This window comes from Alnus glutinosa, chromosome 11 (genome assembly GCF_958979055.1).
Source record: "Alnus glutinosa chromosome 11, dhAlnGlut1.1, whole genome shotgun sequence".
Classification (NCBI taxonomy): Eukaryota; Viridiplantae; Streptophyta; class Magnoliopsida; order Fagales; family Betulaceae; genus Alnus; species Alnus glutinosa.
In genome coordinates, this window is record NC_084896.1 from 19,952,575 (window position 1) to 20,096,753 (window position 144,179).

General features: G+C 36.4%; 7 protein-coding genes, 2 long non-coding RNA genes and 3 pseudogenes across 10 annotated transcripts; 1 reads left to right on the forward strand and 11 right to left on the reverse strand.

Annotated features, from left to right (window-relative positions):
* Nucleotides 1–3,663: 3,663 nt before the first annotated feature.
* LOC133882252 (L-type lectin-domain containing receptor kinase IX.1-like) lies at nt 3,664–6,125 on the reverse strand. 2 transcript variants are annotated; one of them, XM_062321378.1, is made up of 2 exons: nt 5,303–5,385; nt 3,669–5,067 (listed from the first exon to the last, which is right to left on the reverse strand). In XM_062321378.1, the coding sequence occupies exons 1-2, from the start codon at nt 5,322–5,324 to the stop codon at nt 3,800–3,802; spliced, it is 1,290 nt and encodes a 429-aa protein (XP_062177362.1). In that variant the 5' UTR covers nt 5,325–5,385; the 3' UTR covers nt 3,669–3,799. The 2 variants fall into 2 exon arrangements, with proteins under 2 accessions (XP_062177361.1, XP_062177362.1); XM_062321377.1 differs by having other exon boundaries at nt 3,664–6,125.
* Nucleotides 6,126–12,275: 6,150 nt separating this feature from the next.
* Nucleotides 12,276–22,960, reverse strand: LOC133881193 (L-type lectin-domain containing receptor kinase IX.1-like; annotated as a pseudogene).
* A 10,160-nt stretch (nt 22,961–33,120) lies between these two features.
* LOC133881435 (uncharacterized) lies at nt 33,121–36,888 on the reverse strand. Its single transcript, XR_009902512.1, has 3 exons — nt 36,697–36,888; nt 36,417–36,524; nt 33,121–33,406 (listed from the first exon to the last, which is right to left on the reverse strand). It is a non-coding gene; the product is annotated as an uncharacterized LOC133881435 (long non-coding RNA).
* Nucleotides 36,889–39,481: 2,593 nt separating this feature from the next.
* On the reverse strand, nt 39,482–56,856 carry LOC133882631 (L-type lectin-domain containing receptor kinase IX.1-like; annotated as a pseudogene).
* On the forward strand, nt 41,567–41,998 carry LOC133880889 (uncharacterized). The gene is made up of 2 exons (XR_009902456.1): nt 41,567–41,684; nt 41,877–41,998. It is a non-coding gene; the product is annotated as an uncharacterized LOC133880889 (long non-coding RNA).
* A 30,513-nt stretch (nt 56,857–87,369) lies between the features above and the next one.
* Nucleotides 87,370–88,650, reverse strand: LOC133881194 (uncharacterized). The gene has a single exon (XM_062320139.1). It carries the CDS (start codon nt 88,648–88,650, stop codon nt 87,370–87,372), a length of 1,281 nt encoding a protein of 426 aa, XP_062176123.1.
* A 1,113-nt stretch (nt 88,651–89,763) lies between these two features.
* On the reverse strand, nt 89,764–91,590 carry LOC133881196 (uncharacterized). The gene has a single exon (XM_062320140.1). The coding sequence runs from the start codon at nt 91,588–91,590 to the stop codon at nt 89,764–89,766; it is 1,827 nt and encodes a 608-aa protein (XP_062176124.1).
* A 6,544-nt stretch (nt 91,591–98,134) lies between these two features.
* On the reverse strand, nt 98,135–99,425 carry LOC133882278 (L-type lectin-domain containing receptor kinase IX.1-like). The gene has a single exon (XM_062321407.1). The coding sequence runs from the start codon at nt 99,388–99,390 to the stop codon at nt 98,197–98,199; it is 1,194 nt and encodes a 397-aa protein (XP_062177391.1). The 5' UTR covers nt 99,391–99,425; the 3' UTR covers nt 98,135–98,196.
* Nucleotides 99,426–105,221: 5,796 nt separating this feature from the next.
* LOC133881197 (uncharacterized mitochondrial protein AtMg00810-like) lies at nt 105,222–106,280 on the reverse strand. Its single transcript, XM_062320141.1, has one exon. It carries the CDS (start codon nt 106,278–106,280, stop codon nt 105,222–105,224), a length of 1,059 nt encoding a protein of 352 aa, XP_062176125.1.
* Nucleotides 106,281–115,908: 9,628 nt separating this feature from the next.
* Nucleotides 115,909–117,794, reverse strand: LOC133881198 (L-type lectin-domain containing receptor kinase IX.1-like; annotated as a pseudogene).
* A 19,763-nt stretch (nt 117,795–137,557) lies between these two features.
* Nucleotides 137,558–142,486, reverse strand: LOC133882280 (L-type lectin-domain containing receptor kinase IX.1-like). Its single transcript, XM_062321409.1, has 2 exons — nt 141,441–142,486; nt 137,558–138,831 (listed from the first exon to the last, which is right to left on the reverse strand). The coding sequence occupies exons 1-2, from the start codon at nt 142,366–142,368 to the stop codon at nt 137,567–137,569; spliced, it is 2,193 nt and encodes a 730-aa protein (XP_062177393.1). The 5' UTR covers nt 142,369–142,486; the 3' UTR covers nt 137,558–137,566.
* Nucleotides 138,800–139,717, reverse strand: LOC133882279 (agglutinin-2-like). The gene has a single exon (XM_062321408.1). It carries the CDS (start codon nt 139,661–139,663, stop codon nt 138,905–138,907), a length of 759 nt encoding a protein of 252 aa, XP_062177392.1. The 5' UTR covers nt 139,664–139,717; the 3' UTR covers nt 138,800–138,904.
* Nucleotides 142,487–144,179: the final 1,693 nt, after the last annotated feature.

Sequence of the window (144,179 nt, forward strand, 5' to 3'; positions counted from 1 at the left end):
CAGTATTTAAGCTCTAATTATTTTTAGAGTTCTGATTTAATTTGACTTCTTTTTTTTTTTCATGAAACTCTTAAAAATTTAGGAATAACTTTTGAGGCAAAAATTTAGAAAGTAGAGCATTTTCTATAATTGAGAGTGTTACAAAAACACTCTCGACACACTCATTACACACCCACCTTCTTATATAGGTGGAAACTATTATTACATCTCATATGAGAGGGTAGATGTGTAATAAGTGTGTCGTGTGTGGGAAGTATTTCTTTAAGTTTTCCCCATATAATTATATTGAAATGTCCAGGTACAGAAATAGTCTAGTCACCCTCGCAGGGTCTTCAGTAGAAGGGATCCACCAGTTTTAGTGTTTTTATTTTACGTTGTTTTGTTAGTTCTTACTTTACGTACTTATATATATAAATAAAAAAAAAAAAGGAAAGGAAAACATATGAAAAAAAATACCTTGAATTATTGGTCATTTTTAAAATAATCTTATAAAGTGATTATTAGTGTACTAAAATGATATATCAAATTGTTAAGATGTGCTAAAATTACCAATTTTTTTTTATTATATTTCTGTAACACCCTTTCTCTTAAAAAGAATTATTCATGCTGCAGTCAAATTTGATGTACCATTCAAAAATTATTTTCAACAATTTGATCAATTGGATGTGATAGATATAAATTTCCACGATCAAATTCAAGTTGGGATGTGATTGTCAGTTTTGACAACTAACAATCAACTCTCCGTTTTTTCCAAACCAACGAGCACGCCAACCTTTGCTTGCGCAAAAGTAGCTCATATAATTAATTATATTGAAATGTCCAGGTACAGAAATAGTCAAGTCACCCTTGCAGGGTCTTCGGTGGAAAGGATCCACGTGTTTTTATTTTATGTTGTTTTGTTAGCTCTTACTTCATGTACTTAAAAAAGTTTACCAAACACACCTTAAATTTTCTTGCTCGAATTCAATGAAAGGTGAAGCAATCAGTTCCTCTTTAATTTAACGACTCACAAGCAAGTCTCTGTTTTTTCCAAACCAACAAACACGCCAAGCTTTTTTCAAAAGCAGTTCATATTGAAATGTCCATGTAAATTGCCAAGTCTCTTTTTTTTTTTTTTTTTTTTTAATTTTTTTTTTATTTTAACATAAGGACAAGAAAAACATGAAAATATATGATTCTCTACCACTTAAATATACAATTTTTTATCACCTTATCTATATGGCAAGGTGGCCATATATACAATTTTTTATCACCTTATTATTATTATTCACAAGTACTAATTCAATAATTAACAGTCTACTACGTTATTTCAATTGTGTAAGAGTCATATAACAGTCTACTAAATAACATTACTCTTTCTAATTAATAAAATTTTGTATGGCTACTACACGAGTTTAAGTAGAAAACACCTTCAAATTAACATCCATAACCAAGGAATGAGTAGTAAAAGTAAAACCTTTACTTTAGCCATATAATTATTTTCCCATAATTCAATTCACACAAAACACATTTTTATTGAAGTTTTTAATCGACAACTAAAGGCATAAGAGATAGAATAATGGGTACTCAAACCAAATCCCAAATCTAAGAAAACACTTAAGAAATAAAGTATTTGTTTGAGTCGGGTTGCGGTTTTCGAATCACTAAACCCTACCTCTCAAATTTGATGCATTTATCATAAACAAAGTTCATACAATGAAATCACAAATTATGTCTACTATGTTACCTCCATTGACTTAAATTAAGAATTTGTGTGACTACTGCATGTCTATTCACTATTGGAGCAAGATATGTAGTACCGATATATTTGATTAAGGGAATAGGAAATGGAGCTTTAAAATTGGGAACATTAATTTTTTGCCTAACAGTCATAAAGCTCTCTATTTGTTGCTCATCAAATGGAATTTGGACTAGAGAAAACTTAAGGGCTTATTTGGGTGTGCTATTTTATTGAAAAATTGCGAATATTTGAGATGAAATTAGAAAAAGAAGAATAAAATCTAAGTAGAATTTGAATTCTAAAAAACAGTATTTGAAAAATAATTTTCACCTAAACATGCCCTAAGTCTTTAATTATCAAAATTACAGATTTGGACCTTATATACCATAATTTTATTCCACAATTGTAATGCCCTGTCTTTTAAAAAAAGATGTCAGTGAAATTTTTTCAATTTTCACGTGACATTACAACATCATCAGAGATGAGATCTGGCAGCGGAATATGTATATATATAACTTAAAAACCAATAGCACATAAGAGCTGACTGAAATACCTCTAGACATTTATTAAAAATCATCTAATTACTCTTTGTTAATTACATTAAGACATGTGTCCCAAATGACACCAAAATCATACATGGAAAACCTATTGAATGCAAACCTTTCTCTAAACATGTTACATACAAAAGCACGTGAACACCAATAATGAAAACCCAATATACAAATATTGACTTCAAATCCTTAAAGCTAGTATAATCCATTTCTTCATCTTCAGAACCTGCACAAAAAAATATGTGATTGCGAATACTTCCATAATCTCATACTGTAATAAAGTGAGTAAACTGTTTTCAATATTATGATGCTTACTGATTTTTTTAAAATAACATAATGCTATGATATGATGACAGTTTTATATGCAAGTCTTATTTATTTTCTGCTTTCACTCCTCTCGTTACAGTTTTATTTGCAACATAATCTCATAAGGTGAGGAAGCCTTGGCTTCCTCACCTATTACGTTTGATGATTCTTTGAGGCCTTCGCCTCGCCTATGAGTCTAGACTCGTCAGGTTTGTATTTATTATATTCTTTATGGGGCCTTCTTGATTCACTGTGAACCTTGGAACGCCAGTGAAGCCTCGTGCACCCACTGTGAGTCTAGACTTTGCCAGTTTTGTTAATAATCAATTTAATCACGATAATAACATATGTTGTTCCATTCACACGCAAACAATTAATTAAATATGAAACCACAATATTATGGAAATCAGCATCACTCTCAGTAAGTAATAAATACTTACAGCATTTTGGTGCAATTCTCAGCTTATCCTCTGTAATAAAGACATATACAAACATATGATATCATCATTATGATCTTAATTTTAACATGCTTTTAATCAAATGTCAATAGAAATTTGAGGGGATTCTAATCCCTAGGATTACTTTATAGACGACTACATTTAAGAAGATTAAAAAGTCTTTGGGGTTGTTGAACATTAAATACGTACCTTTATTTTATCAAAAAAAAAAAAAATCATATTTAGTATCTAAATTTTTATCTTATTTCAATTTAATCCTTAGGTTTTTAATTTCAAGAAGATAGTCCTTAAATTTTACACAGATTTTAAATAGATCCCTTTATCATTTTTCTGTCAAAATGAATGGTTTGTCATATATCACGTGTATCTCAATTGACACGCTAACGTTCATATCAATACCTAATATCAATATCATATTATTGAGCGCCAAATAATGATTTTCAATCCATTACAAAGTTCACAAGACTATTATGTTGTCTATATATATGTATTGTACGAAATTTATATTTAAGGTAGAAAACACATTAACATGTATATCATTTACACTCTAAAACATTTTGAGCATTGCTTAAACAAAAATGCAAAATGAAAAACAAAAAAGTGATAACGTAGGAGAAAAATTGAACACTTAATCAAACAATAAGAATCTCAAGTTAAGTGTACTTCTTACCAATTTAGCACGTATGCAAAAGTGACAAGGATGGAGGAGCTACATCGTATGAGGTAGACAATGAATAATTGGTGTGACTATTGCTTAAATATGGCTACCGTCCTTCCACATAGTTAGTAGAAACATTAGGAATAGAGAGTGACATTGCATGTCTATTCACTGGTAGAGCAGGATGTGTTGGCCCCGGCATAGTTAATGGGAGAATAGGCAATGTAGTCTCAAAATTGAGAACATGAATTGTTTCCCTTATTGAAGGCCTAAGGTTTCGATCAGGGTGAGCGCACCAAAGCCCAACAATCATCAAACGCTCCATTTGCTGCTCATCAAAATCTCCATCCAGCCTTGGGTCAGCTGCTTCAATTACCTTTCCTATTCCATAGAGCTGCCAAACCCACTCCACCAAGACTACTTGATCTTGAGGGGCAATGGTCTTGATTGGTTTTCTTCCGCAAGCAATCTCTAAAGCGACAATTCCAAAACTATAGACATCTGACTCCTTGCTAGCATTACCGGTTGTGACACATTCAGGAGCCATGTAGCCCATGGTGCCTGCCAAAACAGTGGTTTGTGACCCCTTCACATGGTCCACAAGCCTAGCTAGCCCAAAATCTCCAAGCTTAGCATTAAAGTTTGAATCAAGCATAATGTTGCTCGATTTTATATCCCTGTGCACCACGCATTGTTCCCATTCCTCGTGCAAGTAAAGCAACGCTGACGCCAATCCTTGAGCAACTTTGTACCTTGTTTCCCATATCAATAAGCTTTCTTCTGTAAAAAGATGTGAATCTAAGCTTCCATTGGGCATGAACTCATAGATGAGTAAGAGTTCTCCTCTTTCATGGCACCAGCCAATCAGTTGCACCAAATTCCTATGTCTCAATAGACTTATGATTTTTACTTCTGATGCATACTCCTTTATCCCCTGTTTTGACCCTTTTGACACCCTCTTAACAGCAACGAAGGAGTTTGAGCCCCTTAAAAATCCTCTATAAACCCCACCAAATCCACCCTGACCCAGCTTCTCTTCATCATTGAAATTATTGGTGGCATGAGCCAATTCTTTAAATGAGAACCTCTTTGGTCCTGTTTCCCTTTGAAATTCATCATCCATGCACCTGTCAAAGGCAAGATCCTCTTCTGTATAACTTTTATTCCTCTTACACAAGCCCAATAGAATTAAAGCAAACCCACCAAACAAAAGAGATCCACCAACACCCAAACCCACCGCTAATCCTAACATGTTGTTTTTCCTTTGATTGGGGGCCGGATTCGGACTTGGATTGGGACTCGGACTGCCTACCAAATTTGAAGTAAAATTCCATGTGTGAATGCTATGCTTTGCAGTAGAACCTCCTGTTAAGGCTGAGAATCCAAAAGTTACCAATTCAGATAGGTGATTTCTCAAATCAATATTATAAGAAAGGGACTGCCATACAATAGCATTGTTTCTGAGACCAGTGAAGAGAACGCTCAAATTATGAGAACTAGAATTATAAGTAATCCGAGCTTCGTTAACTCTCCCTTCCATAATAGAAATATTACCCCCCGACCATGAGACATTAGCAACAGATTTCATGGAGTTTATATCAATACCTACATGTACGCCAGGCGGATCCCATAGCTTTGTAATTCTGTCAACGTTTGAAAAGATGTCAAACTCCACCGCGACAAAAGGGTTGTTTGTTGAGTTTAATGTCTCGTTATATCTGGTGAGACCCATATAGCGACCATATGGGGCTAGGAAGAACGCAAGCCCATCTCCATAACTAGCACTATTTTGAGAATCAATTACAAACGAAAAATTGGTAGTGAAATCTGTGAGGTTTCCGGATGCCTTGTCCCACATGTGCATAGGACGGAAATACGTGGCTTGAGCTATTGCATCCATGACTGAACTGGTAAGTTGGATGGCTTGGTTGGAAATAAAAGCTGTGTCACATATTAGAGGGGAGCCACGCTTACAAAAATCAGAATCGAATCTTGGGAAGTTGAAGGATAAAGCACTTGTAAATGGGCGTAGTGGTGAGAACAAACTGGCGAACATTAATAAGAGATAAAAGAGGATTAGGAGCTTTGGAAATTGGAGGTGTTTGATTTTGAAGTTGTAGAAAGCCATGATTCGAACTTGGAAGGAAGGTTGGGTTTGATGAGAAGAAATTGGAGATTGTAATAAGAAGAGCTAAACAAGTGATTATATAAGCTGTGGTTTGAGTAGGGAGACCGATAGGCTGAAACGGGACTCAATTAAGTCGTAGATTATGTATTCAGTCGGGAGGGAGTGCGCGTGTGAAAATTCTCCAGGACTCGGTCATGATTTGAACTTGGGAGAGAAGTTGGGTCAGAATAATTGCAGATTGTAACATGAAAAGCTAAAATAAAGTGGAAGTACTTAATAAGAGAGAAGCCAACCATTATACGTCTTCAAACTAACACGGTAAACATTAGCGGATTTAATTGGCTTACAGTGCTCTAAAAAAAAAAAAAAACAACAGTATTTAAGCTCTAATTATTTTTAGAGTTCTGATTTAATTTGACTTCTTTTTTTTTTTTCATGAAACTCTTGAAAATTTAGGAATAACTTTTGAGGCAAAAATTTAGAAAGTAGAGCATTTTCTATAATTGAGAGTGTTACAAAAACACCCCCGACACACTCATTACACACCCACCTTCTTATATAGGTGGAAACCATCATTACATGAGCCCAACCTCATATAAAAGGGTAGATGTGTAATAGGTGTGTCGTGTGTGGGAAGTATTTCTTTAAGTTTTCCTCATATAATTATATTGAAATGTCGAGGTACAGAAATAGTCTAGTCACTCTCGCAGGGTCTTCAATTGAAGGGATCCACCAGTTTTAGTGTTTTTATTTTACGTTGTTTTGTTAGTTCTTACTTTATGTACTTATATAGAAATAAAAAAAGGAAAGGAAAACATATGAAAAAAAAAAAAAACCTTGAATTATTGGTCGTTCTTAAAATAGTTTTATAAAGTGATAAGTGTACTAAAATGACACATCAAATTATTAAGATGTGCTAAAATTATCAATTTTTTTTTTATTATATTTCTGTAACACCCTTACTCTTAAAAAGAATTATTCATACTGCAGTCAAATTTGATGTACCATTCAAAAATTATTTTCAACAATTTGATCAATTGGATGTGATAGATATAAATTTCCACGATCAAATTCATTTATGTTACATACCATATAAAAGGGAGTATTGTACGCTAAAACAACAATACATTTTTGTCTGCTGAAAAGAAATAAATATTTGCGTTGGTAGGTAGACATGCATACCCATACCCTTAATTTGATCAATTGGATGTGATAGATATGAATTTCCACGATCAAATTCAATGGAGGATGAAGGAATAGGTGTAGCCAACTCATCTGGGTCAGTTGTTCCTCTTTATTTCCACGATCAAATGTTGAAACAAGTTGAGATGTGATAGATATAAATGTAGAAACAAGTTGGAATGTTATAGATATAAATTTCCACGATCAAAATTCAATGGAAAAAACGTAGAGTTGATTGTCAATTAATGTCGGGTCCTCTTTATTTTGACAACTGACAAGCAACTATCCGTTTTATCCAAACCAACGAGCACGCCAAGCTTTGCTTGCGCAAAAGTAGCTCAAATAATTAATTATATTGAAATGTCCAGGTACAGAAATAGTCAAGTCACCCTTGGAGGGTCTCAGTGGAAAGGATCCACCAGTTTTAGTGTTTTCATTTTATGTTGTTTTGTTAGTTCTTACTTTATGTACTTATATGAAAGAAAAAGGAAAACATAAAAAAATAAAAATAAAAAATAAAAAATAAAAAAAAAAAGTTTACCAAACAGTTCCTCTTTAATTTAACGACCGACAAGCAAGTCTCTGTTTTTTCCAAACCAACAAATACGCCAAGCTTTTTTCAAAAGTAGTACATATTGAAATGTCCACGTAAATTGCCAAAGTCTTTTTTTTTTTTTTTTTTTAATTTTTTGTTTAACATTGGGAGAAGAAAAACATGAAGAGATATAATTCTCTACCTCTTAAATATATAATTTTTCACAGCCTTGTCTATGTAGTAAGATGGTCCCCCACTGTATTTTATTTAAAAAAAAAAAAAAAAAACTCTAAAGCTAATGGGAGACCGTCTTGCCACATACATAAGGTGGTAAAAAGTTGTATATTTAGGTGGTGGAGAATCATATCTCAAATAAGAAAAATTAAATTAAGCGAATGAGCTCCATAACCATAAAACCCAAATGAAAAAAATTAAAAAAGTAATACAAATAGAAACACGTTCGGTAGGTAAATTGCCAATTCTATTCCCTTGCCGTGGGCCTTTTTTGGTCTTGAAAAAAAATTTAAACTCCTAAGTAACCTCAACTAAATATGTAAAGCAGTAAAAAGAATTAACATAGATATTTAGTTACGAAGTGAAAACTCTTTGCAGTAAAGAGAAAAACCACTTCGAGGCAGCCAAACTCAGGAAATTAATCACCAAAAGAAATGTCTAATTACAAGAAGTACGTACTCACAACTATTTAGAGTAGTCATTCTCTTAAATTTTAACAAGCGCCTATTTGTCTGTTTCTCTCCCAAACCCGTCTGGAGAGTTCTTCTATTGATCTCTTAACTGGAGCTCCTTTTCAAATAGACTTCAACGGTTAAACAGTTACAATAATAACAAACAAAAACTCTAAGAGATATACATGTAAACGCTTATGTTTAATAAACCTTCTTTTAGCATAATGGAATTCTCTATAGGAATTATTGATCAAACATTGCCTAGAAGCCCCTCTAAACAGGCTTTGGAAACCCTCAAATAAGTCATGAACAATTTCTTAGGCGGCGGTGTCCGGATAGGTCAACACATGTCCAGACATCTATCGGTAAGTGAATATTTTGGTAAAGCGTGTCCGGACAGGTAACCCTAATATTCAAACCTTTGCATGAAAAATCTTCTCTATCCGCCGTTCTTCACTTATGTCCAAACATCTTGCAAACGTTTTGACAGTTGGTATGTTTACTAAGTTTTTTTTTAATGGTCTGATGCCCAGTACTCTTGATTTACATTGTGTTTTACTGTTTGAGGCTTTGAGCCTTGAAAGGAAAAGGAAAACGTTTTTACCGTTTGAGCCTTAAAAAATTCTTATACGTTTTGACCGTTGCTTGTTAATGTTTTGTCATGGTCTTTAAGAAAAAATCTGATGCTCACTCTTACTTACTCTTATACGTATAAATGACTTCTTCTTGGCTCAAAATTCAGTACGTACAGTGTCAATATATTCCACCGTGAATAATTTTTCAGCCATTACAATATTTTAATTATTTAAGTGTGGCTTGTAGTCCTTTATCATCTTTTATCAAATAGTTGTTTTATTTGATTTTCATTTTTGAAAGTGTGTTCTTAACAAAGATAAACGCTATAATCTAATCTTAAGAAGTTGCGTATCAGGAGATCTAATCACATCGAATTATAGACTCCGAGAAACACAAATCAATCTTTAAAGACAACACTCTTGCGTGATTCTATAATATTGTGAAAATTTTTTTTGCTTTAATTTTAATCTCTTGTACTGTGTTTATTTTATTATTATTATTTCGAATTAATATGGTCTAGCAATAATAATAATATTTGTAATTAATTATTTATTTAACAATTATTTATTTAATTGTTATTTTTATATTGATATTATTTTATTTCAACAAAAAATTTGTGTACCATCTAAAAATTATTTCCAACAATTTAATCAATTGGATGTGATAGCTATAAATGTAGAAACAATTTGGAATGTGATAGATATAAATCTCCACGATCAAATTCAATAGAAGATGAAGGAATAGGTGTAGCCAACTCATCTGGGTCAGTCGTTCCTCTTTATTTCCACGACCAAATGTAGAAACAAGTTGAGATGTGATAGATATAAATTTCCACGATCAAATTCAATGGAAAAAACGTAGAATTGATTGTCAGTTAATGTCAGTTCCTCTTTATTTTGACAACTGACAATGAACTCTTTGTTTTTTTTCAAACCAGCCAGCACGGCAAGCTTTAATTTGCTTGCGCAAAAGTAGTTCATATAATTAATCATATTGAAATGTCCAGCCTGTCCAGGTACAGAAATTGCCAAGTCTAATCCCATGCAGGTACAGAAATTATTAACTTGTCCTTGTTTTGGTTTACCCACATGGGTCTGTACTGTTTTCTTTTATGTTTGTCAGGCATCCAATGTCCTTTAGATTCTTTTGTCTTTGGGGTCGTTGAAAACCAATGCATTGAAGGTCAATTTTCACGCGCTTTTGGGACAGCCGGATTCAAACAGGCACTCAACATATTCCTTACTCCTTAGTAAATATAGAAAAATGTTTAAAAAACACCCATTAAACACTTTTTCTCTCACATGAAGTGAAGCCCACCCCAAGAGAGTAGGGAGTGTGTAACCAGTGTTTTTGTAACACCCCTGTAAATATATATATGTCAATTAGTCACAGGATAATAATTTATAATTAAATAGGGATTATGTTTTATTTAATCTCAAGAACTCGCATTTGTATTATTTTAATACATCAAACTACTATTTTGTCACATTTAAGCTCTTTCTGATAGGGTCAGCCGTCTCTTTGGATGAAAATGTGGTCATGTGTCATGCACATAATCACTTTTCTGACTGCCTTTCTAGCTATAATACCTCTCATTTCTTTAAAACCAAAATAATGAACTTAATTTTTTTGTTTTTTTGTCAAATTCACCGTTCCTTTTCCGATGAAGATACAACCGATTGATATTGATTCTCAAGCATCGAGGAATCCAATAGTTCGGGCTGATGCTACCAAACCGATTTTGAAATTGCGGCTCAAGAGGCTCATCGACCAGCAATTAACCTAGCGTCCTCAAAATCTTGTCGGCGAAGAAGCTGAGGGTTGGCGAGGTGGCACAATTATGTAGAAACAAGTTGGGATGCAATAGATACTAGGCCTCTTTGATAAACTCCTCTCCTTCAGTCTTTTTTTTCTCATTTCTAAAAATAGAAAGTCAACATTAAAATATTGTGACTTTTTTTATTTTTTATATCACATCAATTACCCTTTTATTATTATTTAAAAAAACAACAAAACGAGATTTTTATCACTTTTTTCATAAAAAATTTAACTTTTTTTACTTTATGTCACATCAATAACATTTTATTCATATTAAAAAAAAAAAAAAATTCTCACCACAAAGTTACCAAATAGGGCCTTAAATTTTCACGCTCAAATTCAATACAATGTGAAGCAATCAGTTCCTATTTAATTTGACGTTTGACAAGCAAGTCTCCATTTTTTCGTCTCCATTTTTTCCAAACCAACAAGCACGCCAAGCTTTTCTCAAAAGCAGTTCTTAACTTCATATTGAAATTTCCAGGAAAATTGCCAAGTCTTTTGTATTTTATTTTAATAAAGAGACAAGGAAAACATTAAAAAATCAAATTAAGCGGGTGAGCTCTGTAACCATAAAATCCAAACGAAAAAATAAAAAAAAAATAAAAAGCAATACAGATAGAAACACAATCAATAAGTAAATTGCCAAGTCTATTATTTTGCAGTTGGCCTTTTTTGGTCCCATTTTCAAGTCTTGTGCTTCATGATAAGACAGTTACTGACTTACTGTGTCATTCTTGTGTCTTCTAAAAAATAAGGTGACTTTTAAAATAATTATTTGACCTAAATTACATAGTGATCAATCACAAATTTAATAATAATTTTAAAAGTCACTTAATTTTTTAGAAGACAAAAAAAGACATCTAGCCTTACTCATTTCTACCATATGAGTTTCACGTTAGAAACTTAAAAGTGGTTGGTTACTTATTATTATTATTTTTTTTTTAAGAAAATCAAAAAATTTACGAGTGGCCAAACTTCTTATAAAAAAATAATTTTTAGCTTTTAAATTTTTTGTTCTATTTTTTTTTTAAAATTAATAAATATATTTTTGTCTTATTAAAAAAAATTTAAAATTATTTTTATCTTTTTTGTTAACTTTTGAGAACAAATTAACAATTTCTTCCTTCAAAAAATAAAAAATAAAAAATAACAATTTCTAATGATTTAAAGGGGACATTAACATATATGGACGTCGTCGAGGCACTGTACGTGTGTGAGAGAGCCCACATGATAGTGAGATAGTGACGAGGCAATGCGTTGTCCGCTATGTCCACACCACATGCCATAAATCACGCAAGGCAGCATCATATATTTGAATTTACGGTGGCGATGGAGACAGGTGCATGTAGTGATGCCACCACTTGCATGCCATGCGTTGGACGTCTTTTGGACCCTACTTGCTTTTTGGCTCTTTCCCTTTGATCAGTGATTGCTCTCTCTTTCTGTCTCTCTCTCCCATGTGCAAATTCTTATTGGTTAGAAAGCAAAAATACATTAACATTAACATGTATATCATTTACACTCTAAAACATTTTGAGCATTGCTTAAACAAAAATGAAAAATTGAAAACAAAAAAGTGATAATGTAGGAAAAAAAAAAATTGAACACCTAATCAAACAATAAGAATCCCAAGTTAAGCGTACATCTTACCAATTTAGCACATATGCAAAAGTGAAGCGGATGGAGGAACTACATCGTATGAGGTAGACAATAAAGAATTGGTGTAACTATTGCTTGAATATGGATTCCGTTCTCTCTCATAGTTAGTAGAAACACTGGCAATAGAGAGTGACATTGCATGTCTATTCACTAGTGGAGCAGGATGTGTTGGCCCCGGCATATTTGATGGGAGAAAAGGCAAGGGAGTCTCAAAATTGAGAAAATGAATTGTTTCCCTTATTGAAGGCCTAAGGTTTCGATCAGGGTGAGCGCACCAAAGCCCAACAATCATCAAGCACTCCATTTGCTGCTCATCAAATTCTCCATTCAGCCTTGGGTCAGCTGCTTCAAGTACCTTTCCTATTCCAAATAATTGGACGGAACGTAAACAAAAGTACTAACTGGGTTTATATAATCATTTGCAATAGTTTTTAAAATCATGATATATATTTGATTTCAAGTCATTAAAACAAAAGAAAGGCAATTGTGGTTTAATGACCTTAAACCTTGATATGGAAAAGGCATTCGAATTTATAGAATGACATTTTCTCTTCAAAATTTTGAAATTGCTTGATTTTAACTCAATTTGGATACTTTGGATTCGACAATGCTTATCCACGATTTCTTTCTCTATTTTGATGGATGGTTCCCCATTTGGAAAATTCTCTCCATCTTATGGTTGAAGGCAAGATGATCCTTTATCATCTTTCCTTTTTATCAGGGATTGGAAATACTTTCTAGGCTCATCCTTAGAGAAGAAAAAGGGGAAAAGAAATCATGGCATCAAAATTTCAAAGCTTGATAGAGAAAGCTTAACCTCTATCAAGAGTTGTCCTAATACCTATTGTATTTGGTGAGGGAAAAGGTCAATTTTGCAAAATTTGGTATCTTGTTTAGCAAAAATTGCAACCCCTCAATTCAAGCATCCATTATTTCTACCCTCTTTTTATCCATAGAAAAAAATAAATAAATAAATTGCCTTTGTGGATCTAAAAACCAAGATATCTAATCGCATTTCTGGTTGGAAATCTAATTTGCTCTCTCAAGCTGGGTATAACAACATTGATCAAAACTGTGGCTAATACAATTCCTACATGCACAAATTACAATGGCCTTGTTATTTTTCCTAAATCCTTTTGTCTTGAGCTTGATTGGAAACTTTGGTGGGAATTCCCACCAAAAAAAGAATAAGAATCTCACTCTATTGTCTTAGAAAAGCATTTACTCTTAAATCTGTTCAGGGTCTTGGTATTAGAACTATAAAATTTCAAATCAAAGCACTCTTGTCCAAGTTAAGTTGCAAAATTCATTTTGTAATAACTCCGACTCCTTTCGAGGGTAAAATGGTCTTTTACTACTTATGAGAATGAATGACTAAATAAAAAAAATTGTTAAACACCGGATTTTATATATATATATATATATATATATATATATATATATATATATATATATATATATATATATATTATTTTATGTTTTATTAAATATCCATTGTTATATTTTTAAATACCTGATTTTAAATTTAGTAATTTTTATATCAATTTAAATTAAATGCCACTTTTATGTTATATATAAAAAAAAAGAAGCGCAATCGCTGAATGACTTTGAGAATGCGGTAATTCATCCCTAGGTCATGCTAAGTGTACTTTGATTAATTAGCTGACGGGGAAGGACTGTGGCCACATTTTACCTGCCTAGGTCGCATTGACCGTGCAACCTTAGTACACAAGGCGTAATAGTGTACATGGGTCCTAAATATGAGAAGTTTTATTTATCAACCAGTAATTTTATGCTTTAAGCAAAATGCCGAACTTATATTTTGTATCTTGGAAATTTAGATTTAAAGTGTGTTTTAATAATCGTTTTCAAGAAAATGAATTTAATTCAACCGTTTTATGGTTGAGGGTTACCTTAATGAACATTTCTCGCTCACCCTTATTTTGTTTTTATTTTTAGGTTATGAGTAGAGAAACCTAGGCGGCTGGAATGAGATCTAGGCTAGCATTAGGACATTGCATTTCATTTACCTTAATAAGTGCACTAGCACAATAAATTTAGTTCTACTTTGGATTTTTATTTATTTTATCGAACATAATGATTTTTTTCGAAATACTCGTTTCCATATTTTATTGAAGTTCTGAGTTTAAAAAATTATTTGTCCGGCAATTTATTTAATTCAGCATATTAGTTAGGTTATCTGGCAGACCTTATGAATCTTTGTGACTTTGTGTAAGAAAATAGACGAACCTAACCCTAGCGGTTTGGGGGCGTTACACATTCAAATCATGATCTTTTTGGGGTTTCAGGCTCTTAGAGCTAAATATTTGAGAAATGTAAAGTTTTTTGGATTCCCCATCAAAATTGGTTCCTCTTGGCTTTGGAAGGGCATTCTCAAAAATAGGCCTGTGATTGAGATAGGCTTGTTGGGCTGTTTCTAGGGGTTTAGGTCTCAACATTTGGTATTCCTGTTGTGTTAGAACTTTAAATGGTTTTAAGCCCTCCCCAGTCCCTAAACACTTCCTTTTCTCCCCCTCCTGATCTCAATGTTTCGGATCTCATTGAAGATAATTCGATTTCTTGGAATTCATCTCTCATCCATAACATTTTTTATCCCATTTCTGCCACCCAAATCCTTAATTAACATCCACCTACCTCTCTTCCCAAGAGTTGATAGATTAGTTTGGGCCCCTTCCCATGAGTTGCTTATCCAATCCTAAAACTACAAAACTTCTCCTTTAGACAACTCGGATTGGAACTTTCTTTGGACCTAAAAACTCCAACATGGACACAAGCAGTTCCTTTGGAAAATCAGTTGAAATCTCCCTTTGGTTAGAGAAAACGTTGGGAGCTTTGCTAGCTACCACCACGAATCCAGATTTATGGAATTGCCCTATTTGCAATAGAAGTTTGGAACTCAGCATCACCTCCACTTGGATCGTCCTTTTGGAAAGATCATTTGGAGGAGCCAAAAATAGTCGCCTTTATTTAATCATATTTCAATCTCGTTTTGGAATTGAATTTTGATTGGCAAAGATGAATGATACAATTACAAATTACTCATTGTAGTATTTAAATTAATTCAAAAATCTATATGGTTAGCCTAATTTACAAATCGCTCCATAGAGTCAAATTTCGTTAAAAATTTTAACATATTCCATTAGGCACCATGTCAGCACCAATAAAATGACACGTGTCACTTTGAATAAAAAAAATAAAAAATTATTAAAAATATAAATAAAACTTAAAAAATTATTTAAAAAAAAAAAAAATTGGAAAAGGAAAGGAGTGGCCGCGCACCACCCCCAAAGGTGGCCAGGGGTGGCATGCAGCCAACCCCTTGGGTCGGGCGGTGGCCCACAGGCCTAAAGGAACTTAGGGGTGGTACGATATGTGAAGCGGCATATTTGGTGGGAGAATAGTCAATCAGGCTTCAAAATTGGAAACTAATTTTTTTTTTTGTCTTAGCGAAGGCCAAAGGTTGAGATCAGGGTGAGTTTGCCAAAACCTAACAATCATCAAACACTCAATTTGTTGCTCATCAAATGGAATTCAGATCAGAGAAAACTTATGCTTTTAACTATAAAATTTAGAGATTCAGACCTTATTTGTCAGAAGAGAAATAAGAACTAATCGTAGCAAATCTCTTTTGTCTAGTTGCCTTTATTTTTTTTAAATGACGTGACATCATGTATATCATTAAATACTTCAATTTTAAAAAACATGTTAAAATTAATTTCATATACACCGTTAAATACACAAATTTCAAATCTTAACTATGAAATTAATACTATTTATTTCACTATGAAATTAATACTTCTTATTTCATTTGACAATAAGACTATCTTTCCCCTTCAAATTGGAGCTAAAAGCCAATTGAAAACTGTTGCAGAGAAATAAATATGTAAATAGAAGAAACAGCACAGCAAATTAAATTAAATAAAAAAAGAAATAGGTCTTCTGATTAATGTGGAAATAAACGAAAAAAAAGAAAACAAGAAAGAAAGAAAAAGAAAGAAAGGCCCGTAGTCTACACGGGTCTTTCTTGTCTAATGACCGACTCTAGGATTACTTCCAAAATTACAACCACCCCAAATCACCCAATTGATTTTTTCCAGTGAGCCAACCAAATCTGGTGATCGGAGTGGTGAAAGAAAGAATATGGCTGGAAGTCGAGGTTTCAGGTAGAGGCTACTGGTGGTAGTGCTTGGCTTCAATGGGGGGTGATTTGTTACAACCGTATTAGGATAAACAGAGTTTGCCTATACATCAGAGGCTAAATTGCAAAAATATACAGATAATTATAACTACAACTAACAACTGTTTGTAATTCAAATGATGACAACTAGTGACTAGTGATTACAACAGAAACAGAGAGTTAAACATCCAGTAGGAGTGTGAATGACTAAGATCACGTACATGTGGATAATCAAGACTGCTCCTGATTTCTGGTTTCTAACATTGTGGTCTGATTTCTCTATTTTGACCATAATACTATCAACAGATTCAAGGAGAGTATTTTGTTCCTAGTAGGTTCGGAATAAAATTACTTTTTCTTTGAAGGATGGATGTCCGGTGTGAATTCATTTTGATACAAGATGTATAAGAGTAGAGGTACGTAAAACTTCAACTACGGAATCACCCACGACAAGGGAGATAGAGAACCCTCTGTTGTCCCCTGTTTTATTGTGTGCGAATAGAGGACCATTTCTCAGCTTATTGTGTGCGAATAGAGGACCATTTCTACCTTTCTATTACTGCCATTGTGGGAGAAAAAGAAATGTTAAGTAGTGATTATTTGCCATTTCTCAGCTTCTATGCTTGAATTTTCTTGTTATGTGATTAATCAGTAAAATATATTTAGAAAAAGTAGGACAGAGTTAACCCCAAGGGGGTGGCTCAGCTGGTCAGAGCCTGGGATAATAAGGCATTTCTCTCTTCTGATCCTAAGTTCGAATCCTGTTGTGTGCTACCTCCCTATTAAGGCCAGCTACCTGAGCATAGCCCGCGTTTCAAGGCTCCTTTCCTATAGTGGCTCTAGGGATGGGGCACAGGATTAGTCTTGGAATCTTGACTGGACCTCTACGCTCGGCTATGCTACCATTGTGTATGGGGCCAGCATAGTCCGAAGTACTGCTCAGCTAAAGGTGAACTGAGATACCCGTATCTAAAAAAAAAAGCAAAGTAGGACAGAGTTTGATTCTTCATGTTCTAGGTTATGTTTTCATCTGTTTCATTGATTTCTTTCTATGATCTAACAGGCACTTAAGAAGTCAGATGTCATCACCGCTATATCACTTCTAGCAACAAAGCACGAAAGGCAAACACATCATATATAGCTGGTTATAGGTATTAAACTCCGAATCCAGTAAGAGATTTCCTGCCTTGATGTCTCTATGGACTATAGTAAAAGCACTTACGCTTCCATTCTTCCAGTCAACTTCAGTTGGGGCCATGGGGCTTACTCGATGCGAACGGTATATTCTCAGACCCTCAAACAACTAACTCTTCGCCTTTCTTATGATTTTTCTAAAACAAAAGCTGTTTATTTTATCCCACGCGTCATGTCGTTTGAATAAAATTAAATCTTCACCGTTGAAATTTTTAATAGCATTTGTCTGGTTATTTATTTACAGCATATAAGTTGGATCGGGATTCTTTACAATTTTATTGAAATAGTAAATTTTCAAATTACATGAATTCATGCCTTTTTTGCATGAACAGATTAAAAAATTATACCTATTAAAAATTTGGACATATTACCAAGGCATTAAAATATATATATATATATATATATATATATATATATATATATATATATATATATATATATATATATATATATATATATCAATTTAAAAGGTTTTTTCTTCACTTCTGAAGAGATGCTTCTTCTTTAGTAAATCAAAATACAATTTTTGGCTCAAAACTTTTACACGACGTAAAGCACAAGATCAACCCGTTAAAAATATATTCAATTCTCGTTAGTAACACTTCACCTTTTTAATTGGTAGCATTTTTTACATTATTCAATACAAAAAAATGGTCTGAATTCATAGAATTTTAGAATCTACAATTTCAATAAGGGATCTGATCCAATCAACTTACCATTGGCTGACTGTTATATGTAGCATATGAAATTGTTATGATTATGATGTTCAATCCATCACAAAGTTCACAATTTGGGACTGTTATGTTGTGTATATATGTGTTGTGCGAAATTTATATTTAAGGTAGAAAACACATTAACATGTATATCATTTACACTCAAACATTTTCAGCATTGCTTAACAAAAGAGTAATATGAAAAACAAAAAAAGTGATAACATAGGAGAAAAATTGAACACCTAATCAAACAACAAGAATCTCAAGTTAAGTATACTTCCGACCAATTTAGCGCGTAAGCAGAAGCGATGCGGATTGAAAAGTTGTAGAGTATGAAGTAGATAATGAAAAATTGGTGTAACTATTGCTTGAATATGGTTACCGCCCTCCTCATAGTTAGTGGAAACATTGGAAATAGAGAGTGACATTGCATGTCTATTCACCGGTGAGGCAAGATGTGTTGGCCCCGGCATATTTGATGGGAGAATAGGCAATGGAGTCTCAAAATTGAGAACATGAATTATAACTATTGCTTTTGTATAACTGTCATACAACGAAATAATATGGTGTTAAATTACTACTTATTTTAAAAGCTTAAGGGAATATTTAACTGAAATGTGAAGTGAATTATGGAGTCAGAGCTCGAACTCATGATCTCGGCCTCTGATACCATGCTAAATTAACAATTATCCTAAAAGATTATGCTAATAAGAATTGGTAAATTTAATCATTTAATTAATACTTTAACAAGTGGCAGTTAAAGTTAGCCATTCGATCAGCATTTGATTTTTTTTATTATTATTTATATAAGTAGTAATTTAATGATCAATTTTTACTACCAAATCATTCAATGTTACGTCAATTATTATCCGTAACATATTCAGTAGCAAACCTCAATTTTGAATTAAATAAAATGTGTTAGGTATAATTTTTTATACATTTTATTTGTAAACTTATTATTTAATTTGTAAAATCTACACGTAGTCCTATCTATTTAATAATAACTTTGCACATCTCTTATACATAGATGAGCAAGAAAACGAGATATAAAATTTCTCTTAATTAAATAATTAAAGTTTACAAAAAAGTCTTCGGCTAATCATGATACCACAAGTTTCTCTTGAAAAGATTTCTCCACATTCTTATCCTATTTCAATTTAATTGACATTAATCTATTTGACTTGACCATTTCAGCCTATGGGGTCTCCCTGTTCAGACCTGTACGGATCCCTTAACTAATGAATGTCAATTTGTTTTTAAGCAACTGCCTCTAATTAGAGAGAAACAACACGCTCAAAGTCTTCGCAGTTTGAGGTAATTATTTCTTTCATTTTATCACTTTATCAGTCATCATCGAATGAAATTCAGATCAGAGAAAACTTATACTTTTAATTATGAAATTTAGAGATTTGCACCTTATTTGCCAGAAGAAAAATTAGGACTAATTAAACTATCGCAAATCATTACACATAGCAAATCTCTCTTCTCTAGGCCACTTCAAATTGAAATAAGATCATTTTTTTTTTTAAATGACGTGATATTATATATGCTATTAAATACATCAATTTTAAAAACGTGTCAACCCATTAACTTTAATTATAATATTAAATACACCAATTTCAAATCTTAACTATAAAATTAATGCTCTTCATTTTATTTGAAACGAGGACTATCTTTCCCCTCCGCAGCCGAGCTAAAAACCAATTGAAAACAGTTGGAGAAAAATAAATAAATAAATAAAAAGAAATAGGTTAGCAAATTCGCTTTTTTGGTCTCGATCATGACCGACTCTTGGATTACTTACAGACTACCACATTTAAAAAGATTAAAGGTGAATTTTCATGCGCTTTTGCCAACAGACACGTCACTCCAACCAATTGATCCCTTAATAAATATATGACAATTACCCAGATGGTAATAATCAATAATTTATGATTAAATACTTACCTTTTTGGGTTGCAAAATCAACTTACGATTGGCTGGCTGTTATATATAGTATATGATATTATTATGATTATAAAGATCTTCAATCCATCACAAAGTTCACAATTTGGGACTGTTTTGTTGACTATACATGTATTGTAGGAAATTTATATTTAAGATATAAAACACATTCACATGTATATCTTCTTCTTTTTTTTTTTTTTTTTTTTTGAAAACTCTAAAGCATGTTCATCATTGCTTAAACTAAGATGTAAAATGAAACACAAAGGAGTGATAATGTAGGGGAAAAATCAAACACTTAATCAAACAATAAGAATCCGAAGTTAAGTGTACCTCTGGCCAATTTAGTATGTATGAAAATGTGATGAAGATGGAGGAGCTACATTGTATGAAGTAGATAAATGAAGAATTGGTGTAACTATTGCTTGATTATGGCTACCGTCCCTCCACATAGTTAGTAGAAATATTGGCAATAGAGAGTGACATTGCATGTCTATTCACTGGTGGAGCAGGATGTGTTGGCCCCGACATATTTGATGGGAGAATAGGCAATGGAGTCTCAAAATTGAGAACATGAATTGTTTCCCGTATTGAAGGCCTAAGGTTGCGATCGGGGTGAGCGCACCAAAGCCCAATAATCATCAAATGCTCCATTTGCTGGTCATCAAATCTCCATCCAGCCTTGGGTCAGCTGCTTCAAGTACCTTTCCTATTCCATACAGCTCCCAAACCCATTCCACCATGACAACTTGATCTTCAGGGGCGTTGTGCTTGATTGGTTTTCTTCCGCAAGCAATTTCCAGAGTGACAATTCCAAAACTATAGACGTCTGACTCCTTAATAACCTTCCCAGTTGTGACACATTCAGGAGCCATGTAGCCCATGGTGCCTGTCAAAACAGTAGTTTGTGACCCTTTCACATGGTCCACAAACCTAGCTAGCCCAAAATCTCCAAGCTTAGCATTAAAGTTTGAATCGAGCATAATGTTGCTCGATTTTATATCCCTGTGCACCACACATTGTTCCCACTCCTCGTGCAAGTAAAGCAATGCTGACGCCAACCCTTGAGCAACTTTATACCTCGTTGCCCATATCATTAGGCTTTCTTCTTTAAAAAGATGTGAATCTAAGCTTCCATTGAGCATTAACTCATAGACGAGTAAGAGTTCTTCTCTTTCATGGCACCAGCCAATGAGTTGCACCAAATTCCTATGTCTCAATCGAGAAATAATTTTTACTTCTAATGCATACTCTTTTATCCCCTGTGTAGACCCTTTTGACACCCTCTTAATAGCAACGAAAGAGTTTGAGTCCCTTAAAAATCCTCTATAAACCCCACCAAATCCACCCTGGCCTAGCTTCTCTTCCTCATTGAAATTATCGGTGGCATGAGCCAATTCTTGAAATGACAACCTCTTTAGTCCTGTTCCCCTTTGAAATTCGTCATCCATACAACTATCAAGGGCAAGATCCTCTTCGGTGTGACTCCTACTCCTCTTCCACATGCAAAATAGAATTAAAGCCAACCCACTAAACAAAAATGATCCACCAGCACCCAACCCCATGGCTAATCCAAGCTGCTTGTTTTTCCTTCTTTTGGGGGCCCTAGTCGGACTCGGACTCGGACTCGAACTGCCTGCCACTGTTGGTTCGGTTACAATATCTTCCAAAGTTGAAGTAAAATTCCATGTGCGGATTGTATGCATTGCAAAAGAACTTCCTGTTGCGGCTGAGAATCCAAAAGTTACCCATTCAGGCAAGTGATTTCTCAAATCAACTTTATAAGAAAGGGACTGCTCTACAATAGCATTGTTTCTCCTATCAATGAGGATAACACTCAAATTATGAGAAGTAGAATTATAACTAATCCGAGCTTAATTGGTCCCGCCTTTAAGAATAGAAATATTACCCCCCAACCATGTGACATTATCAACAGATTCCAGGGAGATTATATCAATACCTACATGTACGCCGGGCGGATCCAATCGTTGGTTAAAAAAGATGTCAAACTCCATAGCGACAAAAGGATTGTCCCTCGAGTTTAGTTTCTGGCCATGGCTAGCGAGACCAGGGGCGGAGCTAAAAAAAAAAAAATAAATAAATTTTACCCCTTATTTTTTTTATTTTCTTAGTTTTGGCCCCCCAAATTTTTTTTTTCTCAATTTGGCCCCCCCAATGTTTAAAACCTGGCTCCGCCCCTGAGCGAGACCCAGAGCGCCACCTCCACTGTCTTCAGGAATCGTTGAACCATTAGGTGCTAGGAAGAACGCAAGCACATCTCCATAATTAGTATTATTTTGCGAGTCAACGACAAAGGAAAAATTGGTAGTGAAATCTGTGAGGTTTTCCGGATGCCTTGTCCCACAGGTGCATGGGACTGACATATGTGGCTCGACCAACATTAACCCTTTGGACCTGGTTGCCGGTGAGTTGGATGACTTGGTAATGAGCGAAAGCTCCCTCACATCTCAGAGGGGAGTCACAAGAATCGAAACTTGTGAAGTTGAAGGATAAAGCACTCGTAAATGGGCGTAGTAGTGAGAAGAAATCAGTGATCATTAATAAGAGATAAAAGAGGATTAGGGGCTTTGGAAATGGGAAATGTTTGATTTTGTAGCTGTAGCAAGCCATGATTGGAACTTGGAAGGAAGGTTTGGTTTGATGAGAAGAAATTGCAGATTGTGATAAGAAAAGCTAAAAAATGGATTATATAAAGCAGGTTTGAATAGGGAGACCGATAGGCTGAAACTGAAGGGAGGTAGGGTGAGAATAATGGCAGATTGTAACATGAAAAGCTAAAATAAAGTGGAAGTGCTATAATAAGAGAAAAGCCAACCATTATACGTCTTCAAACTAACACGGTAAACATTAGCGGATTTAGTTGGCTTACGGTGCTCTAAATAAAAACGACAGTATTTATGCTCTAATTATTTTTAGAGTTCTGATTTAATTTGACTTATTTTCAGTTTTTCATGAAACTCTTGAAATTAAATCTAAATCTTTAAAACAACTACAACATAGACTTGTAATTTTTTTTTATAGCACTTAAATCAAATTCAAATTTATCTAAAGAAAAAAGGAAAAAGAAATCTTAAATTGTTACTTTTGATACTCCTATGTCACATTCATATATGTTACATACCGTATAAAAGAAAGTATTGTACGCGAAAACAAATATACATTTTTGTCTGCTGAAAAGAAATAAATATTTGCGTTGGTAGGTAGACATGCATACCTATACCTTTGATCAATTGGATGTGATAGATATAAATGTAGAAAAAAGTTGGGATTTGATAGATATAAATTTTCACGATCAAATTCAATGGAAAAAACTTAAGAGTTTATTTTATTATATATATATGTATATATAGAAAAAACGTAGAGTTGATTCTCAGTTAATGTCAAAACCTGACAAGCAACTCTCCGTTTTTTTCAAACCAACCAGCACGTCAAGCATTGCTTGCGCAAAAGTAGCTCATATAATTAATTATATTAAAATGTGATAGAAATAGTCAAGTCACCCTTGCAGGGTCTTCAGCTGAAAGGATCCACCAGTTTGTGTGTGTGTGTGTTTTTTTTTTTTAATTTATTTTTTATTTTTTTTACTTCATGTACTTATATAAAAGAAAAAGGAAAACATATAAAATAATAATAAAAAAAAAAGTTTATCAAACACATCTTAAATTTTCTCGCTCGAATTCAATGCAAGGTGAAGCAATCAATTCCTCTTTAATTTGACGACTGACAAGCAAATCTCTGTTTTTTCCAAACCAACAAACACGCCAAGCTTTTTTCAAAAGCAGTTCATATTGAAATGTCTACGTAAATTGCCAAGTCTCTTTCTTTTTTTCCCGCTTTTTATTTTATTTTTTTATTTTTTTAACATAGGGACAAAAAAAACATAAAGAGATATGATTATTTACCTCTTAAATATATAAATTTTTACCACCTTGACTATGTGGCAAGGTAGTCCCCTACTTTATTTTATTTTTTAAAAATTAAAAAAAAAAAAAAAAAAAAACTCTAAAGCTAGTGGGAGACCACCTTGCCACATAAATAAAGTGATGAAAAATTGTACATTTAGGTGGTAGAGAATCGTATCACAAATAATAAAAATCAAATTAAGCAAGTGAGCTCCGTAACCATAAAACCCAAACAACAAAAAGAAAAAGAAAAAGCAATACAAATAGAAACACGATCAGTAGGTAAATTGCCAAGTCTGTTCCCTTGCAGTGGGCTTTTTTTGGTCCTCAATAAATTTAGACTCCTAAAGTAACCTCATGGATCAACTAAATATGTAAAGTAGTAAAAAGAATTAACACAGATATTTAGTTATGAAATGAAAACTCTTTGCAGCAAAGAGAAAAATCACTTCGGAGCAGCCAAATCCAAGAAATCAATCATCAAAAGAAATGACTAATTACAAGAAGTACGTATTCACAACCCTTTACAGTAGTCATTCTCTTAAATTCTAACAAGTGCCTATTTGTCTGTTTCTCTCTCAAATCCGTCTAGAGAGTTCTTCTATTAATCCTTTAACTAGATCTCCTCTTCAGTTAGACTTCAACGGTTGAACAGTTACAATAATAACAAACATAAACTCTAAGAGAGATGCATGTAAATGTTTATGTTTAATAAACCTTCTTTTAGCACAATGGAATTCTCTACGGGAATTCTTGATCAAACATTGCCTAGACGCCCTAAACAGGCTCTGAAAACCCTCACCCTCAAATAAGTCATGAACGATTTCCTAGGCGGCGGTGTCCGGATGGGTCAACGCATGTCCAGACATCTATCGGTAAGTGAATATTTTGGTGAAGCGTGTCCGGACAGGCAACCCTAGTATTCAGACCTTTGCATGAAAAACTCTTTTCGCAGTTCTTCACTTCTGTCCAAACATCTTGCAAACGTTTTGACAGTTGGTATGTTTAGTAAGTTTTTTTTTAATGGTCTGATGCCCAGTACTCTTGATTTACATTGTGTTTTACTATTTGAGGCTTTGAGCCTTAAAAGGAAAAGGAAAATGTTTTTACTATTTGAGCCTTAAAAAATTCTTATACGTTTTGACCGTTGCTTGTTAATGTTTTGTCATGGTCTTTAAGAAAAAATCTGATGCTCACTCTTACTTACTCTTCTATAAATTAAGTTTTCCAATGAGCTTGTATAAATGACTTCTTCTTGGCTCAAAATTCAGTACGTACAATGTCCAATGTATTCCATCGTGAATAATTTTTCAGCCATTACTATATTTTAGTCATTTAAGTTTGGCTTGTAGTCCTTCGTCATCTTTTATCAAATGGTTGTTTTATTTGAATTTTGTTTTTGAAAGTATGTCCTTAACGAAGATAAATGCTATAATCTAATCTTAGGAGGTTGCGTATCAAGAGATCCGATCACACCGAGTTATAGACTCCGAGAAACACAAATCAATCTTCAAAGACAACACTCTTGCGTGATTCTATAGCATTGTGAGATTTTTTCTTGCTTTAATTTTAATCTCTTGTATTGTGTTTATTTTATTATTATTATTTCGGATTAATATGGTCTAGCATCAACAATAATATTTTTAACCAATTATTTATTTAATTGTTAATTTTTAGATTGATATTATTTTATTTCAACAAAAATTTTGTGTGTCATCTAAAATTTATTTTCGACAATTTGATCAATTGGATGTGATAGCTATAAACAATCAACATTTCAAAACAATCAACATTTTCACATTTTTTAATAACAATCAACATTAAAACATTTCAATTTTTTTTACTTTTTATATCACATAAATAATTTTTTATTACTATTCAAATAAAAAAATTTAATACAATACAAAACTTTATTTTTTACTTTTTTATACAATTTTTTTTTTTTTTTTTTTTACTTTATATCACATCTATCACTTTTTACTAATTTTAAAATTAACAATTCATTACTCTGTTATGCGCAATTGCCAAACATACCCATTATGTGATACATTAAGCCACATTCATATATTTTTCTGACTGAATTTTCATTGTTCTTCCATGCTCCCTTTGTTGCTATTGTCAGTTGAAAGGATCCACCTCCTTTCTCTGTTTATGCTTGATTTTAGTGTTTTTCTATTCTTTTGTTTGTTCTTGGTTCATGTGCCTTTATATTAAAAAAAAAAAAAAAAACCTCCGCCCATCTTCGGTCAAATGGGTGTCATCTTGGAAGTGGTTTCATCACGTGCTCATTTTTTTAAAGTAAACAAAATAAAAATTGGGAGTGGCCAAACTACTTTCGATAACTTGTTTAAAGTAATGTTTAAAATTTACAATTTGTAAATTACATTCGAACAGTACTAAATTTTAAGCACAAAATTGTTATATTCTATTTTACAAAATTTATTCTATAAGTAAGAATGCATATTTGTTTAAGAGACATACTCATAATCACTTTAATTTAGAAGAGTGCAGTCATCCCATACACTTTTTATTCTGCTTAATTTCATTAATTCAATATGTACTTTTCACATCTTTATTTTCTAACAAATCGTACATGCTAGCATCATAAATTTGAATGTATGGTGATGCATGGAGACTGGGGTATGGAGAGAGAATCAATCATAAATTAAAAAATTTGTTTTTTACAATTGCTAAAAAAGAGGTCGGTTCTCAATGCCATATTATTCCAGTTGTATATAAATTCTATAAAAGTCTACTAAATAATATTATTCTTTCCAATTAATAATTGAATCGTTGGTTGAGATTGCAACGCTAAGATTGTGTGATAATTGTAAGATAAAAATATAATTTCTAACATTACTCTTGTCACAAATCATTACACTATTACAGATAGCAAATCTTCCTTGTCTATGCTGCTTCAAATTGAAATAGGATCCTCTTCACTTTTTTAAATGTTGTGGCGTTTTGTATATCGTTAGATGCATCAACTTTAAAAGATGTGTCGAGATTAATTTCATATAAAGTATAAACTCACTTAAAAAAAAAAAAAAAGGGTCCATAGTCTACATGGGATAATTCTGAGAGCCCATATAGACCCTAGGATTACTTATAGACTACCACATTTAAAAAGATTAAAAAGTCTTTGGAGTTGTTGAAAGCCACTGCATTGAAGGTGAATTTTCACGCGCTTTTGAGACAACCGGATACAAACAGAGACCAACATATTCTTTAGTAGTAAATATATGTGCAAGTAGTCACAAGATAATATTAATAATTTATAATTAAATAGGGATTATATTTTATTTAATCTGAATAACTCACATGTGCGACATTTTAATATGTCAAATTATTATTTTCTTGCATTTAAACTCTTTCCATTAGAGTCAGCCGCCTCTTTAGATGAAAAAGTGGTCACGTGTATGAATATGATCACTTTTTTAACAGCTTTCTTATAATACTCCTCATTTTTTTTTAAAAAAAAAAACCAAAATAATAAACTTTATTTATTTATTTATTTATTTTTTTTGTGTCAAATTCACCATGCCTTTTCTGATGAAGATCCAACCGATTGATGTTGATTCTCAAGCATAGATGGATCCAATAGTTCGGGCCGATGCCACCAAACTAGTTTTGAACTTGCGGCTCAAGTGGCTCTTCGACCAGCAATTATTTGGCATACTCAAAATCTTGTCGGCGAAGAAGTTGAGTGGTGGCGAATGTAAAAAGTACAAAAGGGATGAGTGTAAATGCAATTCTTTATAAGGCTGATTGAGGGAATCGTGGCTTGACATGTGAGGATCTTCGGTTTTCTTTCCTTTCTATTAATGCGCATGATATGGTGAAGGACAATTTGCCTTGTGGATGACTTGGTTTCCTATCATAGATTGCTGCATTAGTTGTGAGTCCATAATGAGAGGCATGATATGTGGTATCTTGTCTGATTGTAGAGCCATGAGCTATATTAGGAATGTAATCAATGGCTGTATCATTATTGGCCTTGTCTATTGATGGAAATTGACAAATGGATGCTGTAGAATTAACTTGAGCTGAAGTGGAGATTGTAGTAAAATCATTGTTCGGCATTATGGGTGAAGTGGCAGCCAAAGGGGCTGCATGTGGTGAGGCTTTGGTGGCCACATGAGAAGCTGCCAAGATGGCTGTGGCAGCCAACAATACATGTGTTGGAGAGGAAGATTCTCTAACAGCCCCCTCAAGCTAATGGGGGAGGAGACCACCATGAGCTTGGAACGAAGAAGCAAGAATCTGGCAGATGATAATCTTTTGGTAAATACATCGGCAAATTGGTCATGTGTGGAAATGAACTTTAGCATAATGTCACGATTTATAACCTTTTCTTGCACAAAATGGTAGTCGATTTCTATATATTTGATGTGAGCATGATAGATAAGATTAGAAGCAAGAGCCAAGACACTGATGTTGTCACATCAAATGAAGGGAGCTTATGAAAGAGCAAACTGAATTTCACAGAAAAGCATTCTCAACCATTAGAATTCAGCAGTGGTGATAGCAAGGGATCTGTACTCGGCTTCGGTGCTACTTGGAGAGACAACCAGCTGCTTTTTAGCACACCACGTGTAGCGTGCTCAGCGTGCTCATCACAATAATAGTAGACGTAAGGCCCATTAAATGTGATCCATGCAGACATGCAGTGACATAACTAAGCCATTGACATGTTCCTAGAAACACATTTTATTGGTTATATCACGTGCGTTAAAAGGGTGGGGGCTAAATCTATATGTAATTAAAGACCAGTTTAAAGGCCCCCTTTAAATTCCATTTTATATGTGGGGTTGATGTCCCAACTCCAAAATGTAGCACTCACTCATCCACACCCAAGCAAAATACTACTTAATATACATTTGTACTATTATTATAAAAGGAGTAGTCCGTATTATAATTAGAATTCTCTGAAGTCATTTATAAAACATAATCTTATTTAGTAATATTTAAGAAATTAACCAATGTTAAACTTACACTAATATATAATACCTTTACAATCTTCTCAGTTCTCATCAAATATGTGACATAACTTTGGGGGTATCACATACTTTAGTGAGCTTGCAAGTTTCTTTTTTCATAAATCTTGAAAAAGATTAGATGTTTTTATTTGACTTCCTATATCATTCTTTGGTGTGAATCACATTTTCTTAGATTTAATTAAACTCACTTTTTTCTTTTACTTTCTTGAGATAATTATATATGTAATGACCCACCATACAATACATTATTGTCCGCTTTTGCTTTTTCAGAATAAAACTTCTTATGATGATATCCATCATAGTACTACTATCGCATAAGCACGCTTAACTGCAAAGTTATGATAGGTTCATGGTCATCATAATTCTGCTTTGATTACATATTGAAAAATTTAATAACCTACCTCGAGCTCTAGTTGAGCCAAGCTTGTTCAGTAACCCAGCTCAGCTTGAATGGCATTTTTAACAGCTTGAGCTCGAGCTCGCCCGAATTTTAAACAAGCCGAACTTGAATACACATTTCATAGTTCGGCTCGAATTCGAAATTGACTATTTAAGCTCAATTCATAAACGAGCCAGTTTTGAAATCTTAAAGCTCAGCTCGTCTCGATTACGGCCTTAAATACAACTTATGTAGTGCTATATATATATATATATATATATAAGGTTAACAAAAGTGGAGTCATTTTTGTTAAAAGCGACATAGGTTAGTGTCGTTTTGTTAAAACGAGACTAACAAAAAAGGACTCAAAAACCTCAATTTTTTGTAGTAATATCTAGTGTTTTTGTTGATCACATATTTCTAGTTTGTTTCCTATTCCATTTATTATCCTTACTTAGTTGGTCAGTTGTTGGTCACCATTCTTCTGCTCGTGATTACTGTGAAATTTAGATTATGTTTGTGTTATTTAAGAGTAATGCTATAAGGAGGGCATGAAGAAAATTGACGTGCCTTTTAAAATTGATATTAAATGTGTGTTAAATTATTATTAAATTTTGATTTAATGGTAATTTTAAATGCCACATCAATCTTAGAATGACTCGAGAACAACAAGAGTCTTGCTCATAACATTACTCGTTATCTAATGAGATATATTTGGTGTCATTCTACTGCACATTTCTTGCGCAAATTTACTATTGAATGAATATGTGGGTCACACATATTCATTAATAGATTTGGATATCTCTTATACTTAGATGGACAAACGATATGAAATAGAATGAAACTAAATATTTCTCGTATCTAATAATGTTGGTACATTATATAAGGTGTTGTATGGTAAACGAAAATGATTAATGAAGAAAGTTATATTTTTACTCCAAGTTCGCACTACAAAAAATTAGGGATTTAGTGTTGTTTGGATTAGAGTGGTTTCACTTACAAAAACGACTTTAATTTTTTTTTTTAAAAAAAAAAATATAAAACCCTTCTTTCCTCTGAAATTCCTCTCACTTTCTCTCTTCTCCCTCATTTTGCTTCTCATTCTTGTTTCTTGTGCACAACTCGAGAAATCCAGCCTGAGAGAGAGAAGAAGAAGAAGAAGAAAAAAATGGGTTTTCAGCCATGGGTTACATGAGGCAAAATTCATAGCTTCCCCTTGGCATTTTTTTGGCACCCATTGTTAATAGAGCACCAAAATCATGCGATTAGTTTGGGTTGTAGGTTAAAATGTGAATGTTTAAATTCATTATGCTTGAAATTAGCTTTCCCACATAATTAATGTTCTAAGTTTTTATTGTTCCATAGATTTTTAACCTTTTTTTTAAGCTTTCCCACATAATTCCTGTGTACTCAACGTAGGAGACTCCTACGCTGGAGAGCAAGAGCCCTATGAAATTCTTGTAAATTTTTTAATTATTTTATTTACATTCGAATCGTTTACTGTGTTACTATCCAAACAACTCCAAATGAATAGTATAATTTTTTTTTTTCTCCAAAAATGATTCAAAACAACGATTTTTTTTAGTGTGCTGCGTCAGATATACTACCGATTGCCATGACACATTACCTCATTCAACTACCAATTGTACGCAGAAGGCCATTTTATTAGACTAGCGTGTTAAGTATGACAGGAAAATTCACACATGGCATGCAGGTGCTAATTTTTACTTGAAATAATTAAAATTTATTTTAAGTAAAAAATATTAAAATAAAATTTAAAAACTAACCCAAAAAAACTTAAAAATAAAAAATAAAAAATTAACCATCCTTGGGGCGGATCGGTAACCCTCTAATTGACTAATCACATAAGGTGGCCAAACAACCTAAGCATATTTGAAAGAGCGCCGGGGGGTGGGGTAGGCTAGGGTGCCTTGGGAGGTGCTTCAAATCACATAAACTCAATTATGTTTGGGAGTGGATCGGCTACCCTGAATAGTACAGTGGATCGCCCACTCACCCTTGAAACACATGGGGTGGCATGGCTAACCACCATTTTTTTTTTAATGATTCTATGTCTATACTTATCACTTTAAAATTACCACTTAATTTGTATTGTTCCCTTAAAATGTTAATTTTTACAATCTATTATGCTTAACTACAAAAGGGTTGCAATGTCCTCTTCCATGATCCAAAATGACAAAAGTACCCTGCATAAAACTTTAGAAAAATGAAAAAAAAAAAAAAAAAATGGAAGAAGAAGAAGAAGAAGAAGAATTCAAACAATTCAAAAAAAAAGGAGAAAAAAAAAATTGGAAAAAGCAAAATTTTAGATAAAAATGAAAAACGAAAAAAAAAAAATCTGAAAAGCCAAAAAAACACCATGACCCATGGTTGGCCATGGGTCATTTTCAAAACTTTTCGCTTATTTCGGTTTTTTTTTTCTTCTTCCTATCCTTTTTTGTTTTTGTTTTTTTTATTGCTTTACCTTTTTCCATTCTTTCTAGATTTTATTTTATTTTTTACTTTCATTTTGTTTTTTTTTTCAAAATTTTTTAATTTATACATATTCTATTCTTCTTCTTCTTCTTCTTCTTTTATTTATTTATTTATTTTTATTGTGATTTGGAGGCAAAAGGGGGACATTGAAACTGACCTATATATTAAGAGGGTACATTACAAAAATTGAAAGCTTGGGGAGAGGAGGACATTGCAAATTTTAGTAATTTGGGGCTAAAATGTAGTTTTCCTTTCTTAATTTCTTTCTTTCTTTTTTCTCTTCTATTTTTTTTTTCTTCTTTTATTTAGATTCTCAACTTAAATCATTTTCATCAGTTAATGTTAAAATTGAAGAGTGCATGTCACATGTTCATTTTTTGGACTGATTTAACACACTCGACTAATGAAATGATTTTTTTTGCCAACTACTGATAGCTAATGAGAGTATGTGTCACGGTTGGTACCTCGTGGTAGCAATTTGTAAATGATATGTAGTTGAGGGGTAGTATATGTAATTTACCCAAAACATTTTTTTTTTCTTTTTTTATTATTTCTAACGTACGGTTATATTTGTAATGATATCTTTCTATTAAATATATGTTATTATGATTATGATGTTTTTTTTTTTTTTTTGACATGTCCACACAAGAGTGGGATGAAAGATTCGAATTAGTGACCTCCGCTTTATGAGGCGTGATCTCCGGCCAATTGAGCTATTCCTTAGAGACTATTATGATTATACTGTTCAATCCATCACAAGTTCACAATTTGGGACTGGGACGACCCGTTTTTTTTTTTTTTTTTTTTTTTTTTTTTAATTTTTTTTTTTATACAAAACATTTCATAATCATTAATCCTTTAAAATATAAACGGATCTTCACAGTGGCACGACGATATGTCGCAAAGCCAACATATGTACATACCCCATAATATGTACCTGATAATCAGAGTATAACATCTATCCATCGATGCAGCAGAAAACATAAACCTAAATAGCGGAAATCATAACATAAACCTCTATTACAAATAATCATAAACAAAGAGCCATATTACATCTATCTTTTTAAGTCTTTTCTCATAATAAATACATAACATAAATGGCTTTATACAATAACAAGTGACACAAACGTCACAAGCCATGAACAAACCAATAGAATAGTGGACAACCCATGGTCTGACAATTACAACCGTCGCGGCGAGGTTCAGTCATAATATCTCAAGTATACTTCTACAACATCATCAACTACGACCAGAATACCTGCAGCCAAAGAAACTACATCTATACGGTTGTGGGGGTTTGCCACATCCGTATAGGTGGCATTATGAGCCCACCGCCTTAGCATAAATAATACACTAAGACCTCAGAGGTATACTATTCACTGAGTTTTCACAAAGAACCAACTTTTCATTTTTAGTCTCGTGTACACTATAACAGCTACCAATTTATAAACTTTTGTTTGAAAATCCCCATAGCTGATTTAGCAAACACTGACTAATAAAAAACATTTAAAGCATACTACGTAGCTGCGAACACATGTAGAAGTTCCAGTCATCCCACCTTGGAAACAACTATATATCTTCTCACCTACTATAAAACTATTGTATTTGTGGCTCAAATGTACAAAGAAACAGCATTGCCAGATGTGATAACTTCATGTCAAAAGACACTTACATTGCCCAATCCAGTAGCGTACAGTCTAGGTACATCAAGCATAAAACAATGGTGGCTCAAATTAATGTACAAAGAAACAGCATTGCCAGATGTGATAACTTCATGTCAAAAGACACTTACATTACCCAATCCAATAGCGTACAATTTAGGTACATTAAGCATAAAACATTGGCATCTTACTCAGCAATACAAAGAAACAGCATTGCCAGATGTAGGTAACTTCGTGTCAAACGACATTTACATCACCCAATCCAGTAGCGTACAATCTAGGCATACTAAAGCTCGATGCCTTTAAGTCATGCAACAAGAAATATATATATATATATATATATATATCATAAAAACAGTACTCACTGACACACTATACTATATGTATGCACATGCTTGTATCATGAGCCGAGGCTCGGGTAATATAGAGTTGAAACTCACATTAACATTGAATCATCACTTCCTTTAACATAGGGTCGTCACCCACATTATCATAGAATCTTCATCTCCATTAACATAGAGTCGTAACTCAAGACTGTGCAATTAAGCACGCAATGCATCATGTCCCCCCTTTATAACTCACTAAAAACTCAATCATTTACAATGCAATCCTAGTCTACAAAAATTCCCATCCACATCCTAGAGTCACACCATTTATTCAAACTCCATATATCATATACATACTTCAACATCATCATAATTTCAAGATATTCAAAAGTACTCAAATCATCCAAAACAATTATAATCAACATACAGTTGGTTCAAGTTTATAAAATAATATATATTATGCAATTCATCATATATGAAAATAATACTTCTCAGTGAGTAGAATACTCACCTTGGCTGCATTGGACACATGACTCGAACTCTACATTGGAGAACCCATTAAAGTCTCCAATCCGGACACTATCCTATAAACATTAGTAACATTAGACTATGTTATTGAACTCTATACTTTATGACACGTACACTACCCACGTGCTCACAAGTCGCGTAATCCGCTTCCAAGGCTAGTTAGGTATCCTAAACTATTATTATGTTATCATTTAGGTTTAGGTTCTAATGATATCTTTGATTATTAATACAAAGATGTATTTACTATATTCATTAGTTTATCTTTTATTGTTATTAACTATAAATCTTATAGTTGTTTACTTACTATTATTAAGTCACATTATCATAAGGTTCCGATACTATTTGACTTTAATACTTAATCTTTATCATTTACTATCATCCAAGTAGTTTAGGTTTAGGACTTAACCTTATTTAACATTTTATAATCTTTGTGTATTCCATCGATCTCCTATACGCTTTCATTTACATTCCTCATTTTCACCAAGTACCAAGATTATGATCTATTTATCTCACTTATAACTACCATCACTACCCGAGGATCTTATTAGGACTATAACATGAGACTAATCAAAACAACCCAACTCTATAAAGGATATTATCTAAAATCTTATTATTACATAACCTAAACACCTAAATAAACTATAGCAAGGAATTCAATTATTTATCATAATCAACCTTAATCAATTCAACTTCATCAACACCTAGAATATCCAACTCATATATGTAACATAGAACATATTTTAGCCTTATCCAACAAACCATAAACAAGATGTCATCACTAAAATATCATTTCACATTAACACATACATACTCGGCCCATAACAACCAAACATCCAAACCCATGCCAAATTTCAACTCATTTACATAACAAGATCAATCTCCTCCCACCAAACCTTCAATATCCATAGCCTTACATCAAGATCAATCAAAACCCCTCCTTTATATACAATGAGCCATAGCCATTAAGGACTACCAAGGATCAACCACAAACATTAGACGCCACATAAAACTAAATCCATAAATCCATCACAAGCATTAACCTTAATCCTCAACAATTAATCATAAACTAACATCATCAAATTACCAATCCAAAAATCCATATTTGAATCCATTAAAACACAACATCAAATATAGCAAGGTTTTCCCTCACATCAACTCACCAAAATTCCAATAATCATAAGCCACTATCATCTACCAAATTTCTTCCAAAACTAAACCCAATTCAATCAAACATTCTACCATCAACATAAGGGAGCAATAACCATCAACAAAAATCCAAAATTTCATCAATAAACCTCAAGAAAGCATCATAAAAGAATTATAACATAAACCATTTAAGTTTTCAACAATTCTAACAAATCAACCTAGCCATTAACAATTCATCTTTAGAGATCAAAATCAACTCCTACACTAAATCTAAACTCAAAGTATAATCTAAGTCAACAACAATTTTATAATTAACATACCCATACAAGCATGACAAGAAATCCAACCATTAATCATAACTCACTTTTGGCTATAACAATCTCAAGCAATAGGGAATCCAACCAATGAATTACACCAATTGAAATAACCCAATCCATCAAATTTAGGGTTTATGCTTATACTTCAACAATTAACAAAATTGGAGTCTTAATCCTTTAATTCAACAATCCATGGCTAAAATAATGTATAGGAATTCACTATATATAAAAGCCCCAAGCTAATTTTAGGGATTCATTCTAACACCCAAAAATTGACCTAACTTAGGCAAAATTAGGGATTGCGAATTTACCTTAGAATAATCGGTATATTGAACCCCTTTGAAGTTGATAATCACTACTCTAGTCTAGTAGATGATGGAACTTTCACTTGGAAGCAAAACCCATGATCCAAGCTCAAGCTTCACGTGAATGGGGAAAGAAAAGTGAGAAATTCCAGAATTTAAATCCACCAAATCAGCCCCAATGCTCTCTAATACGTGCTGTTTTTTGCTAATCTAAAGTGTGCAATTCATGCTCAAACCATAACCCATGTGAAAGAGAATGAGAAAGAAAGAGGGTTTGAGAAATTACCTACTATTTTCAGCCCTTGAAACTCTTCCTCTTGGTCTTCCACACGAGCTCAACCCATTCCCATGCTAATCCGAGCTTGTGTAAAGAAGAGATGAGAGTTGAGAGGGGGTGGAGCTGTTTGGTGGGGAGGAAGAGAGACCAAGAGCTGCTGTGTTTTAGGGAGAAAGAAGAGTGAAAATCTGATTTGGGAGAGGGGAGTGTCGTGAGCCACATATGGGAGATAAGGTGTTTTAGTGGAAGTTCCGAAATGCCCCCAACTTAAGTGAAAGACTTGGGCATTTGTGGGCTTTAGTGGAAACTTATGATTTGGGCTTCAAAAATGTCACTTATATTTTCTTTTCTTGGGCTAGCACTTTCAAGCTCATAGGATAAAATAAAACACTTGTTTTATTTTACCACACTAAATAGACTTATTTTTATTTAATCCTAAAACCCATTAATAATATTCTACCATTGTCTCTTCCCTTTTCTTAATTAAATCCACAAGTGTAATTTTTACCACACTAAGTGGGCTTACTTTAATTTAATTCCTAATAAACTTATTAAATAATTTCTTGGATATTACATCCCTCACTCCTTATAAAAATTTCGTCCTTGAAATTCGCAAACACCATTTTTGATCTCATATGCTTACATGAAGCTACCCTATTGGTCCTCAAGGATAATTTGCTAACCCATACCTCCTTCATTCGTACTTTACTTCATTATTTACAATCATCAATCACTTCGACTCTTGCATCACTGTACTATACAAAACTCTACAAGTATCACTTGTCTCGTTGGTATATATTCATCACCAATCCAAGTCATTTCACTAAGTCTCCCTCCTTAGTTCAAAACTTATTATCCAACTATGTCTTAAAAGCGAATCATTATCATTCCTCTATACCATATATTCTAATTTATCCGTAGTGCCTCAAACTCTTAATCATTGTGGCAACCTATCCTCAAAACTTTAACCATTGAACTTATTCCTTAAGCAACCTCAATAATGATTTGATTGCATCATTGCGACACAAAGGAAAGTAACTTCCTTTAATTTGTATAATTTGGTTGTTTCACACAAATTTCCTCTATCGTTTACCTTATCCACTCCTAAAATCATATTGGAACGACTCCAATTGTCCTCAACTTTGACTATTAAGACACCAAAGGTCAAGTGTGGGCTCACTATGTGTCTCCAATTTTCAAAAATTTACTCAACTGCATGTGGTTTTATGATCTATTTCTCTTTAAATCATAGGTACTACCATCCTCAAATAGGTAAACCATTTAGATTTTCATATTTAACCAAACATTTCTATGCCTCAACTTGCTCCCTATTCATAATTGGTGGCTTATCTTCAACATTTTATCGATCCGTTCCGTAAATTCTTTATTATTCCACCATCATCCATACTTTCAAAACATAAATTTTCCTTAAATATTGGTCTCACCACCGAAAATGTGTTATGACACCATTATTTCCTCAAAGGTAAGCCATCTAGTAGCTCATTCTAACTCTAGAACCCATCTCAAACAACATTCCTTAACACATTCAACTCTATTGAAAGTTCATATTTGAACTATCTCTTTTACTTAAGAGTCATTTGTATTAAATTTTTATGTCTTACACCAAGCATGTTTAAACTTCAAGCTTCCAAGATAATTCTTGTGTTTGAAATTGTGTTTTGAAAACATTTTGGCTTAGCCCGTAAATTTTAATTAACGATCTTACTCAACTCTTTATTCTTAAATCATTCTTTAACTTATGGTTTGTTAAAGTAAGATATTTTGAAATCTATCATTTTTAGTTATTTACTAGTTCAGTTTGTTTCAAATTAACATTTTATTATCCTAACTCGTACCTAGAGGTCAAATCCCTAGAGGATGCATCTCTCGTCGTTTGAGTAGTTATCTCGGTTGATGGTCGTCTCCTCACTATGGTGTCATCCTCATAGTTGTAGTTAGGCAGCTTCCTTGAATTGATCTCGTACTCTTCAAGATTCGAGTCTCCTTCGATGCGTCTTAAGAATACGTAGTTACCTCTCAAGAGATTGGTCATTAGTTTACTCACACGAGAAGCTCTCTTACATCGCATATAGCCTAACATAACCTTGCTAGACTCCTCTAAAAGTCTAAGTGACCCAACACTTAAGATCTTCCCATTACAGCATCACCAACGAGGGGCCACGCATGTTCAACCTAAGGATTTGTACCCTACCTACACAACTCCACATACTGATGGGACAAAGGGAGGTGTTGCACTTAAATCTATCAGGACGCATGCAACACTTCTGAACAAGGAAGAGGTGATTGTCTAAGTGGCATAGCCTGTCTACCACGAGCTATGCTACATAGACAACACAGATCCGAACATATGTATTACAATAATTATGCAATGCACACAGAGATCTTAATTTAAATCTTTTGTTTTTGTTGAAGCTTTTAAATTCCTAGGGCTCATTTGTTATCCTAGACTCTAACACAAACCTAGATTTCCGCTTCTCTAACAAACCCTAGAGCTAACTGCTCTGATACCATTTGCTGTGACGACTTTTTTTTTTTTTATACAAAACATTTCATAATCATTAATCCTTTAAAATATAAACGGATCTTCACAGTGGCACGACGATATGTCGCAAAGCCAACATATGTACATACCCCATAATATGTACCTGATAATCAGAGTATAACATCTATCCATCGATGCAGCGGAAAACATAAACCTAAATAGCGGAAATCATAACATAAACCTCTATTACAAATAATCATAAACAAAGAGCCATATTACATGCGGAAATCATAACATAAACCTCTATTACAAATAATCATAAACAAAGAGCCATATTACATCTATCTGTTTAAGTCTTTTCTCATAATAAATACATAACATAAATGGCTTTATACAATAACAAGTGACACAAACGTTACAAGCCATGAACAAACCAATAGAATAGTGGACAACCCATGGTCTGACAATTACAACCGTCGCGGCGAGGTTCAGTCATAATATCTCAAGTATACTTCTACAACATCATCAACTACGACCAGAATACCTGCAGCCAAAGAAACTACATCTATACGGTTGTGGGGGTTTGCCACATCCGTATAGGTGGCATTATGAGCCCACCGTCTTAGCATAAATAATACACTAAGACCTCAGAGGTATACTATTCACTGAGTTTTCACAAAGAACCAACTTTTCATTTTTAGTCTCGTGTACACTATAACAGCTACCAATTTATAAACTTTTGTTTGAAAATCCCCATAGCTGATTTAGCAAATACTGACTAATAGAAAACATTTAAAGCATACTACGTAGTGATGTACAAATTTTAATACTCGCAAGCGCACGAATCGTTTGCAATATAGTGTATGTGCAAGTGCGAGGTCGATCCCACAGGGAATTGTGTTGCAAAAATTAATTTCTATTTAAACTAATTCTATTTTAACCTAGTTCCGAATTTGGTGAATAATCGAAAAATAAAATAAAATAAAGGGAAAAGAAAAGAGAAATGTACTAAGGTTTTAGAATCCACACCCACCTAATCACAACAACATATTCTCAAGTTTGTAAATACACATCCGAAGTTGTCACTTTACAAATCTTTTGTGTATTTTACTATGCTTCAAAAATTAATTAAATCATTCAATGAATCCGTTCTTTTGCACAAATCACAAAAGATATCCGGTTTTTAACCAAATCATCAAATGTATCCGTAGAACGAAACACAATGAATATCCAATATTTTGATAAACGAAAAATCCAAGCAATCAATTAAATGAGACTATTCTCAAATCATCACTTGTATCCGGAAATCACAAGAGATACCCAATTATTCGTCTCAACAATTGAAAAGAAGTAGAATATTGGAAATATTAAATCTAATTAAATCGGATGGTATACACTCGCATAAAAATATAATTGCTCTTCAAAGGTGAGGTTTCATCCTCAACCTTAGTTGAGAAATTAGCTACTCATGGAAAAAATAACTACAACTTAAAACATTGAATTAAAAGCATAAAAATCAAAGAGTTACAAAAGGAAAGAAAATAAACTAAGCAAGAAGGAGAGAAGCTAAGTTATGTACAAAGAGGCTCACGCCTCTCCTCTCACTCCCCCCCCCCCCCCTTTTACAAGAGAGAAGCGCCATATTTATAGGGAAATTGGTGTTGCCCAGCTTGGAATTTCACGCATGAAGAGAGATGATTAAATGGTGAGTGGGGAGTAATGATGAGTGATTATTTTATGGTTGAGTGGGGAATGGTTAGTGGAAGGCTTGGATGTTTGATGGGAGACAAGAGTGGAGTGATTATTGTATTAGTGGATGCGGCCAGCAGGTCTTGGAAGTGGGAGAGAAGTTGCTGCCCATCACTAAGTGCTGCTGCAGGTGGCTGTGTTTGCTGCCTTGGAGTTGCTGGCCGAGTGATGCTGTTGGTGAGGTGATCTCATGCGTGTCCAGCTTTGGAGATGAAAAGGCTGTTCTCACACGTGCTGCCCAGCTGCTGTGATGGCATGGGAGCTGCTGGTTGGGCTTGGGCGTGGAAGAATGTTGCAGCCAATGCTGCTGTTCCGGTGCAGGCTGTGCAGCCCATGCTGCTGTTCATGGTGGACAGGCGCTGTCTGGCGTGGATTGGTGCTGCCAGGCGTGGAGAAGTGCTGCTCATGATGTGGAGCTCTGCTGCCCATGTGATCCCCATGCTGTCCGGTTAGTGCTAGGTGACGTGGAGGTGCTGCCCGGCATGGAGGAAGCTTGGAGCTGCTGCAGGCCTTGGGAAGAGCTGCTGTCCAGCACGTGCATTGCTGTCCTTGGCGTGCTGCTCCTGCTGGCCGACTGGTTGGTGATGCCGTGATGGTGCAGGTGGCGTGGAGAGTGGTCAGGTGCAGCCGAGATTCTCCTGCAGAGGGGCATGCTCAGTTTTGGAAAATAATGGAGAAGCCATGAAGATTCGGTGCTGCCTTGGAGAAAACCGTGTCTCTTAGTCCCTCATATTCACGCTGCCAGGTTTTGGGGAAATTCGTGGCTATTGCCTAGCTGTGGAGTCAAGTGTCGGTCCTCTTTCATGTGTGCATGCATGGAGAGTACTGAAATTTAGTGCTGTCCAAGTTTGCTAAGGAAAGAAAATCCTCTCTTGTGCTGCACCACGTGCCTTCAAGAATAGGGAAACAAAATCAACTCCAAGTCCCTTGCTGCCAGCTTTGCATGGTGAATTACGTGTAGAGCTAGAAATTTCCTTGGAGACATATGTCCCACTTTGTCCACCTATGATGCATGTGTATTTTCCACTAGACAACACACAAAATATAATTCTTTTCAAATTTGCAATTTTCACATAGACACCGTTATGTGGAATTCCATGACATAGTTGAAATTGTGCTGCCCTAAGTCACATGTCATTGGACCTTAATCCCATTTCTTTGCAATTCCACATAAAAATCATCATTTTCTCTCGATCGCCTGCAAAACACTTAAACACAAAAACTAAACAAAAACATTAGAAAAATAACAAAACTAAAGGTTTAACTAATGTAAATTGAGGGTCCAAATATACAATATTTGTGACTCATCACGTAGCTGCAAACACATATAGAAGTTCCAGTCATCCCACCTTGGAAACAACTATATATCTTCTCACCTACTATAAAACTATTGTATTTGTGGCTCAAATGTACAAAGAAACAGCATTGCCAGATGTGATAACTTCATGTCAAAAGACACTTACATTACCCAATCCAGTAGCGTACAGTCTAGGTACATCAAGCATAAAACAATGGTGGCTCAAATTAATGTACAAAGAAACAGCATTGCCAGATGTGATAACTTCATGTCAAAAGACACTTACATTACCCAATCCAGTAGCGTACAATCTAGGTACATTAAGCATAAAACAATGTACCTGTGGGACAGGGCATCCGGAAATGAGAGATAAAAGAGGATTAGGGGCTTTGAAAATGGGAGGCATTTGATTTTGAAGATGTAGAAAGCCCTGATTGGAACTTGGAAGGAAGGTTGGGTTTGATGAGAAGAAATTGGAGATTGTAATAAGAAGAGCTAAAAAAGTGATTATATAAGCTGTGGTTTGAGTAGGGAGATCGATTGCGTGGGAAAAACTTCTCCAGGACCAGTGAAAAAGATAAATGTTCAATTCAAAGTGTTAGAAAAACTAACCATCATCTTTAAGGGATAGCTCAATTGGCTGAGGACTACGCCTAAAGAAGTGGAGGTCACTAGTTCGAATCCCCCCTCTTATGTGGACATGTAAAAAAAAAAAAAAAAAAAAAAAAAAAAACTAACCATCTACACATAAATAACTCTTATTATATATATATATATATATATATATATATATATATATATATATATATATATATATATATATATATATATATATAAAAATTTTCTTTTCTTTTTTGTTTTTGTTTTTTTAATAAAAACGATTAGCAATCTAACAGTAATAAATTGCTATTTTAACATATACTTAATTATGACCATCGGATCAAATAATTGGTTCCACTTGACTTTGGAAGGGAATTCTCAAAAATAGGACTGTGAGGTTTAGGTCTCAACATTTGGTATTCCCGTTGGGTTCGAACTTTAAATGGTTTTAAGCCCTACCCAAACACTTCCTTTTCTCCCCCTCCTAATCTCGATGTTTCGGATCTCATTGAAGATAATTCCATTTCTTGGAATTCATCTCTCATCCATAACATTTTTGAAGAGTGATTGGTGCACAACAGTTGTGTACCACTCTAGAGATATGGGGTGGATTCCACGTGGAACCAATGTGGTAGAACCTACCCCATATCTCTAAGACCCTGCACAACAATTGTGCAACAATTACACAACTGTTGTGCAGGAGTCATTTCTCAACAGTTTTTACCCCATTTCTACATTGTCTTTAACAAATGGTCATGGGGTTTAAAATCATAAGAGCATTCATAGCAGTTTCTTTATTGGGGACTTGTTTCTTAAATTTTAAGAATTGCAGGAAAAGGGTCCTTGTGGTCCTTCTGTTTCTCTTTTAATTTCAGCAAGATCAATCTCTCAAAACTCACTGTTTTTTTCTCTCTCGGTTGCAGTAGAGAAGAACTCTCAAAGAAATCCCCACTCTTTCTCTGCTTCGGTTTGTAACAGAAAAAGGAAAAGGGAAAGTTCTCTTAAACTTTCTTTTCCTCTTCTCTTTTTCCGTTTGCAGAAAAACAGGAGGCCACCCTTTCTTTTAAAACAGCAAAGCAAAGAAGAAAAGAATATCCACTCCATTTCCTCTTCTGCTCTCCCTACAGCAAACAGGTTGCAGAAACTATGTCTCAACCCTCTCTGTCTTCACGGTAGCAAGACCCAAATAGCAGCAGCAGAAACTCTTACTCCCTAACTTTCACCCACTCGGCCAATCAGCACAAGAAGAACGTCAACGCTCTCTTATATCCCTCTTAAACTCTCTGTTTTTCCTATGGACAACAGCTCCTTTTCTTTAAAACAAAAAATAGAAAGAACCACTCACTTCCCCTCTTTTGGGTCTTTCGGCCAAAATTTTAAAAAAGTCATAAAAACCATCCCACATCAGCTTCCCTAAAATTATCTGTTTCCAAGCATTATTTTATAATTAAAAAAAAATGACTCTCTCTCCTAGCACAACTCTCCATACACGTTTCTCCTCTTCTACACGCTACGTTCCTCTCATTTCTGCTCTTCTTCCAGAAAAATCTTCAGAGCATTCCCACAAAACTCTCATCTTTTTTTGCACGGCGTTTGCAAAAGAGATGGTATTGAAGAGAGAGAGACAAAGAACGAGATTGAGAGAGATGATGAGCGTGCTGTTCAAGCCGAGAGAGAGAGAGAGAGAGAGATTGAAGCACTTGAATCAGTTGAAGTAGGTCCATTGCGAAAGTTCTTCCCCTTACTCTGTTCTTCCCCAATAAAGGCATGTGCTTGTCAGATACAGACTTTAATAAGTCTTGCATGTGATATTTGAAAACAGTGAAAAGTAATGATAAAATAATAAAGAATAAAAAAGTATAAATAAAAAGTAAGGAAATAATATTTAATTGATATAGGAAAAGGTAAAGGGAAGCTATTGTGGGGTATTTTTTTACAGGGAAGTAAAATGTAGTTTTGTTCTCTATATTTAGGGAAAATGAATGGGAAGGAAATGGAAGCTGCTAAGAATGCTCTAATTGCTTTGATTACCGTTTGACTTTATGGTCATGTGCCTTAAAAGGAAAATTAACTTGCTTTAACCCGTTTTATGGTTATGACCGTTGGACATTATCAAGCTTTCTAGTATTTTATGCTTTGATCTTTTGACCGTTTGCTAATTTTAACTTCTTTATGGTGGTTAGAAACAGGGGCGGAATTAGGATTTGAGATTTGGGGGGCTAAATTGAAAAAAAAAAAAAAAAAAAATAGGGATAAAATTTAGTTTTCTTTCTTTTTCTTTTTTTTTTTTAAGAATTTTTTTTTTGGGAATTACCTTGGGGCTTGAGGGGGTGGTCAGCCCCGAGGCACAAGTGGTTCCACCCCTGGTTATAAAACCATCATTGTATATTCACGCAATAGGCAAAAAAAGGTGAGTGTATATAGTACACCAAACAGCACTAAAATGAGATGTATATAGCCATTCAATTTTTTTTTTTTTTTTTTTTTTTTTTTTTTTTTTTAAATTTATTATTATTATTATTTATCATGGTTATTCAGTTTTACTTAATTTTAGTCACTTACTTATTTACCTTTAGTGCGGTTAAAAGTTCTAATATCACATCGTTGCATACTTTCTCATTTTTTTTTTTTTTTAACATTATTATAGTTTTTGTAATATGGGGGGATTTTGTTGTGGGTTACAAACTATTGCTTCAATAATGGTTTGGTCCTTCCTCAAAGTCAGAAGCAACATCGGACATAAAGAGTTACATTGCATGTCTATTCACTAATAAATAGTCAATGGGGCTTCAAAATTGGAAACAATAAATTTTTGCCTTAGTGAAGGCCAAAGTTTGAGATCAGGGTGAGCTCACCAAAACTTATGCTTTTAATTATGAAATTTAGAGATTCGGACCTTATTTGTCAAAAGAGAAATCAGGAACAATCGAATTGTCGCAGATCATTACACATAGCAAATCTCTCTTGCACATTATGTATACCATTAAATGAATCAATTTTAAAAAACGTGTCAATATTAACTTTATATACGCGGTTAAATGCACAAACTTAAAATTAATGCCATTTATTTCAATTGAAATTGGAGCTAAAAACCAATTGAAAACTGTTGCAGAGAAATAAATAAAAGATAGCACAGCAAATTAAATTAAATAAAAAAAAAAAGAAATAGGTCTTCTGATTAATGAAGAAATAAACGAAAAAAAACAAGAAAGAATGAAAAAGAAAAAAGGGCCCGTAGTCTACATGGGTCTTTCTTGTCTAATGACCGACTCTAGGATTACTTATTTACAACCACCCGAAATCACCCAATTGATTTTTTCCAGCGAGCTTTCAGGTAGAGGCTACTGGTGGCAAGCACTAGGGGTAATATGTTACAACAGTATCAGGAGAAACAGAGTTTGCCTAAACAGAGTTTAACTTCTGTAGAGAGAGATCGAAATAGGAGAAAATTAAAGAGGTGATGCAATCAAAAGATCGAGTGCTGAATCGCTATTTTGAAATATTTATGCTAAATCACTATGTTGAAATTTAATGATCCAGACAAATCTTAGGTGTAGCATTTAATGGTGGGCGCACGGCACCAATTGCCATTGGGTCAAGTGGGAGTAACGTTTTGAAAGTTATTCAACGGGACCATGAATAAGTGCATGATTATGCACCAAGTATTGTCAAAAAAAAGGAAGCTTAATTTAATTTAGAAAGTTTTTGAGTGTGTGCGCGAATCACGTTTTTGTTGCATTACAGCGTTTAATCATTGTTTTGATTCAAGGTTACTGCTACGGAGTAGGGATATCGAAGCAGTTGCAAGAAGAAATCAGCTGAAAGGAATAGGACGAAATCAGATTGGATTATTGAGATATGGAAACCTTGCTATCTTTTATTAATTATAACTACAACTAACTACTGTTTGTAATTCAAATGATGACAACTAGTGACTAGTGATTACAACAGAAACAGAGAATTAAACATTCAGTAGGAGTGTGAATGACTAAGATCACGTACATGTGGATAATCAAGACTGCTCCTGCTTTCTAGTTTCTAACATTGTGGTCTGATTTCTCTATTTTGACCATAATACTATCAACATATTCAAGGAGAGAATTTTGTTCTTAGTAGGTTTGCAATAAAATAACTTTTTCTTTGAAGGATGGATGTCCGGTGTGAATTCATTTTGATATAAGATTTATAAGAGTAGAGGTACGTAAAACTTCAACTACGGAATCACCCACGACAAGGAAGCTAGGGAACCCTCTGTTGTCCCCTGTTTTATTGTGTGCGAACAGAGGACCATTTCTCAGCTTCTAATAACCCACTCTTTCCATAACTGTCAGCCAATTCTACCTTTCCATAACTGCCATTGTGGGAGAAAAAGATATGTAAAGTAGTGATTATCTGCCATTTCCCAGCTTCTATGCTTGAATTTTCTTGTTATGTGATTAATCAGTAAAATATATTTAGGAAAAGTAGCACAGAGTTCGATCCTTCATGTTCGAGGTTGTGTTTTCATCAGTCTCATTGGTTGTTTCTATGATCTAACAGGCAGTCAGGCACTTAAGAAATTAGTTGTCATCACCGCAACACCACTCTAGCAACAAAGCACGAAAGGCAAACACATCATAGCTGGTTGTGGGCATTAAACTCCAAATCCTATAAGAGATTTCCTGCATGCCTTGATATCTCTGTGAACTACAGTTTGCTCCCACTCCTCATGTAAATATAAAAGCCCTTATGCCACACCTTTGATGATGCTGAACCTTTGCGCCCAGATCAGGATTGCTTTAGGCTCATCAAAGAGGTACCTCTCCAAGCTTCCATTCTTCAAGTCCGCTTCAGTTGGGGCCATGGGGCTTACTCAATGCGAACAGTATATGCTCAGACCCTCAAACAACAAACTCTTCGTCTTTCTTCTGATTTTTCTAAAACAAACGCTGTTTATTTTGTCCCGCGCGTCATGTCGTCTGAATAAAAGCAAATCTTGACCGTTGAAATGTTTAACAGCAGATGTCAGGTTATTTATTTACAGCATACAAGCCGGAATCAGGAATCCTTAACAAATATTTTGAAATTGTAGATTTTCAAATTATGTGAATTTATATAATTTTTTTCCATCGAATGACTTAAAAAATTATACCTATTTGTCGGTGAGTTGGATGACTTCGTATTCAGCGAAAGCTCTCTCACATCTTAGAGGGGAGTCGCAAGAATCAAAACTGGTGAAGTTGAAGGATAAAGCACTCGTAAATGGGCGTAGTGGTGAGAAGAAATCGGTGAAGAGATAAAAGAGGATTAGGGGCTTTGGAAATGGGAAATGTTTGATTTTGTAGCTGTAACAAGCCATGATTGGAACTTGGAAGGAAGGTTGGATTTGATGAGAAGAAATTGCAGATTGTAATAAGAAAAGCTAAAAACTGATTATATGAGCAGGTTTGTACAGGGAGACCGATAGGCTGAAACGGGGGGAGTGCGTGTGAGAAAATTCTCCAGGACTTGGTCATGATATGATGTACGACGGAATTTATTAATATTTTCGATGAAAACGAAAATAAAAAAGGTGTTCAAAATAATACTGAAGCAGCACCGTTTAATTAGACGCATATATATTCGCAGATAATGGAAGTACAAAAGGAAAAACTTGATCGTCAAGCCAAGACTTTATGTTTTTTTCTTTACTAGGACTAGATTTGCTAGTAGCTTTATTTCTTTCCTTACTAGGATTGGATTTGTTTTATTTCTTTTCCTTTTAGAATAAGTTTTACTTTTACTACTAGAATAAGGTTTACTATTGCTATTAGAAAAGGTTTACTTTTACTACTAGGGATAGGTTTACTTTTTCCACAAGTATTTCTCTTTTATAAATAGGCTTGCTTATTATGTAAAACTCAGAATCAATTGAATTGTTATAAAATCAGAGAATTATCTCTCAAATACTCTGCGGAGTTTTATCTTTCTTTTAGCCTGCGGGCTTGTTTTATCTTTTGGGGTAGAAGACGAAGACGCTTCTCCTTGCAGAATCGAAGACGCTGTTCTTTGATTAGTTACCTTAGTCTTCCGCTACGTCATGATATGAACTTGGAAGGGAGGTTGGGTGAGAAAAACTGGAGCTTGTAACATGAAAAGCTAAAATAAAGTGGAAGTACTATAAGAACAAACTCAATGACTTATGTATTTGTAACTTTAAGTTACAATAAATAATAAAAATACTAAAAAGATACTCCACCAGTTTATGTATTCTATCTCTAGAGTACATTTTCTCTAATTTTGTAAATAGTGCAATGCTACTTGCAGCGTTGCACGACTAACGCTACAGGGGCGAAAATGGGCGTTGCTTTTTCACCTTTGTTTTCCTTTCCCTCCACCTTTCCCTTTCCTTCATCTTCTTTCCCGCTTCGTTTTTCTCCTCTCTGCGTCTCTCTGTCTCTATCTGATTCATCTGAAGTTTTGAGCTCATTTTCATTCCCCACCTTCTCTCTCTCTCTCTCTCTCTCTCTCTCTCTCTCTCTCTCTCTCCTATTCTCTCTCTCTCGCTCGTTACTGATTTCTCACTCTCTATGGTCTCTCTTCTCTGTTTTGATGTAGGAATCTTGGTATTTGGTGCTTTGGAAGATTGGATGATGGGTAGTTGAAGCATAAGACCTCAACGTCTGGGCTATCGGGCGTAAACGTGAGTTATTCTCTTTTTCCCGATTAATGTTTGATTAAATTATTGTAATTAGTTTTGTTTAGGAGCTGATTGAAGGATGAATTTTGGGTTCTAACGTGGTTTATGTGATTTTTAGCAACTGGATGATTTATGTGGCCGATCTTTGAGTTCTAGCGTGGTTTTGATTTTACATTTGTTTTGGGTTTTCTGGGTTGGACGAGCAGTGACGGGAAATGAGGATTTAGAGCTGTTCATTTCAAGCCTTTAGATTGAGTTAGGTAGACCTGCCCACTTGCTTGAAGAGGAACTGTGAACTACGTTTGGAAGATTAATTTGCATTGGATTTATTGGTAGTTTGAATTTTAGCACTTGCAAATGAAATGAAGCCTGATACATGCTTTTGATTGCTGAATAGTGGCACTTGCGAAGTATAGTGTGTTTATGCTATTATTTGCTTTTTCTGTCAAATTATTTTTTTCCCCCTTTTTTTCTGTAACTGTTGAGCTATTTATTGGTTTGTGATGGAGCTGAGTTTTCATTTCTTTAGTTTTTTATATTTGTATAAGCTTCTTGAAAGTGCACTTATCAGATGATGACAAGAGGACCAAAAAAAAAAAAAAAAAACCCTTGAAAATGCCTAAATGTATACCTCAGTTTCTTGTTTCTGCTTCAAACAGAGTCCCGTAGGTCTTCTTCGCTTCATATCAGAATAAATGCTCAATGAGGTCCGCTTGCAGCTCAGAATGAGTCCCTCTATCTCTAATGCGATGATGACGTTCAATGAAGTCCATAAGTTGTTGATTCGTAGTGTGTGGCACTGGTTCGTAAAGACTTTCATCCATTTGATCGTATACAAAATCATCTGCTCCAAGGTATAGATGTCGCTCATCTTCAACAATCATGTTATGCAATATTATGCACATTATCATGATGTTTTTAAGCATTTCATGATCAAAAGAACGCTCAAGTCCTCACACAATTGCAAATCGTGTTTGAAGCACTCCAAATACACGTTCTACATCTTTCCTTGCTAATTCTTGAGTTTTTGCAAAATGTTTTCTCTTATTTTCTGGCGGAGCATGAATTGTTTTTACAAATATTGACCATAAAGGATATATACCATCAGCGAGATGATATCCCATTGTGTAGTCATTACTGTTGATTGAGTAGTTCACTCGAGGAGCAGGCCCTCCAGCAAACTCGATAAATAAAGAAGAATGTTCTAGCACGTTGATATCCTTATGAGATTTTGGCAACCCAAAATATGCGTGCCATATCCAAAGATCGTATGACGCCTTAGCTTCCAAAATAATTGTTGGTTCATGAATATGACAAAAAATAAACCAGCCCATGCTCTTGGACAATTCTTCCATTTCCAATGCATACAATCGATGCTCCCTAACATCCCTCGAAATCCACGTCTTGCATTCACCTCTAGCAATCTAGATATGTTATTGCTGTTTGGTGACCTCAAGTACTTGTCAGAATAAATTGAAAATACTGATTGAACAAAATATTGTAAACACTGTGTTGCAGTATTTTCAGCAATCCTCAAATATTCATCCATAAAATCACCTAATATTTCATAAGCAAGCATCCTAAGTGTGACATTTATCTTTTGAAGGGAAGAATGTCTGAATTTTTTAGCAACATTTTTGCTTTGGACGAAATATGGTTCGTGAGCTTCTATCGCAATTTGAATAAGATTAAACAGAGAACGTTGCATTCGAAATCTTCTTCGAAATTTCGTAGTAAGATAGATTGGTAATTCTGCAAAATAGTTTAAGAAAAGACGTTGGTGGCCTTCCAAAGAATTACGCTGGATGAACCTACGGCGTTGAACAGAACTAAGGCGCGATGTTGCACCTCTTTCATCACACAACTGTTTTTCTTCAATAGAAAAAGCCAAAACAATATCCAACTCGTGTTTGGAGGATGAAGAGTCAAAAATTGTAAAAGAAAAATCGGTAAAGAGAGTAGAAAAAGAAAAGTTTAGAGAATTGTGAAAAAGAAGCTTGTATTTTTTATGTGTGAAACTTTACAATAACTTGGACGCTATGCTGTTCGCAGGGCCCTTCCTTTAGCCTCCATTGAAGTTGAGGTCGTTAATTTTAGTAGTTGAAGTGACCCGTTCCACTAACTACTGTGCACAAAAAATGCGGTGCAATATTGAACGATTAACAGAGGAAACTCATGGATCACGGCTTTCTCCGGCATGCCAAACTTTAATTGGCGGGGTAATTTATAATTAAAATTGGAAATTTTAACCAAATCTGAAATGAAGACTATCTTTCCCCTTCAAATTGGAGCTAAAAACCAATTGAAAACTGTTGCAGAGAAATAAATAAAAAAGAAAAAAGAAATAGGTCTTCTGATTAATGTATAAATAAACGAAAAAAAAAAAAAAAAAAAAAAAAAAAAAAAACAAGAAAGAAAGAAAAAGAAAAAAGGGCCTGTAGTTTACACGGGTCTTTCTTGTACAATGACCGACTCTAGGATTACTTTACAACCACCCCAAATCACCCAATTGATTTTTTCCAGCGAGCTAACCAAATCTGGTGATCGAAGTGGTGAAACAAAGAATATGGCTGGAAGTCGAGGTTTCAGGTTGAGGCTACTGGTGGTAGTGCTTGGCTTCAATGCGGGGGGGGGGGGGGGGGGGGGGGGGGGGGGGGGGGTGGGCGGGTGATATGTTACAACCGTGTTAGGATAAACAGAGTTTGCCTATACATCAGAGGCTAAGTTGCAAAATATACAGATAATTATAACTACAACTACAACTAACTACTGTTTGTAATTCAAATGATGAAAACTAGTGACTAGTGATTACATCAGAAACAGAGAATTAAACATTCAGTAGGAGTGTGAATGACTAAGAGCACGTACATGGGGATAATCAAGACTGCTCCTCCTTTCTAGTTTCTAACATTGTGGTCTGATTTCTCTATTTTGACCATAATACTCTCAACATATTCAAGGGAGCTAGAGAACCCTCTGTTCTCCCATGTTTTATTGTGTGCGAACATAGGACCATTTCTCAGTTTCTAATGACCCACTCTTTCCATAACTATCAGCAAATTCTACCTTTCCATAACTGCCACTGTAGGAGAAAAAGAAATGTAAATTAGTGATTATTTGCCATTTTTCAGCTTCTGTGCTGGAATTTTCTTGTTATGTGATTAATCAGGAAAACATGTTTAAGAAAAGTAGGACAGAGTTAACCCCAACGGTGTGGCTCAATTGGTCAGAGCATGGGACAATATAGCATTTCTCCCTTCTGAATCAAGGTTTGAATCTTGCTGGGTACTACTTCCTTCTTGGGGCCAGCTATCCAGGCACACCCCGCGTTTCAAGACTCCATTCCTACAGTGGTTTTAGGGATGGAGCATGGTATCTTGGGTGAGCCTCTATGCTCGATTATGCTACCACTGTATGTGGACCAGCATATTCTAATGTACTGTTCGGTTAAAGGTGAACTGGGATACCAATATCTCAAAAAAAAAAAAAAACAAAAATGGTAGGACAGAGCTCGATCCTTCTTGTTCTATGTTGTGTTTTCATCGGTCTCATTGGTTTCTTTCTATGATCTAATTCTAACAGGCACTTAAGAAGTTAGATGTCATCATGACCGCAATACCACTTCCAGCAACAAAGCACGAAAGGCAAACACATCATATAAAGCTGGTTATAGGTACGTATTAAACTCCGAATCCAGTAAGAGATTTCTTGCCTTGATGTCTACATGATCTACAGTTTGTTCCCACTCCTCAAGTGTTATGAGCCTGGATATTTGGTGGTGGGATTTGTAATTAAATAATAATAAAAAACAATAAAAGCAATAATTTGACACTTCAAGGGGGTCAATCCCTCCTTTTCACTCTAACACACGGTCAAGAGATGAACCTTTGAATAATTTTCTGAATACTTCATTAATCTGAAATGCTCGTTTAAATACAACAAAGACAAGTAAAATAACTAACAGCCCACTAACTTAGTTACTGACTCAATTATCCACTACTGGCATAAAGATAAGTAACCCACTACATTTACTAACCTACTTTTACTGACCCGTTACAGAAGTAGTTAACCCAGTTCGTGGCTCACAAAGTTAGCCCATTTCTTTACCGACACCCACACGTTTACTCCTATGCTTATGAAGGTAGCGTTGAAACATAAAGATACACAAACAACTAACTCTTCTCCTTTCTTTTGATTTTTCTAAAACAAACGCTGTTTATTTTATCCCATGTGTCATGTCGTTTGAATAAAATTAAATCTTTACCGTTGAAATTTTTAACCGCATTTATCCGATTATTTATTTACAGCATGTAAGTTGGATCCAGATTCCTTACAATTTTATTGAAATAGTAAATTTTCAAATTACATGAATTTATGCCCTTTTTTGCATTGAACGGATTAAAAAATTATGCCTATTAAAAATTTGGACATATTACCAAAGCATTTAAAAAAAAAAAATCAATTTAAAAGGTTTTTTCTTCACTTTTGAAGAGATACTTCTTCTTTAGTAAATTAAAAGACAATTTTTTGTTCAAAAATTTTCTACGACGTAACAAGAACCTGTTAAAAATATATTCAATTCTTATTAGTAACAATTCACATTTTTGATAGGTAGCATTTTTTACATTATCCGATAACAAAAAGGCCTGAATTCATAGAATTTGAAAATTTACAATTTCAATGAGGGAACTGATCCAATCAACTTACCATTGGCTGGCTATTATATGTAGCATATGAAATTGTTATGATTATGATGTTCAATCCATCATAAGGTTTACAATGTGGGACTCTTATGTTGTCTATATATGTAATGTACGAAATTTATATTTAACGTAGAAAACACATTAACATGTATATCATTTACACTCTAAAACATTTTGAGCGTTGCTTAAACAAAAATGCAAAATGAAAAACAAAAAGGTGATAACGTAGGAAAAAAATTGAACACCAAATCAAACAATAAGAATCTCAAGTTAAGTGTACCTCTTACCAATTTAGCACGTATGCAAAAGCGATGCAGATGGAGGAGCTACATCGTATGACATAGACAATGAAGAATTGGTGTGACTATTGCTTGAATGTGGATTCCGTCCTCCCTCATTGGTACTAAAAGCACTGGAAATAGAAAGTGACATTGTTTGTCTATTCACTGCTGGAGCAAGATGTGTTGGCCCCGGCATATCTGATGGGAGAATAGGCAATGGAGTCTCAAAATTGAGAACATGAATTGTTTCCCTTATTGAAGGCCTAAGGTTTCGATCAGGGTGAGAGCACCAAAGCCCAACAATCATCAAGCACTCCATTTGCTGCTCATCAAAATCTCCATTCAGCCTTGGGTCAGCTGCATCAAGTACCTTTCCTATTCCATAGAGCTTCCAAACCCACTCCACCAAGACTACTTGATCTTGAGGGGCATTGATCTTGATTGGTTTTCTTCCACAAGCAATCTCCAAAGCGACAATTCCAAAACTATAGACATCTGACTCCTTGCTAGCATTACCGGTTGTGACACATTCAGGAGCCATGTAGCCCATGGTTCCTGCCAAAACAGTGGTTTGTGACCCTTTCACATGGTCCACAAGCCTAGCTAGCCCAAAATCTCCAAGCTTAGCATTAAAGTTTGAATCAAGCATAATGTTGCTCGATTTTATATCCCTGTGTACCACGCATTGTTCCCACTCCTCGTGCAAGTAAACTAACGCTAACGCCAATCCTTGAGCAACTTTGTACCTCGTTTCCCATATCAATAAGCTTTCTTCTGTAAAAAGATGTGAATCTAGGCTTCCATTGGGCATGAACTCATAGATGAGTAAGAGTTCTCCTCTTTCATGGCACCAGCCAATGAGTTGCACCAAATTCCTGTGTCTCAATCGACTAATAATTTTAACTTCTGATGCATACTCTTTTATCCCTTGTTTAGACTGTTTTGACACCCTCTTAACAGCAACGATGGAGTTTGAGTCTTGTAAAAATCCTTTATAAACCCCACCAAATCCACCCTGACCCAGCTTCTCTTCATCATTGAAATTATTCGTGGCACGAGCCAATTCTTTAAATGAGAACCTCTTCGATCCTGTTCCCCTTTCAAATTCTTCATCCATGCACCTGTCAAAGGCAAGATCCTCTGCTGTATAACTATTTTTCCTCTTCCACAAGCAAAACAGAATTAAAGCAAACCCACCAACCAAAAAAGACCCGCCAACACCCAACCCAATGGCTAATCCCAACCTGTTGTTTTTCCTTGGTTTGGTTACAATATCTCCCAAAGTTGAACTAAAATTCCATGTGCGAATGCTATGCATTGTAGGAAAACCTGCTACTCCGGCTGAGAATCCAAAAGTTACCCATTCGGGTAGGTGATTTCTAAAATCGATATTATAAGAAAGGGATTGCCATACAATAGCATTGTTTACGAGACCAGTGAAGAGAACACTCAAATTATGAGAAGTAGAATTATAATTAATCCGAGCTGTATTATTTCTCCCTTCCGTAATAGAAATATAAGCCCCCGGCCATGAGACAGCAGCAACAGATTTGATGGAGTTTATATCAATACCTACATGTTCGGTGATGTTGGGCGGATCCCATTCCCCTTCAGCATTGTTTGGATAGATGTCAAACTCCACTGCGACAAAAGGGTTGTTCGTCGAGTTAACTAACTCTCCGTCTCTCACGAGACCCAAAGCGCCACCATATGTGTCAGTAGGAATTTTTGAATCATTAGGTGCTAGGAAGAACGTAAGCCCATCTCCATAACTTCTTCCATTTGCATTATCAATTACAAACGAAAAATTGGTGGTGAAATCTGTGAGCTTTCCGGATGCCTTGTCCCACAGGTGCATAGGAAGGGAATACGTGGCTCGAGCTACTACACTCGTGGTTGAAGGGCTGGTGAGTCAGATGGCTTGGTTGGAAATGACAGCTGCGCCACAGCTTAGAGGGTAGTCACAAGAATTGAAACTTGCGAAGTTGAAGGATAAAGCACTTGTAAATGGGCGTAGTGGTGAGAACAAACTGGTGAACATTAATAAGAGATAAAAGAGGATTAGGAGCTTTGGAAATTGGAGGTGTTTGATTTTGAAGTTGTAGAAAGCCATGATTCGAACTTGGAAGGAAGGTTAGGTTTGATGAGAAGAAATTGGAGATTGTAATAAGAAGAGCTAAACAAGTGATTATATAAGCTGTGGTTTGAGTAGGGAGACCGATAGGCTGAAACGGGACTCAATTAAGTCGTAGATTATGTATTCAGTCGGGAGGGAGTGCGCGTGTGAAAATTCTCCAGGACTCGGTCATGATTTGAACTTGGGAGAGAAGTTGGGTCAGAATAATTGCAGATTGTAACATGAAAAGCTAAAATAAAGTGGAAGTACTTAATAAGAGAGAAGCCAACCATTATACGTCTTCAAACTAACACGGTAAACATTAGCGGATTTAATTGGCTTACAGTGCTCTAAAAAAAAAAAAAACACAACAGTATTTATGCTCTAATTATTTTTAGAGTTCTAATTTAATTTGACTTATTTTCTTTTTTTCATGAAACTCTTGAAATTAAATCTAGATCTTTAAAACAATTACAACATAGACGTGTAATTTTTTTTACAACACTTAAAACAAATTTAAATTTATCTAAAGAAAAAAAGAAAAAAAGATCTTAAATTGTTACTTTTGATACTCCTATATCACATATTCATACATGTTACATACCATATAAAACAGGGTATTGTACGCGAAAACAACAATTCATTTTTGTCTGCATAAATTTGCGTTGGTAGGTAGACCTGCATACCCATACCTTTAATTTGATCAATTGGATGTGATAGACATGCATACCCATACCCATAAATTTGCGTTGGTAGGTAGACATGCATACCCATACCTTCAAATTCAATGAAGGATGAAGGAATAGGTGTAGCCTAACTTATCTGGGTCAGTCGTTCCTCTTTATTTCCACGATCAAATGTAGAAACAAGTTGGGATGTGATAGATATAAATTTCCACGATCAAATTCAATGGAAAAAACATAGAGTTGATTGTCAATTAATGTCAGTTCCTCTTTATTTTGACAACTGACAAGCAATTGTCCGTTTCTTCCAAACCAACGAGCACGCCAAGCTTTTTTCAAAAGCAGTTCATATTGAAATGTCCACGTAAATTGCCAAGTCTTTTATTTATTTATTTATTTTTATTTTTAACATATGGACAAGAAAAACACTAAGAGATATGATTCTCTATCTCTTAAATATATAATTTTTCACCACCTTGTCTATGTACGTGGCAAGGTGGTCCCCCACTTTATTTTATTTTATTTTTTTTTAAAAAAAAAACTCTAAAGATAGTGGGAGACCACATTACCACATAGATAATGTGGTGAAAAATTGTATATTTAGGTGGTGGAGAATCATATCTCAAATAAGAAAAATCAAATTGAACAGGTGAGCTCTGTAAACATAAAACCCAAACGAAAAAAAAAAAAAGAAAAAAGAAAAAGAAAAAAAGCAATACAAATAGAAACACGATCGGTAGGAAAATTTCCAAGTCTATTCCCTTGCAGTGGGCCTTTTTTGGTCCTGAAAATAAATTTAGACTCCTAAGTAGCCTCAACTAAATATGTAAAGCAGTAAAAAGAATTAACACAGATATTTAGTTATGAAATGAAAACTTTTTTAGCAAAGAGAAAAATCATTTCGGGACAATCAAATCCAGGAAATCAAACATCAAAAGAAATGACTAATTATAAGAAGTACATACTCACAACCCTTTGCAGCAATCATTCTCTTAAATTCTACAAGCACCTATTTGTCTGTCTCTCTCCCAAACTCGTCTGGAGAGTTCTTCTATTGATTCCTTAACTGGAACTCATCTTCAGTTAGACTTCAACGGTTGAACAGTTACAATAATAACAAACAAAAACTCTAAGAGATACATGTAAATGTTTATGTTTAATAAACCTTCTTTTAGCACAATAGAATTCTTTATGGGAATTCTTGATCAATCATTGCTTAAAAGCCCCTCTAAACAGGTTCTGGAAACTCTAAAATAAGTTATGAATGATTTTCTAGGCGGCGGTGTCTAGACAGGTCAATGCATATCCAAACATCTATCGATAAGTGAATATTTTGGTGAAGTGCGTCCGGACAGGCAACCCTAATATTTGGACCTTTGCATGAAAAATCTTCTGTATCAGCAGTTCTTTGACTTCTGTCCAAACATCTTGCAAACGTTTTGACCGTTGGTATGTTTAGTAAGTTTTTTTTAATGGTCTGATGCCCAGTACTCTTGATTTGCATTGTGTTTTACTGTTTGAGGCTATGAGCCTTAAAAGGAAAAGGAAAACGTTTTTACCGTTTGAGCCTTAAAAAATTCTTATACGTTTTGACCGTTGCTTGTTAATGTTTTGTCATGGTCTTTAAGAAAAAATCTAATGGTCTGTCTTACTTACTCTTCTATAAATTGAGTTTTCCAATGAGCTTGTTTACTTCTTCTTGGCTCAAAATTCAGTACGTACAGTGTCGAATATATTCCATTGTAAATAATTTTTCAGCCATTACTTACTATACTTTAGTCATTTAAGTGTGGCTTGCAGTCCTTCGCCATCTTTTATCAAATAATTATTTTTTTGATTTTCGTTTTTTAAAGTGTGTTCTTAACGAAGATAAACGTTAAAGTCTAATCTTGAGAGGTTGCGTATCAAGAGATCCGATCACACCGAGTTATAGACTCTGAGAAACACAAATCAATCTTTAAAGACAACACTCTTGCTTGATTCTATAGCATTGTGAGATTTTTTTCTTGCTTTAATTTTAATCCCTTGCACTGTGTTTATTTTATTATTATTATTTCAAATTAATATGGTCTAGCATCAACAGTAATATTTTTAACCAATTATTTATTTAATTGTTAATTTTTAGATTAATATTATTTTGTTTCAACAAAAATCATGTGTAACATTCAAAAATTATTTTCAAACAATTTGATCAATTGGATGTGATAGGTTAACAAGTTGGGATGTGATAGATATATAAATTTCCACAATCAAATTCAGTGGAAAAAACGTAGAGTTGATTGTCAATTGTCCAGCCTGTCCAGGTACAGAAATCGCCAAGTCTAATTCCTTGCAGTTTTATTGTTGAAGGCGACTCGCTTATCCTTATCTTAATTAGCTCGTCAACGTCAGAATATTTCACAAGATTTGGTATGACTTGGTGCCTAACCCCGAAATATATGGCTACGTCAAAGTGCAAATTCAGAATATATATTTCGGGCCAAGTGCATGCATCCTCCATATTGTAAGCCTATATATACATACCCGCCAGATTCTATGAATGAAAGTCTCCAAATAATTAAATTACCCCCTTAATTATTTTGTGTGTAAAATAAGTCGGAGTGAATGTATCTTAAACCTTAATTGATGTAATGTGTATGAGATAAACATGAGTAATTAATATTGTTAACTTTGTCGTCCATATGAATATATGAATATTTCCTACAATATATTCCGTCGCACTTATGATTTAGTTTTGCAATTTAAGCAAATATTCACGATAATTGCAGATCGATTGTAACATGAAAAACTAAAATAAAGTGGAAGTACTTAATAAGAGAGAAGCCAACCATTATACGTCTTCAAACTAACACGGTAAACATTAGCGGATTTAATTGGCTTACGGTGCTCTTAAGAAAAAAAAAAAAAAACAACAGTATTTATGCTCCAATTATTTTTAGAGTTCTGATTTAATTTGACGTTTTTTTTTTCATGAAACTCTTGAAAATTTAGGAATAACTTTTGAGTCAAAAATTTAGAAAGTAGAGCATTTCCTATAATTGAGAGTGTTACAAAAACACCCCCGACACACTCATTACACACCCACCTTCTTATATAGGTAGAAACTATCATTACATGAGCCCCACCTCATATGAGAGGGTAGATGTGTAATAAGTGTGCCGTGTGTGGGAAGTATTTCTTTAAGTTTTCACCATATAATTATATTGAAATGTCCAGGTACAGAAATAGTCTAGTCACCCTCGCAGGGTCTTCAGTAGAAGGGATCCACCAGTTTTAGTGTTTTTATTTTACGTTGTTTTGTTAGTTCTTACTTTACGTACTTATATATATAAATAAAAAAAAGGAAAGGGAAACATATGAAAAAAAAACCTTGAATTATTAGTCATTTTTAAAATAATCTTATAAGGTGATTAGTGTACTAAAATGATCCATCAAATTGTTAATATGTGCTAAAATTACCAATTTTTTTTTTTTATTATATTTCTGTAACACCCTTACTCTTAAAAAGAATTATTCATGCTGCAGTCAAATTTGGTGTACCATTCAAAAATTATTTTCAACAATTTGATCAATTGGATGTGATAGATATAAATTTCCACGTTCAAATTCAAGTTGGGATGTGATTGTCAGTTTTGACAACTGACAATCAACTCTCCGTTTTTTCCAAACCAACCAGCACGCCAAGCTTTGCTTGCACAAAAGTAGTTCATATAATTAATCATATTGAAATGACAGAAATATCCAGCCTGTGCAGGTGCAGAAATCGCCAAGTCTAATCTCTTGCTGGGTCTTTAGCTTCCTCTCTCTTAGTCTAGGCAGTTTTATTGTTGAAGGCGACTCGCATATCCTTATCTTAGTTCTTCAACATCCGAGTATTTCAAAATATTAGAGAATTGCATCTCTCATTACCGACTTTATTGGCTCTATCCGAGTATGTCACATATTCATACGTTTTTTTTTTTTTTAAAAAAAGAAATAAAAAATAGAGTAGTGCACGTGAAAACAACAATACATTTTTGAGTGCAGAAAAGAAATACATATTTGCGTAAGTAGGTAAACATACCTATAGCTTTGATCAATTGGATGTGATAGACATAAATGTAGAAACAAGTTGGGATGTGATAGATATAAAAAACGTATTTCAAAATATTAGAGAATTGCATCTCTCATTACCGACTTTATTGGCTCTATCCGAGTATGTCACATATTCATACGTTTTTTTTTTTTTTTAAAAAAGAAATAAAAAATAGAGTAGTGCACGTGAAAACAACAATACATTTTTGAGTGCAGAAAAGAAATACATATTTGCGTAAGTAGGTAAACATACCTATAGCTTTGATCAATTGGATGTGATAGACATAAATGTAGAAACAAGTTGGGATGTGATAGATATAAATTTCCACGATCAAATTCAATGGAAAAAACGTAGAATTGATTGTCAGTTAATGTCAGTTCCTCTTTATTTTGACAACTGACAATGAACTCTTTGTTTTTTTTCAAACCAGCCAGCACGGCAAGCTTTAATTTGCTTGCGCAAAAGTAGTTCATATAATTAATCATATTGAAATGTCCAGCCTGTCTAGATACAGAAATTGCCAAGTCTAATTCCATGCAGGTACAGAAATTATTAACTTGTCATTGTTTTGGTTTACCCACATGGGTCTGTACTGTTTTCTTTTATGTTTGTCAGGCATCCAATGTCCTTTAGATTCTTTTGTCTTTGGGGTCGTTGAAAACCAATGCATTGAAGGTCAATTTTCACGCGCTTTTGGGACAGCCGGATTCAAACAGGCACTCAACATATTCCTTACTCCTTAGTAAATATAGAAAAATGTTTAAAAAACACCCATTAAACACTTTTTCTCTCACATGAAGTGAAGCCCACCCCAAGAGAGTAGGGAGTGTGTAACCAGTGTTTTTGTAACACCCCTGTAAATATATATATGTCAATTAGTCACAGGATAATAATTTATAATTAAATAGGGATTATGTTTTATTTAATCTCAAGAACTCGCATGTGTATTATTTTAATACATCAAACTACTATTTTGTCACATTTAAGCTCTTTCTGATAGGGTCAGCCGTCTCTTTGGATGAAAATGTGGTCATGTGTCATGCACATAATCACTTTTCTGACTGCCTTTCTAGCTATAATACCTCTCATTTCTTTAAAACCAAAATAATGAACTTAATTTTTTTGTTTTTTTGTCAAATTCACCGTTCCTTTTCCGATGAAGATACAACCGATTGATATTGATTCTCAAGCATCGAGGAATCCAATAGTTCGGGCTGATGCTACCAAACCGATTTTGAAATTGCGGCTCAAGAGGCTCATCGACCAGCAATTAACCTAGCGTCCTCAAAATCTTGTCGGCGAAGAAGCTGAGGGTTGGCGAGGTGGCACAATTATGTAGAAACAAGTTGGGATGCAATAGATACTAGGCCTCTTTGATAAACTCCTCTCCTTCAGCCTTTTTTTTTCTCATTTCTAAAAATAGAAAGTCAACGTCAAAACATTCGGACTTTTTTTTATTTTTTATATCACATCAATTACTCTTTTATTATTATTCAAAAAAACAACAAAACGAAATTTTTATCACTTTTTTCATAAAAAATTTTTAACTTTTTTTTACTTTATGTCACATCAATAACATTTTATTCATATTAAAAAAAAAAAAAAAAAAAAAAAAAATTCTCACCACAAAGTTACCAAATAGGGCCTTCAATTTTCACGCTCAAATTCAATACAATGTGAAGCAATCAGTTCCTATTTAATTTGACGATTGACAAGCAAGTCTCCATTTTTTCCAAACCAACAAGCACGCCAAGCTTTTCTCAAAAGCAGTTCATATTGAAATTTCCAGGTAAATTGCCAAGTCTTTTTTGTATTTTATTTTAATAAAGGGACAAGGAAAACATCAAAAATCAAATTAAGCGGGTGAGCTCTGTAACCATAAAACCCAAACGAAAAAAAAATAAAAAAAAATAAAAAGCAATACAGATAGAAACACAATCAATAGGTAAATTGCCAAGTCTATTATTTTGCAGTTGGCCTTTTTTGGTCCCATTTCCAAGTCTTGTGCTTCACGATAAGACAGTTACTGACTTACTGTGTCATTCTTGTGTCTTCTAAAAAATAAGGTGACTTTTAAAATAATTATTTAACCAAAATTACATAGTGATCAATCACAAATTTAATGATAATTTTAAAAGCCACTTAATTTTTTAGAAGACAAAAAAAGACATCTAGCCTTACTCATTTCTGCCATATGAGTTTCACGTTAGAAACTTAGAAGTGGTTGGTTACTTATTATTATTATTTTTTTTTTTAAGAAAATCAAAAAATTTACGAGTGGCCAAACTTCTTATAAAAAAATAATTTTTAGCTTTTAAATTTTTTGTTCTATTTTTTTTTAAAATTAATAAATATATTTTTGTCTTATTAAAAAAAATTTAAAATTATTTTTATCTTTTTTGTTAACTTTTGAGAACAAATTAACAATTTCTTCCTTCAAAAAAAAAAAAAAAAAAAATTAACAATTTCTAATGATTTAAAGGGGACATTAACATATATGGACGTCGTCGAGGCACTGTACGTGTGTGAGAGAGCCCACATGATAGTGAGATAGTGACGAGGCAATGCGTTGTCCGCTATGTCCACACCACATGCCATAAATCACGCATGGCAGCATCATATATTTGAATTTACGGTGGCGATGGAGACAGGTGCATGTAGTGATGCCACCACTTGCATGCCAAGCGTTGGACGTCTTTTGGACCCTACTTGCTTTTTGGCTCTTTCCCTTTGATCAGTGATTGCTCTCTCTTTCTGTCTCTCTCTCCCATGTGCAAATTCTTATTGGTTAGAAAGCAAAAATACATTAACATTAACATGTATATCATTTACACTCTAAAACATTTTGAGCATTGCTTAAACAAAAATGAAAAATTGAAAACAAAAAAGTGATAATGTAGGAAAAAAAAATTGAACACCTAATCAAACAATAAGAATCCCAAGTTAAGCGTACATCTTACCAATTTAGCACCTATGCAAAAGTGAAGCGGATGGAGGAACTACATCGTATGAGGTAGACAATAAAGAATTGGTGTAACTATTGCTTGAATATGGATTCCGTTCTCTCTCATAGTTAGTAGAAACACTGGTAATAGAGAGTGTCATTGCATGTCTATTCACTAGTGGAGCAGGATGTGTTTGCCCCGGCATATTTGATGGGAGAAAAGGCAAGGGAGTCTCAAAATTGAGAACATGAATTGTTTCCCTTATTGAAGGCCTAAGGTTTCGATCAGGGTGAGCGCACCAAAGCCCAACAATCATCAAGCACTCCATTTGCTGCTCATCAAATTCTCCATTCAGCCTTGGGTCAGCTGCTTCAAGTACCTTTCCTAATCCAAATAATTGGACGGAACGTAAACAAAAGTACTAACTGGGTTTATATAATCATTTGCAATAGTTTTTAAAATCATGATATATATTTGATTTCAAGTCATTAAAACAAAACAAAGGCAATTGTGGTTTAATGACCTTAAACCTTGATATGGAAAAGGCATTCGAATTTATAGAATGACATTTTCTCTTCAAAATTTTGAAATTGCTTGATTTTAACTCAATTTGGATACTTTGGATTCGACAATGCTTATCCACGATTTCTTTCTCTATTTTGATGGATGGTTCCCCATTTGGAAAATTCTCTCCATCTTATGGTTGAAGGCAAGATGATCCTTTATCATCTTTCCTTTTTATCAGGGATTGGAAATACTTTCTAGGCTCATCCTTAGAGAAGAAAAAGGGGAAAAGAAATCATGGCATCAAAATTTCAAAGCTTGATAGAGAAAGCTTAACATCTATCAAGAGTTGTACTAATACCTATTGTATTTGGTGAGGGAAAAGGTCAATTTTGCAAAATTTGGTATCTTGTTTAGCAAAAATTGCAACCCCTCAATTCAAGCATCCATTATTTCTACCCTCTTTTTATCCATAGAAAAAAAATAAATAAATAAATTGCCTTTGTGGATCTAAAAACCAAGATATCTAATCGCATTTCTGGTTGGAAATCTATTTTGCTCTCTCAAGCTGGGTATAACAACATTGATCAAAACTGTGGCTAATACAATTCCTACATGCACAAATTACAATGGCCTTGTTATTTTTCCTAAATCCTTTTGTCTTGAGCTTGATTGGAAACTTTGGTGGGAATTCCCACCAAAAAAAGAATAAGAATCTCACTCTATTGTCTTAGAAAAGCATTTACTCTTAAATCTGTTCAGGGTCTTGGTATTAGAACTATAAAATTTCAAATCAAAGCACTCTTGTCCAAGTTAAGCTGCAAAATTCATTTTGTGATAACTCCGACTCCTTTCGAGGGTAAAATGGTCTTTTACTACTTATGAGAATGGATGACTGAATAAAAAATATTGTTAAACACCGGATTTATATATATATATATATATATATATATATATATATATATATATATATATATATATATATATATATATATATTATTTTATGTTTTATTAAATATCCATTGCTATATTTTTAAATACCTGATTTTAAATTTAGTAATTTTTATATCAATTTAAATGCCACTTTTATGTTATATATAAAAAAAGAGAAGCGCAATCGCTGAATGACTTTGAGAATGCGGTAATTCATCCCTAGGTCATGTTAAGTGTACTTTGATTAATTAGCTGACGGGGAAAGCCTGTGGCCACATTTTACCTGCCTAGGTCGCATTGACCGTGCAACCTTAGTACACATGGCGTAATAGCGTACATGGGTCCTAAATATGAGAAGTTTTATTTATCAACCAGTAATTTGATGCTTTAAGCAAAATGCCGAACTTATATTTTGTATCTTGGAAATTTAGATTTAAAGTGTGTTTTAATAATCGTTTTTAAGAAAATGAATTTAATTCAACCGTTTTATGGTTGAGGGTTACCTTAATGAGCATTTCTCGCTCACCCTTATTTTGTTTTTATTTTTAGGTTATGAGTAGAGAAACCTAGGCGGCCAGAATGAGATCTAGGCTAGCATTAGGACATTGCATTTCATTTACCTTAATAAGTGCACTAGCACAATAAATTTAGTTCTACTTTGGATTTTTATTTATTTTATCGAACATAATGATTTTTTTTCGAAATACTCGTTTCCGTATTTATTGAAGTTCTGAGTTTAAAAAATTATTTGTCCGGCAATTTATTTAATTCAGCACATTAGTTAGGTTATCTGGCAGACCTTATGAATCTTTGTGACTTTGTATAAGAAAATAGACGAACCTAATCCTAGCGGTTTGGGGGCGTTACACATTCAAATCATGATCTTTTTGGGGTTTCAGGCTCTGAGAGCTAAAGATTTGAGAAATGTAAAGTTTTTTGGATTCCCCATCAAAATTGGTTCCTCTTGGCTTTGGAAGGGAATTCTCAAAAATAGGCCTGTGATTGAGATAGGCTTGTTGGGCTAGCTGTTTCTAGGGGTTTAGGTCTCAACATTTGGTATTCCTGTTGTGTTAGAACTTTAAATGGTTTTAAGCCCTCCCCAGTCCCTAAACACTTCCTTTTCTCCCCCTCCTGATCTCAATGTTTCGGATCTCATTGAAGATAATTCGATTTCTTGGAATTCATCTCTCATCCATAACATTTTTTACCCCATTTCTGCCACCCAAATCCTTAATTAACATCCACCTACCTCTCTTCCCAAGAGTTGATAGATTAGTTTGGGCCCCTTCCCATGAGTTGCTTATCCAATCCTAAAACTACAAAACTTCTCCTTTAGACAACTCGGATTGGAACCTTCTTTGGACCTAAAAACTCCAACATGGACACAAGCAGTTCCTTTGGAAAATCAGTTGAAATCTCCCTTTGGTTAGAGAAAACGTTGGGAGCTTTGCTAGCTACCACCACGAATCCAGATTTATGGAATTGCCCTATTTGCAATAGAAGTTTGGAACTCAGCATCACCTCCACTTGGATCGTCCTTTTGGAAAGATCATTTGGAGGAGCCAAAAATAGTCGCCTTTAATCATATTTCAATCTCCTTTTGGAATCGAATTTTGCTTGGCAAAGATGAATGATACAATTACAAATCACTCATTGTAGTATTAAAATTAATTCAAAAATCTATATGGTTAGCCTAATTTACAAATCGCTCCCTAGAGCCAAATTTCGTTAAAAATTTTAACATATTTCATTAGGTACCATGTCAGCACCAATAAAATGACACGTGTCACTTTGAATAAAAAAAATAAAAAATTATTAAAAATATAAATAAAACTTAAAAAATTATTTTAAAAAAAAAAAAATTGGAAAAGGAAAGGAGTGGCCGCGCACCACCCCCAAAGGTGGCCAGGGGTGGCATGCAGCCAACCCCTCAGGTCGGGCGGTAGCCCACAAGCCTAAAGGAACTTAGGGGTGGTACGATATGTGAACCGGCATATTTGGTGGGAGAATAGTCAATCGGGCTTCAAAATTGGAAACTAATTTTTTTTTTTGTCTTAGTGAAGGCCAAAGGTTGAGATCAGGGTGAGCTTGCTAAAACCTAACAATCATCAAACACTCAATTTGTTGCTTATCAAATGGAATTCAAATCAGAGAAAACTTATGCTTTTAACTATAAAATTTAGAAATTCGGACCTTATTTGTCAGAAGAGAAATCAGAACTAATCGTAGCAAATCTCTTTTGTCTAGTTGTCTTTATTTTTTTTAAATGACGTGACATCATGTATATCATTAAATGCTTCAATTTTAAAAAACATGTCAAAATTAATTTCATATACACCGTTAAATACACAAATTTCAAATCTTAACTATGAAATTAATACTACTTATTTCATTTGACAATAAGACTATCTTTCCCCTTCAAATTGGAGCTAAAAGCCAATTGAAAACTGTTGCAGAGAAATAAATAAGTAAATAGAAGAAACAACACAGCAAATTAAATTAAATAAAAAAAGAAATAGGTCTTCTGATTAATGTGGAAATAAACGAAAAAAAAGAAAACAAGAAAGAAAGAAAAAGAAAGAAAGGCCCGTAGTCTACACGGGTCTTTCTTGTCTAATGACCGACTCTAGGATTACTTCCAAAATTACAACCACCCCAAATCACCCAATTGATTTTTTCCAGTGAGCCAACCAAATCTGGTGATCGGAGTGGTGAAAGAAAGAATATGGCTGGAAGTCGAGGTTTCAGGTAGAGGCTACTGGTGGTAGTGCTTGGCTTCAATGGGGGGTGATTTGTTACAACCGTATTAGGATAAACAGAGTTTGCCTATACATCAGAGGCTCAATTGCAAAAATATACAGATAATTATAACTACAACTAACAACTGTTTGTAATTCAAATGATGACAACTAGTGACTAGTGATTACAACAGAAACAGAGAGTTAAACATCCAGTAGGAGTGTGAATGACTAAGATCACGTACATGTGGATAATCAAGACTGCTCCTGCTTTCTGGTTTCTAACATTGTGGTCTGATTTCTCTATTTTGACCATAATACTATCAACATATTCGAGGAGAATATTTTGTTCTTAGTAGGTTTGCAATAAAATAACTTTTTCTTTGAAGGATGGATGTCCGGTGTGAATTCATTTTGATATAAGATGTATAAGAGTAGAGGTACGTAAAACTTCAACAACGGAATCACCCACGACAGGGGAGCTAGAGAACCCTCTGTTGTCCCCTGTTTTATTGTGTGCGAACAGAGGACCATTTCTCAGCTTCTAATGACCCACTCTTTCCATAACTGTCAGCCAGTTCTACCTTTCCCTAACTGCCACTGTGGGAGAAAAAGAAATGTAAAGTAGTGATTATTTGCCATTTCTCAGCTTCTATGCTTGAATTTTCTTGTTATGTGATCAATGAGTAAAATATGTTTAGGAAAAGTAGGACAGTTCGATCCTTCATGTTCGAGGTTGTGTTTTCATCAGTCTCATTGGTTGTTTTCTATGATCTAACAGGCAGTCAGGCACTTAAGAAATTAGTTATCATCACCGCAACACCACTTGTAGCAACAAAGCACGAAAGACAAATACATCATATCACCAACCGGATCCTTCCCAGCCTGTCCCATCAATCTCACCACCAGATCCAATCTCTTCCCAGTCTTCACTTGCCGCCCCTCCTTTTGAACCCCTTTTACGCCATTCTCACCGACCTCATCATCCTCCCATGGCTTTGCGTGATTATGTATGCAACCAGGTGACGTCTCCCAACCAGTTGTCGACTCTGTCCTCAAGTCCACAGCAAGGTATGCGATATCCTCTTTGCCATTATGTCTCTTATCATCGTTATTCACCACAACATTACTCATTTACTGTTGCTCTCAATCAAGATGTTGAACCTACATCCTATACCGAGGCTGCTTCTCATTCCCATTGGCAAGACGCTATGCAATCTGAATTGGCTGCTTTAGAAGCCAACAACACCTGGTCTCTCACTTCCCTTCCTCCTAGTAAGACGCCAATTGGTTGTCGTTGGATTTTCAAAATTAAAAGGCATTCAGATGGCACCATAGAGCATTACAAAGCTCGTTTGGTTGCAAAGGGTTACACACAACTGGAAGGTATAGATTACCATGATACTTTTTCTCCCACTGCTAAAATGGTTACTGTTCGTTGTTTACTGGCTTTAGCAGCTGCTCAGAATTGGTCCCTACACCAACTCGATGTCCACAATGCTTTTCTCCATGATAATCTCCGCGAAGAAATTTACATGTCTCCACCTCCTGGTCTTCGGCAACAGGGGGAGAACCTAGTGTGTCGCCTCCACAAGTCATTATACGGCCTAAAGCAAGCTTCTCGACAATGGTTTGCCAAGTTCTTTACAGCCATCCAAGCTGCTGGATTTGTTCAATCCAAAGCAGATTACTCATTATTCACACGTCGGAAAGCTAAGTCTTTTACAACATTGTTGATATATGTCGATGATATTCTCATTACGGGTAATGATGTTAATGCCATACCAACTCTTAAAAAATTTCTGCATAGTCGTTTTCGAATTAAAGATTTGGGTAACTTGAAGTATTTTTTGGGTATTGAAGTTTCTCGATCAAAGAAAGGTATCTCCATTTCGCAACGAAAATACACTTTGGAAATTCTAAAAGATAGCGGACTTTCAGGTTCTAAACCTGTGAACTTTCCCATGGTGCAAAACGTAAAACTCTCAGACTCAGGAGAATTGCTTAAAGATCCATCTCAATATAGGTGACTTGTTGGACGCCTAATTTACTTGACGATTACCCGACCAGACATCACTTATTCGGTCCATGTGCTAAGCCGATTTATGCATGCACCTCGCAAACCACACATGGAAGCTGCCTTGCGTGTGCTGCGTTATTTGAAAAATAGTCCAGGCCAAGGTTTGTTTTTCCCTTCTCAGAATGATTTATCTTTGCGAGCATTTTCAGACTCAGACTGGGCTGGTTGTCCAATATCTCGTAGATCCACTACAGGTTATTGTGTTTTTTTGGGATCCTCTTTGATTTCTTGGCAGACAAAGAGGCAGAAAACCGTATCCCTCTCCTCAGCAAAAGCCGAATATAGAGCCATGACAGGTACATGCTGTGAATTATCCTGGCTACGATCATTATTGACAGATTTAAGAGTGTTGCATCCGAAGCCAGCATTGTTGTATTGTGATAACACAGCTGCCTTACACATAGCAGCCAATCCCGTTTTCCAAGAAAGAACTAGACATATAGAGATGGATTGCCATTTTATTCGTGACAAAATACAAGATGGCTCGATTGAAACCAAACATGTTGCTTCAACAAATCAGCTTGCGGATGTGTTCACTAAGCCATTGGAAAAAGAAATTTTCTCAAGTATGATATGCAAGTTGGGAGTTCTTGACATCCACTCTCCAACTTAAGGGGGAGTGTTGAGGAAGACAAGATACCCGGACATAATATCCAGGCATTCCTCGACAAAAATATATTGTATTTGCTTTGTTTCCATATGTATTGCTCTGTTTTCGTTAGTATTTGAATTGCCCAGAATAGTCTAGCGTAATTGTAGGAAATCACCTTGTATAAAGCTGTATCTTCTCAGTCAATGAATAATAATTCAAGGAAAAAAATTCTTCCTTCTTTTACCCTTTCTACAGATTTCCTGCCTTTATGCCTTTGTGAACTACAGTTTGCTCCCACTCCATGTAAATATAAAAGCCCTTACGCCACACCTTTGATGATGCTGAACCTTTGCGCCCAGATCAGGATTGCTTTAGGCTCATCAAAGAGGTACTTCTCCAAGCTTCCATTCTCCAAGTCCGCTTCAGTTGGGGCCATGGGGCTTACTGGATGCGAACACTATATGCTCAGACCCTCAAACAACCAACTCTTCGCCTTTCTTCTTATTTTTCTAAAACAAAAGCTGTTTATTTTGTCCCGCGCGTCATGTCGTTTGAATAAAAGTAATTCTTGACCGTTGAAATGTTTAACAGTAGATGTCTGGTTATTTTTTATTTTTTTTACATGTCCACACAAGAGGGGAAGGGAAGGGAAGATTCGAACTAGTGATCTCTGTTTCATGAGGCGTGGCCCCCAGTGGAGACAAATATCCGATTATTTATTTACAGCATACAAGCCGGAATCAAGATTCCTTACAAATTTTTTGAAATTGTAGATTTTCAAATTACGTGAATTTATATAGTTTTTTTTTTTTTTTCATCGAATGGCTTAAAAAATTAAACCTATTCAAAATTGGACACATTACCAAGGCATTCAAAAATAATAATACTTAAAAAAAAAATATTTCAAAAGGCTTTTTCTTCACTTTTGAAAAAACGTTTTTTTTTTTAATAAATCAAAAAACAATTTTTTGCTCAAAGTTTTTCTATGACGTAAAGCGCAAGAATCTAATGAAAATATACTCAATTCTCATTAGTAATATTTCACATTTTTAATAAGTAGCATTTTTTTACATTATTTAATGTAAAAAATGACACGTAATTTGAGAATCTACAATTTTAATAGGGATCATGATCCAATCAACTTACCATTGGTTGGCTGTTATATGTAGCATATGATATTGTTATGATTATAATGTCCAATCCATCACAAAGTTCACGATTTGAGACTGTTATGTTGTGTATATATGTATTGTACGAAATTTATATTTAAGGTAGAAAACACATTTGAGCATTGCTTAAACAAAAAAGTAAAACGAAAAACAAAAAAGTAATAACGTAGGAGAGAAATTGAACACCTAATCAAACAATCAGAATCTCAAGTTAAGTGTACCTCTAACTAATTTAATACGTATGCAAAAGCGATGCAGATGGAGGAGCTGCATCGTATGGGGTAGACAATGAAGAATTGTGATGAGTGACAAAAAGTGTATATTTAGACTCCTTAATTTACGTTAGTTAAACCTTTAGCTTTATTACTTTCTGATGTTTTGTTTAGTTTTGGTGATTTTACGTTTTTGCAGGACATAAAGAGAAAAATGGTTATTTTCAAGTGAAAATGCATAAAAGCTGGAGATTTGGAATTGCTGTGAAGTCGATCGAACGAATCTCAAGTTCGATCGATCAAAATTTTCCTGATGGCAATCGATCGATTATAAAATCGATCAATCGAATTTATGCGAAGCTGGAATTTCAGAAACCCTAGCTAACTCTATAAATACCATTTTTTTCTCATTTTTAGAAGAGAGCCGCGGAGGAGGCTGCTTAGGAGTGCCCTAGGGGCCGATTTCACTGTATCTTAGGGTTTTTTGGTCGATTTTGACCTAGAACTTCAATCTTTTGTAAGTTTATTCGTTTTTAATGCATTATTGTAGTTTATTTATGCTTTATTTGTTCATGTCTAGCTAATACTTTCATCTAGGGTTGAGGATGAAACCTCACCAGTGAATAGAAACTGAGTTTCATGCTTGTTTATGCTATTTGAGTTTATGGGCTTGATTTCTCGTTGTTCTATTTCGGTTTTTGAAATTATTTTTGGATATCTCTTGTGATTTCCGGATACAAGTGATGATTTGAAGTTGTTTCATTAAATTGATGGCTTGGGTTTTCATGTATGTTGGATATTCATTGTGTTTCATTCTATGGATACATTTGATGATTTAGTTGAAACTAGATATCTTTTGTGATTTGTGGAAGAATGAATTCATTGAATGATTTAAACTATTTTTGAAAAAAAAGTAGAACATACCTAAGATTTGCATTTGAAAACCTCAAAATATGTATGATGAGTATGAGATTAGGTTGTTGTGATTTGGTGAGTGTGGATTCCAAAACCCTAGACCCCTTTATTTTCATTAATTTTGTTTATGTTTTATTTTATCAAAAACCCCTAAATTTGGAACTAGGTTAAAATAGGATTAGTTTGAATAGAGATTAATTTTTGCAACACAATTCCCTGTGGGATCGACCTCGCACTTGCAAAACGATATATTGCAAACGATTCGTGCACTTGCGAGTACTTTAAAATTTTCACAACAAGTTTTTGGCGCCGTTGCCGGGGAATTGTTTAGTTTGTAGAAATTGATTTTTGTTTGAATTGATTTTATTTTTCAACTAGTTTAGATGGATTTTTCTTTCATATATTTGTTGTTTTGTTTCTGTTTTATGTTAAAAAAAAAAAAACAAAAAATAGAAAAATTGTTGTTTTTCCGGTTCTGATTCTGCAGCTGCTGCATTTTCTGAGTGCCCTGTAAAGTCGATCGATCGAGCAAAAATTAGATCGATCGAAAATAGATCGATCTAGTTAATATTCGCTCGATCGAAAGTCGCTCGATTGACCTTATAGTCGATCGAGCGAAAGTCTGAAGACAGCAACAGAAACCGGAAGAGTTAAAAAAAAAAATCAATTGTTTTTAGTTTTTTTTGTTAATATTCTGTTTTTGTTTTATATTATTTTATTGTTTGTTTTTTTCTTTGATTAATTTATTTAAATATATATATATATATATATATATATATATATATATATATATTGGTTCATATCTTTGGTGGGATATTTTCTTGCTATATGGTGTAAGTGAAACATGAGTTTTTACTTTGATAATTATTGTGATTCTTTTGCACAACATGCTTCACTTAGTGGTAGGACACTTGTTCCAACCAACTACCCTTACAGTTTCAACCCACATGAACCATGTTCATATTGCTCTGATCCTTATCATAGTGCTAGTAGTTGTCCCTCATGGGGACAATTCTGCAATCTTTCTTATGAGCAAATGAACTCCAATTTCTCTAGTCCGGGATTTGATGCAAATCCCAAATTTACAACTCGGACTGGAGCAATCATCCGGATTTCTCGTGGCAAGCTCAAGCCATGGGAAATTGTGCTCCCCAATTTCAAGAATTGCACCATCCTGATTATCCGCAGTTTGATAGCCAATCTTCCCATCCTTCATCCTACAATTATCCAGCTTCTTCCTCACAGTCCACTTTGGAAGACACTCTCAAGGTCTTCATAGAGCTCACAGGCCAGGCTATTAGTGACGTGAAGAATGCTACAATGGAAAACACTCAAGCGATTACAAGGATGGAAGGACAGATAGAATATCTGGTTGATGAAGTCACCAGAATAGAGGAAGAAGAGTTTCAAAGTCAGCTGATGGCCACAAGGTATTACATGATTGATGAGGATGATGCTAGCCATTCTGATCATGAGCATGCCCCTGTCATCACCATATTGGAGAATGAAGAAACTGTGGATAGCACCGGAGGGGAAGGAAGAGAGGAGCACCTTGAGCGCACAGCGCCCCCGTTAAATCCAAATTCAACTGTAACTGTGGTTTGCATTTCATTGGTTTGCTTAAAGTTTTGAACATATCATGTCTTTAGGAATCTGAATCTTTTGACTTATTTTTGGGCTAGTGAGACTTCACTTGTTTGAGTTGAATTATCACGAGCACATTAGCATGTAATCTGTGGGGTATGAATTTATGCTTAATTGTGTATTTTGAGAATTTTTGGATGACTTATTGATAAATAACATTGGCTTTTAAGATATTTATATATATATATATATAAAAGAAAAAAGAGAGATCATTTTGAGTTTTTCACTGAGTAACCGGGCTTCTTGACTCACTAAGCATTGAGTGTTCGCGTCAAAATGTGAGAATTTAAATTTGGTTAATTCTATGGCTAGTTTGGCTTCGTAGCCTTTTTGACTTGAGTAATTAAGCCCTTAGAGATGTTTTTACATCTAGTGCTCTAAGACCATCTGGTTTGGGAGCCACTGGCCCAACACTCGTTACATGGGTCAATTAGAAAGCTTAAGGGAGCCGAGCATTGCACAGCCAACAAAAAAAAAAAAAATTACATATAGAAATAAAATAAAATAAAATAATTTGCATATCTTCCCTTGGTTGTTTCATTTGATAGGGATTCCAATGATTTTTGAAGTACTTATCTTGAGATTAAAATGAAACCTCATAATCGCATGTTGATTTCACTCTACACTTTTGAGAAAATGTGATGTCTTAATTGTCCATTTATGAGTGATTTGATGTTGGATCTCCTGTTGATGTTTATGATGGGGTTTGTCTTTTTAAGCATGCCAATGACGTATGAACCGTGGTTTGTGTGGAAATTCTTTCTTGTTGACAACATAGTGTTTCAATGTTTGTGGGTATCATTTCTGGCAAACCCCCACGAGACTTCACTCGTCCACTAGGGAGTCCTAGGGGTTTAAAAGGCTTGTTGCATATGCTAAATGCAATCGTTTCTCCCACGAAAGAGGACTTATGTTTCATGCTTTGATTTTGTTTTGCTAAGGGACTAGCAAAATGTAAGTTTGGAGGTATTTGATGAGTGCCAAAAAGTGTATATTTGGACCCCTTAATTTACTTTAGTTAAACCTTTAGCTTTATTACTTTCTGATGTTTTGTTTAGTTTTGGTGATTTTACGTTTTTGCAGGACATAAAGAGAAAAATGGTTATTTTCAAGTGAAAATGCATAAAAGCTGGAGATTTGGAATTGCTGTGAAGTCGATCGATCGAAATTTTCCCGATGTCGATCGATCGATCGAATTTATGCGGAGCGGGAATTTCAAAAATCCTAGCTAACTCTATAAATACCATTCTTTTCTCATTTTTAGAAGAGAGCCGCGGATGAGGCCGCTTAGGAGTGCCCTAGGGGCCGATTTCACTGTATCTTAGGGTTTTTGGGTCGATTTTGACCTAGAACTTCAATCTTTTGTAAGTTTATTCGTTTTTAATGCATTCTTGTAGTTTATTTATGCTTTCTTTGTTCATGTCTAGCTAATACTTTCATCTAGGGTTGAGGATGAAACCTCACCAATGAATAGAAACTGAGTTTCATGCTTGTTTATGCTATTTGAGTTTATGGGCTTGATTTCTCATTGTTCTATTTCGGTTTTTGAGATTATTTTTGGATATCTCTTGTGATTTCCGGATACAAGTGATGATTTGAAGTTGTTTCATTAAATTGATGGCTTGGGTTTCATTTATGTTGGATATTCATTGTGTTTCATTCTATGGATACATTTGATGATTTAGTTGAAACTAGATATCTTTTGTGATTTGTGGAAGAATGGATTCATTGAATGATTTAAACTATTTTTGAAGCAAAAGTAGAACATACCTAAGATTTGCATTTGAAAACCTCAAAATATGTGTGATGAGCATGAGATTAGGTTGTTGTGATTTGGTGAGTGTGGATTCCAAAACCCTAGACCCCTTTATTTTCATTAATTTTGTTTATGTTTTATTTTATCAAAAACTCCTAAATTTGGAACTAAGTTAAAATATGATTAGTTTGAATAGAGATTAATTTTTACAACACAATTCCCTGTGGGATCGACCTCGCACTTGCAAAACGCTATATTGCAAACGATTCGTGCACTTGCAAGTACTTTAAAATTTTAACAACAAATTTTTGTAACTATTACTTAAATATGGATTCCGTCCTCCCTCACTGTTAGTAAAAACACTGGAAATAGAAAGTGACATTGCCTGTCTATTCACTGGTGGAGCAAGATGTGTTATTGCCGGCATATCTAATGGGAGAATAGACAATGGAGTCTCAGAATTGAGAACATGAATTGTTTGCCTTATTGAAGGCCTAAGGTTTCGATCAGGGTGAGCGCACCAAAGCCCAACAATTATTAATGGCTCCATTTGCTACTCATCGAAATCTCCATCCAGCCTTGGGTCACTACTTCAAGTACCTTTCCTATTCCATAGAGCTCCCAAACCCACTCCACCAAAACTACTTGATCTTGAGGGGTATTGGTCTTGATTAGTTTTCTTCCACAAGCAATCTCTAAAGCAACAATTCCAAAACTATAGACATCTGACTCCTTGCTAGCATTACCGGTTGTGACACATTCAAGAGCCATGTAGCTTATGGTGCCGGCCAAAACAGTGGTTTGTGAGCCTTTTACATGGTCCACAAGCTTAGCTAGCCCAAAATCTCCAAGCTTAGTGAGCTTGTTTGGTAACCAATCCAAACAATTTCAATTTCCATTTCACTTCTCCCAAAAAAATCAAATAAAAAACATTCCAACTTTTTTACACTTTTTACATCACATCAATAATTTTTTATTACTATTCAAATAAAAAAAACTCACTACAAAACAAAACTTTTTCACTTTTCTATAAAACATTCTCAAATTCTATATCACATCAATCATTTATTACTACTATTCAAATAAAACATTCCATTTTCCACAACTTACCAAACAGCTTCAGTATTAAAGTTTGAATCAAGCATAATGTTGCTCGATTTTATATCCATGTGCACCACGCATTGTTCCCGCTCCTCGTGCAAGTAAAGCAACACTGACTAGGGTTGGCAATTTTTGACACGACCCGCGAATACGACACGAATACGACACGGGAAAATAAGGTTTGGGTTTATCATAATCGGGTTCGGGTCATAATCGGGTCGACCCGATTATGACACGATTAGACCCGATTATATTAAAAAAAATAAAAAATGGTAGAACTAGAACAAAGAATCTAGACACGGAGAAAGTGAGAATTGAGAAACCCCAATTGCCAATTCAGTGTATTCACTCGAAAGAATCAAAGAAACGAACCCTAGCCCGCTAGCCGCACGGTCGCACCGGCTCGCCGCCCGCACGCCCGTCGCCGGCACTCCGCAGTCCGCACGCCACACTTCTCGAGTTCTTGTCTTCTCTTCCAGACTTTCAGTGTTTCACCCTTCGGTCCCTTGACGCCCTTCCAGTCCAGTCTATCTCAGTGACTCAGTGTCTCTTTCACACTTCGTCTTCACGCAGTCTCTCTCTCTCTCTCTCTCTCTCCTCCGGCCGGTGGTCGCCGACCCGTGAACCCGAATTCCCTCTAAGACTCTTGTAAGTTTTATATATTATTTTGCTTTTGTTTTGGGATGTGTTTCTTTCCAGATTTGGGCCTGACATTGTGTTTATTGAGTTGGGATTTGATGGAACAATGTATATCGGCTGATTGGTTTGATTTGAAAAAGTGGGATTTGCTTATTTTGTTGGATTTCTTTGGTTTTCTCCTCTGGGTTTTGTCCGTTTTGTTCATTTCATTTATGGGTTTCGCCTCAAACTGTCGAACAGCATTCAAAAAATCATTTCAAAAAAGTCGGGTCGGGTCGGGTTAACGAGTTACCCAATTACTCATCGTGTTTAACGGGTCGTGTTCGGGTCACCCGATTATTAATCGGGTCGTGTTCGGGTCATGAGTTCTAACCCGATTAATAATCCGGTCGGGTTCGTGTCAGACCCGTTTAAACAATCGGGTTGGTCGGGTTGACACGAACCCGACCCGTGAACCCGAATTGTCAAGCCTGATGTTGACGCCAATCCTTGAGCAACTTTGTACCTTGTTGCCCATATCAATAAGCTTTTTTTTTGTAAAAAGATGTGAATCTATGCTTCCATTGGGCATGAACTCATGGATGAGTAAGAGCTAGTTCTCCTCTTTCATGGCACCAGCCAATGAGTTGCACCAAATTCCTATGTTTCAATGGACTAATAATTTTTACTTCTGATGCATATTCCTTTATCCCTTATTTAGACCCTTTTAACGCCCTCTTAACAGCAACGAAGGAGTTTGAGTCCCTTAAAAATCCTCTATAAACCCCACCAAATCCTCCCTGGCCTAGCTTCTCTTCATCATTGAAATTATTGGTGGCATGAACCAATTTTTTAGACTCAATAGTGATTTTTACTATCACATTATGGAGTATAAAGCACTTGTAATGGGCGTAGTGGCCGGTGAGAAGAAATCGGTGAAGAGATAAAAGAGGATTAGGGGCTTTGGAAATGGGAAATGTTTGATTTTGTAGCTGTAACAAGCCATGATTGGAACTTGGAAGGAAGGTTGGATTTGATGACAAGAAATTGCCGATTGTAATCGGTGACCATTAAAAGGTTGGGTTTGAATAGGGAGACTGATAGGCTGAAACGGGAGGGAGTGCGTGATAAACTTCTCCAGGACTCAGTCATGATTTGAACTTCGGAAGGGAGGTTGGGTCAGAATCATTGCAGATTGTATAAAATAAAGTGGAACTACTCTAAAAGCCAACCATTATACGTCTTCAAACTAACACAGTAAACAAATGCTGTTTTAAAGCCCTAAAATGGTGACAGAGTACTAGCTTGTTTAAATAAAATGCACTTAATTGCCAATATTAATTATAAAAATTAAAAACATACATAATTAATAAATAAGATCTTTACGTTATGTTCAACAACCCCAAAGACTTTTTAAGATGTCGGCCATATATGAGACGAGAAATAACAAATGAAAAATGCTAGATGCACTATGTCTTTAAACTCTCATCTTCGTACACCCTGACGTGGCATTTGTCACGTTAGATTTTCACTACTCCTGAGTCTGCATTTTTCACGGAGTCTGCGAGTACTATTGCAGGCCAGAAATCTCAGAAATGTTGCAAAATTATTTTGAACTGCATCAAGCACAGTTCACTAATGCATTTCTCAAAAAAAAAAAAAAAAACGTTGTTGTTTGTCTCTAATTAGAGGCAGTTGGTTCAAAAAATAAATAAATTACTGTTTAATTGATTAGGTGATATGTGCAGGTCAGAACAGGGACACCTGATAGACTGAAACGGTCGAGTCAAAAAAATGAAGAGTTTTCCGATGCCGTCCATCTGGACTAATCAAAATTATCAAATAGATTAATGTAATATTGAAATTGATAAGAATGGAAAAATTTATTCTAGAGAATCTTCTGCCCATGTTATGAGCCGAAGACATTTTATTTTACCACGTTGTTGAGATCGAAATTATATTTTCTATTTTTTTTTCATTCTTCTTCCTTTTTTCAATTTTTAAAATCGGTCGTTGTTGTGACAACTTTTGGGTGCTTGAGTAAACTCTTTGGAAGGGGTAGTCTTAGCCTTTAATCTCTGCAAAAGAAAGGAATTTAGACAAAGAAACTTGCTGAAATGAGCAGGCGGCCGGGAAGATAGCTTCAATGCATAAGTAATTAAATGCGTTTGAGAAGAAAGACTTTAAGGAATTATAAAAAAAATCAAGTGTCGGAAGAAGACAAAATTAAAGATCCATTATCATTCTCCTCCTCTTTGTGTATACATAGTCCTTGAAAGTCTAGAAGATCGTGCTGGTCATGATGTCCAGCTATCTTCCATACCTGATGTTGATGCTGATTCCGGCCGGTGACGTAAGTCCTGCTATGGGTGAGAGTGTCCGATTGGCCTGCAAATACAAAGAACACACAGTGGGTTTCCCCAGTGGTCCTCCTCCGACGCCCAAGTTAGATGAGGAATTTTTAGAGAGAAAGAGATTGAACTTAGAACTTGCATCCAAAAACTTAATACCTGGATTTTTTCTATTTATAGGTGGTTATCCTTGAGGTTAGGTGGGAATATCCCGGCTTTTAGGGAACAGTGACTCCCTGTGTACAAGCAGGTCCCAAGTACACTCTTGACAGTGATGGGCAGGTGGGCTCTTTAATGACAGAGCATGGTGATTCAGGAAATCCCGGATCTTCGGGGGTTCAGCCACCTAAACGATCTCCTTTATCTGTACTGTCATCATTACCACTTGTCGGTCATTGGAGTACCCGACAACTACCGGTCATCACTAATCCCGAAAGGGGGTTTCGTCGGTAGTGATGCACCCGAGACCTCCCGCTCGGGAAGGTCATTTTATCAACAGTTACCCCCCCAAGTCTTTCGTCTCGTGCCCTGAGACGAGAGAGTTTCAAGCCTCCCCCTCTTTGTTTATATGGCAACCCCGACTACCGACACCGAGAGTCTGGGCGCCTCGGCTTCGGGGGATCGTGCTTACCGATGAGGAAGGCGCGTCATAGTTACTTTTGAATTTTGAATTTTGAATTTTTGGGCGTTTGCCGCCCCGCCGCCAGCATTTAAAGCTCCTGACGCGTCGACTGCCGTGTCCGGAATGGTAATTATTGCTGTCGCCTCGAAATCCAAACTGAATCTAATAACCGAGTCGATTGGATTTCCGGTTGCTGGAACTGTTTTCCCACTATGGTCCGCTTGGGCTTCCAGGTTGCGGGTACCGGCAATCCCCGGTCACAGTGAGCCCTATAAAAGCCTCTCACTTTCTTCTATTTTCCATTTCACTTGTTGTCTCCGTTCTTTCTGCCTTTTTTCTCTTTGCTTCCCTTGTTCTCTCATCGGTACACCAGACACCTCTCCAGTATGCCTCGTAAGAGCAAAACCAGCGCCTCCTCGGTGACTGTCCGGGCGGTCGCCGGGAACGTGGCCGGGCAACACGATGAGGTCGCTCCCGGGGCCCCCCCGGTGGTGCTCATCCCTCTTGAGAACCGTCATATCTCCATCTTCTCCGTACAGAGCGAGTGGATTTTACGCAGGAACTACGACATTGGCAACTCGGTTCGCCTGCATTTCCAGAACCAATCGGAGTTGCGTATCTCGGGTGGCGACGTTACCCTTTATGAGAGGATGTTCATGGCGGGTTTGAGACTCCCGTTTCCCGAGATTGCCCGAGAATTTCTGCTTTACCTAAAAGTTGCCCCGAGTCAGATTTTTCCGAACTCGTGGAGGTATCTTTTCGCCTCATTCATACTCTGGAGGACCGTGATCGGGTCTCGGATGTCGATTCTGCAGTTTATGAATGTGTACCGGCCGGGCATGGATACCGAGGGGATTGTCAAGCTGCGGACCCGACAAGGTCCTTCATTTATTTTCCTGAAACCCATCTATTCAAATAACAAAGACTGGGAGAAGCAGGTTTTTCGGGTGTCCGGTGAGTGGGAATGCTCCCCGTCAACGCAAATTGCTGACTCTCAAAGGATTAGCCGGGAATGGAGGGCCCTGGACGGTAATCTGGCAAACCCTCCCGAGATCTCTAATGCTGAACAGGAGGAGGTTGCCCGGATGATCGACTTTTGTAACCGGCACCACAAGGTTGAAAATGATTTCGACGTGATTGTCACCGCTAAGTCGTTGAACGATCACCTGGGCTACAAGATCCCCGCGAATAAGGTCCCTCTAGATCGAGCCGGGAGGCCTAAGTCCACGAAGAGCAAGGTTCCAACGGTATCCATCCCGCCTGTTACTCAAGGAGGGAGTTCGCGGACTCGGGCCGAGGGCTCCCGAGCGGCAGCATATATCGCTTCCCCTCGTCGGAAGGAGAGGACGCAGGAAGGTTCCCAGGCCCGGGGGCCCGATATCTTGATTATCGCCGACACCGAGGCTCCCTTATTCCGAGAGGCCGGGGGAGTGGTGATAGAGATGGGCATACCGGATTCCCCTTCAGCGACAGGGGCCGATTCGTCCGAGGAAGCAAATGAGAGCGGCCGAGAGGAGACACCGGATGTTGAGGTCCAAAGGAAGGTCGACCCGCTTGAGGTCCCCGACAGGAGTCCCAGCCCCGAGGCCCGTCCAGCCAGCACCTCCTCGGTGCCTGCCCGCACTCGCAAGGGTGTCGGGACAAAGCGCAGGGGTGACAATCTTCAAGAAGGCGGGGCCCCTAAGAGGCCTAACGTGGAAGAGGGGGACGACTTCTTACTCAATGAAATCTCCCTCGCAGCTCAAGACTTCGGACTCCCGGAGTTCACCTGGCGGGGTGAGCCCCTTTCTCCCCTAAACCCGATCGGTGAGACCCGAGCGGGGAGTGGGGCCTCCCGGGAATCTCCACCCACACCCGATGCCCCTACGTGCGGGGAGGGGGTTGCCGAGGCGCACGAGGTCTTTTCCACTGGCGTCCGAGAGGAAAACATTACCTCGGATGCCGAGATTGATCCCCAAGGCGAAGGGTCTGAGCGATGACCCGAGTGCAAATGCTGCTGCGGATGGGAATTCGGAAGAAACCCCTGTCCCGAGTACTTCGGAGGCAGGGTTTGACTTCTTGGGCATCCGTCTGCTCGGCGATCCTCTGGAAGCGCTGGCCTCCGTTCTTCCCGACGGTCTTTTCCAAGATGTCGGTAGGACCACGCCTTTCAAGTTTGCTCAGGACATCGTTGAGTCCCAGATAGCGGTACCCTCTTCTTGTGTCTTCTCTTCTTTTTCCTCTTTCTTGACCGTTTCTAACCTTATTCTTCAATCCAGGATTCTCTTCGATCCGTTGCAGCATGGTCTAACTTCTTGGAACACATGCGAGCCAATCCCGACATAGAAACCATTCTCCGTTCCCAGATCAGTCGACTCGAGCACACCGTAGTATCTCAAGACGAAACCATTGCCGGCTTGACCCAAGAACTGGCCGACTTGAAGGAAAGATACGCGGTTCTTCAGGCCAGGGCGAGAGTTCCGGAGGAGAGCACGACCTGTGTTCCCGACTCTACCCCGTGGCCGGGGGGGCGAGCGAGGTAGATCCCAGTGTCGGTTTGGAGCACCTTTCCAGGGAGCCGGCCAGCGCCCATTCCGAAGTGGAGCGCCTTTCCGGGGAGCTGAATTCTATGAGGGACGAGAAGTTGATTCTTGTCGCGGACCTTAACTCGGCGGTCCTTGCTAAGGAAGCCTTGGTCGTTGAGAAGGATGCAGCCTTGGCTGAGAGGGAGGCGGCTCTGGCCGCTAAAAGCGCCGCTCTTGCCGAGAAAGACGCAGCCCTAGCTCAAAGGGATGCGGAGAGGGACGCAGCCTTAGCCGACAAGGACCAAGCCCTGAGCGATAATGGCCGTATATCAACTGAGAAAGCAAAAGTGTAAGAGGCCCTGGGGAAAGCCGTTTCTGAGAGAGAGATTGCCGAGGCCGACAGGGATCAAGCCGTTGCCGAGAGAGAATCCGCTCTCGAGAAACTAGAGGGGACGGAAAGTCGGTACCAACGAATCCGGAGGAAGTACTGTCATTACAAGGCCAGAGTTAGGAGACTCACCGAGCAGTTGTCTTTCGTCCCTTGGCTTCGGACTAAAGCCTGGGCATTCGGCTTTCACATCGGGTTTGAGAACTTTCGAGCTCTGGTCCTCCGCTCGGATCGGCTGCAAGTGCCTTACGAGAGCGTGAGTTCCGACTTCTTGTCGCTTCCGAGTTCCTGTTATTCCAAGCTAATGGATCTTGGCATCGAGTACTTTCCCGACGTTGCCGACTGGAGCAAAGACGCTCCAAATCCAGAGGATGCCCCGGCTGGAGAACCCAGCCGGGATGATAACTCGGGGAATGACCATCCCGACGGCGTGTAGGCGTGTGTGTTTTGTTTTGTATTATCTTCTTTTGAGTACATTAAATTCATGAATTTTGAGATTGCTGAGAACAAAGAAGTTTCTTTCCTTTTATCTCTCTTTTGAGAACAAGGAAGTGTCTTAGTACAGACTTCGTTGCATACCAGGGGTTGTTTGTATTCCATCCCCCCTAAATAGCTAAGGTAATAGTTGTTGCATTACTTTAGGTATTTTCCATTAAACTATGCCGAGTTGCCCCCCTATCCGAGTGAGGGTAACCGAAAAGATTTTAACTTACCCCCCTATCCTAGGGAGGATAAGAAAAAATTTAATTTATGCCAAGTTACCCCCCTATCCGAGTGAGGGTAACCGAAAAGGTTTTAACTTACCCCCCTATCCGAGTGAGGGTAACCGAAAAGGTTTTAACTTACCCCCCTATCCGAGGGAGGATAAGAAAAAATTTTATGCCAAGTTACCCCCCTATCCGAGTGAGGGTAACCGAAAAGGTTTTAACTTACCCCCCTATCCGAGGGAGGATAAGAAAAAATTTTATGCCAAGTTACCCCCCTATTCGAGGGAGGGTAACCGAAAAGGTTTTAACTTACCCCCCTATCCGAGGGAGGATAAGAAAAATTTTATGCCAAGTTACCCCCTATCCGAGTGAGGGTAACCGAAAAGGTTTTAACTTACCCCCCTATCCGAGGGAGGATAAGAAAAAATTTTATGCCAAGTTACCCCCCTATCCGAGTGAGGGTAACCGAAAAGATTTTAACTTACCCCCCTATCCGAGGGAGGATAAGAAAAAATTTTATGCCAAGTTACCCCCCTATCCGAGTGAGGGTAACCGAAAAGATTTTAACTTACCCCCTTATCCGAGGGAGGATAAGAAAAAATTTTATGCCAAGTTACCCCCTATCCGAGTGAGGGTAACCGAAAAGGTTTTAACTTACCCCCCTATCCGAGGGAGGATAAGAAAAAATTTTATGCCAAGTTACCCCCCTATCTGAGTGAGGGTAACCGAAAAGGTTTTAACTTACCCCCCTATCCGAGGGAGGATAAGAAAAAATTTTAATTTATGCCAAGTTACCCCCCTATCCGAGTGAGGGTAACCGAAAAGGTTTTAACTTACCCCCCTATCCGAGGGAGGATAAGAAAAAATTTTATGCCAAGTTACCCCCCTATCCGAGTGAGGGTAACCGAAAAGGTTTTAACTTACCCCCCTATCCGAGGGAGGATAAGAAAAAATTTTATGCCAAGTTACCCCCCTATCCGAGTGAGGGTAATCGAAAAGGTTTTAACTTACCCCCCTATCTGAGGGAGGATAAGAAAATTTTTTATGCCAAGTTACCCCCTATCCGAGTGAGGGTAACCGAAAAGATTTTAACTTACCCCCCTATCCGAGGGAGGATAAGAAAAAATTTTATGCCAAGTTACCCCCCTATCCGAGTGAGGGTAACCGAAAAGGTTTTAACTTACCCCCTATCCGAGGGAGGATAAGAAAAAATTTTATGCCAAGTTACCCCCTATCCGAGTGAGGGTAACCGAAAAGGTTTCAACTTACCCCCTATCTGAGGGAGGATAAGAAAAATTTTTTACACTCATTCGTATGTAATTTTCTGCATCTCCAGACATTCTATTTAAACATTTGTGCTTACAAAAAGGAAAACAAAAGGGAGTTCAACTGGAATTACATGTAGTATTTCTTCAAGTGTTCTGCATTCCACGCCCTTGGGACAGGCTTACCCTCCTTGGTCTCCAAGTGATAGGCTCCTCTGCTGTGACATTTGACTACTCGGTACGGTCCCTCCCACTTGGCGTTGAACTTTCCTTCGACCGGGTCCCTTGTCATTATGTTAAGCTTCCTCAGTACCCAATCCCCGACTTTGAACTTCCTGGGATCAACCTTCTTGTTGTAGTATCTGGCCACCCGAGCTCTATAAGCTTCGTGCACCGCCTGCGCGTTGTCCCTCCGCTCCTGCAACAAGTCCAGAAATGCGCTAATCCCCTCCTCGTTCTGGGTCGGATCGTAGTGTTGGACTCTGTGGCTCGGGGACCCAATCTCCACTAGTATCACTGCTTCGGTTCCGTATGCTAGTGAGAATGGGGTTTCTCCGGTCTGGGTTCTAGCCGTGGTGCGATATGACCATAGAACTTCAGGGACATACTCCACCCATAGTCCCTTCCGTCTATCCAACTTCTTCTTCAATGTGGCTAACAGGGTCTTGTTGGTAGCCTCCACCTGGCCATTCGACTTTGGGTACATAGGTGTTGAGTAATGGTTCCGGATACCGAGTTCGGTACACCAGCTACGGAACGGTTTCCCGTCGAACTGTGCTCCATTATCCGACACGATAGAGTAAGGAATTTCGAACCGGCAGATGACTGACCTCCAGAGGAAGTTTATAACATTGTTGGCGGTGACGGTTGCTAGGGCCTCAGCTTCCGCCCACTTTGTGAAGTAGTCGACAACCACCACCAGAAACCTCTTTCTCCCCTTCCCGCATGGCATCGGACCGACCAAGTCCACTCCCTACTTAGAGAACGGCCAAGGTGACAAGACCGACGTGAGCTTCTCGGGCGGGTTCTTCATCACCCGGGCAAACCGCTGGCATTTATCACAACTCCGGACGAACTCCATAGAGTCCCGCGTCATCGTGGGCCAGTAATACCCGGCTCTCACCGCCTTGATGGCCAACATTCTTGCCCCCGAGTGGTTCCCGCAGATTCTTTCATGAATTTCCCTAAGCACATAGTTGGCCTCCGGAGCCGAGAGGCACTTTAGTAGGGGGTGTGAGTATCCCCTCCTATACAGCATGTCATCCACCATTGTGTAGCGCGCAGCCCGCAGTTTCACTTTATGAGCCTGTTCTCTATGACTGGGTAGTTCCCCACTCCTCAAGTATCTAATTACATCCGAGGCCCATTCGGGTTCCGGTTCCCTCTCTCGGGCCGCCAGCACCATATGTAAACTCTCGTCAATCGATGGGTTGGGTTGAACCAGTACTTGCTGCTTCATTCTTGCGATTTCTTGGTCGGTCGCGGAACCAGCCCTAGCCAGCGCGTCCGCTTGAACATTTCTTTCGCGAGGGATCTTCGTGACCGTCATAGTTCTGAAACTAGATTGCAGGTCATGTACTTTTTCCAAGTATTTAGCCAGCCGGTCTCCTTGTGTGGCAAATTCTCCCGAGATCTGACCAACGACCACTTGTGAATCGCTCCGGATTTCGACATCGAGGGCCCCTACTTCCCGAGCGATTGCTAGGCCCGCCAGCACCGCTTCGTACTCCACCTCTTTATTGGTCGTGGCGAAGTCCAATTTGATGGCATATTGGAACTTCTGCTTCTGCGGGCTCTCCAATATCACTCCCACACCGCTGCGTTGGCACTGAAAGGAGCCATCCACATGAACTATCCATGGCGGATGCTGCACTGGGTCCTCGGGCTCTGGAGTATTGCAAAATTCAAGGAAGAAGTCGGCGAGTGCTTGGCCCTTGATCGCCGCTCGGGGATGGAACTCAATGTCGAATTGCCCGAGTTCCACTGCCCAGTTGACCAGCCTACCCGACAGGTCCGGTTTTTGGAGGACCTTCTTCAAGGGGTACTCAGTTAGTACTCGGATGGCGTGCGCCTGGAAGTAAGGCCTCAGTTTCCGGGCGGACACGATCAGGGCAAATGCCAACTTTTCTATCCTTGGGTATCTCTCCTCCGCTCCGCGGAGTGCTCTGCTCGTGAAGTACACCGGCTTCTGCACACCCTTCTCTTCCCGGACGAGAGCTGAGGAGACCGCCGAGGGTGATACATCCAAGTACATATAGAGGACCTCTCATTCCACCGGTCGACTCAAGAGAGGGGGGTTCATCTGATATTCTTTTAGATTCCCAAAGGCCTTGTCACACTTCGAATCCCACACAAACGCCTTCTTCAGGATTTTGAAGAAAGGTAGGCACTTGTCGGTAGACCTTGAAATGAATCGGTTCAAGGCCGCTATCCGTCCGGTCAGTTGTTGTAATTGTTTCGTGGTTCTCGGGGGTTGCATTTCTAGCACCGCGCGGACTTTCTTGGGGTTCGCCTCTATGCCCCTCTGGGACACCAAATATCCCAGGAATTTACCTGACGAAACCCCGAAGGCACACTTAGCCGGGTTCAACTTCATTCGGTAACGCCTTATCGTATCGAACGTCTCCTTCAGATCGGAGACGTGATCCCGAGCCTCCACGCTTTTCACGAGAATGTCATCAACGTACACTTCCACATTCCGGCCCATCTGCTTCTCAAACATCCTGTTCACCAACCTCTGGTAGGTAGCGCCCGCGTTCTTCAGCCCAAACGGCATCACCTTATAACAATACAGGCCCCGGTCGGTAATGAAAGAGGTCTTCTCCTGATCTTCTTCCGCCATCTGTATTTGGTTGTATCCCGAGAACGCATCCATGAAACTCAGGAGTTGGTGCCCAGAGGTTGAATCGACAAGGAGGTCTATGCGGGGCAGTGGAAAGCTATCCTTCGGGCAGGCCTTGTTCAAGTCGGTGAAGTCCACGCACATTCTCCACTTGTTGTTGGACTTCTTTACCAGCACGACATTGGCGAGCCACTCGGGATAGTCAACTTCTCGGACGAACCCTGCTGCCAACAACTTCGACACTTCATCAGCTACCGCCTGGTTTCTCTCGGGGGCGAAGGTCCTTCTCTTCTGCCTCACGGGTCTGAAGCTGAGATCCACGTTCAGCCTGTGCACGATGATCGAGGGATCGATGCCGGGCATGTCTTCATGATTCCATGCGAAAACGTCTCTATTTCCCTTGAGGAACAAAATTATCTCCTCCTTTAGTCTCTCGGGAAGTTGGGAGCCAATCTTCACTCTCTCACCCGGACCTCCGACTTCGAACTCTTCCAAGTCCTCTGTCGGCTCCAGGGACTGTAATTGCTATTTCTCCTCTTCCGCAGTGCTTTCTGCATGGCCGGCCTTCAAGGTGGTGATATAGCACATGCGGGCGGCCCTCTGGTCTCCTCTAACCACACCGACTCCCGAGCTAGTCGGGAACTTCATGCACAGATGGGGTGTTGAAGTTACGGCCCCCAAATCATTCAAGGCTGGCCTCCCCAGGATAACGTTATACGCCAACCGCCCTTCCACCACTAAGAATTTTACCATAACCGTTTTCTCCTGGGGGCTAGTTCCTGCCATGACCGGTAGGTCAATAGACCCGATCGGGAGGACCTGCTCTCCGGAAAAACCGACCAAGGGACCCTTCATCGGGACCAATATTATGTCGGCGGAACTTCCGGTGTCGATAAGGACCCTGTGTATCTTATGATTTGCAATGGCTAAAGTCACCACCAGAGCGTCCGAGTGGGGGAGCGAGACCCCAACAAAGTCCTCATTCGAGAAACCAATGAGTAAGTCCTTATACTTCCTCATCTTCGGCGGTCTCTGGACCGAGTATATTTCAAACTCTTTCAGGTGCCTCGCATAAGCCTTACGCGCGGCACTTGAGTCACCTCCTCCTCCGAAACCGCCCGATATCGTATGAATCTCGCGGAGGTTTTCCCGACCAGGCAGTCGCGCTTGGCTCCTGCTTCTCTCTCGCCTGTCTCGGTCGGCCGGTCGGTAGTTAGGCTCTCTATCACGGTCCCGGGGGCGCTCCATCCTTTCCCTGGGCTCTTCCCGATATCTCTGCGGCTGGTTCCTTTGTTCCTCGGGCTGGGGGTTCCGATCAAACCCCGGCGGACCCCGTTGACCCGCCAAGAAACGGAGTAGCTTCCCGTTCCGGATAAACTTCTCAATTAAGGCCCGCAAGGACCTGCAATTCTCTGTGCTATGCCCCTTCGACTCGTGGAAAGCGCAATAGTGGTCAGCGTTCCTCGGGTGGGGGGTTCCAACTATCTCCGCAGGTTTCTCGTACATGGGATCCACTTTAATCGCCGCTAGGACCTCTTCGATGGGCGCGTTGAGGGGAGTCCAGTTGTAATCCTGGAATTTCTTCTTGACCCCGGGTTCCAATACCTCCTGCTTCTTGTGGAATTCCTTCTTCTTCTTCGACTTGTCCCCCTGATTAGAGGTTTGACCGGTTGTTTTCCCGAGCAACGCTCGAAGAGTCTCTTCTTGGTTAATGAACTCCTCTGCCCTCTCCATGAACTCGTGCAAATAACGAGTCGGCTTTCGAGCGAGGTCAGCCATCAGCGGCCCATCTTTCCTGATCCCCTGATAGAGTGCCGAATGCATAAACTCTTCGGTGAGGCTCTCGGTGGTTAGCCTTGCCTGGTTGAAGCGCTGGAGGAACTCCTTAAGGGACTCATCTCGCCCCTGTTGTATTGACATCAAGGTGCCTGCCGGCTTCTTTCTTACAACTCCCGCCATAAATTGAGTTACAAACATTTTTCCGAATTCGTCAAAGCTTTGTATGGACTTCGGGGGAAGCCTTCTATACCAATCCCTGGCATTTCCCGACAAGGTCAGCGGGAAGGCGCGGCACGCCACCTCATCCGGGGTCCCCTGCAGCTCGAGGTGAGCGCGGTAGTTGTCCAAATGCTCCACCGGGTCCTCCTGCCCGGCGTAGGTCTTGATGTCGGGGACTTTAAACTTCTCGGGGAGGCGGAACGAGGCCACCCGGTCAGCAAAAGGGGAAGCCGACTTCTGGAGCAGATCTCCAGCTCTAGATGTGCTCCCGCTATGCTGGTGCTGCGCCGCTTCTGTCAGCAGGTCACACCTCTGCTCCAGCTTCTCAATGATCTCCCTGAGCTTTTTATCCATCCTTTTCGACGTCCTGTTCTTCCGAGGTTTTTGATCCACGGCATTATGGTTCTTCCTTCTTTCCTTCCGTCCTCCCTGACTGCTCGGTTGCCGAGTTTGAGTCTTCCCCCTGGTGTTGTTGCAATTCGGCATTCTTCCTTTCCAACTCGTACATCTCCTTTTCCATCTGAGCTATTCTCTCATTGAGGATCTCCACTGTGGGAGACGGCCTTGAGGAAGACTCTCCCCCCTCTGGCCGCTCTCTCATCCGGTCCCCCCACGGGCCCCTCAATGCTTCCGACCTTGTAGTCACCATTCCGGATTCGCAAGCAAGCTTTTCCAGAGCAAAGAGCGGATTCCCACAGACGGCGCCAAACTGTTGATGCTGATTCCGGCCGGTGACGTAAGTCCTGCTATGGGTGAGAGTGTCTGATTGGCCTGCAAATACAAAGAACACACAGTGGGTTTCCCCAGTGGTCCTCCTCCGACGCCCAAGTTAGATGAGGAATTTTTAGAGAGAAAGAGATTGAGCTTAGAACTTGCATCCAAAAACTTAATACCTGGATTTTTTTCTATTTATAGGTGGTTATCCTTGAGGTTAGGTGGGAATATCCCGGCTTTTAGGGAACAGTGACTCCTTGTGTACAAGCAGGTCCCAAGTACACTCTTGACAGTGATGGGCAGGTGGGCTCTTTAATGACAGAGCATGGTGATTCAGGAAATCCCGGATCTTCGGGGGTTCAGCCACCTAAACGATCTCCTTTATCTGTACTGTCATCATTACCACTTGTCGGTCATTGGAGTACCCGACAACTACCGGTCGTCACTAATCCCGAAAGGGGGTTTCGTCGGTAGTGATGCACCCGAGACCTCCCGCTCGGGAAGGTCATTTTATCAACACCTGAGTAAGGTGATTCAACTGTAAAATCCGTCATGCTTATGACAGTTTGATCATAACTAAGCACAATAAGTTATTGTACCAATATATCATGTTCGTATATTGGTATCCAGAAAAGGCATGGTGCAAAAATCCCCTTTATGATTCAGGTTTTGTCAAGTCATTGTTAGTACGTACCCTTTACCTAGCTATTAAATAGCAAAAGAGTGATCCTCACATCGATCGGTTTCGTTGATTGGGTTTTGACCACCAAGGCATGTCCTTGATCGCTAATCCGAATTGTCTATTTGTGATCGAGTGGGGTTGACGGCAGTCGATTGATTGTGAATGGACTTTCATCTAGTTGGACTTCATGGTGAACGATTAAGGAACCAAGCATGTATGTAGGGGCCCGATTCCCAACGGCCGTTGAATTTTTTAAATCTTTATAAATTTAGTAACTGATTTTCAAAAAAAGAAGACTAAAAGAAAAATGAGACAATACTAAATAGCAAATCCGTTAAATCTTTAATTATTAAATTTTAAGTTGAGAGCCTCAACAACGAGGACCATGTGACCACGATTCATGACTATTGGTCGAAGATTGAGCCGTAGCTATGGGGTTGCATTTATTTGGAGGTTTTTTTTTTTTTTTCTTTTGAACCCCCTTTTTTTTCATTATTTTTGGTTAAAATAATAGTTTTTTATTAATTTTTTTATTATTATTATTTTAGTTTTTAGGAGAATAAGGGTATTATTGAGAAAGAAATAGCCTTTTTGGCACTCCTTATTGGATGGATCACTTTAGCATACTTGAAAATTCATGTGGTTATTTTAAAATCGGCTGTTAGTTGATTGAACTTTTTTTTATATATTTTTCCTAAAAAGATATAATTTTTTTTTTCAAACATTTATACACGGGTATTTTTGTAAATTCAGTTAAATCCTAACCAATGCTTAAATTGTTGCAATTTCTTTTTCTTTTTCTTTTCCTAAAAAAAGGATAGATATTTTAAGAATTTTTTCATCATTTCGTTAGGATTTAATGGAAAATTCTAACGAATTGGTGAATTTTTTTAAAAAAAAGAATAAGGAAAAAAAATGAAAAATTGATAAACTAAATTGACATTTAAAAAAGTTAATGGCTATTATAACTGCAAAAGTAATAAAATATCAAGAATGATAAGTAAAGTTTTTCCGATAAGAAATCTTCGGCTATGCCTTCAATACCATGTCCATATGCTGTTCCTCTTTTTTTATTTTTTTTCCTCTTCTAGTTATATCGATCTAATATCTATAGATAATGAAAGAGATGCATGTGTGCCTCACGCAACATGCAGCAAATCTGCAAAATGCCTTGATTAACCCATTTGATAAAAGGGCTTACGACAAATCATCTCAGAAACTTAAACGAATACTCACTGCGCAAAAGAACAAAGAAACAGCTAGCAAATCTGCAAAATGCCTTGAACAGGTCCTGGATTTGAGCACAATTTTCATTGAATGTGTTGAAAAGTCCCACAGGTTATGGTGTGAATTTAATATTGCTTTATTTAATGTTATTTGCGTCTAATGCTCCGTTTGTTTCGACGTAAAATGATTTCCGTCGTAAAATGATTTCGACGAAATCATTTTCAGAAAAAATGATTTTCTCGAAAATATTTTTCGGTGTTTGGTTCGCACGAAAAAATTACAAAATGCAAAAATAAGAGTTTGGTAATTGTCGCCGGAATCCGGCAACGTCCGGTTGCCGTTGCCGGATTCCGGCGAAAAAGTTTGACCGGATCCGGCCAAAATGGCCGGATTCAGGCCGGAATCTTCCGGATCCAGCCGGATCCGTCCAGATCCGGGCGGATCTCGGCCGTTTTGGCCAGATCCGGCCGGATCAATGGCCGGATCCGGCCGTTTTGGCCAGATCCGACCTATTTGGCCGGAATCCGGCGATATCCCGGCCGGATTTTGGTCTACCGGTGCCGGATTCCGGTAACGGCAGAATTCTGATGGCCTGATTCCGGCGCCGGCAAGTTTCCGGCGACTGGATGTTGTCGGACTCCGGCGCCGATTGGATCCCGATGACCAACAATTGCTAAATTTTAACGATCGAATATCAAACATGCGTGTAAAGGATGAGGAGCTTAATTTCGGAAAACGATTTACGGTTTTAAAAATCGTAAATTGTTTTCCGAAAATTAAAGAAGCTTTTACGGTCAAACCGAAAATGATTTTCGTTGACTGTTATTTTCGCCCCAACCAAACACCAGAAAATGTCGAAATCATTTTCCAGAAATCATTTTACGCCGAAACAAACGGAGCATAAATGTATCTTATCCAAGATGCACGTTATACTCTCGACTTGTTGACTATGATAGATAGCGCCATGATAACCACTTAATTAGAAGCATCATAGTGGGCTTCATGTGATGGTGAGACACTTTTGATATTGACTTAAATAATGAAATAATGTACACACTTCCATATGACTTTCGATACATCATAGATTTATTTATTATTTTTTTCTTCTATTAAGAAAGGGCAATATAAATAAGAATACAACAATAAGCAATAGATCCAAAAATGACTTATGCTTCTCTAAGGGTCGTACAAAATGGTAAACAACAGCAAAAGAACTCGATTAGGAGTTACAAGCAGTAAAGGCAACAACCACCAAGTGGTTAATGCAATGAAAATATTTTCAAGAACCAAACATAAACCATCAACAAGGAACCCAAACATAGTAGCAAAATACAAACGACCGAAAACTCTTATATATCCTTTATTCAAATATGCACTATATTTAAATACAGAGAATGAACTGTTGTGACATAAAATTACCTGAACAAACCAACCAAGCCATTGAGAAAAGGTATCGGAGAAGGAGGTACAGTTTAAATTATTACCTTAAATTCTCTTCTAAATTTTCCATCAAAATTAGGGTATTGATGTCTTAAGAACAATGTTCAAAAATTTGTAAACGACGTTGTCACATATAATAATCCGTAAAAAAAGAAGAAGGGGGGTTTTAGGGTGTGTTTAATTGATGAGCTTTTGAACAATTTTTGTTTTTTATTTTTTGTTTATTTATTTTTGCGTGATATGACGTAAAGATAAAAGAAGTTTTGAGTTTTTTTTTTTTTTTTAAAAAAAATATTTTGACTTTTTTTTTTTTTTTTTTGGGTAGGAAAACAAAAAAGTGAAAAAGGATTAGGAAACAATGATTATTTACCCTGAACCCTAAAGCTGCAATAACAACCATCTAATAATTTGAAGTACCCACATCATATCATTTGGCAAAGTCAACATTGCCACCTATACGTCATACTATCAGAATTGTATTGAACATTCTGATAAGAAAATTCTCAACAATATTGTATAGTATTACCTTATGACCTAGCAAAAATTGTTACAGTGTCTTACATTGTTAAGAAAGGTGAACCGATACAGAATTTGAAAACTTTATAAATTATTTACATTTTTCATCTCTTAAGGTATTTTTTTAGAGTGAGTAAGACCCATGTAACCTTGAAAGAGGAAGGGTGTCATGACTTATAAAGTCTCAAAGTCATGTATTTCTTGGCAATGTAAGATACTTAAACCGACCCCTCACGTGTAGCAACTTTGGCTAAACACATGCGCAACATCAAGAGGGAAAGGCCTATCATCGTCTAAGGAACCTATTCTGATATCATGTAAAAGTTCATAGACTCATTAAAACTCTCAAAAGACGAATTGAGAGAGAAAGAGACACATGACTTATGAAGTGCATAGGTAAAAGAAATCTTAGCGATGTGGGACACTTTATCATGCCCCATCACGTGTGACAACTAATAGCCAAACATATGGACAATAATTAAGGGAAGAAAATGTCCATAACCACAAGAAACCTGTAGCTCTGATACCATGTTAAATTACCACTCATCTCAAAAGTTTAAGTTAGTAAAAAAAGATAAATTTAATTACTTAATTAATACTTTAACAAAGATAACTCAGGTAATATAGAGAAGCTAGCAATACATTTGGATCTATTCATCCAAAAAAAAAAAAAAAAAACATTTGGATCTGGTACGTCGTTTTCTAGAAATAGTCTTAGAGAGTGATTAAGTCAGCAATTATTCAGGTTTGACAAAGCTGTGAGCTATGAAGTGGACTTGTGAATTAATGGAGCATCAACACCGCCATGATCAGTATATTGCTTTCTAAGGTATATATATAATTTACACGCAATTTGCATGTTTTTTTTTTTTTTTTTCAAATATATTATAATTAATTAGGTTCATGTGGAATTTAACATACAGACAATTTGCTTAACTGTATGTTAAATTTGAATTGGTGCACCTAGCTCGTTAGAAATATTCTAGGCGCGCACTCGCGGTTTATAATTATCCAAGGACAAACAGTCAAATATACGGTCAAGTAAACTTACTTTGCAAGTGAAATTAGTTCACCTTCATAAGGATTAAGGGGGAGCTCATTTCGTAATTTTTTAAAACATAAAGAAAAATTGTAGGATCTGAATAATTTGTATTAGAATATATTTCTATTTTGAATATAATATTATTAATTTATATTTTCTAGTCTAGCTAGGTCGATTTGTGTTTTCTAATATAAGTCGATTTAAGTTTATTTGTATAGGTCGACTTAATCAACTATATATAAATAGTGTAAATAATCAAGTTATTGAACATAATTTAGTCATTTAGGTTTTATCTTGTGGACATAAGTCATTGAACAAATCACGTAAATTTTCTGTCTCTTTTATCTCTCTTACTTTTACTTTTATTCTATTTTAGATTTATACAAAAATCTCTGACACTCAAAACAGAATCACTCCGCAGCAACTAACTGATCTTCCAAATCAACTAACTGACCCGATAGCAAGCTAGTCAACTCTAGAGCAAATTAAACCATCAATTTCGTGAGTAGTGTGACCATGGAGAGTGCGCAGTACCCAGAAAATGCAACCCAAATGCAACCCTGCCATGGCTTCAAATCTCCGACACCAATAATGGTCAACAACCCAATGAGAGTGAACCTTAAATCAATTACATGCTAATAGGGGTGAAAATGCAGACGTGATTATTATCAATTTCCGCATCTCTACAACTGTATAATGTCATTATCATTCTTAGGTATCCACATCCGTGCGGTTATTAATTAAATGTGATTATTATCCGCTATCGATCAACATATGTGGTAATGACCATTTTTTGATTACTATTCAAATTTATATGCAAGCTTAAATAATACAGTTATTATTATATGCAAGTTTAAATAAATTAAAATTTCATTTGTTACACAATTTATTATTCTCAATTATAAAAGGTCATTATTTTATAGAGTAATCGAAATATGGATTATTCATAGAAAAAGAAATAAAGTAAATGTACGTAGTAAAGTAAGGCTTTGAGATGATGGTGAAAAAAAAGAAGGGAGGGACAAAAACTGAAAGGGGCTTAAGGCTCTGAAAACGGCCTGCTAATTCCAACTAACTCCAGCGGCATCCGACGACTCTTGGCAAACTCTGGTTTGGCGGCTGGCGATCAACCTCCAGGGTGACAAATAATGAGCTGCGAGAGGTTGTGCGTGGTAGAAAGAAGAGCTTAAATTTGAAAAATAGTTTTGTTAAAAGGTTTTACATTAAAACGAATAAAGCATAAGATCACTTACGAGAAATAAAACGCAAGAAGGGAGGGAGAAAATGGAATGCTTTCATATACAACGATGCATCTAGCACGGTACAAAATGAATCAAGGTCACTCGGTTTGACCAACATTTACAGAGGGCATTTGGATGGAACTGCTTGGCACGGGAAGTTCTAGCTTGTTTGTAACCTCGCCTGTACAAGTGAAGGAGATTTGCGTTGAAGTCGTTCCTGCAGGCGGATAATAATAGATGGGCACAGGCATATGGGATGGAAGGCTCGGCAATGGTGCTTCAGAACTAAGAACCTGAATTGCCTGCCTCATAGAAGGCCTTGATTTGTGATCTGGATTAGCACACCATAGCCCTACACTCATCAAACACTTCATCTCCTCCTTTTCATACTCCTCATTTAGCGTCTCATCGGCTGCGTCGAGAAGCCTTCCTCCTCCATAAAGCTCCCACACCCAGCTGACTAAACCAACTTCTGACTCTTCTGCCTCATGCTCCACCACTTTTCTTCCACAAGCGATCTCCAGCAACACTACCCCAAAGCTGAAAACGTCTGATTCCTTACTAGCCTTGCCTGTGCTAAAACACTCCGGAGCCATGTAGCCCATCGTCCCGGCCAAAGCCGTCGTCTGCGAGCCAAGTCCGTGGTCAACAAGCCTGGCTAGACCGAAGTCACCAAGTTTTGCGTTGAAGTTTGAATCCAACATCACGTTGCTCGATTTGATATCTCTATGCACCACGCATTGCTCCCATTCCTCGTGGAGATAGAGCAATCCAGCGGCTAACCCGTGAGCAATTTTGTATCTCACTGGCCATGAGAGATGACTTTTCTTGCGAAATAAATGATAATCTAAGCTTCCATTGGGCATGTACTCGTATACAAGTAGAAAGCTATCCCGCTTTTGGCTCCAACCAACGAGTTGAACCAAATTCCGGTGTCTCAGACGGCTTATGGTCTTCACCTCTGAAATATACTCCTTTTTCCCCTGGTTAGAGCTGCTGGACATCCTCTTGACAGCAATTTCCATGTTTTGTTCCGCCAAGAAACCTCTGTAGACGCCTCCAAAACCTCCTTGTCCAAGCTTCCCTTCCTCTGAAAAGTTATCCGTTGCCACAACCAATTCCTTGTACGGAAATCTTTTTGGTCCTGTTCCTTCTATTAGCACTTCATCCATGGATTCTAGAATGCCACTTTCTTCATCTTCTTCTTCTACGTCTACTAACCGCATTCTTTCTTTGATCCTCCTCAGTAAAACGCAAAAGCCAAACCTTATCGCTGCAGCCAAAACCCCCATATCTGATGGTTTCAAGAGCAGGTATGAGAGATAGCTTCTATAATGTACTTGGCTTCATATATGATATTCTTTTGGTATATATATATGTATTGCTTGAATTAGGAAAATAAAAAAAATAAAAAAATTATTGCTTGGGCGTTTGACCAATGCTAAAAATTATACTAGGTCTGACGGGTAGATGGCTGTAAAGTTTTGACTTGAACCATATATATATATATACATGCTTCTTTAAAACTTAGTGCGTTGATGCAATAGTGTTTTGATTCCTTTTAATTATGATAACTTCATATCTATCTATCTATATACATATTCTATTAGATAGAATATGTATATAGATAGATAGATATGAAGTTAGATAGATAGATATAAGTCAACTACCATAATTAAAAGGAATTAAAACACTATTGCATCAATGCGTTAAGTTTTAAAGAAGCGCGTGCGCGCGCGCGCTATATATATATATATATATTGGGATAAGAATTCAAGACACAAGAGTTATAAGATGATAAATTAAATTTGTTGTTGTTAATGTAGAAGTAAAAGAGATTTATTGTTGTTAATTTCAATTTGAAAAATAAAAATTACCCAAACATGCCATAAAATCTTGGACTTTGATTGATTAACTTAGTTATGAAGCGAAAGAATGTAATATTTATGATGGAGTATGCAGTTTGGATAAAAATAAATTGAAGCCAACAATAATTTGAGAAGAGTAGAGAAGAATAAACACTTCTTTAAATAATAAATAAATAAATAAATACAAAGAAAGAAGGAAAGAGAGAGAGAGAGAGAGAGAGTCTCAAAATTTGTGGATATATATAATTTACAAGAATGCAATTTCAACGAGCTCATAGAAGCTCATGAGATGGGTCTCCTATAGAAAATATCTTCATATTGCTTATAAGAAATGTTATAGCCTATATGTCCTTGAGAGCTATGACTAGGATAAGATTGGCCTGACCTGATAGTGCCACGTCACACCATGAAAATACAAAACTGAATCTCCCCCAAATCGTTTGATAGAAAAACAAAAACTTTGTCCCGGAATTTCTTTGAGCCCTAAACTCTTTAATTTATATATATACTTAATAAATCAGACCCCACGTTTCAGGTAAAAAATAAGCAAAATGCATGTCAAGTGTAATTTTTTCTGTCATATTTAACAAGCTTAATTCATACTATGTTGGGGAAGTTTCTTGATAGCTTCTTAATTTATTCAATATTACAAGAAAGTCTTTAAAAGAAAAAGATATGTTCTTTGAGTTGAGAACCACAGAAGCCCCCGCCCCTAGTTAAATCATTCATCCATATATTGTAGCTTGCATAAAATTAATTTCTTCCCATTGAAGGAAGCTTCTCAACAGCTTCTTTTTATTAAATGTAAACACTAATTAACAGATTTATTAATTTCAACTCACCTCTGCTTTCAGTTGCCTGATTTAACACTTCGCAATCAAACATTTAAGAAGACCACATCGACTGCCTTCGATCATAAGACGATTTACAATTGAAGCAAAATAAACACTCCAAGCAAATGGAAAAAAAATCTTTCAGTCTATTATTTTTACAGTACATTCAATGTTTACTTGTAAAGGGTTAACGAGAACGAGACATATCCATCTTAAACACAACCAAACAAGCACCATTAAAAATGGCTAAAAACTTTTAAATGTAGCCCAAAAAAACTAGGCCAAATATCCAAAATAGGCCCAAATACTCAATTTTTTAAAATTTTAGTACCAAATCCAGATAATCGGGTATCAATCGGTAACAACAGGTTCTTACAAATCCAGTTACCGGAGCCAATTGGCAATTTTAGCCAACTGACTACACCAGAGCCGGTTACCAGTTTTTGCCAATAACCTATAACCGGCTCCGAGTTTTCATCCTTAGGAAGGGGGACATTGAAACACGTTAAGCAGGTTATATTAAAAAAATTTAAAGTATTGAGGGGGTAAAGTGTAGTTTTCTTTTTTTCTTTTCTTGTTCTTTTCGTTTTTAATTTGTATATTAACTTTGAGAGAATTTAAGAAAATTTTGATTATAAACTTATGATATTTTCATCGTTTCTTATTTAAAATGAAACGTGCCTGTCAATATGCGTAACGCGCTAGGGTAATGGAATGATTTTTTTTGGCCAACGAATGGTAGTTGATGTGAGTCATGTATCACAGTAGGTACCTCATTGGTGGCAATTTGTAAATGAGTTGTAGTTGAGCGGGTAAATGTAAAACTTTGAGCTTTTATTGTATTGAGAATTCATTGTTTAACAGATGATATATTTGTGCATTTTTCTTGTGCGTTGTCTCAATATTTTGATCATACATTAAGGGAAGAATCTCAATTTTTCTTAAAATGTTCAATTCTAGGGCATCTGATTAGAATTGAATCTGCGGTTCGAACGAGTCAAGAGTTCTTCATAACTCTGTTTTATTTTTTTATTTTTATTTTTTGAAAATAAATCTCCATTAATATTTCTTAATTGCGGGCCTTATTAAATTGGGGGCTTTAGATGGTCACCTAATCCGCCTAAGGCTCCAGCCGACCCTGACTTGAACTATAGTTTCTGGAACATATGAATTTTATTTTTTTTTATTTTTTTTCTGTATTAAGAATAATTTTAATAATTTAGTGGCGTGTTTTAAAACAAACGCCGCTAAATTTCTCAGTGTTTGAATTTTAAGCATTTTTTCTATTTTCTCAACGTTTCCATTAAATCTCATAAAATTTGTCAGCATTTCCAGAAAGGTTGGGAAATTTTTAATTTTTCTTGGCGTTTATTTTATGCCATCAAAAACCAATTCCAGACACACAATATATAACTTGGTGCGCCCTTCTAATACTACACCAAGAAATTTGGCATTTATAAACTGATTCCAAGCGTTTAAAAAACGCCATAAACATCTGTATTTTTTGTAGTGAGCCTACCTCATCCAACATTGGGAATCTTGTGCTTAATTACTTGCAATCGAGTTTTCATGTGGGAATGATTTTAGGAGCGATTGATTTTGGAAGGAAAAATTCAATCCCTGTCAACCGCGCCGGTGCTCGATTGACTGAGCCTACACAGCGCTATTAAGTCAGACCAACTCTGACTCAGTTTTTGACGTATTTGACTCGTTAAGGCAGTCTTAAACAATGGCTTGAGAAACTCACAAAGAGATACATAGCCAATAGGAATTGTTTGCGCTATTGAAAGCGTAAGGTTGAGACCAGGGTGAGCTCGCCAAAGTCCAACAATCATCGAGCGCTCCATTTGCCAAATTGAATTCGGACCAGAGAAAACTTAAGCCTTTAATTATTAAACTTAGAAATCCGGATCTTATTTGTCACAAATACGAATCTCATACCGTTTTGAAACAATTTCAAAAGCCAGTCGAGTAGCAATCAAATATTCCATCCATTGCACATATTTCCTTTCAAATATTGCTACAAAACCCAATCGCCAACCTTATTCTGAACCTCTTTTTGTTCTCTATTACATCCTTAATGGTCCGCTCTCCCTAGGCTATTTCTAATGCTACAATACCAAAACCTATAGAACGAAATTCTTTATTGGACTTGCTGTTTTCAAAGCACTCAAGAGCCATATTATCTGCTCATTTGCTTGCTAAACAGGGGATTTTTCTTGCTTCGGATAGGATGTGGTTTGATTGTTTGCCAGATTGTATTAGGGAAATTGTTGCATCAGAGAGTTCGTCTCTGGTTATGTAGAGCTTTATGCTCTTGTTTGTTTTCATGATATTTATGGAATCAGTATTTTTCTTCAAAAAAAAAAGAGCCATATATGTAGCCTTCTATAGCAAGTAAGACCATATATATATATATATAATGTTATCTTTTCTCTGGGTTGCCCAGCCTATTCCGACCAAAGTTTACCCAGCTAGGAATTGAAATTAAAATTCAATGAAAGATTGCTCGATTTGATAACTTGATGTCTTCTTGTAGGTAGAGGAATGCTGAAACCAATCTCCAGGCTTATTCATGGTACTTTAGATTCAAATTTTAATTGTAACTTTCTATTAAATATAATATAGTACTGTAATGATTTTCAATCCATTATATATGGTTGGCCAATTTGGGAATATTAGATTGTTTATACACATGAATAGTTTGTACAAAAGTCATATTTCAGGAAGAAAGCAAAAAACATGTATATCATGTACACTCAACCAAGAAAAAAACAAAAAAAACTACAGTACTCTTAACCACTTTGAGCACAGGGTAACGAAAAATGTAAAATGAAACACTGATAATGTAGGAGAAAAATTGAACATCCAACCAATCAATAAGAACTCAAAATTAAGTGCAACTCTCACCAATTTAGCACGTGTAAAAGCGATGCGGATTGAGAAGCTACAAAGGATGAGGTAGACAATGAGGAACTGGTGTGACTATTCCTAGAATATTGATTCTGTCCTCCCTCATAATCAGTAGCAACAATGGACATAGAATGTGACATTGCACGTCTATTCACCGTAGGGACAAGAAGTGGTGGCCCTGGCATATTTGACCGGAGAATAGGAAATATAGCCTCAAAATTGAGCACATGAATTATTTGCCTTACTGAAGGCCTAAGGTTTCGATCATGGTAAGCGCACTAAATCTCAACAATCGTCAAGCACTCCATTTGCTGCTCATCAAAATCTCCACCCAACCTTAAGTCAGCTGCTTCAAGTACCTTTTTCTATTCCATAGAGCTTCCAAGCCCACTTCACCATGACTACTTAATCTTCAAGGACGTTGGGTTTGATTGGTTTTCTTCTACAAGCAATCTCCAAAGCAACAATTTCGAAATTATATACATCGGACTCCTTGTTACCCTTACCGGTTGTGACACATTCAGGAGCCATGTAGCCCATGGTGCATGCCAAAACAGTGGTTTGTGACCTTTCACATGGTCCACAAGCCTCGCTAGCTAAAAATCCTCAAATTTAGCATTAAAGTTTGAATCAAGCATAATGTAAAATTATCAAGGGCAAGTTCCTCTTCTGTATGACTCCTATGCCTCTTCCAGAAGCAAAATAGAATTAAAGCCAACCTACCAAACAGAAAAGATCCACTAGCACCCAACCCAAAGGCTAATCCTAACCTGTTGCTTTTCCTTTGATTGGTTACATGTTCCACACTTCAGGATGCCATGTCACAGAGGTGCATAGTACTGGAATACGTGGCTCAACCTACAAACTTTGATATGTCCTTGTTGCTGTTGAGTTGGATGCCTTAATCTGCTGGAAAAGCTCTCTCATATGTTATACGAGAGTCACCAAAAGTGAAACCGGTCAAGTTGAAGGATATAGCACTGGTAACTGGGCTTGGTACTGACAAGAAATTGGTGATCATTAGAAAATGAAAGAGGCTAGCTTTGGGACTTTGGAAAAAGGAAATTTTTGATTTTGAAGATGTAAAATGCCATGATTGGTGAAGAAAGAGAGAACATAAAATAATTGTGAAAGAAACTTGTCTTTCTTATCTTTTTTTTTTTTTTTTTTTTTTTGTACAATGAAGTGACCTATTTATAGTTGAATGAGGCCAAAGAATAAGAAAAATACCGTAATTATAGAATTATACAATAATCATATTTACAATAATATCAAATAGTACCATAATTGGTGGGAGAATATTTTCGTAATATGCTGAGAATATTATGAAAATATGCTACCACAAATATGGCAGGTAACGTATTCTAACATCCCCCCTCAAACTCCAGGGGGTGTAGCCAATTGGAGTTTGGAGATAAGATCACGTAGTCGTCCTAGTAGATGAGATTTTGTAAAGATATCAACAAGTTGATCTGCAGAGAAGGCCGAGTGGAGATGTAAAGTGTCATCCTAAAGATGATGTCTAATGAAGTAACAGTCAATCTCGATATGTTTAGTGCGCTCGTGAACAACATCATTGTGAGCAATCTGAATGGCACTCTGATTGTCACAATGGATGGGAGAACAGCCAAACAGAGAGACACTCATATCAGACAAAAGCCAGTGCAACCAAAGAAGTTCAAAACTAGTGTCAGTAAGTGCACGATATTCAACTTCAGTACTGGATCGAGCAACAGATTTTTTCTTACTCCGCCATGAAATTAAAGAAGTCCCAAGTAAGAAACAATAAACAGTGGTTGAGGGGCGATCTGTAGGATCACAAGCCCGATTAGCATCAAAGTAGGCCCGGAGCTCAAGAGATGAATGAGAGGAGAAGTGAAGTCCCTGAAATAAAGTGCCCTTGTCATAATGCAGAATGTGAAGAACAACAGCATAATGAGTGAGGCGAGGGAAACTCATAAATTGACTCATCAAATGGACAGCATAGGAAATATCGAGCTGTGTTACTGTGAGATAAATAAGACTACCCACTAACTGCCTGTAGAGAGTAGCATCTGATAAGTGCTCATCATCCATAGCAAGAAGCTTAATATTGGTCTCAAGAGGACTGCTAGCTATTTTATTGTCTGTCAAACTAGATCGAGATAGTAGGCCAGACACATATTTGGCTTGAGATAGAAAATACCCATCGGCACTCGAAGTAACCTCTAGTCCAAGAAAATAGCTGAGTGTTCCCAAATCCTTCATCTCAAAATTTCGACTAAGGAAAGATTGTAGACCATGTATGCCTAAAATGTCATCACCAGTAATAATCATATCATCTACATAAAGAAGGATAAGAATAATATGAGCATTAGTAGTCCGAAGAAAAAGAGCTGAGTCATATGCACTAGGGACAAAGCCTTGTTGAGTAACCACATATTTGAACTTGGCGAACCAAGCATGAGGAGTCTGCTTGAGACCATAAAGTGCTCGACGAAGTTCGCAAACTTCATGTGGTGAACAATGAAAGGCAGGTGGAGGATGCATATTAGACTTCTTCTGCAAGATCACCGTTGAGGAATGCATTTTTAACATCCATATGAAAATAACTACCAATGACGAATAGTAGCAACTACAAGCAATGAGCTAACAAAGGTCAATATAGTGACAAGGGCAAAAGTCTCCTCGTAGTCAATACCATACTCCTGAGCAAAATCTTTCGCAAACAAGGCGAGCCTTATAGCGTTCCACTTACACAAGTGTTGATTTTATAAACCCACTTACATCCCAACATAGACTTTCCAATAGGCCAATCCACAAGGTGCTATGTATGGGTTTGGGAAAAGGTATCTAGTTTATCAAACATAGCTTTTTGCCAAAAAGGGTCAGCATAGCCTCACAATAAGAGTGAGGTTTGTGAAGAGTAGCAAGAGCAAAAAAATAATGATAATCATTGAGATGAGCAGAAGGTGTTCTTGCTCTACTGAAGCGACGGGGTTCTTATGAAGACTCTGGGATGTGTGATGTAGCAAGATGATCATAATTTGAATCAGACAAATTGGAAGCAATCGGAGAAGTTTTGTCCAATTTAGCTTTATGTGTTTGCAGAAGATTCAGGGAACACGGTAATGGAAGGGTCAATGAAAATAAGTGCATGAGTAGAGGAGGAAGGCGAAAACTGCATTTGGCTGGTAAACATTTTATGTTGCCAGAACTCCACATGACGAGAGATCCAAAGTTGTGAGTGACAAGGTCATAGCAACGATAACCAAGAAAGCAACACAAGTGGGAGCGCAATTCAAGTTTGGTACGTTCATGGGCAGGAACAGTGACAAACAAATACAATCAAAGATTTTAAGCAAAGATTAGTTAAGTGTGCTCCCATATAAGCGCTCATAAAAAGTTTGGTTGTGGATAGTGGGTGAAAGAACACAATTAGTCGTGTAAACAGCAGTAAGAGTAGCTTCACCCCAAAAACGTTCAAGGAGTGAGGCAAAGATGAGTAGAGCTCTTGCGGTGTCTAAAATGTGACGATGTTTACATTCTGCAGTGTAAGGGTAAGAACGATGAGAAATGGTACCATGTAGTTTTAAAAAATTCAGAAATGATTTCTTGTTATATTTCATAGCATTATCAAAACGAAAAATTTTGATGGTACGAGAAAATTGGGTTTGTACCATTTTATGAAAATTTTGATAAACTTGAGTGAGGTCAGAACGATGTTGTAATAAGTATATCCAAGTATAACGAGAATAATCATCAATAAAACCAACAAAATAACAAGATCCCCCCTCAGTGGGAATAGGGGCAGGACCCCAAATATCATAATGAACCAAATCAAAAGGTGTAGAAGACAAAGACACAATTTTAGTAAAAGATAAATGTATTTGTTTTCCAAGTTGACAAGAAACACAATAAAAATATTTTGAATCAACTAATCCTAGATGATCACCTTGAGATGCTAAACGTTGGACTCGTGATAAAGAAGCATGACCTGAAGGATAATGCCATAAGCTGGAAGAGGCAGTGACAGTAGCAGACAAGTGAGTAGGAGTCCACAGAAACAAAAGCTCAAAATGACGTCCAATCTTACGGCCAATCCCAATTAATTGACCCGTCTGTGGATCTTGTACATCAACACCTTTGTTAGAAAATTTCAACTCCAGACCTAGTTCACAAAGTTGGCCAACTGAAAGAAGATTTAATGACAACTTGGGAACTAGATATGTGTTATTAACAGTTAAATGAGGTGAAGAGATGGAACCGGTGTGACTGACAGGTAACTGAGAAACCTCAGTAGTATAAATGACAGGATTGGGAGAACTGGAAGTCTTTTGAAAAAAGAAAGTTGGATCAGGAGTCATATGATTACAACAAGCAGAGTCTATAAACCATGAATGTTTACCTGAGGTGACAGATAAAGCTTTAGAGAAGCGAGACAGAACCTGGTTAATTAATGCCTCAACATTAGCTACAGTAAGAGCAGAGAACTGAGATGGATTCTCAGTAAAAGACTCAAGTGCAGAAGAACCAGATGAAGCAATTGCGATTGCCTTTTGGAAAGGAGCTCGTGATTGATTTCTGTTTTGGACCTTGTAGCAATTAGAAGCAGAGTGGCCAGGCTTTTTGCAATAGTTGCAAATTATCTTCTTGAAAGACGATTGAGATGTGAATCAGAAGGAATTTTGGGGCACTATATATGAGGGGCAGCAGCTATGACCAGATCGGGAGATTGCATTTGCATAGTAGAATGTCGAGTCTCTTCATAAATAAGTTCTGCTATAGCAGCATTCAGTTTGGGAAGGGGAGTGCAGTGTTGGAGAGAAGCCCAAGTAAGTTCAAAATCCGCACAAAGAGCCATCATGAAATGCATAAACTTCATATGATCCCGATAGCTCTTGTATAATTCCACATCTTCATAACACTTCAATTGAGGGTCTGCAATGGATAATTGTTCCCAAAGATTATTAACATGAGAATAAAAATCAGTAATAGACTAACCTGGCTCCTGACGCATCTGATACGGTTTAATTTCAAGTTGAAATTGTAGTGAGGTATCGTGAGTATAATTGTATCACTTTGCCAAAAAAATCCCAAGAAATTTTTGCATTCCCAAGCTTGGGAAGCAGAGAGTGAATGAAAGGAACTGAGGTGTTGATGAACTAAGAAATAATCTTATAATTTGTACTCTCCCAATCTTCAAGACGATTGCCAAATTTGTCATCCTTCTCACCTTCTAGTTTCGTGGGTGTAGTAACATCTCCAGAAATATAATCACATAATTAGAACCATCTAAGATATTGTCAATGGGACATTTTCTTTTCCTTTGGACTGGTTGTCTGTGTCGGAGTCTTGTCAAAAATACAACCAAGTAATTTCGGATGATTTAAGGGGGGCATTAACATATATGGACGTCGTCCAGGCACTGTGTAAATGTGTATGAGAGCCCACATGATAGTGAGATGGTGACGAGGCAATGCGTAGTCCGCTATGTCCGCACCACATGCCATAGATCACACATGGGAGCATGGGAGCATCATGGATTTGAATTTACGGTGGTTATGGAGACAGGTGTACGTAGTGATGCCACCACTTGCATGCCATGCGTTGGATGTCTTTTGGACCCTACTTGCTTTTTGGCTCTTTTCCTTTGATTAGTGATTGACTCTCTCTCATGATTAAATACGTTTTGGTTAGAAAGCAAAAATACCCTAGTTACTTTTGAAGAGAATGGTTTTTAATTATTGAGTAGTGTTATTTAGTAAATTTTTATAGGATTCTCATATAATTAAGCTGGCATTTCTTTTTATTATTATTAGTATTTATCATAAGTACTAATTCAATGATTAACAGCCTACTACGTTATTTTAATTGTATAAAAGTTATATAACAGTCTACTAAATAGTATTACTCTTTCTAATTAATAAAATTTTGTAAGGCAACTGCACGAGTTTCAGTAGAAAACACCTTCAAATTAACATCCATAATCAAGGAATGAGTAGTAAAAGTAAAACCTTTACTTTAGCCATATTATTATTTCCCCATAATTCAATTCGCACAAAAGACATTTTTGTTGAAGTGTTTAATCGACAACTAGAGGCATAAGACATAAACCTTTATTTGTCTCAAGACGGGTTGCGGTTTTCGAATCACTAGACCCTAACTCTCAAATTTGATGTATCTATCATAAACAAAGTTCATACAATGAAATCACAAATTATGTCTACTATGTTACCTCCGTGGACTTAAGTTGAGAATTTGTGTGACTACTGCATGTCTATTCACTATTGGAGCAAGATATGTAGTACCGATATATTTGATTAAGGGAATAGGCAATGGAGCTTTAAAATTGGGACATTAATATTTTGCCTAACAATCATCAAGCCATTTATTTGCTGCTCATCAAATGGAATTTGGACTAGAGAAAACTTAAGGGCTCGTTTGAGTGTGCTATTTTCTTGAAAAATTGCGAATATTGAGACAAAATTAGAAAAAGTTAAATAAAATCTTAGTAGAATTTAAATTCTAAAAAACAGTATTTGATAGATACTTTTTACCCAAACATGCCCTAAGTCTTTAATTATCAAACTTACAGATTTGGACCTTATATACCATAATTTTATTCCATAACTGTAATGCCTTGCCTTTTAAAAAAATATGTAAGTGAAAATTTTTCAATTTTCACGTGACATTACGACATCATCAGAGATAAGATCTGATAACAGAATATGTATATATATAACTTAGGAACCAATAGCACATCAGAGCTGACTGAAATGTCTCTAGACATTTATTAAAAATCATCTAATTACTCTACGCTAATTACATCAAGACGTGTCACATATGACACCAAAAGAATATAGGGAAAATTCATTGAATGCAAACCTTTCTCTAAACATGTTACATACAAAAACACGTGAACACCAATAATTAAAACTCAATATACAAATATTGACTTCAAATCCTTAAAGCTAGTATAATCCATTTCTTCATCTTCTGAACCTGCACCAATAAATATGTGATTGCGGATACTTCCACAATCTCATACTATAATAAAGTGAGTCAACTGTTTTCAATATTATGATGCTTACTGATTTATTTAAAAGAACATAATGATATGATATGATGATAGTTTTATATGCAAATCTTATTTATTTTCTACTTTCACTCCTCTTGTTACAGTTTTATATGCAACATAATCTCATAAGGTGAGGAAGCCTTGGCTTCGCCTATAAGTCTAGACTCGTCCGGTTTGAATTTATTATATTTTTTATGGGACCTTCTTCATTCACTGCGAACCTTGGAAAGCCAGTGAAGCCTTGTGCACCCACTACAAAAAAAATTACAAATTGCCACGTGCATTTTGACACGTGTACAGTGTTGTACACGTGTCAAACAGTTTGACACGTGCAGTTTGACACGCGTGAGACACGTGTCAGATGTGCAAGTCACTAACTGCACAGTTTGACACGTGTATTAAAATACATGTGTCAAACGGTTTGACACGTATTAAAATACGCGTGTCAAACGGTTTGACACGTGTATTTTCATACACGTGTCAAACGGTTTGACATGCGTATTTTAATACACGTGTCAAACCGTTTGACACGTGTATTAAAATATACGTGCCAAACCGATTTTTTTAAAAAAAAAAATTTCAAATTGAAATTTTCATTTAAATAAATTTTTTATTTAATTATTTAATTGTATTTTTAAATTAATTTAAAAATACAATTAAATAATTAAATAAAAAATTTAATTAAATAAAAACTTCAATTTAGAATTTTTTTTCCAATTTAATTCTGTTATTGTTTATTTAAATTTATTGTTTATTTAAATTTATTGTTATTGTTTATTTCGAGTCTTAGCTAAGACTCGAAAATGAGCAAGGAGGACCTTGCCAGACGGAGATACAGAGAGCGGCAGAGAGAGATAGGGAGAGAGCGAGAGAGAGAGAGAGAGAGAGAGAGAGAGAGAGAGACATAGAGATACAGAGAGGGATACACAGAGAGGGAAAGAGAGAGAGAGAGAGAGAGAAAAAAAAAGATAGAGAGGAAGAGAGAGAAAGGTAGAGAGAGAGAGAGACCGAGAATCGAGCAGAGAGAGGTGGAGAGAGGGCGTCTCACCGTCGGGAAGGGCGGATGCGCGGTGGCCGGAAGCTGTCCGGTGTGGCTGTGACGGAGAGCGAGAGAGAGAGAGAGGGAGAGAGAGAGACCGAGAACCGAGCAGAGAGAGGTGGAGAGAGGGCGTCTCACCGGCGGGAAGGGCTGATGTGCGGTGGCCGGAAGCTAGCCGGTGCGGCTGTGACGGAGAGAGAGAGAGAGAGAGAGAGAGAGAGAGAGAGAGGGGGGGAGAGAGAGAGAATCCAGATCGGAAATGGGTAGCTTCCTGCTACCCATTTCCGATATATATATATATATAATCTATTATTATATTATTTGAATTTTAAAAATTATATATATATATACACACATACATAAGCCAGCATTTCTCCCGCCCAACTGTCCCAATTCGGGACGTGTATTTAAATACACGTCCCCAATTGTTAAAATTCTATTTAATAAAAAAATTATATTTGAAAAAAAATAATAGTTTAACACGCGTATTTAATACGTGTGTCTAATTGTTGAAATTCTATTTAATAATAAAAAAATTACATTTGGAAAAAAATAACAGTTTGACACGTGTATTGAATACACGTGTCCAATTGAACACGTGTATTAAATACACGTGTCAAATTGGACGCGTGTATTTAATACGCGTGTCTAATTGTTGAAATTCTATTTAATTAAAAAAAAATTATATTTGAAAAAAAATAACAGTTTGACACGTGTATTTAATACGCGTGTCCAATTGTTGAAATTCTATTTAATTAAAAAAAATTATATTTGGAAAAAAATAACAGTTTGACACGTGTATTAAATACACGTGTCCAATTAATACACGTGTCCAATTGGACACGCGTATTAAATACGCGTGTCCAATTGGACACGTGTATTTAATACACGTGTCAATTTGTGACGGCTGTACAATTAGACACGTGTCTCCAAAGACACGTGTCAAATTGGACGCGTGTCTACAGTAACGGGTACTGTAGACACGCGTCAAAATGCTTGTATTTTTGTAGTGACCCGTTGTGATTCTAGACTTGCCAACTTTATTAATAATCAATTTAATCACGATAATAACATATGCAATTCCATTCACACGCAAACAATTAAATAAATATGAAACCACAATATTATGGAAATCAGCATCATTTTCACTAAGTAATAAATACTTACAGTCCTTTGGTGCAATTCTCAGCTTATCCTTTGTAATAAATACATATACAGACATATGATATCATCATTATGATCTTAATTTTAACACGCTTTTAATCAAAGTAAGTTCCATACAATTAATCATGATTTTAATTGAAAGAATTCAACATATTAATTTCCAACATTAACACCCAAACTCCTTTTTTCATACAAGTACCAAAACTCATTCGACAACACTCAATATAGAAAATCACTTCAAAAATGCGAACCTGCCATTAAACTTTTCATCCTAAGCCAACTTCATCATAATTAATATTTAACTAATTTAAAACCCAACCCAAACAGTATAAACCATTAATTAAAACCTTTTAATTCATTATTAAAAATTACCTCCATAGAATATTAAAATCTCCCCCCAAGCTTTTGACCATAATATTATACACCATTTATGAACCCAATTAGTCAATAGGATCAGGACATCAAAACAGGGAAGATAATTAGGACAAGGAAATTGGTCCAAGTTCCCAGGACTAATTCAAACAGAACGTAGCTAGGAGGTCACAATACACAATATTGAGTTAAAATCAGCAAATCCCAAGACATAGCTCGACCGAAACAGAGATACACCAGCCTCAAAACTACGCGTACAGCCAACGCTACTCACACAATCGGGTAAACCACCAACAAACCAACAAGAAATTAAACTTCAAAACCAGGGAATCGAGCTTTACAACTACACGGGTCAGCCAAGAATCATTAATAAACCAAAATCAATACACAGCCAAACATACGCACAACCGGATCAACGACAACCCAAATTCGGCCATAAATCATTCAACAATATTATTAGAGACTCATAATAATCTTCTAGCTGTTAGGCATGAATATTATTTCCTACAGTATTTAGCTGCTTGAGCGTTGAATCTTGTAAATCAAGCGCCATTACTATCGAGCGCCAGAATTGGTGAATAGATCACCATTATGATCGATCGCCAGAAACTGAGGATCGAGTGCCAACTCTAAATTAATTATTTTATTCAGTTTTAAATTATAATTTAAAACGCTCTATTTTAGAGTTTAAAAATCTGGGTGCTATAACAACTATGTATCTTACAATTAATGCTAACGTGACTGTTCCAACCAATTCTTGATATATATATATATATATATATATATATATAAGGACTAATCTAATGATTGGTTGAAATTGTCATATCAAAATTATGGAATAATTGTTGGATAAAAATGTGATTTCTTGCATTACTCATGTCACAAATTACTATAGGTAGCAAGTCCCCCTTGCTAAGAGTATTAGCAACAGCTTCACTTAGATTTTCTTTAAATTTAGAGAACCAAAGTATATTTTGCTTTCCTATTCAAATAAACTGTATAATAGCTTCTTTTATCATTTTCCTATATCATCTAAATGTTCTTTAAATTAAATGCTACGAGAAAGTGAGAAAAAAGAGAAAGACTTCTATATTAAAATTATGTGAAGGGAAGCAAAAGTTACCCTAGATTTAGGGTATCACATTCGGTTCCCTTTTTTTAGGAAACACCAAGAGAGTCTGTTGCATGTAATTTTTTAAGAGTTTTTCTACATTTAAAGAAGCTGCTACTAATGCTCTAAGCCACTTCAAATTAGAATGAGATTCCTCTTCATTTCATGGTCAGAATTTGTTATTACATTTAACGGTATACATGATGCCACGTTATTTTTATTTAATACATGTCAATATTAATTTTGTGTACACAGTAATCCTAATTACTAATAAAAAAAAATATTGCTACTATCTTTGTCCCCTTCAAATTGAAGCTCCAAACTAATTTAACACTGTTGCAAAAAGTATATTTATTGACATGAGTAAGCAAGCTGGTCAAGGCCGGCCAGTAAATTAAACTAATTATGATTAATGTAGAAATAAAGATAAAAGAAAGAAAGAAAAATAATTGAGGGTCCGTACTTCATAGTCTACACGGGACAATTGTGAGACCCCATGTGCTATAGACTTTGGTCTTTCTCGTCTCATGGCAAACATACTTTAGACTCTAGGATTAGGATGAGGATCCCTCAAATTTCTGTTGACATTTGAAAGTCTAGGATTAGACACTAGGATTAGCCAGGACGGACGAGTGGGTCTGTACGGATGGCGACATCGACGGTGGTCGAGGTTGGAGTCAGCGGCGTGGTGGGGCGGCTTCCACCTGGGCTGCGTCAGTATGCGTGGATTTCCAGCATGATTTTCGATTCGGGTTCGGTTGGTGTTCAACCGGAGATGGTGAAGGGCATTTTCGTCTCTATTTTTGTAAATTTGTTTTGGATTATTTTAGTATTTATTTCATGTGGACAACTGACACGTTATGAAATGTTAAATGTAAAGGATAGCTAGGATTTAAGAATTTGAAAAATCTCAAATGTCAACCAAATTTGAGGGGATCTTGATCCCTACGATTACTTTATAGATGACTACATTTAAGAAGATTAAAAAGTCTTCAGGGTTGTTTAACATTAAATACGTACCATTAATTTATAAAAAAACAAAACAAAAAAAATCATATTTAGTATATAATTTTTTATCTTATTTCAATTTAATCCTTAGGTTTCTAATTTCAAGAAGATAGTCCTTAAATTTTGCCCAAATTTTAAATAGGTCCTTTTATCATTTTTCTGTCAAAATGAATGGTTTGTCATATGTCACATGTATCTTAATTGACATACTAGTGTTCATATCAATACCTAATATTAATATTATATCATTGAGCGCCAAATAATAATTTTCAATCCTTCACAAAGTTCACGAGACTGTTATGTTGTCTACATATATATACACACGAAATTTATATTTAAGGTAGAAAACACATTAACATGAATATCATTTACGCTCTAAAATATTTTGGGCATTGCTTAAACAAAAATGTAAAATGAAAAACAAAAAAGTGATAAAGTAGGAGAAAAATTGAACACCTAATCAAACAATAAGAATCTCAAGTTAAGTGTACCTTTTACCAATTTAGCACGTATGCAAAAGGGATGTGGATGGAGGAGCTACATCGTATGAGGCAGACAATGAAGAATTGGCGTGACTATTGCTTGAATATGGATTCCGTCCTCCCTCATAGTTACTAGAAACACTGGAAATAGAAAATGACATTGCTTGTCTATTCACTGCTGGAGCAAGATGTGTTGGCCCCGAAATATTTGATGGGAGAATAGGCAATGGAGTCTCAAAATTGAGAACATGAATTGTTTCCCTTATTGAAGGCCGAAGGTTTCGATCAGGGTGAGCACACCAAAGCCCAACAATCATCAAGCGCTCCATTTCATGCTCATCAAAATCTCCATCCAGCCTTGGGTCAGTTGCTTCAAGTACCTTTCCTATTCCATAGAGCTCCCAAACCCACTCCACCAAGACTACTTGATCTTGAGGGGCATTGATCTTGATTGGTTTTCTTCCGTAAGCAATCTCCAAAGCGACAATTCCAAAACTATAGACATCTGACTCTTTGCTAGCATTACCGGTTGTGACACATTCAGGAGCCATGTAACCCATGGTGCCTGCCAAAACAGTGGTTTGTGACCCTTTCACATGGTCTACAAGCCTAGCTAGCCCAAAATCTCCAAGCTTAGCATTAAAGTTTGAATCAAGCATAATGTTGCTCGATTTTATATCCCTATGCACCACACATTGTTCCCACTCCTCGTGCAAGTAAAGCAACGATGACGCCAATCCTTGAGCAACTTTGTACCTCGTTGCCCATATCAATAAGGCTTCTTCTGTAAAAAGATGTGAATCTAAGCTTCTATTGGGCATGAATTCATAAATGAGTAAGAGTTCTCCTCTTTCATGGCACCAGCCAATGAGTTGCACCAAATTCCTGTGTCCCAATCGACTAATGATTTTAACTTCTGATGCATACTCTTTTACCCCCTGATTAGACCCTTTTGACACCCTCTTAACTGCAACGAAGGAGTTTGAGTCCCTTAAAAATCCTCTATAAACCCCACCAAATCCTCCTTGGCCTAGCTTCTCTTCATCATTGAAATTATTGGTGGCATGAGCCAATTCTTTAAATGAGAACCTCTTTGGTCCCGTTTCTCTTTGAAATTCGTCATCCATGCACCTGTCAAAGGCAAGATCCTCTTCTGTATAACTTTTATTCCTCTTCCACAAGCCAAATAGAATTAAAGCAAACCCAACAAACAAAAAACATCCACCAACACCCAAACCCACCTCTAATCTTAACCTGTTGTTTTTCCTTTGGTTGGGGGCCGGATTCGGGCTTGGACTATCTCCAAAGTTGAACTAAAATCCCATGTGCGAATGGTATGCATTGCAATAGCAGCTCTTGTTGCGGCTGAGAATCCAAAAGTTACCCATTCAGGTAGGTGTTCTCTCAAATCAATATTACAAGAAAGGGTCCGCCATACAGTAGCATCGTTTACGAAATCAATGAAGAGAACATTCAAATTATGAGAACTACAATTATAATTGATCTTCACTTCATTAATTCTCCCTTCCTTAATTGAAATACTACCTGCGAACCATGGGACATTAACAACCGATAGCATAGAGTTTATATCAACACCTACATGTACGCCAAGCGGATCCCATATGTTTGAAAAGATGTCAAACTCCACTGCTACAAAAGCGTTGCTCGTCGAGTTGAATGTCTCGTTATTTCTGGTGAGACCCATACTGCCACCTAGTGAGACATCAGGAATTGTTGAACCATTAGGTACTAGGAAGAACACAAGCTCATCTCCATAACGAGGGGTCTGTCTCTCATTTCTCATCTTGTATGCCTTCGAGCTTTTTAGTATTAATGGGTAGCACATGTTATTCCGTTAAAAAAAAAAACAAAAAAAATCCTACATAAAAAATATTCTAAAGATTTAAATGTCTTGCCTTTTGTCTTATCCATTGAAACAATTAATAACTAATCAAGTTTAAAGTCCCCAACGCACGAACTCCAAGTAGTTTGTAATTGAGTGAACCATTTATTTTAGGTGCTAATCAGAAAGCCACCATGTTAGTTTATGTAAATGATTTGACAAATGTAGTGTTCTAGAGATAGTCTCAAGAAATCAACGGCTAGCTTTGCCTAGGAACTAGGAAGTAGAAATTTGTGAAATTTGTGGGTTAGCATCTTATAATTCTAAATTGAACCTTCCAACAAACAAGCGGATGTTTACGATGGGCGTACAAAAAAAAATTTCATTAATGGCATTTTAAATGCTGGTGTTTATAAAAAACGCCAGCTTTGCAAAAGGTTGCTGGCATATTTAAAATATGCCAGTAAATTTTATTAAAAATCCTGGCATAAATTCTTATGCCATTAATGAAATAAGAATCGCCAGAATATAGTGGTAGTCTCTTTCCTGGCATATGAGTATGTGCCAGGAAATCATTTTTCCCCAAGGAGGGAAAATCGCGCGGGACGCTGAAAGACAATTGCTTCCTTATCAAGTTTGGGTTTTTTTTGTTTTTTGGGGATAAACACGCGCGAACGTGCAAGACCTCGATCTCTCTCTCTCTCTCTCTCTCTCTTTCGATCAAGTATATATCAGTTTTCTTCTATAAATGTATATATCTGTCTCTCACAAAAAAATTTCTCTACTGCTCTCTCACAAATCTCCTCCTGAAATCGGCTCCACCATCGTTGATCGACGCCGCCAGCCCACCAGCTCGCCTCCCTCTAATCATTAGGTGTGTTTCTTTAGCTTCAATTTTCTGTGCATGGATTCTTGTTTTTTTCTTTTAGTGAATACGATAGATTTCAACTTATGAAAACCCCTATATTTTCGTTTAGTGAATACGGTTGAATTTGTTTAGTGAATGTAGTGGATTTTAGTTCAATTAGGTGTAATAATTGTTGGAGGCTAGCTCATTTGTGAAAACCCCTATATTTTCGTTTGGCTTGGGTTCGTTTGTTTTGGTTAATTTTTTGTTATACATAGAAGATGCACATGTTTTATAAACATTAGAACAAAAGGGGTTATAGTCCCTGTTGCTTGGCATTTGGACATGATTTCGTTTTATAGTTTGTTTTGGGTTTACATAGATTGGGTGTTTGCTCTGTATATATACGGGTGTTTGCTTTGATTTTCGTTTTTTTTTTTTTTTTTTTCTGTTAGTTTCAGCTTTTAGGTTAGATGAAGGTAGAAGAAGATGATACAGTGTCTCCTATTGTTCTCCAAAACGAGTCGTTTAAATAAATAAACAAAAGTCCAAAAGCTGCCTTTGAAGCCTGCTCAGTACGTTGCTCCCTTTTTCTTTTTTTCTTTTTTTTTTTGCTTTAACGCATCACTATTTGTTACCAACTTCAGATATTTATCTTCATCTATTATAATCTGCCGACAAAGTCAAAAAGGCAAAAGGCACTCAATGTTTCATTTTTTTTTTTTTTGAAATCAACTCAATGTTTTAGTTGCAATTGATTTATTGAACAAAGCTCAAAGTCTGAAGCAAGTTCAAGCCATCAAATTGTCATTCTTCTTACACTAGTTATTTTAGTCTGTCAATTTTTTTTCTTCAAGCCGTTCAGAATTCAGATCAATTTTTAGCTTCTTTTTTTTTTTTTGAAAGTCCCATTGGTGCACAGTAAAAAAAGTATCAGAACAGAGCAAAAAAACAAAAACTTTAGTGATGGACAAGAGTTGAAAATTCATACTTGGTGGATTTTCAGCAAGAGTTGAAGTAAAATTATAAATCACATACTGTTTGGACAGCCCATTTATTAGATCACCTAAAAAATCGTCATTTTCAACTGCCCTTTTCATGTCATCAAATTATTGAATCCGTGCTTTATTTGGCTTATTCTTAGATGTTAAGTTTATTTCTTGTCATCTTTTTGTATTATTATTTTTTTTTTTTTTAAATTTATGCAATGCACTTTTTACAAAAACAAACAAACAAAAACTAATACAGCAAGAGTTCAAGCAAAATTCGGGGTTCTTTCAGGATGAGAAAGTGGACACAAATGGATATGAGACACTGTAATAGGTGCTAGAACAAATTAGCCAGTATAAAAACACATAATGGAACAAATATTGGACAAAGTAATCTTTTCTAGTTATGGGTTGTACTTGGTGGGTCCATTTGGTTATTCCATTATGTTCTTTTATGGTTTTATTAGGCTCCTATTTTTATTTGTGTGTTTTTAGCAGATATTTAGTTTGGTTTAATAGTATAAAAACACATAAATGAACAAATATTCAACAGAGTAATCTTTTATAGTTATGGGATGTACTTGGGTCCATTTGGTGCTATTGTGATATATAATATAATATGTATCTAAAACTCAGTAAATCTACAATATTGGTTTAGTTATTCAGCTTAGTCAAATACTAGGCCTCTCATCTCTTAGGAAATATGCAATGTTAGATCAAACTAACACAAAAAGTGGGTGCAGCATGCTTTTAAGGAAATCTGTACATTAATTTCACTAAATCTGCAATATTAGATTAGTTAATCAGCTTAGTCAAATATTAGTCCTCTCATCTCTTAGAAAATCTGCAATGTTAGATCAAACTAACACAAAAACTGGGTGCAGCATGCTTCTAAGGAAATCTATGAATTAATTTCAGTAATTACTCAGCTTAGTTTATGAACATGCACTTTCAGTGTATATATAAGTTAATTAACCTGCATTTTTTAAGAGAATTTTGGTTTTTTATTTTTATTTTTTCCAGTGAATAACTTATCTATTAGTTTCCATATAACGAGATGCCACTAGTTTCATAGACATTGTAGCTATCATTTCATTTAATTTCTACTTTCTCTTTTTATATTGTCTGGCCTTAAAATTATATGGCTTTTGTTAATCACCTTGAAGATTATGGCTTCTCTTTTTTCCTTAGGCATTAATATTGTTCTTATGTGTTTCTTAAAAGTCATAATATATAGTTAAGAGAAATATCTCTAGTCATAATATTAGACATCCATTTGTTCTAATTACACATCTTTGTTCTAATAATGATTGAAAATTCATAGTTATTTTAATTTATAGTGCAGTTTAGTGATGGACAAGAGTTGGATCACAATGCCTAGGTTTGATCCCAAGTATAGGAATGGTGTGTTACACTTTATTGAGTTTGCACTAGAAAAACATTCTGCACACATCTGGGTCAAAGAGCTTAGCTAAGCTATATTTTGAACAGGTACGCATTGAAAGAGATATTGTGTGGGTGCTTGCATTAGATGGCCTTTAACAAAATTTATTTTGAATGTATGTTTTTAAATTCGTAATATGTAAGAGTCAGGATCAGGGAAAGGCCCTAACAGAAGCTCGTTATTTATTGAAACTCACACACACAAGGATGGCACTCCTGTGACAGCAGAGGCGGGGGATAAAATTGTATGTGTTTGATTTATTTTGTTGGTATAATTGCTCTTTTTCCAATTTTTTGGTTTTTTAATGGTTGTTTGAGTTTTTTTAAATTGGTGTCATAGAAGGAGGTGACAAGACAAACCAGGGATTTGCTAATCCGTTTATCTTTTTATAGGCACTAATGAAGGAGATTATGTCAAAATCGCCTCCATCGACACGAATGCCCACACATGGTTGTATAGATTGGGATCCAAATGACGCATATGGACAAGTATTTGGCAAAGAAAGGCCTGGACGCGTACGCGGATTGGGCATTAGGCGTGCATCTGGCTCTAAGGCCACATCCTCTTCTGCACCACAAGTCCCATCTAACTATCCACAATATGTTAACTATGCTCAGTTTATCAAGGAATTTGAGGAACTTAAAGCTGCGTTTCAGAATTCGCTCCCATCGGTATATAGATAACATTGTCTTTAGCATATATAATGAATACTTTTTTTTTTTTCCTTCATATTATGATCAAAATATTTGCTGTATGTAGATGGTCAGTCAGCCAAACTTTGACTCTGATTATCGACCTATTCTCTCGAATCTCCCCGAATGTGTCACCAACGCAGATTGTGACAATGATGGAGTGGATGGTGAGAAAGAAGATGATGGAGTGGATGGTTAGGAAGAAGAATTTTGTGGGTTTTTTGGATGACAATGACTTTATTGTTTATGAATTAGTTTTTCAGAATATGTTTAAGTAATTAGTTTATCAGGATTTGTGTATGATGTTGGTTATTTTAGGGGTGATTGCCCTATATTGAATCTCTCTCTCCCTCTCTCTCTCTCTCTCTCTCTCTCACACACACACACACAGTTACTGATCTTCGTTTGGACACGGGCTCGGAAGACTTGGACAAGTTACTGTTAAGGAAGAGAATCAAGATGATCCAGATGGTCCACACCTCACACAGCTGGAAGAAGATCCTCCCAACAGCATGCCAAAACCAGTCCAACAACACTCCAACTTTCCCCTGCATCAGCAGCCGTATGCACAGCATACCATATACAGCATTCATCTTGGAAGTCAGCAGCCTCCTAATCAGTCTGCAATGAGCAATCATCTTGGAATTCAGCAGCCTCCTAATCAGCCTGACACTGCAGCTAGAAGCCGCCTACAATCCAGGATTCCAGGCCACATGGTTTCAGCTTAACTTCACCCAATGCATTCAGCATTGGATCCAGTTATTTGTTTGTTTATTATGTACACTAAGTTTCATACACTTGTCTCATTCACAAGCTCAAGAGCTAAACATCATGTAATGAGTTCTATATAAATACAAACATAGCCTCTGCCTTGAATTAAATAAAGCAGAGTTTCATCAATCTTTTCAGCTACTTATTAACACTTTGTTTGAGGTAGTTTTTTATCACCCTGTTTTGTGCTGTTTTTCATCATCTGCATGATGACTTAATAATATATTTTTCCCAAGTTGTAACTAGAGAAAGTAGAAGCTCACCTTTCATTCTATTTATGAAAGATGCTGAGAAGTCTGTGGTAGGAAATGGAGACTCATATATTTTATACTAGGAATTACATTCATTACATTGACTCTAGTTTCTTCTTGAAGGTTGAAGATTCAGAGGCTAAGAAGAATCTGTGCACTCAGCAGGATTTTCCCCACATGAATCCTTGATTCAGAGTAGTTAGTGGTACATGTATTGGTTATAAAAAAAACAAAATATTTACCCTTTTTGTTGCATTTTCAAGATGCTTGGGTTCTACGTTTTGTTAGTTGGAAGCTACTCTATCTGCTTGCTCTTTGTTCAGAATCTTTTCCTGCTTTCCTTTGGAATGAAATTAAACTTGTTTCATTAAAAAAAGAAGATAAATTTTTGTTGTTTTAGGATTTGGAGATTTCTTCTGATCGACATGCTCTTATTGTACCCCCATTTATGGCTCATGGAAATGGAATCCACCCTGTACCTTTTCTTGATCCATCTATACCATGTAAGTCATTTTTCCTCAAGTAGTTGCAAATTTGTTGTTTACTTGCTGTCTAGAAAGTGCTAAGTTTTAATGGGTTAATTTCCTTCTCCATTGTGCTCTGATTTTCTATACATATATCAGTTGTTAAAATTAATGTGAAGCCTTGTGAGTTCCCTTTCTTGTTTTGTAGGCTAGCTTTGGGAAAACAGTAGCATGATATGCATGAAACATAATGTTTAGTTGCAAATTTTGGAGGAAAATAAATCCATATGAGACAAACTAACTAAGCCTTTAGGATACTGTTCAAATTACTTGTTGCACCTTAAGACAATTAAGCAGTAAATCAAAGTATTAGCTTGTATCTGGGCCGTGAATATATATAGATGCTGCATATATTCTTAGAGAAATAGTAATGTTTCTTCAAGAGCTAGCAAAGAAATCTGATTTCACTGCCATGCTTGTCTTTTGCTTCTGTTTCTACATTATACCATACTTGATAGAAGAGAGTAGTGCCATACATATCCATAAACCATAATCGTAATAGAGCATAGCATATTCACACTGTCAGTAGATGCAAACAGCAATATAGTCCTGATAAGTATTTGAATTGCAGGAAATATTTGTATCGCTCTAAAGCTTAGACCTATTTTGCTTTCTAAATAACAGTCTGTTATCTCATTTATCAAAGAAATAAAGAAGGAAACAAAACCACTAATGACTCATGCTAGTGCCCCCTTAAACTCTATTCTTGTCTTTCTTGCTCAGGGTTGACTGTGAGCTTGTTATCATTGACTCCCATTTAATGTAGAAAAATGTGCATAAGTTGCAAATATAATATATCTTCAACTTCTCCAATTGCTTTTGATAGATGATGCTACTTCACATGCAATGTTAGGTGGCAGCCCTACAGGAGTTGGTGGAATTTACAATTTGAGAGGATCACCACCGCTGCTGATTGAACTATTGTACAGGTTGTTGAATGAACATTGTGAGATTGTGCTGTCGCTGACAGAAATTGTTCATTTACAGCAGAATGATCTTACTGATTTTTTGATTTTTCAGGATAGTTTTGGAAGACTGCATGACAAGGGATATTGTATGATGTAATATGTTTATCAGGATTTTTGTAATATGTTCATTATTTTGGGGATATTGTTCAGCAGTGAATGACAAAGATATTAAATGGAGACTTTTTTGAATGACATGCAATGAGTACTTTCTTGTTTATGAATTTGTTTATTATAATATGTTTAAGTAAGTAGTTTATTAGGATTTGTGTATGATGTTTAATTTTTTGTTTATAAGGATTTTGGTGCTTTAGAAACTGATTTTAGAATTTTAAAAAAATTCCGGTTCTATAAGATTAATACAAATTAATATTAATTAAATAAAAATTACAAATTTCTGGCACATGAATTTGAAACTCACTGGCGCATGGGCATGCGCCAGGGAGTGCAAGCCCTCCGTGGCGCATGCCCATGCGCCAGTGCAAAGACACACTGGCGCATAGACACCCACTGGCGCATGGGCATGCGCCAGGGGTGCAAGCACACCTGGCGCATGCCCATGCGCCAGAGGTAGGGGTGTGCAGATTAACCGATTACCGCCTACCGACCGCTTACCGAACCGCGACCGAACCGAAATTGACCGCCTACCAACTTAACTGACAAAATTCGGTTCGGTAGTCGGAATAGATTTTTTTTACCGAAACTGGTCGGTTCGGTAGGCGGTCGGTTAAGCGGTTAACCGACTTTCCGAACCGGCCCGAACCGTTTTTTGACCGTTTTTTGACCGACCGGTTAACCGGTCGTTTAACCGACCGACTAATCAGAAACGACGTCGTTTTAATGATAAAAAACGACGTCGTACGTTTCAATTCATTTTAAAAAAATATAAATTCAAAACGGCGTCGTTTTGTTACAGATGAAACGACGCCGTTTTGGGCTTACTATATAATCATCGCATTCTTTCTTCTTCTTCATCAGACCTCTTCACTCTTCAGTTTCGTGAACGCACTGAACGGTGAACCACAGCCACTGAACCTTGAGCGTTGAGCCGTTGAGGCCTTGACGGCTTGACCTAAGTCACCTAACCTTCACGGCATCGACGCCTGAGTCCTGACGAGTGACGGCTTTCGGCCTTTCGGGCTTTGCCGCTTTGGCTTGAGTCTTGACCAGTTGACCTATCCCGATTCGCCGGATTTGGCAATTCCTGGTCCTGGTCCAGTGGTCCTCCTGGATCCCCTCTCCACTCTCCAGTCAGTCCAGTGACTCCAGTGAATGAGATTGAGATTCAGGCATTTGGTCATTTGAAATCTTGGATCTGGGATTTTCTTTGCTGTCGCCTTTCGAGTGCCGGCTGCTGCGGGCCTGCGGTGCCTCCCCGAGTCCCCACGACCCCACCTGGCCACCTATGAGTCGGTGACCTCTCTAGTAAGCAGAGTGAAGCATTCGGTTAAGAGAGAAAGACCGAATCCATCATCCGCTCCTCACAGCAGGTAATTCCTTCAACTTCTCTAGTTTCATGTTTATCTCTGTTCTCTTTCTCTCTTTTTCGGTAGATTAGCTCATTGCTGGATTTCATTTTCACAAATTGATGACCCATTCAATAAAGTTGATACCCATAAGTTGTATAAATCTTTTTAAGCAAAACCATTAGCTGCCCATTCCATTTATCCTCAAATATTATGAAAATTTGGGAGAAAACCATGACAACCTCTTCTTGCAAAAACTAACGTGTAAGTGCTATTCTTGGAAAAAAGAAAAAAGAAAAAATTCGTTTCTTTTGATACCCAACTAATTTATGATGCTTTCTAGTTTACCCATTAAACCTTCGGTATAGAATCTGAGTGGGTTTCATTTATTTGATGAGCTTGGGTTGAAAATTTGAAGAAAAACAGTAATATCTCTAATCTCTCCCTTTCAAAACTCACGTGTAAGATGAAATTTTGGTTCAAAAAAAAAAATTACTTTTCTTTTGTACCCATAAGATTTATGATGCTTTTTAGGTTGACCCATTAAACCCTCTTGCATAAAATCTGTCTGGGTTGGAAGAATTGTTATTCAAAAGTTGAAAATTTCCCTCTTCCTTGTGTATCACGTGTATGTGGGTAATTCTGTATTTGAGTTTGTCTTTATGAGGCTCGGTTATGTTGCTTATTAACTAGAAAAATTGTACTTAAAATTTTTGATATACCCACTTGATGGTTTGACAACATTGTGGACAGAAGCTTTAAAAGACCAAAACTGGTTTGAATTGCTTGGAGTATTGTTATGAAACAGTGATTCATTCTTATTGTGGACAGAAGCTTTAAAAGACCAAAACTGGTTTGAATTGCTTGGAGTATTGTTAGGGAGCAGTGCTATACATTCTCATGATTTCATGGTAGTATGAAAAGTTTGATCATTATTATTATTTTTTTTTTTATAATTTAGATGGTCAGATGGATACACCTACACCTACACCTATGGTTATTGGTACCTCTACACCTGCACCTGCACCTGCACCTACACCTGCATCATCAGTAGCTGCATCTTGTTATCCGTCTCCTCCTATTGATAGTTCAGTAGGTATTGAAGAAAGCATTGATGTTGACAGTGATTCTGATGAGTTAGAGGCAGATACACAGGGGATTAGATGTGCTGGTCGTGGTGGACGACCACCACTCCCTAAGAACAAAAGAAAACGAAATGTTAGGAAAACATCCATAGCGTGGCAACATTTTACTAAGGATCCAGAAAGTCCTGCAGATAAACCTGTGGCGCGTTGTAATTATTGTGGGGCTGAGTATAAATGTCACGGAAAGAGCAATGGAACCTCTAACATGTTGTACCATATCAAAGCATGCCAACAGTACAAAGCATTATTAGCTAGTCAAGATGTATCTCAATCGAAGTTCACTTTTGAGTCTGTGCCAAGTGAGGGTGATGGTGGTACTAGTAGTTGTAAGAACCTAATGATTGCGAAGTACTCTGAAAAAATCATTAGGGAGGCGCTTTGTGAGATGATTATTGTGGATGAAATGCCTTTTTCAACTGTGGATAAGATGGGGTTTAAGAAATTGTTCAAGGTTCTTGAGCCACGATTTAAGCTTCCTTCTCGCTATACATTGATGAGGGATTGTATCAAGTTGTATATGCGGACTAAGGAAACAATGAGGACCAAGTTTTTGAAAACTAGTCAAAGGGTTTGTTTAACCACTGACACATGGACTTCGATTCAAAATATGAATTACATGTGCATCACTGGACATTTCATTGATCCTAGTTGGAAATATCAAAAAAGAATATTGGCATTTCGCCAAGTGTCGGATCACAAGGGGTTAACGATTGCGAAAGAATTGGAGCAATGTTTGGAGGAATGGGGGATTTCAGGGTTATTGACAATATCACTTGACAATGCAAGTGCAAATGATACTGCGATTGATTGTTTTAAAAAGCGAACTATGGCCAATAATAGAGTTATTTGTCGCCATGAGTTTATTCATGTAAGGTGTTGTGCACATATTATCAATTTAATTGTGCATGAAGGATTGAAAGATGTAGATGATTCAATCGTAAAGATCCGAAATATGGTGAAATATGTAAAGGGATCCCCTCAAAGATTGGCCATCTTCAAGTCTTGTGCGGAAAGGAAGACAGTTGGGTATCATGCTTCATTGGTTCTTGATGTTCCAACTCGATGGAACTCCACTTATATGATGTTGGATGTGGCAGAAAAGTATGAAAGTGCATTTGAACTAATGTTAGATGAAGATGTTAGTTTTGGGAACTACTTGTGTGAGGATGGTGGAGGGAGAAGGGGGTTGGGGGTTCCGATTGATGAAGATTGGAAAAATGTTAGGAACTTTTCTAAATTTTTGCAAGTGTTTTATGAGGTGACAATTGAGATATCGGGTTCCTCATACTCAACTTCTAACAATTATTTCAATGTACTCCAAAATGTTTATAATGCTTTGATTGAGTATTGTGAGAGTGATGATGATTTGTTGAGTTCTATGGCGATCAGGATGAAAATAAAATACAACAAGTATTGGGGAGACTTTGAGAAAATTAACCCTTTGTTGTTTGTTGCTGCTGTGCTTGATCCGCGTTACAAGATAATTATTTTAGAATTTTGGTTCAGAAGTAACGTAGGTGAAGAAAAATCAGAGAGGATTATCACCAAATTGAAGAATACATTGGAGCAGTTGTATAATCACTATGCTAAGAATGTAACGAACGTTGGAGGAAGTGCAAACAAGTCAAATGAAGAGCAGAGTTGCGGAAATTCAGCCTCAGTGGGTGGCATGGGTGCGGGTGCTTCTACTACTTCTAGAAGTAAAAAAAATGCTTTAACAGACTTCCATTCATTTCGAGCATCCAAAAATTTAGCATTGTGTCGGACAGAGATAGAAAGATATTTTGCGGAAGATGTTGAGCCACCAAATAAAAGTTTTGATGCTTTGACGTGGTGGAAGATAAATTCATTAAAGTTTCCGGTTCTAGCTGATGTTGCACGAGATGTCTTGGCAATTCCGATCACCACTGTTGCTTCCGAGTCCGCATTTAGCACTGGGGGTCGTGTCATAGATCCTTTTCGGAGTTCTTTAGCTCTGAAAACAGTGGAGGCTCTTATATGTACTCAGAGTTGGTTGAGATCTTCTTATGTCAGTGCGAATGATGAGTTACATCTTCTTTCTTTTGAAGATGAAGATAGCTATAAGCTTGACTCAGGTAATATTTGTGAATCATATTTGTTCATTGTTCTAATTATTCGATTGAATTGATTTTTATTAATTCTTTTAAAATTTTCTTGTGGTAGAAATTATGTCTGACTCCATTACATTTGACAATGAGGCTTGAAGGATGTACTTTGTCACGTTGAAAGTAAGTGGTATGTTTTTTCATCTTATTATTTTCTTCAATTTCTTGACATTTACTTATTTGTGATCTAATGGTCTTTTACTCTTTTTTATTGATCACTATATAGTCTATATTTATAACTTATGTTTTTTTATTTGTTTGATCATTGAAGGATCAACTGATCAAGGAAGCAAATTGAAAGTCATCAAACTCATCACATGTCTGTTGGAGGAAGTTTTTATTTCCCTTCTCTTTTGGAGTTTTTGTTGGAGACTTAGAACTGTAATTTTTAGCTTGTTACTATTAAATTATGGTTTTGTAACTTTTGTTTGAAATTCTGGAGCTTTTGGAACTGGTAATGTTTGGAATTCTGGAGCTTTTAGGATTTATTCATTGATTGATTGCATTATCTATCAAATCTTGCTTGTGTTTTTTCAGCTATTAGGTTTTATTAATTTATTCTAATGTATATAATTGTGTCAATGTCCTATAAAAGTCCATGTAGGTCACTGGAGTAGGGCTCTTTATGCTTTTATTGATGCTTGATGCTTTCCTTGTTCAGGATTTTGATTCCTTGAGCCTCTGGGAAGAACTTTTAGCTGAAGTACTTATGCAGTACCTTCAATTCCCCCATTGAAAATAAACCATTTTGCTGAATGAATTTATAAGCCTGCAAGACCATTTTGCTGTGTGAAGTGTGAACTGTGAAAATAGGACCACTGGACCATTTTCGGTTTTCCCATTTTTCACTTGCAGGCTTGCAGCTCTAAAGCCTCTAATACAGCCACAGGGAATGCTAAGACCAATGCTAAGACCATTCTTAATTTCTTAATCATTTAAGCACATATATGATATATCATTTTCTGTCATAATTTAGAAATGATCCACAAAACGTAAAAAGAAAAACCACTGACAGTGACAGACCAATATTTCAATTTGGAAACAAATCAACAAGACAACAAATCTGAAATTTGAATGATTGAATTCAGAATCAATTTGGAAACAAATCAAGCTTCAAGCATAATTGCATAAAGATTAAAGGCTTAAAGGCTTTAAATTTATTTTGATTTTTTTTTGAGTCTTTTTGAATTTTGGCCCATAAAACAAATGAGGCCCAAAAAAAAAAATGAGGCCCAAAACCGATTAACCGACCGCCTTAACCGAATGTTAACCGAAACCGTAACCGACCGCATACCGACCGCCAACCGACCGCCCTAACCGCCTAAACCGCCTTAACCGAAAATTTCGGAAAATTTTCTTGTCGGTTAAATGTCGGGTAATTAACCGACTTAACCGACTTGGTCGGTTAACCGAACCGACTTGACCGATTAACCGACTTCCGAACCGCTGCACAACCCTAGCCAGAGGGTGCAACAATGCGCTAGGAATTATTTCCTAGCGCTTGTTGGTTCATTACTGGCAATAATTCTTGTGCCAAGATATTCTGGCATATATCACATATGCCAGTAACTATACATTTCCAGACACTGCAATTGTGGTAGATGCAACTGCCAGGAATCAAATGTCAGGAACTTCTTTTCTGGCATTTATTGATGCATTCCTGGCATTTAAAAAATGCCAAGAATGGACATTTTTTTTTTAGTGGCGATAATGTCGTTTACGATGTAAGTCTAAACTTTTTAATCTTTTCAAATGTGGTCGTCTATAAATTAAAGTAATCCTAGATAGTCTAAGATGTCGGCCATGAGACAAGAAATAACAAAGTCTATATAGCACATGGGGTCTCACAATTGTCCCGTTTAGACTACGGACCCTCTATTTATTATTTTTCTTTCTTTCTTTTATCTTTATTTCTATATTAATCAGAAGACTTATTTTTTAAAAAAAATAATTAGTCTAATTTAATTACTGGCCGGCCTTGACCAGCTTGCTTTCTCAAGTCAATAAATATACTTTCTGCAACAGTATTAAATTGGTTTGGAGATTCAATTTGAAGGGACAAAGATAGTCTCAATTTTAAATAAAATAGATAATATCATTTTTTTATTTTTTTTATTTTTTTTATATATTAAGATTTACAGTTCATGCAGTTTACAGTGTACATAAAATTAAAATAGATGGTATTTATGTGTTTGGACTACGTGGACAGTTAGAAGTTGTGTTCGGACAGAACTTTCAGAAATACTCAAAAATAACTATAACTATATATTTAACTATACGATCTACGTATTATCATTAGATACGTAACAATATGATTTATATAATCATAAATTAAGTTATTAATATAATAGTATTAGAATGAACAATGTGTTTGTTTATAATCACAAATTAAATATTATCATAAGTAATTAAGAATTATCAATTTAACATTATAAATTTATAATTTACTGACTTAGTATTACATAATCACTCAGTTAATATATTATAATATCAAATTTAGTAAGTTAGTAAATTAGTTAAGATATACTAGATTGGATAACATAGAATATAAATAATAATAAAGTTAGTTAATATGTAACTATGTTATTTGTTAGTGTGTGACATTATATACAAACTATTATATTTTAATATTAACATATATGACATTAACAAATATTACGAGATTTCTGGTTATTATATTATTTATACACTTGTTTTCTTCTTCTTTTTTTTTTTTCTTTTTTTGGAGAAAAAGTCATAATCTCATTAATCAAAAGATATATAGAATCTTTCTCAGCAAAAACAATACCCTAAATAAAGGAAAGACAATACTTCATACTTGATCTAACAATTGTGAAAGAGATAATTTTGTCATTCGATGGGAAGCTGTATTAGCTTACCTTCGAATATGCCTAACATCATAAAACGGAAAACTATAAAGTCGATTTTTAATATCCTCGATCAATTGCCCAAAACCGCTCCAGCTAGGGCCCTCTCTGTGCAGTGCCGAGACAATAGTCAAAGAATCCCCTTCTAAAATCACACGGTGGAAACCCAGGTCGCAGCGAAAAAGCACTACCTGCCAAGCTGCCACTGATTCAACAATGTAAGGAATCATCTTGGCCAAGGTTGCCACTACAACACAAGCTTCTGTCCTTATTACTACCACTCCAACTCCCGATATATCTAAGGCAGCATCCCAATTTAATTTCAACCAACCACTGTCAGGCTTTTGCCATCTGACTTTGAACTGGTGGGCACTTTCAGGTGGACGTTGGACAGCATGGTTGAAAGTCTTCGGTACTATTTATATATATATATATATATATATATATATATTATTTATATTATTATATATGTGTTATATATTACTATTAACATATTAACATATTAACATATTAACTAAGTTATATATATATATATATATGATTATTAATAAAAATTTATTCAAGAAAAATATTTAATGCTTTAATTACACTAAATATTAGTTAATTAAGGCCCTTAATGTTGGTAAATAAGTAATTAGAGAATACATTAATATCATTTGATTCTCTTAAAAACTTAATTCATAGCATTAAAAACTGATTCTCTAAGTTCCAACGTTTCATTCTTGAAATAAGGCTTTAAAAAAATGAAGTTTCATTTTTGAAACAAGGGGATCAAGATCTCCTGCAATTTTAAAAAAAATTGTAAATTATCAAATTACGTAACTTAAGCTTTTTTGAACATCAAAACGCTTGAAAAATGTCACCTATTAAAAATGTGGCATATTATCAAGACATCTAGAAATAATTTCCTTCCTAAAAGGCTTTATTTTCACTTTTGCAAAGACATTTTTTCTTCGTAAGATCAAAATACATTTTTTTTGCTTAAGACTTTTTTACAATATAGAGAGTAAGAACCCTGATAAAAATATACTCAATTTACAACTATAACATGCCGCCTTTTTAATATGTGACATTTTCCAAACATTTTAAAGCTTAGAAATTGTCAAAATTATGTAATTTAAAAATTTAAAATTTCTTTAAAATTATAGAAGATCCTAATCCTCTAAATTCTTTACTTTAAGTTCAAAAGAAAGAGAAATAAATAAATAAACCTTTGGACTGTGTTATATTTTATTTTTTATTTTTTTTTTTCACTGGGAGCTTACTTAATTGATTCATAAATGAGGCAACATCAAGTGTTTTCGCCTTCACTAAATCAATCCACTCAATTCCCCATAATAAATAGGACTTGGTTTCAATTTTGCAAGCTTGAGTTGACTTCATTACATCTCATATATCTGCCCCCTCGTAATCCTAGCTAAAACGGCTATACGAGTATATTTTCTTCAATTTGTCAATTTGATAAAGGCAGTGAATTATAGCCCTGTTTGCTAATTCTTTTTTCTTTTTTCAAACTAAAAAAAAAAATTGAAATAAAAAAAAAAAATTGAATTATAGCATGAGTTTCTCACATGTTTAAAGGACACATGTCACTTTTATATGTGGATTGTATGAAATTTTCTACAAACCGATTTATATGAAATTTATGTCCTATTAAAAATATGTTAAGGGAAGCAAAAGTGATACCCTAAATTTAGGGTATCACATTTGGTTCCTTTGTTTTAGGAAATGATAAGTGCTGAATATTACACATTCAAGCCCCTTAATTTACATATGTTAAGCTCTTACTTTTGTTATAGTTTGATGTTTTGTATTTTCTTGTATTTTACAGGTTTTGGAAGAAAATCCATCATATTTCAAGATTATAACAAAGTCGGCAAACTCACTTTTTGAAAGATTTAACTCCAAATCAATTTTCAATTTGAGGAAAGAGAAGTCGGCAAAAATTCGTTATTTTTTTAAAAGAATCCAAAATGAGCATGTCTCTGTAATTTAATCATAAATTTCGGCTCAAGTATCGGATTGCAACAAAATTAGTGGCGTTGGAAAGCTAATAAAAAATTAAACAAATATATCAGAAATAGAATTTTTTTAATTCGGACGTTTATCATGCCAAAATCGCCCCACAATTAAGGACCGCAAATCTGTACAAATTTTGGAACCTTTTTCCTACTTGGATGGAAATTTCAGAAAAGGAAAGACTTTTAATTATTCTATTTGAATTAGAAAACCTATTTATAATTGTTCTAGGATTTTTAGACCTTCTAGAGCTTCTCTAATCCCTATAAATATGCTTCTAACCTTTGAAGTAAAAGACACACAAGCTTGGGAAGAAGAATTGGATGATACTTCAAGAAGCATTTTGGTTTTTCTTTCTTTCTTTATTTATTTTCTGTATGTATATAATTTTAGTCAATATTAGCTGCAACTAATACTTTAGTTAGGGCTCGATTGAACCCCAAATCATGTCTCTTTAAGTTTTTTAATTTGCTTTGCTACAATTTATATATTGATGCTTAACTTGATTAATTTTAGTTTCTTGAATTCCTCGCATGTTTATGCTTGGCCATCATATGCATGTGATATGGATTTGTTATTTATGTCAATTTGAATAACCGAGTCCTGGGCATAATAGAGTAGCGAAAGAATCCTGACACAGGTTCTTGGATTAATCAACATAAAGACAACTGGAATAGATACCATATTCTAATCTGAGTGTGTTTACCGATTTCCATAGATTTATACTTCTTTGAAGAACAACTTAGTAGATACCTTGCTAAATCCTTCGAGGAATAAAAGAGTTAGAGTGTATACCATGCCTAACTCGTTGCTTAGAAAATTCAATAGCTTTAGAAGAAAATATCATTCCCTTGTGGCTGGTAAACATTAAGTATCACGTTATGATTGTAGTATCGTGCACAATGCGAATCTTATTTGAGTATGATTAGCGGTGAATATCGAAACTCTACCTTTTCTTCTTATTAATTTTAATTCAATATTTTATTCTGTCTTATTCAACATATCTCTTTTAGAAATTTCTCTTTAAATACAATTTATACCAATCCTCGAGGGAATGATCTCGTATTTGTCTACTATACTATTGTTTTGATCTTGTGCACTTGCGAGTAAAACGTACAAATATTTATCTATTTATTTAGATAGATATTTGCTCAACAGGAAACACCGAGGGAGTCTGTTGCATGTAATTTTTTAAGAGTTTTTTTTACATTTAAAGAAGCTGCTGCTAATGCTCTAAGCCACTTCAAATTAGAATAGGATCCTCTTCATTTCATGGTCAGAATTTGTTATTACATTTAACGGCGTATGTGATGTCACGTCATTTTATTTTTTAAAAAATTACATGTCAATATTAATTTTATGTACACCGCAACCCTAATAAAAAAAAAATATTGATACTATCTTTGTCCCTTCAAATTAAAGCTCCAATCTAATTTAATACTGTTGCAGAAATTATATTTATTGACTTGAGTAAGCAAGCTGATAAAGGCCGACTAGTAAATTAAACTAAGGGAAAATTACAGTTTAGCTCTCAAAACTGTCAGCCGTTTTGCAATTAATCTCACGAACTGCCAGCGCTTAGACTTTGACCCCGCAAACTACCAAAAAGTTTTAAAATGACACATTTTGTCGAAATATGTCTATAATACCCCTTTCACGTGTTATTTTTCAATTAGAAAATTAAAAAAAAATTAAAAAGCTAAAAAAAAAAAAAACCTAAAAAACTAAACCAAACTAAAAAATCAGATCGTCGTCGGAGACGGACATGCGCTTCAGCCTTCAGGTACACCTTCTCGAGCCAGGGGTAGGCGGTGGCCATGGTGTTCACCCAGAGCGCGAAGTGGGCCCCCCAGTCCAGCGGCATCAGGTTGAAGTCAGGCCGTGGCTCGACAGGGCGACACCGAGTTGCCGTTCCCGATGAAGAGCTCGGATCGGGCCAATGCCTCCACGCGGAACCCCGACTTGCACACCAATGACGCCGTGTTTCGGTCTCGCCATGTGCTCCGGAACTGGAGCACGTTTTCCAGCACGTTCTGCAGCACCTGGTCCAGGTACGGCGCTTGGAACTCCATGGAGCTCGGTCCAGTTACTCCGCTGCAAATTCCTTGTCTTGCTGGACAACTCGACGATGTCCGCTCCGCGAAGATTCAACGGCAGGGAGCGGACAATGTTACAAGAAAATTGATAATTTAAATATTGTTTAAATTATAAAGGGAAAATAAGTTAGAAACAAGTTGGATTTTGGAAGAAGTTTAAAACACGTTCTCCACATCCCTTGTCTCGTCGTCCAAAAACAGAGCATGATAGAGGCCATCCCACGTTTTCATTTGTTGTCTTCTACATGTTCTATTGTGTGCATTTATTCATATGGTGTCTTCTACGTGTCCTTGAAGAGCAATCACACTCTCCAAATCAGCATCATGCAATTATTCGTTTTTGTAAATTAAGGTAATGGCCTTGGGCTCTTGAGGTTCTTCTTCTTCTATAACTTGATGGTCATTGATGCAGGGGAAGTAATGGTGTTTGCGCTTTGACACGTGGAAAAAAAAAAGGAGCAGGGCTGTTGCTGCAAGAGAATTCGTATTCGTATTCTTGATGCAGGGGAAGCAGAGCTGTGGCTGTTGCGACGTTCTTAGAGTGATGGTGATGGGAAATGAGATTGCTTAATGATTTTCTGAAGAGCTTCCCTCTCTTCATCATCAAATTCAGCCAAAGAGGAGAAGATGGAGTAGACGGTGCTTTGATATTACTGTTTTCTTTTTCTTTTCTTTTCTTTTTTGTTTTTTTTATTTTTTGATTTATTTTTTGTTTTTTTTTTTAAAAAAATTAATTTTATTATTATTTTAATTGAAAAATGACATGTGGCAGGGTATTATAAGCATATTTCGACAAAATTGGCATTTTTGAAACTTTTTAGAAGTTTAGGGGGCCAGAGTCCAAGCATTGGCAGTTCGTGGGGCTACTAACAAAACAGCTGCAGTTTGAAGGGCTAAACTGTAATTTTTTCTTAAACTAATTATGATTAATGTAGAAATAAAGATAAAAGAAAGAAAGAAAAATAATTGAGGGCCCGTACTCCGTAGTCTACACGGGTGCTATAGACTTTAGACTCTAGGATTACTTTATAGATGACTACATTTAAGAAGATTAAAAAGTCTTCGGGGTTGTTGAACATTAAATACGTACCTTGAATTTATCAAAAAAATCATATTTAGAAACTAAATTTTTATCTTATTTCAATTTAATCCTTAGGTTTCTAATTTCAAGAAGATAGTCCTTAAATTTTGTCCAGATTTTAAATAGGTCCCTTTATCATTTTTTCTGTGAAAATGAATAGTTTGTCATATGTCACGTGCATGTCTCTCAATTGACACGTTAACGTTCATATCAATACCTAATATCAATATCATATCATTAAGCGCCAAATAATAATTTTCAATCCATCACAAAGTTCACAGGATTGTTATGTTGTCTATATATATGTGTGTATTGTACGAAATTTACATTTAAGGTAGAAAACACATTAACACGTCATTTACACTCTAAAACATTTTGAGCATTGCTTAAACAAAAATGCAAAATGAAAAACAAAAAAGTGATAATGTAGGAGAAAAATTAAACACCTAATCAAACAATAAGAATCCCAAGTTAAGTGTACCTCTTACCAATTTAGCACGTATGCAAAAGCGATGCGGATAGAGGAGCTATATCGTATGAGGTAGACAATGAAAAATTGGTGTGACTATTGCTTGAATGGGGATTCCGTCCTCCCTCATAGTTACTAGAAACACTGGAAATAGAAAGTGACATTGCCTGTCTATTCACTGCTGTAGCAAGATGTGTTGGCCCCGGCATGTCTGATGGGAGAATAGGTAATGGAGACTCAAAATTGAGAACATGAATTGTTTCCCTTATTGAAGGCCTAAGTTTTCGATCAGGGTGAGTGCACCAAAGCCCAACAATCATCAAGCACTCCATTTGCTGCTCATCAAAATCTCCATCCAGCCTTGGGTCAGCTGCTTCAAGTACCTTTCCTATTCCATAGAGCTCCCAAACCCACTCCACCAAGACTACTTGATCTTGAGGGGCATTGGTCTTGATTGGTTTTCTTCCGCAAGCAATCTCCAAAGCGACAATTCCAAAACTATAGACATCTGACTCCTTGCTAGCATTACCGGTTGTGACACATTCAGGAGCTATATAGCCCATGGTGCCTGCCAAAATAGTGGTTTGTGACCCTTTCACATGGTCCACAAGCCTAGCTAGCCCAAAATCTCCAAGCTTAGCATTAAAGTTTGAATCAAGCATAATGTTGCTCGATTTTATATCCCTGTGCACCACACATTGTTCCCACTCCTCGTGCAAGTAAAGCAACGCTGACGCCAATTCTTGAGCAACTTTGTACCTCGTTGTCCATATCAATAAGCTTTTTTCTGTAAAAAGATGTGAATCTAAGCTTCCATTGGGCATGAACTCATAGATGAGTAAGAGTTCTCCTCTTTCATGGCACCAGCCAATGAGTTGTACCAAATTCCTGTGTCTCAATCGACTAATAATTTTTACTTCTGATGCATACTCTTTTATCCCCTGTTTAGACTCTTTTGACACCCTCTTAACAGCAACAAAGGAGGTTGAGTCCCTTAAAAATCCTTTATAAACCCCACCAAATCCTCCTTGGCCTATTCTCTCTTCATCATTGAAATTGTTGGTGGCATGAGCCAATTCTTTAAATGAGAATCTCTTTGGTCCTGTTTCTCTTTGAAATTCATCATCCATGCACCTATAAAAGGCGAGATCCTCTGCTGTATAACTCTTATTCCTCTTCCACAAGCAAAACAGAATTAAAGCAAACCCACCAACCAAAAAAGGCCCCCCAACACCCAACCCAATGGCTAATCCCAACCTTTTGTTTTTCCTTGGTTTGGTTACAATATCTTCCAAAGTTGAATTAAAATCCCATGTGAGAATGGTTTGTATTGCAGAACAATTTCCTGTTGCGGCTGAGAATCATAAAGTTACCCATTCAGGTAGGTGATCTCTCAAATCAATATTATAAGAAAGGGACTGCCATACAATAGTATTGTTTCTGAGACCAGTGAAGAGAACACTCAAATTATGAGAACTAGAATTATAGCTAATCGGAGCTTCGTTCTTTCTTTTTTCCATAATAGAAATATTAGCCCCCAACCATGAGACATTAGCAACAGATATCATGGAGTTTATATCAATACCTACATGTACGCCGGACGGATCCCATGTGTTTGAATAGATGTCAAACTCTACCGCGACAAAAGTGTTGTTTGTCGAGTTGACTTTCGCCTCGCTATGTTTTGTGAGAGCCATAGTGCCACTTGTTGAGTCATCAGGAATTGTTGAACCAGTAGGTGCTAGGAAGAATGCATGCCCATCACCATAATTAGTACTTTTGTTAGAATCAATTACAAACGAAAAATTGGTTGTGAAATCTGTGAGGTTTCTAGATGCCTTGTCCCACAGGTGAATAGGACTGAAATACGTGGCTCGACCTACTTGACCCTGAAAATTGTTGGTGAGTTGGATGGCTGGGTCGTAAACCTGAGCCAAAGTTCCCTCACATCTTAGAGGGGAATCAGCGTTACAAGAATTGAAACTGGGGAAGTTGAAGGATAAAACACTTGTAAATGGGCGTAGTGGTGAGAAGAAATCGGTGAACATTAATAAGAGATAAAAGAGGATTAGGGGCTTTGGAAATGGGAGGTGTTTGATTTTGAAGATGCAGAAAGCCATGATTCGAATTTGGAAGGAAGGTTGGGTTTGATGAGAATAAAATTGGAGATTGTAATAAGAAGAGCTAAACAAGTGATTATATATATATATATATATATATATATAAGCTGTGGTTTGAGTAGGGAGACCAATAGGCTGAAACGGGACTCAATTAAGTCGTAGATTATGTATTCAGTCGGGAGGGAATCGATTTGTGACAAAGACGAATATTGGTGAGAATTGTGTGGGGTCGTCGAGGCACTGTGTACGTACGTGTGAGAGCCCACATGATAGTGAGATAGTGACGAGGCAATGCGCTGTCCACCATGTCCACACCACATGCCTTAGATCATACATGGCAGCATCATAACTTTGAATGTACGGTGATGGAGACACCACATACATGGCAGCATCATCTATTTGAATGTACGGTGATGGAGACAGGTGTATGTAGTGATGCCACCACTTGCATAACATGCCTTGGACGACTTTTGGACCCTACTCTACTTGGTTTTCTTGTAGTTGGGTCTTTCCCTTTGATTAGTGATTGCTCTCTCATGAGCAAATACGTTTTGGTTAGAAAGCAAAAATACCCCCCCTTTTTTTTTTCTTTTTTTTTTTCAAGCCAACAGAGAAAAGGCTACAAAATGGGTCTTTTTCATTCATGATAAAAATACCCTACTTGCTTTTGAATAGAATGATTTTCAATTATTGAGTAATATTATTTAATAAATAGTTATAAGACTAATTAATAAGATAACATTTTTTTTATTTATTATTTTTTACAAGTGTTAAATCAATGATTAATTATTACTACCACGTTATTCCAATTGCATAAGAGTCATATAATAATTTACTAAATTACATTACTCTTTCTAATTAATATAATTTTGCAGGGCAACTACACGGGTTTCAATAGAAAATACCTTCAAATTAACATCCATAACCAAGGAATTAGTAAAATAAAACCTTTACTTTACCCTTATTACTATTCTCCCATAATTAATTTGCACAAAACACATTATTGTTGAAGTGTTTAATCGACCACTAGGGGCCTTAGATACAATAACGGGTATTCAAACCAAAACACAAATCTAAGAAAACACTTAAGAAATAAAATATTTGTTTGAGTCGGGTTGGGGTTTTCAAATCACTAAACCCTAGCTCCCAAATTTGTTTGTCAAATAATATTTTTTTGTTAGGTCATGAATATTGGAATAAAATTTGAGCCTTTTATAGATTTTTAAAACTTATCAGTTTCTATCGTGTTGTGGTGAGTTTGTTGAAGAATATTCACGTCAATTAATAATAACAAAAGTGAATAATTACTCATTTTGTAAGAAATTTTTTTTTGTTAATTGTGTGACATAGTAGGAGGAAAAGATATGGTTGACATGTTAAATTGATTGGTTTTCTTGGCATTCAGTTGGTTACATTACAAAAGAGAATCTAACAATTATTATTATTATTTTTTAATCTTGATGAATTGTAAAACAAATAATCCTACATAAAAAATATTCTAAAGATTTAAATGTCTTGCCTTTTGTCTTATGCATTGAAACAATTAATAACTAATCAAGTTTAAAGTCCCCAACGCACGAACTCCAAGTAGTTTGTAATTGAGTGAACCATTTATTTTAGGTGCTAATCAGAAAGCCACCATGTTAGTTGATGTAAATGATTTGACAGATGTAGTCTTCTAGACCTTTAAAACAATTACAACATATTACAATAGAATTAAAGCAAACCCACCAAACAAAAAAATCCACCAACACCCAAACCCACTGCTAATCCTAACCTGTTGTTTTTCCAATGATTAGGGGCCGGGCCGGGGCCGGGGCCGGATTTGGGCTTGGACTACCTGCTACTGGTGTTTTGGTTACAATATCTTCCAAAGTTGAACTAAAATTCCATGTGCGAATGGTATGCATTGCAGTATAACCTCCTGTCGAGGCTGAGAATCCAAAAGTTACCCATTCAGGCAGGTGATCTCTCAAATCAATATTATAAGAAAGGGACTGCCATACAGTTGTACTATTTATGAGACCAGTGAAGAGAACACTCAAATTATGAGAAGTAGAATTATAATTAATCCGAGCTTCATTAATTCTCCCACCCATAGTAGAAATATTACCCCCCAACCATGAGACATTAGCAACCGATTGCATGGAGTTCATATCAATACCTACATGTTCGCCAGGCGGATCCCATGTGTTTGAATAGATGTCAAACTCCACCGCAACAAAAGGGTAGTCCGTCGAGTCTAATAGCTCTTTATCTTTGGTGAGACCCATAGGGCCACCTCGTGTGCCTTCAGGACATGTTGAACCATTAGGTGCTAGGAAGAACGCAAGACCATCTCCATAACTAGTTCTATTTTGAGAATCAATTACAAACAAAAAATTGGTAGTGAAATCTGTGAGTTTTCCGGATGCGTTGTCCCACAGGCGCATAGGGCTGAAAGACGTGGCTCGACCTACTTCATACATTGAACCGTCCTGGTTGCCGGTGAGTTGGATGACTTGTTTGTCAGGGAAATTAACAGCTGATACCTCATATCTTATCCGGGAGTCATCAATGATGAAACTGGGTATGTCGAAGGATATAGCAGCAGTACTGGTAAATGGGCTTGGTACTGAGAACAAACCGGTGATCATTAAGAGATAAAAGAGGCTTAGGGGCTTCGGAAATGGGACGTGTTTGATTTTGAAGAAGTAGAAAGCCATGATTTGAACTTGGAAGGGGAGGTTTGGTCTGATGAGAAGAAATTGCAGATTGTAATAAGAAAAGCCAAATAGAGATTATATAAGCAGGTTTGAATAGAGAGACCGATAGGCTGAAGCGGAACTCAAGTCGTAGATTATACGTATTCAGTCTGGAGGGAGTGCGTGTGAGGAAATTCTCCGGTTGGGTGAGAATAATTGCATGCCCATTGTAAAATGAAAAGCTAAAATAAAGTGGAAGTACTATAATAAGAGAAAAGCCAACCATTATACATTTATACGTCTTCAAACTAACACGGCAAACATTAGCGGATTTGCCTTACGGTGCTCTAAAAAATCAACAGTATTTATGCTCTAATTATTTTTAGAGTTCAGATTTAATTTTACTTATTCTTTTCTTTTCTTTTTTAATGAAACTCTTGAAATTAAATCTAGACCTTTAAAACAATTACAACATATTACAATACCTAAACTAAATCCGAGGCTGTTCAAAGAAAAAAAAAATTCTTAAATTGTTACTTTTGGTACTCTATGTCACATATTCATATATGTTACCTTAAAGGAAAATGCTTGGGTACTTATTGGGATCTCACTCTTGTCCCACCATTTCATATGTGGACTGATGATGTTAAAAAAATGTGGATCCCACAACACATTCTCTATTGTCTCTCATATCATTGGTCTACGTATATAATGGTGGGATAGGATTGGAATCCTAGTGGGTATTAAAGCATTTTCCTTCTCTATATATTATATTCTTTTTAAGTTGAAGACCTGGATAACTGATGTCAAGCACGGCCCTTTGACCAGCCCCCGGGCAATTGCGTCTTTTCATGCCTCATCATTACTACTTGTTCTAACCGCCATCCAAACTTTGTACACATACAGTCTTCTACTCTCCCCCTTGCCGGCCGGCCCCTGCAATGACTTTCATATATATGAGATCACAAAAGGTACTGAAAACCAGTTTGCTTTATATCTTTCCGGCCAAGTGCGGGCATCCACCATATTGTAAGCCTATATATATATACCCGCCAGATTCTATGAATTTCATTTTGTTGTCTCCAAATAATTAAATTACCCCATAATTATTTTGTGTGTAAAATAAGTCGGAGTGAATGTATCTTAAACCTTAATTGATGTAATGTGTATGAGATAAACATGAGTAATTAATATTGTTAACTTTGTCGTCCATATGAATATATGAATATTTCCTACAATATATTCCGTACTCATGATTTATTTTTACAATTTAAGCAAATATTCACGATAGACATCCTCCAGGACTTGGTCAGAATAATTGCAGATCGATTGAAACAATTAATAACTAATCAAGTTTAAAGAACCCAATCAGGTGCTAATCAGAAAGCCACCATGTTAGTTTATGTAAATGATTTGACAGATGCAGTCTTCTAGAGATAGTCTCAAGAAATCAACGGCTAATTTTGCCTAGGAACTAGGAATTAGAAATTAGTCAAAGTTGTGGGTTAGCATCTTATAATTCTAAATTGAACCTCCCAACAAACAAGCGGATGTTTACATGGGCGATAATGTCGTTTACGATGTTTACATGGGCGATAATGTCGTCTATAAATTAAAGTAATCCTAGATGGTCTAAGACGTCGGCCATGAGACGAGAAATAACAAAGTCTATATAGCACATGGGGTCTTACAATTGTCCCGTTTAGACTACGGACCCTCTATCTATTATTTTTCTTTCTTTCTATTATCTTTATTTCTATATTAATCAGAAGACGTATTTTTTTTTAAAAAAATAATTAGTCTAATTTAATTACTGGCCGGCCTTGACCAGC

Coding starts and splice junctions, on each gene's coding strand:
- LOC133881197 (XM_062320141.1), bottom strand. CDS start 106,280: ATGCATTCCTCAACGGTGATCTTGCAGAAGAAGTCTAATATGCATCCT.
- LOC133882278 (XM_062321407.1), bottom strand. CDS start 99,390: ATGGGGGTTTTGGCTGCAGCGATAAGGTTTGGCTTTTGCGTTTTACTG.
- LOC133882252 (XM_062321377.1), bottom strand. CDS start 5,821: ATGGCTTTCTACAACTTCAAAATCAAACACCTCCAATTTCCAAAGCTC.
- LOC133881194 (XM_062320139.1), bottom strand. CDS start 88,650: ATGTACTTGGATGTATCACCCTCGGCGGTCTCCTCAGCTCTCGTCCGG.
- LOC133881196 (XM_062320140.1), bottom strand. CDS start 91,590: ATGGATAAAAAGCTCAGGGAGATCATTGAGAAGCTGGAGCAGAGGTGT.
- LOC133882279 (XM_062321408.1), bottom strand. CDS start 139,663: ATGGCTTTCTGCATCTTCAAAATCAAACACCTCCCATTTCCAAAGCCC.
- LOC133882280 (XM_062321409.1), bottom strand. CDS start 142,368: ATGGCTTTCTACTTCTTCAAAATCAAACACGTCCCATTTCCGAAGCCC. Junction 138,832..141,440: donor AATCATTGGAAAAACAACAG/GTTAGGATTAGC, acceptor CAACTTTGGAAG/ATATTGTAACCAAACCAAGG.